At 45.6% G+C, this 144,179-nt stretch overlaps 1 protein-coding gene across 2 annotated transcripts; it reads left to right on the plus strand.

Annotated features, from left to right (window-relative positions):
• Nucleotides 1-13,666: 13,666 nt before the first annotated feature.
• Nucleotides 13,667-54,247, plus strand: TMEM38B (transmembrane protein 38B). Of its 2 annotated transcripts, XM_065549856.1 has the most exons (7): nt 13,679-13,845; nt 24,827-24,877; nt 32,179-32,335; nt 39,924-40,108; nt 47,572-47,659; nt 49,781-49,898; nt 53,281-54,247. In XM_065549856.1, exons 1-7 carry the CDS (start codon nt 13,740-13,742, stop codon nt 53,488-53,490), a joined length of 915 nt encoding a protein of 304 aa, XP_065405928.1. In that variant the 5' UTR covers nt 13,679-13,739; the 3' UTR covers nt 53,491-54,247. The 2 variants fall into 2 exon arrangements, with proteins under 2 accessions (XP_065405929.1, XP_065405928.1); XM_065549857.1 differs by lacking the exon at nt 24,827-24,877 and having other exon boundaries at nt 13,667-13,845.
• The last annotated feature ends 89,932 nt before the right edge of the window (nt 54,248-144,179 follow it).

Genomic DNA, 144,179 nt, shown 5'->3' on the forward strand with positions numbered 1-144,179 from the left:
TTGAATTGCTTTTGCTTTTCAGAAATGAACCTGATGCCACTCAGTGGGAAAGAAGCAGTAATGCAAGGAGTGAAGTAACCTAGAAAGGATATTTCTTTATCGAGTCAGTGACTGGAAGAAGCATGTAATTAACATCCTATAAAACATTATCAGGTATTCTTTGATGGATACAGCTTTGCAGATATATCACAGTTCATTTAATGGTAGAAAAAATTACATTTTAACTCATTACTGCCTTAGAACAGAGACGCAATTTACTAACTTCCTACTGAATCACCCTATACCTGAAGTTTTGATAAGCAAAATTCTACAGTGGAAAATGACCTATGATTTCCATTTTTATAAGGACAGGTCAAAATATATTAACAATTTGTGCTTCAACTGCTTTTCCTGAGAAGTGATCTTCATATTAATAGTTGTATAGAGAGAGTAAGGATGATCATGTGATTACGACATTGGCCTGGAACTGAGATTTAGGAGATCTGGGTTCAGTTCACAGATCTGTCACAGATTGGCTGTTTGACATTGGTCCCGTCATTTAATCTCTCTGTGCCTCAGTTTCCCCATCTGTAAAATTGGGGAAATAGTATTTCCCTCCTTTTTCCTGTCCTGTCTATTTACACTGTAAGTTCTTTGGAGGCAGAGACTGTCCCTCACTATGCATATGTATAGTGTCTGGCATAATGGAGCCCTAATCTGGACATAACTATAATACAACTATAACAATTATAAGAGTTTTCCAACATTCTCTTCTAGTAACTGGGATAATAAAAAAACAGCTTAGTTACAACTCTATCTTCCTTTAATTTAAGAATATCACTACAGAGACCAACTGGGAGGATTTTTTATATAACACTTATGGCAAGAAGCAAAGCAAGTGGGCTCATCGTTGGGGTGCAGGATGATTGAGCAGCTGCTGGAAGGAGTTGGAATGTTTGTCATGGATGAAGTCAGGAGCGTATGGGCAGTCAGAAGTGGCGTTAGACTGGTTCTCACTTGAGGGTGTCCACTGAATGGTGCAGTCCCTTCCCTACACAGGTTGCTTCTGGAACCTCAAGCCTCCAGTCACCTGGATCTCATCTCTGTTGCTGGAATTATTCCACAGCTCATCCCTCATAGTTAATGAATATATCCTGGTCCAAGAACCTTTGCTCCGCTTGCTATGTTTACTGAAAAAATTCCTGAAGCAAAGTCCAGATAACAAAAATGATCACCCTGCCTCCTATTTTAAAATTCCCACTGACCCTTGCTGGGTTGGAGAGATGTTGTATACACCTATCACCCACTCTTGCCTCGACATTAAGGCAAGAGTATCTAATCAGGACCAGGAGAAGCTGGGGAAACACCCCTCAGCTCATGGAACACCCAGCCATCCAACTAACTCTTCTTGTTCCTCTACCATGACCTTCAACAGGCATCATTCCTCTGTGTATCACTCAACCAATCACCTCACAGCACAGCCCATCCGTTATTCATCACCTATTCCCCTCCCACAGTGTACAATTTACATCACAAAAATTAAAACCATAGTCCTTCTATCCTGGGAAGGATGGCAGAGCATGGTGAGACCTTTAAGGTCAGGCCCTGCTAAAATGGGGGAGATTACTGTTCCCTTTAATAGAATGGAATTTTGGGAAATGTAATTTCTCAGGAGGGAAGTGTATTCCTGGATTACCTGATCAAAAGGGAATCCTGTGATGAGTGGACTCAGGCCATATATAAGCTGAGGGGTGATATTATTGGAGAAGGATTTAGGAAGTGCTTGGTGGCAAGAAGCCCCAAAACCCAGGAGAACAAGAATCTGGTTAAAAGGTTCTATCAAGAGAGGAAAAGCCGTGGAAAGTGTGTGAGAAGGAAGGTCATAGAAGGCAGCTGAGGGGGTACAACAAGAAGGAAAAGGCCTGAGGCAATGTACCATTACGAGGATTGCTAACTCCAGGTGTTCAAAAATAATGAGTCAGGCCCCAAAATGGAATGGGATTTACAAAAAACCAACAACAAAACATTTTGGTTCTGTTTATTTGGTGTCTGAGCCCTTCGGCTGCACTCAGGTCACATTTTCAAGCTTTTCTCTGCATCCCTGAGGGCTAGAAACTTACTTTTGTTTTTTAAATGAAAACTGAGCTTTTCATGTAATTGCTTTGCGAGGAGCAGACGATTTAGGGATGTGTATGGAAAATGAAACATCATATATCACATCTCTGCACCTTGAGGTCTTTAAACCATGATTTGAGGACTTCAGTAACTCAGACACAGGTTAGGGGGTTGTTACAGGAGTGGGTGGGTGAGATTCTGTGGCCTGCGTTGTGCAGGTGGTCAGACTAGATGATCATAATAGTCCCTTCTGACCTTAGAGTCTATGAGACTTGTGATAAAATCATGGGAGTTAGTCACATGACACTAGTAGGAGCTGGAGGACTGGTGGGTTTACCAATTTATTTTGGGGCTTCAGGAGGGAGAGAGAGAGGACGTTCCCCCATGTATCATCAGTGTAAGGAACTTCTTAGTTAGCTTGGAGACTATTTATGGTTGTGAGCCCCGAAAGGGGAAGGACTCCACCTGAGGTTTGGCGGGAGGGCTAAACCCTAACAAGCTACATTATCTGCCCAGCAGGGGGAGACTACAGACAATCACAGAGGTAGAGGGCAACTGAGGTGCAGATATGTGATCAGATGCTTGGGAGATGTAAGAATTTCATTAAAAGGCTCAACAATAAAGGTTCACCCTTGCTCCTCTCTGTTGGTGGAGAAGATATTTGTAGCAATTTGTATTTGTATGTGTAGAGGCTGGTAGAGAAGCTGAGCCCTGATTAGGGGCTTCTCTGATTAGGGGTCCTATAAAGGTAGCCAGCCAGTCAGGCAGCGGCACAGGAGACAGCAAACACAGCTGTAAACAGGGGAGTTTGCAAGGGGAGTTTTGGGGGGAAGACTAAGAGGCAGGCAGAGGAACAGACAGGCTAGTGAATGGAGTGTGTGGTGTTCTGGCAATGTTTTGGTGCTCGTTGGAGGTTTGTTTTGCTGTGGGTGGTGGTGTTGTGGTTTAGTTTGTGTTTCCCAGATTTATAGGATTTAGGTGGGAAGCTTTTGACAGATACAGAGGCAGCAGTGGTAGTGACCCAAGCAGTGGAAGACACAATGGAGATGACTGGATGTGGAAGCTGCAGCATGTACATGATCCTGGAGGGGTACCTGAAAAGAGTTTCGTCTGCATGAAGTGCCACTTGATAGAGCTGATGGAAGAAAAGATCCGAGGATTGGAGATGCAGATGGAAACTCTGGTTGAGTTTAGAAGGGGGTTTGAGTGGATGATGGAGCAAAGACATGAGGAGTCTGAAGGGAAAGGCTCAGACTTGCAGATGGAAGCAGGACCAAAGAACTCTGAGGGGAGACTGCTGGGTGAGGACAGTGAAGAATGGAAGTGTAAGGGGTCAGACTCACCCCTGCGGCACCTCCTGCTAGTCTTTTTGGGGAATCAGCTCACTCCAGCCCAGAGCGCCCTCTGCAGGCCGGTGATCCACCTTGTCCTCCTACTGGTTCCCATGTCCCTCCCAGGATCCCGGTGCCCCTTGCTCTGGGTGCTGCCCCCTGGCAATACCCACACACGCTGGGTCTCCCCTCCCAGGGGAACCTCCACCCACTAATCCCACCTCGCCTCAGTGTAAGGCTACTGCCAGTCATCATCTAGCCCCATGCCCTGGGGCAGACTGCAGTATTAGCCTACTCATCACTGGTAAGGAGGGTTTGGACCTGCTGCCTTGGCCTACACTTGGGTTGCCCTCTGCAACCCCCAGCACCCCTTGGCTTAATACTAGGCCGCAGCCTGGGGCTTTCCAGAGTGGAGCTCCCCAGCTCCTCAGCCTATCCCCAACCCTGCTCTACTCAGGTACCCTGTCTCTAGCTTCCTGCAGCCAGGCCCTTCTCTCTCTGAACACAGAGAGAGACTGTCTGAGCTCCTGGCCCCCTGCCTTTATAGGGCCAGCTGAGTCTGTTTGGGGCGTGGCCCCAGCTGCAGCCACTTCCCCCAAATCAGCTCAGCGTTCCCTGCCCCAGCCTTCTCCCAGGGCTGTTCCAAACCCCTCAGGGCAGGAGCGGGTGTCCACCCCGCTACAGGAAGCATGTGACTAAGAGAACCAGGCAGAGGAAAAGACGGGCTGGTTAAGGAGAAATAGAGCTCAGGAACAGGTTTGTGGAGTTGGAAAATGAAGAAGGGGCACAGCAGGTGGTCGCTGAAGGTGAGAGGGCGAGGAAGAAGAGAAGAGCAGCTAGTCCTATAAGAAGAGGGGAAGAGTCAATGGAGAAAACACCAAATATGAGCCCCAGGTGGATACGGCATGGGTTGCAGAGGATTGCAAGGGAGAATAGGAATCGAGAGGACTTGCAGCCAGAGGGAACAGGGGATAGACCAGAGAATTACACCATCACCAGGAAAAGGCAGGTCTACGTGATTGGGGATTCCTTACTGAGAAGAATAGACAGGCCTGTAACCAGAGCTGATCCAGAGAACAGAAGGGTGTGCTGTCTGCCGGCTGCTAAGATATGGGATATGGACCTAAGGCTGAAGAGGATCCTAACGGGAGAGGGAAAGAATCCACTGATTGTCCTTCATGTGGGAATAGGGTGACCAGATGTCCCGATTTTATCGGGACTGTCCTGATATTTGCTTGTTTGTCCCGTGTCCCGACCAATGTTAGGTCGGGACACTGGACAAACAAGCAAAGGCTCCGGAGCCCGGAAGGGCTCTCGCTCCCCCCCCCGCCTCGACTCCGCCCCCTGGTCACCAGCACCACACCATAACAACTCTAACTCAGGAACCAATCCATGCAACAAACCTCGATGCCAACTCTGCCCACATATCTACACCAGCAACACCATCACAGGACCTAACCAGATCAGCTACAACATCACCGGCTCATTCACCTGCACGTCCACCAATGTTATATATGCCATCATGTGCCAGCAATGCCCCTCTGCTATGTACTTTGGCCAAACTGGACAGTCACTGCGCAAGAGGATAAATGGACACAAGTCAGATTTCAGGAATGGCAATATACAAAAACCTGTAGGAGAATACTTCAACCTCCCTGGCCACACAATAGCAGATGTAAAGGTAGCCATCTTACAGCAAAAAAACTTCAGGACCAGACTCCAAAGAGAAACAGCTGAGCTTCAGTTCATTTGCAAATTTGACACCATCAGACCAGGATTAAACAAAGACTGTGAATGGCTAGCCAACTACAGAAGCAGTTTCTCCTCCCTTGGTGTTCACACCTCAACTGCTAGCAGAGGACCTCACCCTCCCTGATTGAACTAACCTCGTTATCTCCAGACTGATTCTTGCCTGCATATTTATACCTGCCTCTGGAAATTTCCATTACATGCGTCTGACGAAGTGGGCATTCACCCACGAAAGCTTATGTTCCAATACATCTGTTAGTCTAAAAGGTGCCACAGGAACCTCTGTTGCTTTTTACAGATCCAGACTAACACAGCTACCCCTCTGATACTTGATATGGAGGTAGACATTACCACATCCGAGGTAGAAGCCAAACTTGAACAGCTTAATGGGACTAAATCGGGGGGCCCAGATAATCTTCATCCAAGAATATTAAAGGAACTGGCACATGAAATTGCAAGCCCAATAGCAACGATTTTTAATGAATCTGTAAACTCAGAGGTTATATTGTATGACTGGAGAATTGCTAACATAGTTCCTATTTTGAAGAAAGGGAAAAAAAAGTGATCCGGGTAACTACAGGCCTGTTAGTTTGACATCTGTAGTATGCAAGGTCTTGGAAAATTTTTTGAAGGAGAAAGTAGTTAAGGACATTGAGATCAATGGTAATTGGGACAAAATACAACATGGTTTTACAAAAGGTAGATCATGCCAAACCAATCTGATCTCCTTCTTTGAGAAGGTAACAGATTTTTTAGAAAAAGGAAACGCGTGGATCTAATTTACCTTGATTTCAGTAAGGCATTTGATATGGTTCCACATGGGGAATTATTAGCTAAATTGGAAAAGATGGGGATCAATATGAAAATTGAAAGGTGGATAAGGAACTGGTTGAAGGGGAGACTACAACGAGTCATACTGAAAGGTGAACTGTCAGACTGGAGGGAGGTTACTAATGGAGTTCCTCATGGATCGGTTTTGGGACCAATCTTATTTAATCTTTTTATTACTGACCTTGGCACAAAAAATGGGAATGTGCTAATAAAGTTTGCGGATGACACAAAGCTGGGAGGTATTGCCAATACAGAGAAGGACCGGGATATCATACAGGAAGATCTGGATGACCTTGTAAACTGGAGTAATAGTAATAGAATGAAATTTAATAGTGAAAAGTGCAAGGTCATGCATTTAGGGATTAATAACAAGAATTTTTGTTATAAGCTGGGGATGCATCAGTTGGAAGTAACAGAGGAGGAGAAGGACCCCTAGAGTATTGGTTGATCACAGGATGACTATGAGCTGCCAATGTGATATGGCTGTGAAAAAAGCTAATGCTGTCTTGGGATGCATCAGGTGAGGTATTTCCAGTAGAGATAAGGAGATGTTAGTACCGCTATACAAGGCACTGGTGAGACCTCATCTGGAACACTGTGTGCAGTTCTGGTCTCCCGTGTTTAAGAAGGATGAATTCAAACTGGAACGGTAGAGAGAAGGGCTACTAGGATGATTCGAGGAATGGAAAACCTGTCTTATGAAAGGAGACTCAAAGAGCTTGGCTTGTTTAGCCTAACCAAAAGAAGGCTGAGGGGAGATATGATTGTTCTCTATAAATATATCAGAGGAATAAATACCAGGGAGGGAGAGAAATTATTTAAGCTCAGTACCAATGTGGACACAAGAACAAATGGATATAAACTGGCCATCAGGAAGTTTAGACTGGAAATTAGACGAAGGTTTCTAACCATCAGAGGAGTGAAGTTCTGGAACAGCCTTCCAAGGGGAGCAGTGGGGGCAAAAGATGTATCTGGCTTCAAGACTAAGCTTGATGGTCTGATGGGATAGCCTAATTTTGGCAATTAATTGGTCTTTGACTATCAGCAGTAAATAGGCCCAATGGGATGTTAGATGGGGTGGGATCTGAGTTACTACAGAGAATTCTTTCCTGGGTGTCTGGCTGGTGAGTCTTGCCCACATGCTCAGGGTTTAGCTGATCGCCATATTTGGGGTCGGGAAGGAATTTTCCTCCAGGGAAGATTGGCAGAGGCTCTGGGGGTTTTTCCACCTTCCTCTGCAGCGTGGGGCACGGGTCACTTGCTGGTGGATACTCCGCACCTTGAAGTCTTTAAACCACAATTTGAGGACTTCAATAGCTCAGACATAGGTTAGGGGTTTGTTACAGGAGTGGGTGGGTGAGATTCTGTGGCCTGCGTTGTGCAGGAGGTCAGACTAGATGATCATAATCATCCCTTCTGACCTTAAAGTCTATGATTCTATTATTAAAGTCTATGATATGGTGATGGAACAGCAGTCTGGTGCATGCCTTCTGTCTTGGAAGGGAGCATGATATTTTGCTTATTGTACTTTAGTTATTTCTGACCATACAGGCATTTTCTTGTTAAATTCTGACATTATTTGATAAGATTCAACTATTGTTTTCCTTAAGGTAACTCCATTGACTTCAGTGTTTCCGATGCATGTTCATTGGAGAAACAGTTCAAGTAATTTTTCTGTAGTTTTGGGCTCAGAAAAACACAAATTAGAGAAAAACAGTGACATGTATTGGTGTAAACAGAATCAATTCCTACAGACTTCAATAGGGCATTGTGACGGGTTGGGTCACAGAAACCCCTTTGGGAACTGCCACCTGATGTGCCGAGACTACCTCTGAGCCTGTTTTCCCTGGCAGCTTGGAGCTTCAGTGCCCTGCCTGGTTTGAGCTAGGCATGCCAGTCTGCTACAAACACAGACCCAGGTCTGAACCACATCCCCCAAGAGCTGCAATAAGTGCTCCTGTTTCCAACACTCAGATACCCAGCTCCCAATGGGGTTCAAACCCCAAATAAATCCGTTTTACTCATAAATTGTTCGCCCTCTATAACACTGATGAATGGACTGTAAGGTGGATAGAAAGCTGGCTAGATCGTCGGGCTCAACGGGTAGTGATCAATGGCTCCATGTCTAGTTGGCAGCCGGATTCAAGTGGAGTGCCCCAAGGGTCGGTCCTGGGGCCGGTTTTGTTTAATATCTTTATTAATGATTTGGAGGATGGTGTGGACTGCACTCTCAGCAAGTTTGCAGATGACACTAAACTGGGAGGAGTGGTATATACGGTGGAGGGTAGGGATCGGATACAGAGGGACCTAGACAAATTAGAGGATTGGGCCAAAAAAAACCTGATGAGGTTCAACAAGGACAAGTGCAGAGTCCTGCACTTAGGACGGAAGAATCCCATGCACTGCTACAGACTAGGGACCGAGTGGCTAGGTAGCAGTTCTGCAGAAAAGGACCTAGGGGTCACAGTGGACGAGAAGCTGGATATGAGTCAACAGTGTGCTCTTGTTGCCAAGAAGGCTAACGGCATTTGGGGCTGTATAAGTAGGGGCATTGCCAGCAGATTGAGGAACGTGATCGTTCCCCTTTATTCGACATTGGTGAGGCCTCATCTGGAATACTGTGTTAGGGTTACCATACATCCGGATTTTCCCGGACATGTCCGGCTTTTTGGGGCTCAAATCCCCGTCCGGGGGGAAATCCCAAAAAGCCATACATGTCCGGGAAAATAGGGAGGGAGGGCTCGGCAGTGCTCGGCCGGGGCCTCTGGGGCTGGGGTCGCTGGTGCGGGGCCGGGCCGGGGCCGGCGGTGCTCGGCAGGAGCCGGGGGTGCGGGGCCGGTGCCGGGCCGGGGTCGCAGGGCCGGGCCGGGAGCCAGGCGTGCGGGGCCGGGAGCCGGGGTCGCGGGGCTGGGCCGGGAGCCGGGGTCACGGGGCCGGGCCGGGAGCCAGGCCGGGCCGTGCGCCAGTGCCCCAGGGCCCGAGCCAAGCCGGGCGGGAGACGCTGGGGCCAGAGCCTCTTGGCCTGGGCCGGCCAGCCGGCCGCCGAAGGGAGCCGCTCGGCCAGGAGGGCCGGACTGAGCCGCGCCGCACCCCGCCCCAGCCTACCTGCTGCCTCCCTGTTTCAGGCTTCCCGCGAACATTTGATTCGCGGGAAGCAGGGGAGGGGGAGGAGCAGGGGGCGGAGCTTTCAGGGGAGGGGCAGAGATGGGGCGGGGCTGAGAGCGGGGAAGGGCGGGGTTGGGGCGGGGCTGAGGGTGGGGAAGGGGCGGGTCCGGGTCCCCATGGAGTGTCCTCCTTTTTAAAAACTAAAAGATGGTAACCCTATACTGTGTCCAGTTTTGGGCCCTGTCAAGGCTCCTTCCCCACTCTGAACTTTAGGGTACAGATGTGGGGGCCTGCATGAAAACTTCTAAGCTTAACTACTAGCTTAGATCTGGTCCGCTGCCACCACTCCCAATGTGCTAATTCCCTTCCCTGGGTAGCCTTGAGAGACTCTTCACCAATTCCCTGGTGAGTACAGATCCAAACGCCTTGGATCTTAAAACAAGGAGAAATTAACCATTCCCCCTCCTTTCTCCTACCAACTCCTGGTGGATCAAGATCCAACCCCCTTGGATCTAAAAACAAGGAAAAATCAATCAGGTTCTTAAAAAGAAGGCTTTTAATGAAAGAAAAAGGTAAAAATCATCTCTGTAAAATCAGGATGGAAAATAACTTTACAGGGTAATCAAACTTAAAGAGCTCAGAGGAACCCCCTCTAGCCTTAGGTTCAAAGTTACAGCAAACAGAGGTAAACACCCTAGTAAAAGGTACATTTACAAGTTGAGAAAACAAAGATAAAAGAAACACGCCTTGCCTGGCTGTTTACTTACAAGTTTGAAATATGAGAGACTTGTTCAGCAAGATTTGGAGAGCATGGATTGATGTCTGGTCCCTCTCAGTCCCAAGAGCGAACAACCACCAGAAACAAAGAGCACAAACAAAAACCTTCCCCCCACCAAGATTTGAAAGTATCTTGTCCCCTTATTGGTCCTTTGGGTCAGGTGTCAGCCAGGTTACCTGAGCTTCTTAACCCTTTATAGGTAAAAGGATTTTGGAGTCTCTGGCCAGGAAGGATTTTATAGTATTGTACACAGGAGGGCTGTTACCCTTCCCTTTATAGTTATGACAGGCCCCACACTACAAAAAGGATGTGGAAAAATTGGAAAGAGTCCAGCAGAGGGCAACAAAAATGATTAGGGGTCTGGAGCACATGACTTATGAGGAGAGGCTGAGGGAACTGGGATTGTTTAGTCTCCAGAAGAGAAGAATGAGGGGGGATTTGATAGCTGCTTTCAACTACCTGAAAGGGGGTTCCAAAGAGGATGGAGCTCGGCTGTTCTCAGTGGTGGCAGATGACAGAACAAGGAGCAATGGTCTCAAGTTGCAGTGGGGGAGGTTTAGATTGGATATTAGGAAACACTATTTCACTAGGAGGGTGCTGAAGCACTGGAATGGGTTACCTAGGGAGGTGGTGGAATCTCCTTCCTTAGATGTTTTTAAGGTCAGGCTTGACAAAGCCCTCGCTGGGACGATTTAGTTGGGAATTGGTCCTGCTTTGAGCAGGGGGTTGGACTAGATGACCTCCTGAGGTCCCTTCCAAACCCTGATATTCTATGATGGAGAGATATGCACAGCTGTTTCGCCCCCCCCCCCCGGTATTAATAATACTCTGGGTTAATTAATAAGTAAAAAGTGATTTTATTAAATACAAAAAAGTAGGATTAAGTGGTTCCAGGTAATAACAGACAGAACAAAATGAATTACCAAGCAAAATAAAATAAACACACAAGTCTAAGCCTAGTACAGTAAGAAAACTGAATACAGATAAAATCTCACCCTCAGATGTTTCAATAAGCTTCTATCACAGACTGGACGCCTTCCTAGTCTGGGCACAATCCTTTCCCCTGGTACAACCCTTGTTCCAGCTCAGGTGGTAGCTAGGGGATTTCTCATGATTGCAGCCCCATTTGTTCTGTTCCACCTGGTTATATAGCTTTGCACAAGGCGGGAATCCTTTGTCCCTCTCTGGGTTCCCACTCCTCCTTCTAAATGGAAAAGCACCAGGTTAAAGATGGATTCCAGTTCAGTTGACATGATCACATGTCACTGTAAGACTCCAAGCCCTCATTCCTCCCAGCCTGACTCACAGGAAAGCCTGCAAGCAAACAGAGCCATCCACAGTCAATTGTCCTGGTTGATGGGAGCCATCAAGATTCCAAACCACCATTAATGGTCCACACTTTGCACAACTACAATAGGACCTCAGAGTTATATTTCATATTTCTAGTTTCAGATACAAGAGAGATACATTTACACAAATAGGATGACCACACTCAGTAGATTATAAGCTTTGTAATGATACCTTACAAGAAACCTTTTGCATGAAGCATATTCCAGTTACATTATATTTACACTCATTAGCATATTTTCATAAAATCATATAGAGTACAACATCACAGACATAATCCTGCTTACTCCAGCATTGAAATTTGTTCCAAATTCAGTATCAATTAAAGTAGTAGGTCTTCAATGGGGAGATTCCCTCCTACGCTTTCAGGATGGATTGTCATTTAATATAGCTATATCCTCTCTAATTTCTATCATCCTATAGGAATCAAGCAGTTTTGTTAAAGGCTGGGATATTTTAGCTTTATGTGGTCACTTATTTATTAAGCACAGAGCTTGCTCAGCCCCATATAAAACACAAGCATTAAGACAAAGACCAAATACCTTAAGATCCTTTGGTGGAAGGCAAAAAATGAAAAAAACAAATTGAGTGGCTGTGCACATGGAGGGACTCTCTAAGTCTTGCTTCAAACGACTCATAGTGGCATGAATTGCCAAATGACCTGTTAGTAACAGGTAACTTCACACAAGCATCGTTAATGTCATTTTCTGGAATGAAGAGAGAATATTGGCTATACGTACAACATAACTTTTTATGCCCTATTTACATTTTTAAAAATTGAGTGTAAAAATGACACCTTAAGCAGTATAATCATCTGGTTTTGAGGCAGATCTGCATGAATTTAGCCAATACAGCTATGGCAAAATGAGTCAGTTTTTCTTCTGGTTCCTGTAGCATCATCAGTAGAACTGTCTAAGTGCTGATATCTTTGTCCCTATGACTAGTGATGGTGGATGAGATGGACAGAAACCAGCTTGACTCTTGGAGCCCAGGCCGAGTTTGAGGTGTCAGTTAGACATGTTTTTTTTTTTTACTTGTAAATGGAGCATATGTGTGCCCTGATGCTTCAGTCACATCTGTATGGTTTGACCCTTGCGTCTGCGAGGATCTGAATGCAGCATTGAGGTGTTACAGTGGAAGCAGTGTGGGAGAGCAGCATATTTGTCGTCACCTTGGATAGGCTAACACAACAGAAATAAGTCAAGTGCACATAACTTGAGTTAATTTCTCTGAAGAGACACCTTTTTTTGTAAATGTGCTTAGATTTTAAAGGGTCAAAATATTAGGCAAGGCTGCTAAAAGAAAAAAACACACAGTACCTTCTGTTGTTGTACATGTGTGGAAGGAGAGAGGATGGTGGTAGTAGTAATGTAAATAAACTATTAGCAGAGTACGAGCAGGAAAGCTTTGTTACACAGGGCAGAGAACTCCCCTGTTCCTCTAACCTTTTTATTTACTGGTAGAATTTCAAGAGGTTTTTCTAAAGTGATGTAGGATTCAAGACCTGTGATTAAGGCAAAAGCTGTTTAAGGAATTTACAGTGTTCATCTCAATACAGGTCTCAAATCCCCCTTCACCCAGGAGAACCTCACCCCCAATCCTCATACTAGTTCCTAATCCCCTGCACCCATCAGATTCCCTCACACCCCATACACATAAAGGTCCCTAATCTCCCTACCAACCCCCCAGTGCCCATACAGATCCCAAATACCCCCCATACCCACACTGGTTCTTAATCCATGCAGTAGATTCCCTCCTTCCCATAAGCATAAAGTTCCCTAATCGCCCTACCAACCCCCCATTCCCATTCAGGTCCCTAATTCCCAATCCCCACATACTGGTTCTGTAATTCCCCCAAGCAGATGTTCCCCTCATGCCCTTGGTCCCCCAATCCCTGCCTTGAGCAGACCATCCCCACTGGTACCTGAGCCCTCCCGTAGCCATACAGATAATAACTCCCCCTGCCCATGCAGCTCCCTGCCCCCCTGCCCCTAGCAACCCCCCAACCCCCAGCAGGTCCCGCCCCCCGTGCAGCTCCCTGCCCCCCCCTAGCACCCCCCGCCGCCCTTGCAGCTCCCTGCCCCCCTGCCCCTAGCACCCCCCCGCCCCCCAGCAGGTCCCGCCCCCGTGCAGCTCCCTGCCCCCCCGCCCCTAGCAACCCCCCGGCCCCCAGCAGGTCCCGCCCCCCGTGCAGCTCCCTACTCCTAGCACCCCCTGCCCCCCTTGCAGCTCCCTGCCCCCCTGCCCCTAGCACCCCCCCGCCCCCCAGCAGGTCCCGCCCCCCGTGCAGCTCCCTGCCCCCCTGCCCCTAGCAACCCCCCCAACCCCCAGCAGGTCCCGCCCCCCTTGCAGCTTCCTGCCCCCCTGGCCCTAGCAACCCCCCGCCCCCCGTGCTGGTCCCACCAATGAACACGCTGCCCCTCCCTTCTCCCCGCCCCGCAGCTGTGTGGGCGGCGCGTGAGCCAGAGCCAGGCCCGGGCCGAGGGGAAGCCGGAGCCGCCGCCATGGAGCTGGGGCAGGTGCCGCTGCGCTTCTCCCGCCTGCCCATGTTCCCCTTCTTCGACGCGGCGCATTACCTGGCCTCCGTCATGGCGCTGAAGGAGCAGCGGGGTGAGCTGCCCCCCCCCCCCCCCGTGTCCCCAGACACCGCCGGGCCCGAGGCCGGACCCCCCCCCCCCGCTTCCGTCCCCGGGGAGCCCGGCGCCTTCCCCCCGTGTCCTGCCCAGCCAGGAGCCCCGGGTCTTGGGCTGCCCCGCCTCCCCCTCGGCCGGAGGCCCCCGGGTGCCCCAGCAGGGCCGGGGGAGGGACACCCCCCCGGGGGAGACCCCGGCAGCCGGGGGCGGTGGGGGTTAAGTATATGGTCACCCCAGCCCCCCCCATCTGTCTCTGGTAGCGCCGGCCCTGGGCTTTATGGGGCGGTACATGGGGCGGTATGGGGACCCCCACATCCACTTCCACCCCCAGCCAACCTCCCCTCCCCCCGACCTTCCCTGCCCGGGGAGCTTCTCCCTGACACCCACCCACCTCTGGGGGATCTCTGGAGCCCTCCCTGCCCCTCAATGCACTTTCGCTGAACCACAGCCGAGCCTGTCCGAGCAGGAGAGAGGGGGTCTGAGGGGTTCAGCATCTGCCACAGCCTGTTGGCCCCTGAGACGGCACAGGCTGGGAAGGGTTAGATTTGTATCTGTACATGTCGGGGATCACCCATTGCCGTGTACACAGGCAAACTGACGAGAACAGTATTTCCAGCTCTAAAACACCAAGTGCTGCTTGAGACCCACAGTGTGATTTAAGGGTATTTACTGTGTGTGTTTTGACGTGTTATGTTGACAGTTTAAGCTTTAACGTTGTGAATCGCAGTATCTACTGTTGTTAAATAATGTAGACCCCCTCCCCCTATAATTTGCCCCTGCTGTGGACATTTAAATAGCTAACAATGGGAAAAATGTTTAAACCCATAATGTTGCACTAAAATAAACAGCTAATTTATCTGTTGAAATTATATAAAAAAATTGAGTTCTGCCAAGCCTGTATGTATCAGACCATGGATAGGAAATGGGGACTGGTGCTCTTGGTAGTTAAATGTGTGCATGGGGCACAGACGTAAAGGGTGGGTTCTACATGACCGTGAAGATTTCCCCCTCCCTAAAAGATATGCTCTACTTAAAGCAGGAACTAATGCAGGGAAGTTCTATGACTTCTGTTATTCAGGAGGTTAGACTACATAATCACAATGGACCCTTCTGGCTTTATAATCTGTGAATTGTATGCACTTAAAATTATCACTGATTTCAGCCCCAGAAATTGAATCTCTGTGTGCCTGTGGAGTGGAGGGTCTCAATCTGTTGCCTGATGCACCTGTTACTGCTCCCATAAACCCCTTCCATGCCAGCACTGGGGGGATGATATACATACGCTTTATTGGTGAGTGGTGGTGTGAATATTTGCAGGCGATAGGGAGTAGGTAACATTAAGCAGGGTTAGATAATATAATGGTAAACAATCTTGACCCTTGTCTACACTATAGCTTCTACTATTGCTACAAACTTTGAAAAACTATGTTCCCCTTTTTCTATTGTTGTTGCAGACAAAAGAGATCTTAAAGAACTTGTGTTCATTTTCAGAGGAATTGAGGCTTGCTCTGGTGGCCTTAGATAACCATTCCTTTTTATAAAAACAACAAGGAGTCTGGTGGCACCTTAAAGACTAACAGATTTATTTGGGCATAAGCTTTCGTGAGTTAAAACCTCACTTCTTCGGATGCATAGAGTGAAAGTTACAGATGCAGGCATTATATACTGACACATGGAGAGCAGGGAGTTACTTCACAAGTGGAGAACCAGTGTTGACAGGGCCAATTCAATCAGGGTGGATGTAGTCCACACCCAATAATAGATGAGGAGGCGTCAATTCCAGGAGAGGAAAAGCTGCTTCTGTAGTGAGCCAGCCACTCCCAGTCCCTATTCAAGCCCAGATTAATGGTGTTGAATTTGCAAATGAATTTTAGTTCTGCTGTTTCTCTTTGAAGTCTGTTTCTGAAGTTTTTTTGTTCAATGATAGTGACTTTTAAATCTGTAATAGAATGACCAGGGAGATTGAAGTGTTCACTTACTGGCTTGTGTATGTTACCATTCCTGATGTCTGATTTGTGTCCATTTATTCTTTTGCGGAGGGACTGTCCGGTTTGGCCAATGTACATGGCAGAGGGGCATTGCTGGCACATGATGGCATATATGACATTAGTGGATGTGCAGGTGAATGAGCCCCTGATGGTGTGGCTGATGTGGTTGGGTCCTCTGATGCTGTTGTATCAGGCTACCCCCTGATACTTGATTCCTTTTTATGCATGTTCTGTGCGTCAGCTGGTTGCTGCTGTCCACCCCAGAGGTAACTGCATTTCAGTTGTAGTACATACAGTTTGCAAAATAATTAGGGATGAATGGTGTTAGAACTGTAAAATTATTCTAAAAAAGTTACATTCTTACACTTAAGTGTTCTGAACTTCAGAATGCGATATTATTGCAACTGATAATGGTAACTTGAAACTTCAGTTCTCTCATGTCTATTTCTGAAGTCTTAGTTTTCTCATGTCTATTCCACTACAATTTCAAGCGGTGTATGTCCTGTCTAACTTCGTGGCAAATTACTGGAAAACTTTCTGTAACATTGTTTAGAACTGAGTGCCCCCAAGCAGGGAGGCTCTCATGTTGTATATGGATTTGTAGGGATCTCTCTCCTCATTGACTTTATATTTGTACAGTTCAAGTCAGGTGATTGTGCTCTTGCTGCTATTCTTTTACTTAGCACACAAAATCATAGTGCTCATCCTTTTATCTAGAGGCTTTTTGACAATTTTGAAACATACAACAGTGAAGGACCTCTTCACACCAAAGAGCAATAAATCAGCAACAAAAGCCACATAGTTATGATCTCCTACCAGTGCCATGCTTTCCCATTTTTTCAAGCTAGGGAAAATAAATTGACAAATCATCCAGTAACTTGCTGGTTGAAAGCCTTGCTATTGGTGCTTGATTTTTTTTTTTTTCCTTCCCTGCATGGCTTTGGACAGAAGGGATGAGTGGTTGAAGTTCCTTAGAAATTCAAAACATCCCATTTTTGAGGGATTGAACAAAGATGGGCCCAGAAACTCTCCAGAGTCAACACCACACTCAGGTGTGTAGAAGCTAATTCGACTGTTATAAGAGTAAATCCTTCCCTGCTATGGAAATCTATGTTGTAGCATTTCCAACATTTTTCTTCTGTATAGGAGTTGGTGCAGTATTTGGAAAGTCTGTGTTGGGGTGCAAGCTCTGTAGGGTTTGTTGTGCACTATGGATTTGGGGCTATCAACTAGCCTTCACCTCTCATAGAGTTGGGTCAAGTGTTGTACAGATTAATCAAGCCTTGAGACTGGAATAGCTACTGTGGAGTGACTTAAAACTTTCTGTAAAAGAGTAACTGCCCCCCAAGTAACTTCCCCATATCTGGGTCTTTGATACAACAGTCATGAACTGCCAGACTTATGCAGATTTAGGAAGACCATTGCATTGCTCTGTTTACTTCACGTTCTGAAAGCTATTTGCTACCAGAAGGGCTAGACGCTTTATTTTTGTTTAAATGAAAGCTTACTTCTATAATAACTGATGAGTAAATTCGCCAAGAAAAGTTTTACTGTTTGCCATTGGCAAGTGGATTTGTCAAGGCTTGCTTATTACTAACATAGTGTCCAACAGTATTTGAAATTTCTCTAATGTCATGAACTAGGTAAAATAACTGAAAAAATCTAAATAAGACTATAAATATATACAGTGTCAGTTATTTACATAATATCAAAGTGTGGTAGGCAGTTGCATTAAAAATACCTAAACCACACATTTCTGTGTTCCACAGATACTAATCTATGCTGATTACTCTAATGGTAATCTTAATAGAAGCTTTTTACCTTTTGCGTCTCCTGATGGATTGCATCTCTGTGTAAGCCAATTGTGGTAGTAAATTCCCTACTGTCAAAGTGGTTGTGATGTCACAAATATTGGCTTATGACATTATTGAATGAACGAGCAGATTAAAAGTGAGAAATCTCCTATTTATAGATAATTGAGAAGATGTTGCATTACTTTCAAGTTCCAAATTCCTCTCAACTTCAGAATTGGGTCCAAATTGGAGATGGAGATTAGTGAAGAAAGGACATACTCTTCTCCCCCCCCCTCATTCCCCCCACCCCCCCCGCGCCTTTATGGCATGTCTTCAGTGTGGCTTTAGTAAAATGTTGCATTTTAGAAAGTTTGCCTTAGTTTCAGTAGTTCCCTAGCTCTGGCTAGAGCTGGACAAATAATTCATAAAGATAAAATATGTCAAATGAGTAGTTCAGTTTTAACAGGCTTGAACAGAGCTTCATTTAAAAAATAATTAATATTTGGAACTACTAGCCAAATTTCAGTGAATAAATCTTCATCTGTTACTCATTTTCAAGCAGTTCATTGTGGCTATTTGATATTGAAAGTTTAAGCTGTTGAGTAAATTGGGTACTTTGGTCTTACGGTATATTTTTGTTCTCAGATTGTAATTTTTTGTCTGACTTGCTTTTCTTTTGCATGCCTCACTTTAGTATCTGTGCATCTCACAAACATTAATAAAATGCCCACATTTTACAGATAGATGATCTGATTCAGTGATTAAAGATTGGTGCAAGGTCACACAAGAAGTATGTGGAAGAGCCAGAAATAGAGTCCCCATCTCCTGTGTCCTCAGTCCACTACTTTAAATACAACAAGATCATCATTCCTATTTTAGAATCAGGTTTCTGGTAGGAACACTTATGTATATGTATTCAAAATTTATTTTCCATTTGCTTAATTTTTTTGTTGCTTCTACACTTACTCCTATCAACAAACTGCAATGCTGTAAATGACCATAGAATCGGTTTGAGAACACATTGAATTCACTTAAAATTTCAATTAATATACATAAATTTGTTTTTGTAATATTTATCTAGATGTAAGTATAGCTCATTTTCTAACTTGAGCATGGAATTAGTAATTTTTTTTTTTGTGGGGAAGGGGCGTTGAGCTCCCCCTGGGAAAGATTTGTAACGTAAATACTGGAGTTGCGAATGGGCCAAAGTCATTCCAGCTGTAACTCAGTCAGTAGACTTGCAGTGTAGGTGGTGTCCCATTGTGTTACAGCATAGTCAGTCAGCAGCCTGCCTCATGTTTTATTACATTGAGGGTTTACTGCATTCTTTTTAGAAACTGACTTTCCTTTTTTGAAATGCTTCCTTTGTTTTCACAACTTAAACTTTGGACCATGTATCCTATATAGGACTCCAAATTTATTCTTTTCTAAGTACTCTGTAGGGATAATTTGTGGAAACTGTATCTTTTTTTTTTTTTTTTTTTTTTAAGTGCTAAGTTGTTGTTGTTAATAACTATATTGTTACTGATATGGAAACTAAGTAATCTTGAATAGTGTTTAAAAGCATTTTATTTTAAAAGGGCTTTTTATTTCACCCTTTAGGTGTATAACCAAGACAAGCATGGTGTGTGATTAATATTAATCATTTATTTTGTAGGTTGGAGGAGGACAGTGAAGAAAAAATGACAGGGGAGAGCATTAAAAAGCAAGGCTTTGTCACACCTTTTTTACAAGAATAGTTATTTAATGTCAAACATTTTTAAAAAACCAACTCTGCAACAGCCACTGCTTTTGAAACCTTAACTTCACCCCTAAACTATGGTATTTTCAGACTAGTTGGCTTTGCTCAAATCACATTCTGCATGATTTCATGATGCCTCATTAGTGTTAAAGGATGCTTCATGGGACAAACATAAATGACAGTTTATTTGTAAGTGAATGACCTACTTGAAATTGAATTTCTGTGTTTTGAAAGGTTTTATTCCACCCATAATGTTGTTAGCAATAGTAATACTAAAAGACAGTTAAAATAGAAAAGCAATGAAGCAACAAGCTTTCTAGCTATGTCAGCACTATAGCAAGAAAACAATGATTGAATTGCAAAACCCCAGTGTTTAGAGCCCAGAGATTTCTAATGATGCCGAGCATAATCTTTGCTAGGCTACCTTATAGTTTTGATTTGTTTGTGATACTTAAACTAACTTTTTATTGCTTAGTGCAGCGATTCCCGAACTTTGATCTCTGCTGGCTTTTGATATTTAGTTTCCAGCTGCTTTGCTGTCATCAAAGATTGCTAAGAAGAGCCTGAAAGTATGAAAAAGCAGGTAGAAACAAGGAAGAAGCAGTCAGCTTATCTACTACTACTAGAGACCGTTACTGTGGGTGAGGAGACTAAATAGGAGTTATCCTTAGGCCTGGTCTGCACTACACGGTGAGGTCGATGTATAGCTAAGTGAACACAAGGCAGCTTACAAGTGTCTTCACTTAAATTTGACTCCCGCCAAAGTAAGTGCCTCACTATGCCAACTTAGTGACACCAGCTAGCCGAGTGGCAAAGAGTCATGGTTGATGTAATTAGGTTGATGCAATGTCAATGTAGACACTGCGCTGCTACATTGACTGTTACTGGCCTTCAGGAGCCATTCCACAGTGCCCCACACTGACAATATAATCAATACAAGCGGTCCTGGTGAGGATGTGCAGCGCTGACACAAGGAGCAAGTGTGTGCGCACACAAATGATTTAATAACTGTGGTGGCCGTAGGTTGACATACTTTGCTAGAACTGCCCAACCAGGCTCAGCCACCGAGGGTACCAGGTCAACATGATGGAACTGTACTGTGACAGGGAGAGGCTGGTACTGGCCGTGTGCGTTCAATGGAAGAACGGGGAAGAGCCAGCCCCTTGCTGGAATCAATTCCCCTCTCTGACCAGCTCACCCCTGCCCTGCAGGCAGAGATCAGAAAGATACTGCATTCCTACCAACAGCTGTTTTCCAACTGGCCTGGGCTCACTTAGAGTTGGAGCTGTTCACTGGGTGGAGACGGGAGCTGGCCTTCCCATCAGGTGTGCCCCATTCAGAGTATGGTAACTAGGAACACAGCCCAGGCCCTGGAGGGAGAGGTCAGAAACATGCTGGCTTTAGGGGTGATCCAGTCATCCACCAGCCCTGGGGGCCTCTCCCATGGTGCTGGACCCCAGGAAAAATGGGTTGATCTGATTCTGTGTGGCCTATTGGAAGCTCAGTGCCATCACCATGTCTGATGCCTGCCCACGCCTAGGCCTGATGAGATCCTAGACAAGTTGGAGGGGACTTGGTACCCCATGACCAGGGATGTCACCAAAGGCTACTGGCAGGTGCCTTTGGATCCAAATGCCAGGTTGAAACCAGCTTTTGTCACACCTTTGGGGCTGTACAAGTCCCTGGTCCTACCTTTCATGTTCAAGGAGATGCTGGTCACCTACCAGCGCCAGGTGGATCAGTTACTGAGGGGGATGGAGAATTTTACCCTAACGTACATTGATGATATTTGTGCCATTAGCCAGATCTGGGAGGACCATGTGTCCCAGGTGAAGAGGGAGCTGAGTCACCTCCAGGATGCAGGGCTGACTGTAAAAGCTGGGACATGCATGGTGGAATTAGCAGAGGTGTTGAACCTGGGCCACAAGGTGGGGAGCGGCTGCCTAAAGCCAGAGCTGGCCAAGGTGGGGACTGGCCTGCTCCCCAGACTAAGAAATAGGCCCAGGCTTTTATTAGGATGGTGGGGCACTACCAGAGGTTTGTGCCCCATTTTAGTTCTGTCTCTGCTCCCATCTATGCAAGAAGGCTAAGCCAGACAAGCTGGTCTGGACTGGGCAGTGCCAGAAGGCTCTCTGCATGCTGAAGGAGGATCCGGTCAAGGGCCCGGAGCTGGGAAAACCAGTCTTTGACAAGCCCTTTATGGTGTTCACCGATGCCCCAGACACAGGGCTGGGCGCGGTGCTGAGGCAAGCCAATGCAAAGAGGGAGAGAAACCCCGTCATGTACCTGAGCAGGAACCTGCTGCCCCGGGAGCAGGGCTATGAAGCCATAGAAAAGAAATGCCTGACCATGGAGTGGGCTCTTACAAGGCTGCAGCTGGATCTATTTGGGTGGCGCTTCACGGTGTATCCGGACCACTCGCCTTGCTGTGGCTGCACCAGATGAGGGGCCAATGCCAAGCTCCTGAGGTAGAGTCTGTCCTTCCAGGATTTTGAGATGGAGGTGGTCCATGTTAAGGGGAGTGCAAATGTTATAGCTGATGCTTTGTCCCAGAGAGGGAGGCCTGAACTTCCCCAGGTCACTGGCTAAAGTGACCCTGCTCAGTTCAGTCTCGAAGGGGGGAGAGATGTGACATAGTATGGATTTTCCCTTGTTATGCTGTATGTGAGTCTTACTGTTTTGCAGGAATGCTGTGTGTGCCTCAGTTTCCCTGTGTATTGCACCAATGTCTAGGTGGTGGGAATAAGGGTGCGTGACTTCAGCGGGGGCTGCCCCAGGTGCCTGCACGGATGCTGTGGCCGTCCCTTTGTAACCTGAGACCCAGGAGAGGGATGCGACCAGGTGACTCTTGGCCAGGGAAGCAAGACAAAGGCTGGAGGAGGAGCAACGGGCAGGGCAGGGGCCAGGCAGCTGGAAGCAAGTCAGTCTTGGCTGGCTTGGGGCACAGGGGGAGGGCTAGGGGCCTGGTTCTGCGCTCTCCTTCCCCCGAGATGGACTAAGCACAGAAATCAGTGACTTTCAGCCAACAAGTTCTGTTTGACGCTGTGTTCCTGTCAACTAATAAACCTTCTGTTTTACCAGCTGGCTGATAGTCACATCTGACTGCGGAGTTGGGGTGCAGGGACCTCTGGCTTCCCCAGGAGTCCCGCCCAGGTGGACTCACTGTGGGAAGCACACTGTGTGGAAGGGGGAGGCTGAATGCTCCGAGGTCAGATCCAGGAAGGTCGAAGCTGTGTAAGCTTCTTGCCCTGGCGACAGTATGCTCAGAGAGAAGAGGCTCCCCCAGAGTCCCAACTGGCTTCATATGGAGTAGTTCCAGAGCATCGCCCCGGTGACTCCGTGACATGCACGCACACAAATAATTTATTTCAGAGTAGCAGCCATGTTATTCTGTATCTGCAAAAAGAACAGGAGTACTTGTGGCACCTTAGAAACTAACAAATTTATTTGAGCATAAGCTTTTGTGGCTACAGCCCACTTCATCGGATGCATAGAATGGAACACACAGAAGATATTTATACATACAGAGAACGTGAAAAGGTGGGAGTAGCCATATCAACTGTAAGAGGCCAATCAATTGAGATGAGCTATCATCAGCAGGAGAAAAAAAAACTTTTGAAGTGATAATCGAGATGACCCATAGAAGGTGTGAGGATTCTTATCATGGGGAAATAGATTCAATTAGTGTAATGACCCAACCATTCCCAGTCTCTGTTTAAACCTAAGTTAATTGTATCTAATTTGCATATTAATTCAAAGAGAGACTGCTGAACTTGGAGTCTGTTTTTGAAGTTTTTTGTTGTTGTAAAATTGCCACCTTCAAGTCTGTCACTGAGTGGTTAGAGAGGTTGAAGTGTTCTCCCACTGGTTTTTGAATGTTATGATTCCTGATGTCAGATTTGTGTTCATTTATTCTTTTGGGTAGAGACTGTCCGGTTTGGCCAATGTATATGGCAGATCTTGGGAGACAGGCCAATCCTCACTTACAGACAGCCTCCCAACCTGAAGCAAATACTCACCAGCAACCACGCACCATACAAACCCAGGAACCTATCCTTGCAACAAAGCCCGATGCCAACTCTGGCCACGTATCTATTCAAGTGACACCATCATAGGACCTAATCACATCAACCACGCCATCAGGGGCTCGTTCACCTGCACATCTACCAACGTGATATATGCCATCATGTCTCAGCAATGCCCCTCTGCCATATACATTGGCCAAACCGGACAGTCTCTACGCAAAAGAATAAATGGACACAAATCTGACATCAGGAATCATAACATTCTGTCACTCAGTGACAGACTTGAAGGTGGCAATTTTGCAACAAAAAAAACTTCAAAAACAGACTCCAAAGAGAGACTGCTGAACTTGAATTAATATGCAAATTAGATACAATTAACTTAGGTTTAAACAGACTGGGAATGGTTGGGTCATTACACTAATTGAATCTTTGCCCATGTTAAGTATCCTCACACCTATGGGTCATGTCGATGATCACTTCAAAAAGAATTTTTTTCTCCTGCTGATGATAGCTCACCTCAATTGATTGGCCTCTTACAGTTGGTATAGCTACTTCCACCCTTTCATGTTCTCTGTATGTAGAAATATCTTCTGTGTGTTCCATTCTATGCATCCGATGAAGTAGGCTGTAGCCATGAAAACTTATGCTCAAATACATTTGTTAGTCTCTAAGGTGCCACAGGTACTCCTTGTTCTTTTTACAAGTGATTTAATAACTGCGGTGGCGGTGATGTTGGTAGGTTGGAGGAAGCTATTGGAAGATATTGAAAGGATTATTTCTACACCTATGTTTGAGAGGTGTGCCTGTCACTTGTGAAGTGGTGTGTTACTGCATCCCCAGGTACTGTTAAATGATCATATGGCAGCAGTGTCCAGGAATGCTTCTTTAGTGTCTGCACCTGGCTGGAAAACTCTCAGGTTTTTTGGATGTGAACCCTGTTATTGTGATACATACTTTTGTCACTCCAAGACTGGATAAATACAATACATTCTGCATGGGGCTGTAACTTTAATCTGTCCAGAAACTAAGGCAAGTGTAGAATGCAGTAGTCTGCCTATTAAATGGTACTTCCCAGTTGCAGTACATGATACCTGTACTCAGTGATTTACATGGGCTACCTTTTGGTTTCCTGATTGAATTTTAAATGTTATGTTTGATCTATAAAGCCCTAAATAGCTTGAGATACTGCCTCTCTCCTTGTGCCTTATTGCCACAGTTGTGATTAGTGGAGGTGTGCTAGGTGGATCCTCCTTAATTTAAGAGGTGGAGCATGGTTAAAAGAGATGGTAGTGTATTCTCTGTGAGGGTCCCTCAGCTCTGTAATAAGTTCCTTTCCTCAATCTTAAATAGCCATGTGTTCTGGTGTGAAGGGCATGCTGCAAGTTTAATCAATTTATACCTTTTAATGCAGGGAGAGGGCAATTGTTTTGTTGGGGGGTTAGTCCTGGTGGCTGGCAGACAGGTAAGCTGCTGTTCAATTTATTTCTGGTTTTGTAATGTATGGGGGGGGGGGAGGGGGGACACAGAGCTCTGGATAGGTGCCCCTTTTATTATAGTAGAAATCCAAATAAATATTTAAAAAACCAAAACTACCCCATATTCTGCATGTCTTCCCCTCCTGTATGGTGTATCCTCTTTTTATTATATGGGATCTGGATCTAATGACAGTTTTATACACTTCACGTGTGTCATTAAGCGAACCTGATAGTTCACCCAAATCATTATCTCCTTTGTTAACCTTGTCAATTACAATTAAACTTAATTAACTGCAACTTTAATGCCAATTCAAGCTGAACAGATATCCTCTGATTTTGAACACTAATAATTATTGCAGTATTGTAAAACAAATCATGCAATACATATTAAATCTTTACAGTCTGTATTTTATGTTTAAATTTGAAACTCCAAGATAATAGTTGGTGTCTGTTTTGTAAACTTGGCTTTTGTGCTGGAGTTCAGATATAATAGCTGACTTTACTGGATATTTGCTTGTATCTATGATTAGAAATGCAGCCTTTTGTGACTATTCCAATTAAGTGAATACAGTAAGGGCTGTATGTTGCCTTTGATCCACTTGTGCATTTTTTTTGTCAATAGGTGTCTTCTCATGGTTCAAGGGTAGTTTTAAAAGGATAATTAGAGGGCATCTTTATCTTTTGAATTTCATTTGCTTGTAATCTGTGGGCTGGAAATGTACCTTTCTCTTAGTATAACTCTTCTCTCTCCCTTTGGCAACTATTCGTTTTCCTATGCTTAGAGCAGAGATTAAATTTAATATTGCTTGCTTTCTTGTTTGTACATATCTAGGGACACTTTCACTTTACTTTACCAAATGTAATTTAGGGCTTATAAGAGGAGGAAGGGAAAAAACAAAACTTGATTTTAATTCAAAAATATTTAGAAGCTGCAATGGAAATTGTAGACTGACTTAAAAAGGTAAAATGTGGAAGGAAGTTATGGTAATTGGGATGGGTTGGTCCCCCCCTTCTGGGAGGACACCTGATGTACTGGGGTTTCACTGAGCCCCTCCTGCTCCACCAACCTGGATTCCCTCTCCCTGTTTTGCTGAATTAGGCTCTCCGGCCTCTTGTAGCATACACACACAGGTAGGGCCACATGCAGCTGCAGACACAGACTGAAGTCAGCTCTGTGAGAGGATTCACCTAGCACTCTCTTGCACACCCCTTTTGGGAGATAAACGCCAAATAATACTGTCTTGCGCTGTATAGAAAGATTTGCACAGCGCATGCTCATAAAATTCGCCCTCTCCCTCCGTGTGAAGAGAGAGATGCACAATTTCTTGCCCCCCCGTTAGAAATTGCACAAACTGGGTTTAATAATAAAACAAATTTATTAACTATAAAAGGCAGATTTTAAGTGATTATAAGGGACGGCAAACCGAACAAAGCAGATTACTGAGCAAATAAAAGAAAAATGCATACTAAGCTTAAGATCTTAAAAAGACTGGATTTAAGAAGTAATTTCTCACCCTAAATGTAGTTTTAGGCAAGTTGCAGAGATTCTGTAGCTTGGAGCTCCAGTTATTTCTTATAGAGTGGACCCCTTTCTCAGTCTGGACTCACCCCTGCCTTTCCCCTCAGGTTGGTTCCTTTGTCCCTTCAGGTTCTTTCAGCAGTCCTTCTTGGGTAGGCAATGGAGGAGAGTCTAGATTAACCCCCTCGCCAGCCTTAAAAAGGATTTACTTAAGGTGGGAAACCTTTGTTTGATCCCCATTCCCCTACAGAGGAAAAGTACCAGCAGTGTTCAAGGTGGTATTTTGGATCAGGTGATCTTATCACCTGACCTTGCAGTGTCAAAGCAACTATGAAACCAGGTTTATTTGCAATGTCCACAGGAAGGAACCGCAGGCAGATGGGAGATCCACATCTTCAGACTCATGGTCTTTTTCTAATGGCCCATTAAGTCTGATTGCTTACTGTCTGGTGACCATTCCCCCAAGTGTACACAGTTGTAATTGTTATAGTCAATATTCCAGACTTTAAATACAGAAATGATACATGCATACCAATTGGTTATTCATGTTCAATAAATCATAGCCTTTCCAATGATATCTTACCGAGTCATCTTGCATAAAGTACATTTTAGTTATGCCATATTCATATTATAACCATATTTCTATGAAGAGATTACTGAGATGTTATAGCCCATATTCATCTGTCCAGTTCAACAAAGCAATATTTTGAATAGTAACTTGAAAGTACCTTTGAATCCTGACCATCTGAGACTTGTTGAGCGTGAGATTAGTCTCCTCCCCCATCCCCAAAATATACTCTCTTCCTCTTCTCTCCCTCCTATTCCCTGGTAGTCAGATACACATTTAAGTTGAATCACCCCCTGAAAAATGTCAGAACACAATGTCAGTCTCCCATATCCCTGCAGACAAATTAAGTCCATATAATTGTAGGGAAAGCAATTTTAAAACTTTCTCCATGAATGGTCATGCATCTCTATAAGGAAGATTCCAGGATCTGAGGATGGGATTAAATTTTTGCCTCTCTTCTCTACAAACTAGGAAAGGGGGAGAGAATACCTTAGTATGTAATAGGAGGCAGTAGTCCCAACATTTCAGTCTGCGAGAGTGCAGTGCATGAATGCCCTTAACTTGATTATAAAAATGGTGCTGGATGAGAGTGATTGTTTTTGTCCTTTTAGGGCTAATGTGACTAAACCAAGGTGTGAGCTAGGAATGCTTCAAAGTAGAATTGATAAAAATCCCATAAGTCTTTCTAGCAATCAAAAAGTTATTTTATCACATACATAGGTATGCAGGGTGCTTATCTCCATATACTTATTGATCCTGTTAATCAAAGATGCCTTCATCTTTTCCCCTGTTAGTTACATGCCTGTAATATCAAGAATTTCCATTAAGCCCAGTATCCACATCTTGAGTATTTACCAAACTACTGTCCTTAGGCTGGCTGCCATTATGATACAGAGTATAGCTGTCAGAACTGGACTATTGACTTGAGAACCATCTCACACTCAGGAGCTGTAGTAATCAGAGGAATTTATTGTTTCATAATCTGGGACTAATAATCAAGAGTTTAACACTGTGTCTGCTGATCATAGAATATTAGTGTTGGAAGAGACCTCAGGAGGTCATCTCGTCCAATCCCCTGCTCAAAGCAGGACCAATACCCAACTAAATCATCCCAGCCAAGGCTATATACAAGGCTGATATACATTTAAGGCTATTTTTAAATACAAAACTAAGCAAAGCCGTTACAGAGCAAAAGTACAAGCAGTAAGAGTAAATCTGATATCAATAAATGAATGTTTCTATCAGCCGAATCTCTTGTTGTAATGCATAGATCTGCTGTGGGTATGAGCTCATACCAAATGAGCTCTATTTTTAAGGAGAAACATATGAATTTATGATATGGCAATATCAATGTTTAAAGCGAGTATTCCAAAACTCTGACCACAGATTTAAGTGGTGGATGTTTTCTAGGGGCAGGACATAGCGTAAGTATAGCAGTCTTCAAAAAGACCTTGTTCTACTTACTACTGTCTTAGAAATAATAGTGGTCAGAAAAGTCTAGTGCATGCAATGAATTCTAACAGTACCAGAAATACTAGTTCAGATAGACTGTTCTGTAGTCCCCTATACAAATTAAGCTTTGTTTCCCCCAGGGTTTTAGGAAAGTTTGGGAGTAAACAGCTTCAAAAGTACAAAATTATGTAGTAGGGTGGAGAGGATTCCATCACTGCTTCTTTTTCTGATGAATGTAGCTATCCTTTTTCCCTCTCCAGGCCTCCTTTATCCCAAATGTACTTTTAGGTTAGATTGCAGTTCTGAACAAACTATTGGATGGTAGGTTGCGTTCAACAATGAAAGTGATCTGATAAAGTGTGAACACCTACCACTGCGACTGATATTTCTGCTTTGTCTTAGCGTGTGTTTTTTCTTCTCTGCAACCTTTTTCTTTACCACCTTGCATTCTGTTTCTCCCTCTCCCTGCTGCTATCTTGCTTTGGGATGTCTGTAGGATCAGCAACTAAAAGTGCATCTCTGTCAGTTTCTCATTGCAGTTCATGCTGTCTTGAAAGTGATATAGCTAGCTGGTGGTCTGTCACCCGTTGTGCATCAGTATAGGCTGCAGGCAGACAGCTGGTTGGGAAGAGTGATTTGGTGTCAATTATGTGTGTGTAAACTTGCCAGACACTAGCTGTGTGTTTGTGAGGATGGGTGGAGATTGGTGAATGCTTTCTAGGGTTTACTTGAGCTAGAGGGTGTGAATTTAGTGGGGCTTATAGGAACAAAATAGGTTTCACATGCTGTTTTATACTTCGGAAGTGGCAGATTTTAAGAACAGAAGAACAACCGTACTGGATCAGACCAATGGTCCATCTAGCTCAGTAACCTGTCTTCTGACAGTGGCCAATGCCAGGTGCTTCAGAGGGAATGAACAGAGCAAGCAATCGTTGAGTGATCCATCTCCTGTCGTCCACTCCCAGCTCCTGCAGTCAGAATCTAGGGACTCCCAGAGCATGGGGTTGCAGCCCTGCCAACTTGGCTAATACCCATTGATGGATCTATCCTCCATGAACTTATTCTTTTTTGAACCCCGTTATAGTTTTGGCCTTCACAACATCCCCTGCAACGAGTTCTACAAGGTGACTGTTGTGTGAAGATGTTTCCTTTTGTTTGTTATAAACCTGCGACCTATTAATTTCATTGGGTGACTCCTGGTTCTTGTGTTATGTGAAGGAGTAAATAATACTTCCTTATTTACTTTCTCCACACCAGTCATGATATGATAGAGGTCTATAAAATCTCCCCTTAGCCATCACTCTTCCAAGCTGAAAAATCTGTTTTATTAATCTCTCCTCCTATGGAAGCTGTTCATTCCCTTAATCATTTATGATGCCCTTCTCTGTACTTTCTCCAATTATAATATACTGTATCTTTTTTGAGGTGGGACCACGAGAACTAAATTTCAGTGGATTAAGGATTCCTTTATTAGGAATCCTGCACCACTCTGATGTCAGGCATTCCAAGATCTGGAAGAAAAACTCCATTACTTCAGCAGTTTGGGAAGTATCAGGAGATGGAAATGATGGTATGCAGTCATTAAAATGTTGATGTTACCAGATTACTGGTCCCTGAATATTTCAGCTTCTGGAGAAGAGTTGGGAGACTAGCTCAGGTGTTGATACTCTGATAAAATAATGTGTTTTAGTGTCTTGTTTCAGTAGGCATCCTTGATGCTTCAGGATCTGCCCTGCACTTTGGTGCTGGGTAACTCTTTTGTCTTGGCACACACCCATTGTCTTCAGGGGGCAGAAAGAATGCTGCTGATGGCTTCAAATTATGACAGTGAACTATATCTGTGAAGGGCAACCATGTTGGTTATGGTATCTCCCTTTAGTAGACCATGTTGTGCAGGAACGTTAGATTTGCTTGCAGATGTCATCTTAGCCACTAAAGAAATGTTTGCAGCCTTCATAAGAGGTTCCTAATTGCTTTTATGCTGTCTGGATTAAACTATTATGTCTGGCTGCTGTGAAGTTTGAAGACGTATCAGGCCTTTTTATGTTTGACCTGGCAAGAGGGCACATTAAGTTTAATTTTGTTTCCATTGAAGCTGCTCGTAAATCCAATCTAGGTCAGCATAAAAGGAGGCATAACATTATTTAGCTTAGTCGTGACAAGAATTCAATGAGGAATTAATGAATGGCCTATCTTACCTAGGCAATTTGGTGACATGATGCCAGATGATATTCAGTGTAGTTAAGTGCGGGGTGGTGCATGTTGAAAGTAATAATTTGAACTAATCTCAGTAATGAACTCTAGCTACTCAGGAACAAAGATCTTTGTCATTGTGGATAGTTCAGTGAAGACATCTGCTCCATGCTCAGGAGGAGTCAGAAAACCAGGCAATGTTAGGTTGTATTAAGAAGTGAGTATAGTATATATTGAAAATATTCGGATCCAATTCTATAAATTACTGGTGTGTATTGTTCGATTCTGGTCACCTCGTTTTAAAAAGTATATAATTAGAACTGGTTGAAGATGCAAAACAGTCACATTTTGATGACATTTCAAATTTTAACTTTGGAAAATTTGGCCATCTCTAGATACATCAGAAATAAAAAGGGTCTGGGGGGAAGAGGGGAGAATGACAATGATTAGAGCAGTGGTTCTCAAACTTTTGTATTGGTGACCCCTTTCACACAGCAAGCCTGTAAGTGTGACCCCCCCACCCCCAATAAATTAAAAACACTTTATATATATAAAAATAAATAAAAACACTATTATGAATGCTGGGGTGGAGCCTGACAGCTTGCGACCCCCCCCACACATAATAACCTTGCGACCCTTTAAGGGGTCACAATGCCCAGTTTGAGAACCCCTGGATTAAAGGCATTGCAAGGTTTCTCAGAGTTTTTAAAAAGTATATAGTTCATTGAGGAGATGAATGTGAGGACATCAGATATAAAAGAATAAATGACATATAAAAGGGCAGTCATTTTTATCCATTATAATAGAATAAGGGGACACTCAAAAAGCTTTGAAAGATTTTAAACTGATGACTAAACCCCTTTTATGCAACATCTAATTAACCTATGGAACTTGTAGATTCAATATACTTTTGAAGCCAAGGATTAGCTATTTATATGAATAGTAACATCCACAGTAATATTAACTAGTATAAATACTTTTAAGGGATAACTTTTCTTTCACCTTTCCCTGAAACATCTGGTACTAGCCACTGAAAGACTAGATATCAGGCTAGATGGATCACAAGACTTGATGTACTAGGTCAGTAAAATGTTACTGTGGGTCACTCAACTGTCTGTGTTCCATTTGCACTGTGAAAATACTACCCATTGTAAAGTGTTTTGGGGTTGTCTTATGAAAGGCATTGTTGAGTACAGTCTAGAGGCTTGTTGTTGCTAGTAGGTTTCATAGCAATATTTTGGCAATCAAGTTCTCATGCATAGGTGTGTGTTTTTTGTTTGTTTGTTTGTTTGTTTTCCCTGATCTTTCCTGAACATGTTTGCCTTTGTGAGGGGATTGATGTGTAGAATTTTGCATCATCGTTTATAATATTACCTGATATTCAGTGCTTATCTTCAGTGATGTGTAATCTTATCAAACAAACCAAGCCTGCGTCTAAACTATTTGGATGTTACTGACATTTTAAAAAGTTCTAAAATTTGGTATGTTTGATACCGTCTTACTTGTCTTGGACAAATGTCATTTACATGCTGCCTTTTTACTTTGCTTTATTTCAGGAGCAGTGGAGGTGTCACGCCAGAGCCCGATTGCATGTTGGTTTAGTGCTATGCTTTACTGCTTTGGTGGGTCTGTTCTGTCTTCCTTGATGCTTGCAGAGCCTCCTGTAGGGTTCCTTGCAAACAGCACTAATATCTTCCTGGCATCTTCAGTCTGGTAAGCATGCACAAGAGTATAAAATAAGTACCTTTGTTTTTTGTATTAGTAAACTCGTACTGTGTGCACACTTATATAAAGTGCTTATGCAGCTGCTACAGCTCCACCGATAGTAAGCGACAATGGGGTAACTAGCAAAAAACCTCCCTAGATACAAAACCCCTAGTGTGGATTCAGTCAGAGAGGCTTCAGAGTTAATGCTGATTGGAATTAATGGAAGCAGCTTGACTCTCTTGAAGGAGCAAGATTATCTTTCATTCTCTGTGTAGCGTGATTTAGGGTGTACTGATAATATTAATTTGGATAATATGAAAATTTAATTAATTAATTTAATTTTATTTTGTTTTAATAATATTAATAATTATCAATATGAATTAATATGGGTTTTAGGCTCGCCAATTTGTTTGATCAGAAGATAAAAGTTTTTGTCCTGAATCACACTTCACAGAATTTACGAAGGACCCTCAGGGGACAGATATAGCCTTAAAGACTTTTTTTTATTAAAATTAATAATAGTAAGTAAATGGTAAAATAACCAGAGTTACAAAGTTACAATTGCATTACTGCTATTCAAAAGATACATATGATAATATAGTATTATTTGCAACAAAGCTTTGGTTAATATACTCACACCCTTTCCTGTGGCAAGAGACACAGGAACAGCCTTGTGGTTCAGAGCTGACTAGGGTTTACTTGACTAAGTTAAACTTAAATCAAAACCCAATAAACTAAGAATAAAACTTGGGGAAACCGAGCTTAGCCTAGTTCCTTTGAAACTTAGTTTAAGAAGAACAAGTATAGCCTACTAATAGTAGCAGTCATCGTAGATAGATAGAATAGATAGAGTGGAGGAAGTAAGTGAGAAATGGAGTAAAGTGAGAATCGAGTGCTCTGGGAGTTGGTAGTTAAGACTGCTTGGGAAGCAAGTCCAAGGGGAAAAACAGTTGAAGAGAGTTGGCCATTTTTCAGAGAGACATTAACGGCACAAGAGCAAACTATCCCATTGCGTAGGAAAGATAGGAAGTATGGCAAGAGACCACCCTGGCTTAACCAGGAGATCTTCAATGATCTGAAACTCAAAAAAAGAGTACAACAAAAAGTGGAAACAAGGTCAAATTACAAAGTATGAATATAAACAAATAACACAAGTATGTAGGGACAAAATTAGAAAGCCCAAGGCACAAAACGAGATTAAACTAGCTAGAGACATAAAGGATCACAAGAAAATATTGTACAAATACATTTAAAAGCAAGAGGAAGACCAAGGACAGGGCAGGCCCATTACTCAATGAGAAGGGAAACAATAACAGAAAATGTGGAAATGGCAGACGTGCTAAATGACTCTTTTGTTTGCTTTCACCAAAAAGATTGGTTAGCGATTGGACGTCTAACATAATGAATGCCAGTGAAAATGAGGTAGAATCAGAGGCTAAAATAGGGAAAGAACAAGTTAAAAATTACTTAGATAAATTAGATGTCTTCAAGTCACCAGAACCTGATGAAATACATCCTAGAATACTCAAGGAGCTGACGGAAGAGATATTTGAGCCATTAGCGATCATCTTCGAAAAGTTATGGAAGACAGGAGAGATTCCAGAGGGCTGGAAAAGGGCAAATACAGGAAATAAGGACAACCCGTGGAATTACAGTTAGTCAGCTTAACTTCGGGACCCAGAAAGATAATGGCGCAAATAATTAAGCAGTCACTTTACAGACAGTGAGAAGATAATAAAGTGATAAGTACCCGTCAGCATGGATTTGTCAAGAACAAATCATGTCAAACCAACCTAATAGCTTTCTTTTTACAGGGTAACAAGCTTTGTGGATGAGGGGAAGTGGTATATGTGATATATCTTGACTTTAGTAAAGCTTTTGATACTCTCTCACATGATCTTCTCATAAACAAATGAGGAAAATACAACCTAGATGAAATTACTATAAGGGGCATGCATAACTATTTGGAAAACCATTCCCAGAGAGTAGTTATCAGTGGTTCATAGTCAAGCTGGAAGGGCATATCCAAAGCAGTCCCACTGGGTCCGGTTCTGTTCAATATCTTCTTCAATGATGTTGATAATGGCATAGAGAGAACACTTATAAAGTTTTGCGGACGATACCAAGCTGGGATGGGTTGCAAGTGCTTTGGAGGATAGGATTATAATTCAAAATGATCTGGATTAAACTGGAGAAGTAGTCTGAAGGAAATAGGATGAAATTCAATAAGGACAGATGCAAAGTACTCCACTTAGGAAGGAACAATCCATTGCACACATACAAAATGGGAAATGACTGCCTAGGAAGGAGTATTGTGGAAAGGTCATAGTGGACCACAAGCTAAATATGAGTTAACAGTGAACACTGTTGCAAAAAAAAAAAAAAGCGAACATCATTCTGGGATGTATTAGCAGGAGTGTTGTAAGCAAGAAACAAGAAGTAATTCTTCAGCTCTACTCCGTGCTGATTAGGCCTCAGCTGGAGTATCGTGTCCAGTTCTGGGTGCCGCATTTCAGGAAAGATGTGGACAAACTGGAGAGAGTCCAGAGAAGAGCAACAAAAATGATTAAAGGTCTAGAAAACATGATCTATGAGGGAAGATTGAAAAAACTGGGTTTGTTTAGTCTGGAGAAGAGAAGACTGAGAGGTGACATAAGTTTTCAAGTTCATAAAAGGTTGTAACAAGGAGGAGGGACATAAATTGTTCTCCTTTAATCTCTGAGGATAGGACAAGAAGCAATGGGCTTAAATTGAAGCAAGGGTCAGGGTAGTTAAGCACTGAAATAGTTTGCCCAGGGAGGTTGTGGAATTTCCCTCCTTGGAGATTTTTAAGAGCAGGTTAGACAAACACCTGTCAGGGATGGTCTAGATAATACTTAGTCCTGCCATGGATGCAGGGAACTGGATTAGACCTCTTGAGGTCCCTTCCAGTCCTACGATTCTATTTTATACTCTTGTTTTGTTAAATGAGATGAGAGTTTGTTCATTGACATACTCAGGTGGAAGAGGTGAAAGCTACTTTCTGAATGTAGTCTTGTAATAGTTGTTGGTTTAATTTGCTTTAAAATATATTTTCTGAACAAAACTTCAAACTCACAAATCCCTATTTAGAATTTACTTTTAGAAACTGGTTACAAGAAAGTTAATTATTGATTTCTTTAAGGACACGGTCTCCTTGAAATCTAGTCAATTATAAAAGACTAAATAGTATCAGGTACTATGTGTCCCCTCAGTCCTCCTACTGGCTTTATAATTGCAGCCCGTTATAAAAGCACATTTTTATTTTAAAACATTTGTACTCTTGCTGAATGAGATGCGCAAAGGACAGAGTCCTGTTTGGGTGCATCCAGGGAAAACAGTAAAATGATATGCAAACTGGGGAAAAAAGAGAAATATATATTCTGTAATCTTGAGTGTTACATGTAACTGGAATAGGTATACTGTTTTCACAAGTGACTCTTTTAATGTTAGGTTTCAGAGTAGCAGCCGTGTTAGTCTGTATCTGCAAAAAGAACAGGAGTACTTGTGGCACCTTAGAGACTAACAAATTTATTTGAGCATAAGCTTTCGTGGGCTACAGCCCACTTCATCAGATGCATAGAATGGAACATATAGTAAGAAATATATATACATACAGAGAACATGAAAAGGTGGAAGTAGCTATACCAAATGTAAGAGGCTAATTAATTAATAATAATGGAGATATCCTATCTCCTAGAACTGGAAGATGAGGCATTATCAGCAGGAGGAAAAAAAACTTTTGTAGTGATAATCAAGATGGCCCATTTTAGGCAGTTGACAAGAAGGGGTGAGGATACTTAACATGGGCAAATAGATTCAATATGTGTAATGACCCAGCCACTCTGTCTCTATTCAAACCCAAGTTAATGGTACCTAGTTTGCATATTAATTTAAACTCAGCTGTTTCTCGTTGGAGTCTATTTTGACAATCCACCAAAAGATGTGAAAGAGCAAAGATGACAGTATATAAACCAAATCTATTGTTAAATCAGACTTAAGTGAAAATGGTGTGTATTGCTCATGACCCAGTACAAACATTATGAAACCTTTAGAACTATTTAGTTATGTAAAAAACCTGTCATTCTTGCTCGCTACTAGAACTTTACATTGACTTATTATATGATTGCTATTTGGTCTTAAAGTAAAATAAAGCAGGATTCATACCCTAATATATAAACTAGTAATGTGACACTTAGATGCTGAATTACCAGATAGAGAAAACAATAACATTTTAAAACATTATGTGGAATAGCAACATCTACTGGTAGCTGTTGGTAGTTGCATAAAATAATAGTGTTTGGAGGATAGTAGAAAATAACAAATAGAGAACTGTGGATGATTCTGCCATTGTTCAACAGAATGCTGTGGATGGTCTAGTTTTTCAGTAAACTATTTTATTCTGTGTTTTGATATTGAAAAAACAAATACTATGCTTCATTATTACAGCACCAACACAAAACACCTAAAACTGGTAAAATCCATTTGAATTTCCCCACAATTTATGGGCTTTTTAAAAACTTCCATTAATAAGTTAATTATTAAGTAGGGTGAGTAGTACAAAAATATTAAGGCAAATTAATCCCTTGGAGTAGGGAGGTGAGACACTCATATTCTGCAACACCTGCTTACACAAGAATTAATTTTGTCCAGTGTAGATATTGTCACTCTGCAGTAGCATTTGTATGAAGGAACCACTAGCATGGGAGAATGCTGTGAAAGTAAATGTTAGCAATTCAATAGTCAGCCACAAATACTTTGCATATGTAGTTGTTTGTAATTATTACACCAATCACATACAAATTGCATAGTGAAACAAAATATTAAAATGTTCCCTTGAGCTGGATGGAGGCAACCATGAATTTTATAAAATGGATTAAAAATATCTATAACACTTGCAATAGGTAGTGCTTGACTTATTAATGAACAAATTCTTAAATATACACACACACATGCGGATCAAGTGTCACTGAATTATTAATTTGATTTTAAAAAGATAACCATTTTCAGAAACTGAAGACTAATCTGAGCAGAACTCCTTGTTTTTCAGTTGTTCACTAACCATTTAACATTCTTAACTTCAGTATTTCAGTTCAGTTGTGATTTTTATTTTGCATGACTGACCATATTGGCATGCAGAGTTGCAGCCTCTTGCAGAACGCTTCAGGGTAAAAAAGCCTTAGCGCTGGATCGAACTCTTAGCTCAGTGGTTTGAGCATTGGCCTGCTAAACCCAGGATTGTGAGCTCAGTCCTTGAGGGGGCCATGTAGGGATATGGGGCAAAAATCTGTCTGGGGATTGGTCCTGTTTTGAGCAGGGGGTTGGACTAGATGATCTCCTGAGGTCCCTTCTAACACTGATATTCTATGATTCTTACCCCCAGTATGTAACTGCAATTTACCAATCGCCAGAGTTTGTGTTTACTATCCAGAGGTTTAATTGGCTATAATAAATAGCAGTTGCACAATACAATCTGCATCCACACTATCATGCACTAGGGTGACCAGATAGAAAGTGTGAAAAATCGGGACGGGGGTGGGGGGTAATAGGTACCTATATAAGAAAAATTCCCAAATATCAGGACTGTCCCTATAAAATCGGGACATCTGGTCACCCTATCATGCACTGATGCATGGTCACTCTTTTTCTCATATACCATGGAACAATTAAGTTCAATAATTGCTTTCATATATATGGGGGGGGGAGAACAGATCACTAGTCAGTGCAAAAGAAAAAAGTGGATGCAGATATGCTCTTATTTGAACAGTAATCATGCAGTAATGCAACTTGTGACATCTGTTGCACATAAGAAATGGGTTATTGTGCAGATGAAGTCATACAATTATTTTACTCAGTCCTTTCACTTCTCATTTTTAAAGGTTTAGATTATGCTAAGGTATCCTCAAGCCTATGTTGCTATTCAAATATATTCAATGATTGCATACAGTCAGTCATAATTATTGAATCCAGAACTTCAATTCTCTTGTTTGGGAGAGGGCATCTACCCTTGCACTGGAGGAAGGCATTGAAAACTATGGGGGGCAGATCCAAATTTTTGAATATGTGCCTCAACAGTTTCAACTTCCCCATCACTGGTTCCTCTCTTTCTCCCCCCCTTGGGATTTCAAGGACATGGGTTTAATTCCTGCAAAGACCTAGATCTCCTCTGCCAGCAAGTCCTGAGCACAGCTTTCATGTGGCGTTTTGTCTTCAGAATAGTCACAGTCAATGGTACTAGAGAGTCTCAAGAAATAGGTCTCAAGAAATAGGAAGATGTGCTAGATCTCAGGCTTTGCAAGGAGGGTGCTTTCTCCTTTCAAGGCCTAGCCAAGAGACTCGCTCCCCAGAAGAACTGAGTAGGGACAAAATAGAGCTCCATACACCAACTGCTTCTTGTCCTATTGTGCTGGAGCAGCTGTACTGATTTCCAAGGGGCTAGGGTTGGGCTAAGGGGCTGCAGTTCACATCCAGTATGTGATTTCCCATCTTGGACAGCAATGAAACTGTAAAGACTGATTTAAGTATACGGTCCCCAACAATAGTGCACTCAGTTTAAGGCACTGGACCTATGACTGTGAATCAAACCCAGTTAAATAAAAAAAATTGTAGTATAATCTAAAAATGAAAAGGCTATGAAAGTAAAATATGTAAGGGTTTAGTTACAATTTTGGTATTGTTATAAAAAGTAAATTGTTTGAACATATGAGTGTCCTTGAATTGTTAAATCATGAGACTACAAAGGACCATCCTGAAGTCCAGCCCATTTGTGGTGGAAATGGCAAGTGGGGTAAAAGAGCCCATTTTGGATAAATTGGAGCTCGTGGCTGTAGAATCCTTAAATTTGGAACACTGCATACCAGTGGTGTTCTTTAAAGAAAACTACAACAGTTTGCTCAGCCCCATATTCTGAAAGTTCAAAAAGCTGAAAGCCCTGCTCACTGTAAGAAGTGAAATGTATTTGAAAATAGCTTTAAATCACAACTGGCATTGACTTTAACAAGGGATGGCAGTCTTGCTAAAGTTATATAATTTTGTGTCACTGGCAGTATGAGAGCCCTGTGTCAGAATATAAATGAATTCCCATTCTGCTCCAATACTATTTTAACAATCCAAAGAAGCTCAAATGTTTACACAAAGTTTACTTTTTTAAACAATAAACCAACATTCAAGCTGGATAGCAACTTGAGAGAGGAATCTTGGTGATCTATAAGCTTAAAGAAATGTTCCATTTCAAGGATGAGTTCAATTTATTCTATTGTACTTTAAGGAAGCCTTGATAAACAATTTATGATGTGTTTTGGGAATATATTTTGTGTAATGACCTTATATTTTAGGTGCTCAAATATCAGGTGATGGGTGCAGTATAAATACCCCAAAAGAGATTTAATTAGGTAAATTCTAAAAAGCGACTATTCTAATTTTCAATTTGGAGCTAAAGCACTAAAGGATATATGGCGTATAGGGATAATATTAAAGAAATCTTAGTGATACTCCAAAATTTATTTTTAAAAGATGCTTTAGGAGAGGAACTTTGTTGCCAAGAGATTTTAAGTAGAAATTTTCTTCTAAATTTCAGGTATCTTGTATTTTTTTGTCCACATGACATAGTCTACCGATGCTTTTCCTTTCTGCCTCTTCGACTGATGATTGCAGGAATGAAAGAAGTGACTAGGACTTGGAAAATAACAGCTGGAGTTGCACATGCAAACAGCCACTACAAAAATGCCTGGCTTATCATGGTAGCTGTTGGCTGGGCCAGAGGTAATGTGTAAAATCTCTTGTTCTGTTGAATTGTGAAGTTTAAAGTGGTATTTAAATTGTGAACCATGTGGTCTTAGCAATAACACCATGATCTACCATGTGGGAATGGTACCCTTAAATTCAAACTGTTGTCCCTCATGGAGGGAAAGCCTGTGTGTCTGTGCAGCAATTTCTCTGGTCAGACGAGGGATGGCATTGACTGGCTTTGGAGGGAACCATGCCTAGCCCTTAAGAGGAAAGATGCCTGTCCCCATTTAAGGATCTTTAGGATTTGGTGGTTGATGGCAAAAGGAATCAACAAGGCTATATATAACTTTATAATTATAATGATCAACTTTTCAATGGAACTGTTCTTACAGAAGTTGCACTTCTATATAGCAGGACTGTTACTTTTCTAATTTTTTTGTATGTCCCAATACTTTAATCAGATTGAACACACTAGAGGCATTTTATCTCATCTAATCAAGTTGTCTCCTAAATTAAATAACTACCACATAGTATATCTAGAAATGTATTGTACACTTCAGAGCAGCAGTGTTTGCTTTACTCTTGTACTTTATATCCCACTACAGTAGAGAGACCACTGGCTCAACTCTGGCTTTATTCTTTGAGCTCTGCATTGTAGTTTATTTCCACTCTGCTTGGGAGCCCACAGACACGTTAACAAAAGTAATTCTAACTTGTGTTGGATTTGTTAGTGTTCACTGAACAGATAGAGTGCCACATTCTTCTTATGCCTTATTTCCTCTACGTGCACGTACACACATACTTCTCGTAATCTTTGATTATTTTCCCTAAAAGGAAATCTTCTAGATTTTGTATTGGGATGTGTGCACGCATGCTTGCTCTCTCCCCCATATTTGTATGCCTATATATAAATTGCCATCTATGATCCTGGAAGAAAATGGATTTTCATAAGAATGGCCATAATGGGTCAGACCAGTGGTCCTTCTAGCCCAGTGTCCTGTCTTCTGACAGTGGCCAATGCCAGATGCTTCAGAGGCAATAAACAGGGCAATTTAGTGACTGCTTCATCCCCTATTATCCACTCCCACCATTTGGCAGCTAGAGGCTTTAAAACACTCAGAGCATGGGGTTTCATCCCTGACCATTTTGGCTAATAGCCATAGATGGACCTATCCTCAATGAACTTACCTAATTTTTTTTTTTTTTTACCCAGTTACAGTTTTGGCCTTCACAATATCCCCTGGCAACAAGTTCCAAAGCTTGACTGTGCGTTGTGTGAAGTAGAACTTCCTTTTGTTTGTTTTTAAACCTGCTGCCTATTAATTTCATTGGGTGAGCCCTGGTTCTTGTGTTATGTGAAGGGGTAAATAACACTTTTTCTCTACACTGGTCATGATTTTATAGACCTCTATCATATCCCCCCCCCTTAGTCATCTCTTTTCCATGCTGAAAAGTCTTATTAATCTCTCCTCATATGGAAGTTGTTCCATACCCTTAATTTTTGTTGCCCTTCTCTGTACCTATTCCAATTCTGATATATCTTTTTTTGAGGTGGGGTGACCAGAACTGCACACAGTATTCAAGGTTTAGCATACCATGGATTTATATAGTGTCATTATGATATTTTCTGTCGTCTTATCTATCCCTTTCTTAATGGTTCCTAACATTCCATGAGCTTTTTTGAGTGCCGCTGCACATTGAGCAGATGTTTTCAAAGAACTATCTACAAAGACTCCAGGATCTCTTCCTTAGTGCTAACAACTAATTTAGACCCTATCATTTTGTATGTATAGTTGGGATTATGTTTTCCAACACGCATTACTTTGCATTTATCAACATTGAATTTCATCTGCCATTTTGTTGCCCAGTCATCCAGTTTTGTGAGAACCTTTTGTAACTATTTGCAGTCTGATTTGGACTTGCTAACTACCTTGAGTAACTTTGTATCTGCAAATTTTGCCACCTCCCTGTTTACGCCTTTTTTCCAGATAATTTGTGAATACATTGAATAGCACTGGGCCCAGTGGGGGATCCCTTGGGGGATCCCACTATTTACCTCTCTCCATTCTGAAAACTAGCCATTTATTCCTTTCTTTTGTTTCCTGTCTTTTAACCAGTTACTGATCCATGACAGAACCGTCCCTCTTATCCCATGACTGCTTACTTTGCTTAAGAGTCTTTGGTGAGGGGCCTTGTCAAAGACTTTCTGAAAGTCCAATGACCCCTTCAAAAATTCTAATAGAGTAGTGAGGCATGATTTCCCTTTACAAAAGCCATGTTGACTCTTCCCTAACAAATTGTGTTCATCTATGTGTCTGGTAATTCTGTTCTTTAATATAGTTTCAACCAGTTTGCCTGGTACTGAAGTTAGGCTTACTGGCTTGTAATTGCCAGGATTACTTCTGGAGCCTTTTTTAAAAATTGGCATCACATTAGCTGTCCTCCAGCCATCTGGTACAGAAGCTGTTTTAAGTGATAGATTATGTACCACAGTTAGTAGCTCTGCTATTTCACATTTGAGTTCCTTCAGAACTATTGAGTAAATACCATCTGGTCCTGGTGACTTATTAGTGTTTAATTTTTCAGTTTGGTCCAAAACCACCTCTATCGATACCTCAATCTGGGACAGTTCCTCAGATTGGTCACCTACAAAGAAGAGCTCGAGTGTGGGAATCTCCCACACATCCTCTGCAGTGAAGACCGATGCAAAGAATTCATGTAGCTTCTCTGTAATGGTCTTGTCTTCCTTTAGCTCCTCGATGGTCCAATGGCTTCACTGATTGATTGTTTGGCAGACTTCTTGCTTCTGATGTTCTTACAAAAACTAACAGCAAAAAATATTTTATCTTTTGCTTGTAGCTCTTCAAAATCTTTTTTGGCCTGCCTGATTATACTTCCACACTTGATTTGCCAGACTTTAAGCTCATTTCTATTTTCCTCAGTAGGATTTGACTTCCAATTTTTAAAGGATGTCTTTTTGCCTCTAATCTCTTTTACTCTGTTTAGCCATAATGAAACTTTTTTGGTCACCTTACTATATTTTTTAATTAGGGGTTTCCTTGCAGCTTGCAGGCATTTTGCTCTTGCGAATGTACCTTTTAATTTCTGTGTAACTAGCTTCCTCATTTTTGTGTAGTTTCTCTTTCCCTTGAAGTTAAATACTACTGTAGTGGGCTTGTCTACACTCAGGGTGGATTTGATTTAAATCACTAGTCAGGAAGACTTGATTTAATCATGGAATTCTACATAAAAGTACATTCTTGTTGGTTGTTATAACCTTAATACATATTCTTCACAACTCGGAGATGTAGGTTTCATTTTTAGAAGGTACACACTATACATTTTTAAAGTGATTTATTTTGAAAACTTTTCAGATTAGTTTTACAGCTATATTAGAAAATGAATGATTGTTTGGTTATTTCCTTTACCAAAGGTAATTGAAGCAGATATTTGAGAGGTCATTGGGAGGTGAACTATCTCCAATTCAACAGGCTGATCATTAATATTTAGAGGATTTTCTTGCTATGCTGTATTAGGAGGAGAACATCACCAGACAGACATTTAAATTGTTTTATTTAACTAAATAACATAACATTATTATGTATTCTTGATATTTAAAAAAACAAAAATTAAATAGACTGTCAGCTAGGTCAACATGAGAAACTTAAAATATTGGCTTCTGCAGCTAACTCAGTCGTCTTCACCTTCATTTTCCTGTTTGTTCATAATCTGGAAAAGAAAAACAGGCTTTCCTGCCTTTTCAGGTCCCAAACGATTTCTCAATTTGGAATGAATTAGTCCAAAGGAAAATATTCTTTCTACACCGGCAGAAGTAGCTACTGCTGTTAAATGTGAGATTATCACTTTATCAGTCTCTGAATCCAATTGCTTAAGTGACTTCCCCCAGTGAACTGGTGGGACTTTCTTTAAAATATCACCAAACATATATTTCTTGAATGGTTCACCCTTAGCTCTCAAGTTAATTATGGTTGGCATTATGGAGGGATGATTGCTGGATGTCCATGTCATAGCCGCCAACTCTTCTTCAGCAGTTAAGGTTTGACCCTGGTCCCGAGCACTGAGAATATTTGCAAGAAAATGAGCTGGAGATAGTGCTTGTCCCATTCATTTTTTTTAATGCTGTAATTTAACTCTGTCATTGCATATTTCTCTTTTTAAGATCTCAATCAGTTCCTTCCAAATTTCAACAGCGTCAGCAATAAAACAGCTATTTCCCTGCATTTTGTTCAAGGCTACAGAAATAGGCTTCAGGGTACTCAGCATGTGTTCAACATTTCTCTGAAGCCCAATGTTGAGAACTTTGGCTGTGACAGAGCCATCTACTTTTTCACCATTTTGTTCACAAACTGTCATCAGATTAGGCCAGTTCTTGATATGGTGCTCAAAATAGTCCACTACTGAGTTCCATGGCACGTCTTATGGGAGAGTTAGCTTGGTTCCTCCCACTTTTTTCAGAGCAGCTGCTGCACAGTAGTTGTTACGGAAGTATTTTGCAATTTCAACAGCATTAGCCTTTATTTCTGGAACATTGAAGTCTTTGGCTAGGAGGTGCATCAAATGAGCACTGCAACCGTATGCTATTAGCTTGAGACTCTCTTCACTCCTAATAATTTCTTTTCCTCTTGGATACATTTGCAGCATTATCTGTGACCAAGCTGCGTACTAGACATTTGAATTTTTGTTCGCCGTTTGTTATAATTGTTACTGCTATTTCTTGTCAGTATTCTGCAGTGTGTGCGTTTCCTGATGTATCAATTGTTTCTGTAAGGAAGACATTCCTGTCTTCTGTTGTCACACAAGCACATACAACAGGACCATTGTGGACATTGCTCCACCCATCAAGACTCAGGTTAACAATTTTACGCTCTAGACCTTTTGCACACTGCTCAATTTCTCTTTCATACACTTTATCCAGCAATTTGCCTGTGACATCTGCTCTGTTGGGTGGAGTGTATCCTGTCTTAACGACTGAACCATGTTAATGAAGTGTGGGTTCTCAGTCCTACGGAAAGGAGAGTTTGTTGCATAAATAAACCAGGCAATTTTTTCATCTTTTTGTAATCTGCTGGTTCTTATCTATGGTTGTTTCTGGATGATGGAGATTTTTTTTTTCTTTTAGCCACAGTATGTCACTTGTAGCAATGTGACATACATGATGTGACTGAAACCCACTATCCTTGGCAGATAACTCTGAAACTCTAGAAAATAATGGTGATCTTGAAGGTGGATAGTCTTCAGAATCCTGTATGTTGAGGATGGATTGTCCTAAACAAAATAAGTCAATGCAGTTATTTAATTATTATTACCGTACTGCTCATTTAGTATTACCCATTGCATTCACTGACAGTACTACTTTAAAGGAAGATCTGCCTATTTCAGCTATTTATTTTTTATCACAACTGCATCTAAAATGCTAGTACCATAGAGTAACAACTGTTTATTGCTCAAACATGAGAATTCAAGAATAGTCCAGAAGGAAGGCAGGCAGTCCTTAAGAAGGAAGTATGAAATAAAAAGTTTACCAGCCTAAAGATCCTGCATGTTCAGACACGTTCCTTTCATCATCTTTGACACAGCTTCCTCCTGAGAAGGAACACTTCTCATGATGTTGTTTCATTCCAGCAACCAGGCCTTGCATTTCTTTGTTGCACTGTTTGCATTTTGTACGTATGCCTGTCTTACCCACAGGTAGAGGAACTTCATTAAAATATTCCCAAACTGGTTCTTTCTTATGGCCTGCTGCCGTTGTAGGTTTTCCCTTCTAGTGAGAGAATGGTATAGTAGATCTCAAATCAATGAAGGCTACGCTCAGAGAGATCTCAAGACTTCTGGAATACAGTAACTCCCCATTTAATGTCCTCTCGCTTAAAGTTGTTTCGATCTTGCATCCCTGCTCAATTACAGAACATGCTCCATTTAAAGTTGTGCAATGCTTCGCTATAACATCGTTTGGCTGCCTGCTTTGTCCACAGCTGGCAGTCCCCCATCAGCTCCCCTTTGCCCCTCCCGCCCACCGGCAGACCCCGTGGATCAGCGCCTTCCCCCTGCCTCCTGCCCGTGGCAATCAGCTGGCTTGCGGTGTTCAGGAGAGAGGGGGGAGGAGCGAGGACTCGGTGTGTAGGCTCCCCCTCCCTCCTCTGCCTTCTGAATGCCCAAACCAGCTGATTGCTGCGGGCAGGAGATGTGGGGCGGGGGAGAGGAGCGAGGACATGGCGTGCAGAGTAAAGGGGGAGGGGGGAAGAAGAGGCAGGTTAAGGGTGGGGGCTTGGGGGAAGGGGTGGCATGGGCAGTCCCCTCCCCCCCCCGCCCCTGGTGCTTGCAGAGTAGGGGAAGCTGCCGCTGCTGCGCAACGTGCCTCTCCTAGCTTACAACACCTTCAGCCTCCTTGCCTGCCTTATTGTCTGCAGTGCCAGTGGGCTGTGCCTGTGTGGGGCACCTCCCAACCACAGTACTGTACTGTATGGCAAAAAAAAAATTTCCCTGGAACTTAACCCCCCATTTACATCCATTCTTATGGGGAAATTGAATTCGCTTAACATCATTTTACTTAAAGCTGCATTTTTTCAGGAACATAACTACAACGTTAAGTGAGGAGTTACTGTATGCTGCTCAAACAGTTTCACTTTTGTTTCTACTGCCTGTCCCTCCCTTCTCACATTTATCTCCAGACTTCTTCTCCTTGTCCAGATCTATTCTGCCCCCAACAATCTTCTATTCATTGAACTTTTTGAAACTTTTCACTTTTAGAGAGAGGTAAGGGATTGACTGTGTGTACACAAATTTGCAGAGGGACAATAGGGTTGAGGTCTGTTGTTTCTCACCTCTGTATGTATATTTATTTATTTATTTATTTAAAAACATTTTTGCTGTTAACAAGCATGTTACCTCTGGAGACACAAATCCACAGTTTGAGAACTGCAAAACTAAGCATCTCTGATGGTATCTTCTAGTCTGAGCACTGAGTCCCGTTAGGTAGATAGAAAGATTAGTCTAAATAATCTATACAGAAGCTCCTGGAACTCCATAAGATTGGGTCCCTAATCCATGAACTATTGGAACTCATTTACAAAACTTTTCTTAAACGTGACATGAATACTGTCTCATATTATAGAATTAGAATTTATAATCCCTATTCCACGATGAGAGATCTTTGAGCTATAATGTATCTTAATTAAAACTCTTTTAGCTAAGTTTTTCCTCAAAAAGCATTTTATCAAAAAAATCGGGTATATATAATTTTTAAATCGTTTTTATCCACCTTGTGTACACTACACAGCTTTTAGCGACATGGCTGTGTCTCTCCTGCCAACAACGCACTGTTCACATTGACACTTGTCGCAGCAAAACTTTTGTCTTTTGGGGGAGGGGCGGGTGTTTAAGACACAAGTTTTGTCATTCAATTGCCAGCGTAGACCTGGCCTTAGTCACTAAGAGACCGTACCACTGAGACATGTTATAATTTACTGGATTTTCAGGAGCTGGTGGTGGCTTAATCTCTAACTTCGAGCAGTTGGTGAGAGGTGTTTGGAAACCTGAAAGCAATGAACTTCTGAAGATGTCCTAGTAAGTTTGTGTAACCATAGTACAACTGGAATCATTGTAATAACTTTGTTCTCTTTGGCTCTTGCGTTCAAAGACCTACATGAGTAATTTTCTTGGTGCAGCGTTTAAAAACAGGTGCTAGTAGACTGCTTATAAATTCAAAGTAAGTGGGTCCAAATCTTTACTATGTGTTGGCTGGCCTGGCCTATGTGCAATGAGTTGTTAGTCTCAAATGATTTCCTCATGAATAATTGTCTCCACTACAAAATTACCCCAGAATTGGAACTAACTGGTAAACATGTTGGCTACTTGTGCAGAGGACAATCATTTGAATGGGCAAGAAAAATTAACCTCCTCTTCCAGACCTGTGGTTCATCCAACTCAGAAATGAAGCACATTGTGGCAGGGTAATGTGAGTGTCACGTACAGTCCAGCATGTGCTGGTACGTATTCTGAAGGTAGTTAGATGACTTTAGGACTGCCAGTCTAGTGGATATATTCCACCAATGCTAAATACTTTATTTAAAAACCAAACAAAACAACCAGTTGCACTCTTCTGAACACACTTTCAAGCCATCTGTTAAATATATAGCATTAAAACACGTCAACACATGCCTCTGGTGCATTGCAAGATAGAAGATGCTACTTGAGTTTCAGCTTTCAGTTCTTTGTCTCGCAGAAGCTAAATTGGGAGTGTTACATAGCACCCAGTTTAGCTTCTGCAAAAGAGAGAATTGGAACTGGCTGGCAGGCCACAAAATACTGCTGTAAAGGGAGACAAGCTCACAGGGGATTTAAAAGTCCACTTTGCCGTCCCATGTGACTTCGCAGCTGGTTTCTGTGGACATGATTATTTCAAAAACAGGGTTCTGACTTTTGAGGAGAGAAACATTTAGGGATGCTGTTTTCATGTAACTGTCCTGGGTAATAAAGAATGACAGAAGAGAAATACAAAAATTACGAGCAGCACTATTTCCAAAAGGAAGGATTGTGAGGCTTATGGTGTCAGCTGCCCCTGAATACTTCAAACTTAGTGAAATAAGTAATTTATGCTAGTTTACAACACTGCAGTCACTTTCTTCTTTAAAAAATGTGCTAGCTGAAGGAAGAATGAGTTTTAAATGTTAAAAATTGTGGTATTGCATCTAGTCTTATGAAGGATAAAAGCTGAGATTGCAATATGCCAGAACAGAGAGGTGTTGGACACAAATCATTGTCCTCACACCCTGAAATTATTTTGGTTAAAAATTCCCTTGACAATTTTTTTCAAATGTTCTCCTTTGGTTGTAAAGCTAAATGCATGAATCTAATTAAAGGTGTGATAAGAAATGAAACTTGACGAATCCCAAATCATAAGAATATAAATATACAAGTAGAGTTATACTACTGGCTTCCTGATCAGGGGAAAGATACTGAGTGCACAAAGTTGAGGGTGAACAGAGGGAACTAAGTCTAATAAACAGTAACCATGGATGATTCCAGCCTCCTATAAAGTAGTCAAATGTCGCAGCGGTCTAAGATTTAGACAGGCAGTTTCTTGACACCTTAAATGCTTGGTTCTTAGAACAGCTTGTTCTAGAGCACACAATGAGGAGAGCTGATACTTAACTCAGTCCCAAGTAACACGTAGGAGTTGACTGAAGTAATAGGTTAAGTTGAACCACTAAGTAATTGTAACTACAGTAAAATTAAGCTGAAAATCCTCCGGGGGAAGAAAGTACCACAAAATGATTAGAGGCATGGCAAAAACTTCCATAAGAAGACTGAGTGCAAATATTGGCACAGTTTAGTTTAGAGGTGACTAATAAAGGGATATATCAGATATATAAATTAAATAATGGTATGGGGAAGGCAAATTGGGTGGAGTTCTTTAAATTCAGGAACAAAGATCTAAGAAATTGAAAGCTTGCAAACTAAAAACTGGTAGAAGTATTTTTTAACAAAACATGTAATTAGCCTGTGAAACATGTTGCCATATTGTTACCACAAGCTTTTTATCATTTACTTTCAGCCGAGCAAATATTATAGTTATATTTTTGTATGCTAAAGTATGCTATTACTTTCCAGATCATAATTTCTATCAGCATAGGATGGGGAGGAGAGAAAATTCACACACTTGCCTTTATTTTGTTTGGTTTCCAGCCCTGTAAAAGTGACTCTGGTAGGTGCAGTACTCTTCACATTGCAACATGCCCAGAACCTACCGATAGCAAGACACAACCTTATGTTCTTTTATACCACCTTTCTAGTGGTCACAAAGGTAAGAATTTGGCAATGTATAATTATTTAAACATATGCAATACAGCAATATTTCTCACTGTACTTTCTAAAGCAAGATGCATGTTGTTGAATATTTCTCTTTATACCCCCCACCAGAGTACTAATTTCACTTTCTGGAGATCTGGTCAAACTCAATTGGTGAAAATGGCATAGCTCAATTGAAGTCAGTGGAGCTACCCCAATACCATGACCCCCATGAGCCTTAAGTAACTCTTCCATATGTGAAGCAGACCGACGGGAAACTCTGCATCATGACCTTTGCTAAGTTGTATTAAAAGAATATTTCAGAAATTTGGCACAGGGAGTTGATATTTCAAGTTACTAAATTATTTGAGAGAGAGATACAATTAAGACACAACAGGTTGTCTTGCCAACCTGTTAATACATGTGGAGCAAAAATGAACTGCAGCCAAAGGCCAAGTGTTTCTAGTCACTGAATACGTTTATAAGTGAATAGAACATGCTCTGTTTGTCTTCATGCTGTTTTTTAAAAGTTTGTAGTTTTGGACACATCTTTCAACTATATAGAAAATAATGGTGAAGGAGAAGAGAAAAATAATGTGAAAAGTGTTTACTATCACTTTGTTTATAAAAAGTGTGGATATGTATATCCACACACATGCATGTGTACACATGCGAGATATATGCACATTATTGTTCTTCCCTTTAATCTTCTTACAGTTGAACTCTATCTATCCCATTCTGCATTTATCTCCTTCTGGAAAGCGGGGCTATATTCAGGACTGTGTTAACCCTAAAAAAGGCAAAGTTGGAATCTCAGTATCATCTGATCTGTAACAATCTTGAAGGTTGCTATTCTGTTCTTGAGATGTTAAAAAATGGGTGAACTATGAAGGAGGGTTTAAAAAGAACAGCCTGCCTCCCCCAGGGCATCCCTAGAAACATTGTTTCTAAAATCTGACTGAGATATTGGGTCTCCTGGGTGCTACAGTAATGCAAGGAATCCTTATCATTAATGCTCCAGACTTACCTTTTCTTAAAACATCTAAACATCAGAGACACTCAGGATACCAGGGATGTGGTGTTAGGAGATAGTTAGGTGTGGCGGAGGGGGTCTGCAGCTTCAGACTCCCTGTACGGCTGAAGCCCGTAGTACAGTGGCACACAACTTTGTGGCACCAGTTCTGCATTGGTGACTTGTTAGGACCTTGAAGTCAGCTAGTAACTGTAATGCACTGCTAGATTGACACAGTTCATGCAAGTCTGACACAGACTTATGAAGTAGTGTCTTGCTTTCCAGACACTTCTGAAACCTCTCTCAGAATCAGGGTGTTACTCTAGTCTTTAGTGTTTGGGTTATAAATACCATATTGGGTCTATTAAGCAGGTCCTTTTTCCCCTTAGTCCTGGAGGAAGTTCTCCCAATAAGTTTGTTTTAACATGGGAGTTTTTTTAAGGATACGTGCGATCTAAATCAGTGATGTCCAACCTTTACTGCTTGGGGGCAATTGAAGGTCAAGGGGCCACAAACAACACTCTGGGGCAGATTCTTTCTTTCCTCCCATCCTTCCAATCCGCTCAAGTAGTGCAAAGGGAGTGGAATTCAGCCACAGGCCCCCTCTGGGGATTTACCCCAGTGCCTGGAGTCTTCAGTGGTGTAGAACCAGTGTAGCCTCACTCCCCACAGCCTCTGGCACGGTGGCAGTGTTGGGAGCAGGAAGGGGAGGAATGGCTGAACCTTAGGATGAAAACTACAACCAGGAACTAATATTCGTGCTGGAACAAATATTTATGAAGAGTTTGTATTAGCATTTAAAAATCGTATTAGTTAAGATGGTAATTAGTTGCCAATTAGCACAAAACATGACTAAGAATTCAGGTCTAGACAAGGCCCTAGAGTATTTTACAGTAACTTTATTGCTTTGTTTTATATGTCAATTTTTTAAAGATACTTGATTTCAGTGGTCAAGATAAATTTGATAAATCTACAGAGAGCTTCTGTTTCATCTTTCTCATTGGCTTACTCTTCATGCATTTATTAAGCTTCGTTTATTTTCTGTGTGTACACTTAGGTTTATTTGTTGTATTTCAGTCTAAGTTGAAATAAAATCATAGGACTGGAAGGGACCTCGAGAGATCATTTAGTCCTGTCTCCTGCACTCATGGCAGGACTAAGTATTATCTAGATTAGGGGTGGGCAAATTTTTTGGCCCGAGGGCCATGAATGTAGGGCTGGGGTAGGGGGTTGGGATGTGGGAGGGGGTGCGGTGTGCAGGAAGGGGCTCAGGGCAAGGGGGTTGGGGTGCAGTGGGGGTTCAGGGCAGGGGGTTGGGGTGTAGGAGGAGTGTGGCAGGGAATTGGGGTGCAGGAGAGGTGCAGGGTGCGGCAGGGGGCTCAGGGCAGGGGGTTGGGGTGCAGTGGGGGTTCAGGGCAGGGGGTTGGGTATAGGAGGAGTGTGGCAGGGAATTGGGGTGCAGGAGAGGTGCAGGGTGCGGCAGGGGGCTCAGGATGGGGTTGGGGTGCAGCAGGGGGTTGGGGTGCAGGAGTGGGCTCCAACCTAAACTGCCTTTGCTGCAATTTAAGCCCATTGCTTCTTGTCCTATCCTTAAAGAGAACAATGTATCTCCCTCCTCCTTGTAACAACGTTTGATGTATTTGAAAACTGTTATGTCCCCTCTGTCTTCTCTTCTCTAGACTAAACAAACCCAATTTTTTCAATCTTCTCTCGTAGGTCATGTTTTCTAGACCTGTAATAACTTACATTGTTCTTCTCTGGACTTTCTCCAGTTTGTCCACATCTCTTCTGAAATAAGGTGCCCAGAACTGGACACACTACTCCAGTTGAGGCCTAATCAGCGCAGTGTAGAGTGGAAGAATTACTTCTCCTGTCTTGCTTACAACACTCCTGCTAATATATCCCAGAATGATGTTTGCTTTTTTTGCAACAGTGTTACACTTTAGGATTGTTGACTTCTATTTTTAGTTGAAATGCAGTTATTTTGGACAAAAATTTGCACCAGAGGCTAGAAATGCCCTAGATTTATAACATGTAAAATACAACACTGTCTTCAAATTAGGGATATATGGAATTCAGAGTGCTGAAAGCTCAGAGATGGTCTACATAAACTTGCACCAAAATAACTAAATGTTTCATTTATATCTTTTATTTCAGTGCAGGTCTGTGTGATTTAGCAGATGAGAGTTTAATGTAAAATTGAAATAGGAGTGTCCACAAGCAGACTTGTGCTGAAATAACAAGTGTGAATTAAAACTGGTTTAGATATTTCAGTGCGTGCTTTTGCATGCAGACCAGTCCATATGTGCGGATTCTTCTTTTTAAATCATCTTTTTATTTGGAGAGCTAAGGCTTTCTAACTTAAATTTGACCACTTTCTTTACAGGTAACCATGATGTTGACACAATCTGCAGTTTCTCCATTTGCTCCTTTCGAGTCTGTACTGGGCCGTATGCTCTTTGGTTGGCAACAAACTCCATCTAAAGTAAAGGGTGAGACCAGAGTATCTTCCAACGGAACCTCTTCAGTCTGTGACCGTTCTGCTGGAGAGGCCAGTGAAAGCATTAAGAAAAGACAGGCAAAGAAAACCGAATAAGTGGCCAAAAAAATGATCTTGTTATATGTGGCCATAACACTTTAAAACATTTCTATTTCAAATGATGGGAAAAAGAAAATAGTATGTAAGGAAATACATGTGACAGACTGGCAGCAGTGATGAGTTTTGTGTACTACTGTAATGTAGTTCGCCTTTAAAGTATATTTTGTAAATTGTAATTCAAATGCTGGGAATGTGTATCATGGTAGACGTTTCTAACTTAAATGGTACTAAAAAAGAGATTTTATAGTGATGATTTTATTAAATGAGAGATTTATTGTGATTTTGTTTTTATATTTATGAAAAACTAACTTTTAAATGTAAAAAACAAACAAACCCTGAAGTTAGTAACAAAATGAGACAATCAGATTTGACTATTTTTCCTTTTTCTTTATCATTTATTTTTGCTTATATTTTGTTTTGATTCTTGTTTTTCAGCTGAATAAAGTGGATAGTTATACACAGTAGCATATTCCAAGGTATGAAAGGCTCTTGTAGTCTTGTTCAATTGAGCAATGGAGTTAGAGTAAAATTTTTACCAAACGTTCACATTATGTGAATAAAAAATTAACACTGTAAATAGTTTGCACTGCAAAACTGTGGAAATGTGCCTTTGTTCTCTAGAAAAATATCTACATTACTACTATAATTCATGTTGCACTGATCTTCATTCTGCTTAGTCACAAACTAGAGAATATTTTTCATTTTCTACTTTCCAGAATAAGAGTAAATTCTCTTGCACTTTAAAAAAAAAAAAGATATTATAGTTAGCAAATAGAAAATTTTCAGTACTAACATTTATCCAGCTAACCCACTTTGATACTGTCAGCTGAAAACTTTTGATTTATATGTTTGCTCTTCTGTAGACAGTAAATCAGACAGTAACGTAATATTACTGTTATTAAATTGCTAATGTTCATTTGTATTGAAGCATGTGACTTCCATTTTCATTTCGCTGTGACTGGATGTGTTCTAGCATGACCTCTTATCCCAAATATCTAACATCTTCTCCTGCTTTCTAAGGTAGACAGTCATTGTGAAAGGAACTCAGAGAATTACATGTTGCAAGTAATAAACATTTTGGGTTGGGAAAATGGGTATCAGCTTAACCTTCTCCCTGATTGTAGGATAAATACATATATTTTACTTCCTCCCACACTCTCGCCTTTTCTGCACTAGTGCTTTTATTAAAATCTCCCATCATTTTGCTACTACCGGTTAAGCTGTACCAATGGTAGCAATAGCACTGGTGCAAAAACTGTGTTCATACCTCTGTCGTTTAACCCTGTTTAGATTAGGGTCATATGATGTGGTAATAAAGATACTTGTGCCCTGTCTATTCCACTACTTATGCTGGTACTAGCATTGGTGGAGCAGTTACTTGCTGGTGGTAATGAGTAAGAGTACTTCTAGTGTAAGATGCACCATAATTGTCCATCAGCTTTTGCTGAAATGCCTCTTCCTGTTCCTTGCGTATGTTGCACACCAGTTTGGTATCTCATTTCTATTAGCTATTATCTTAGTGAAAGTCTCTCAATTTTAGAAGATGTAATTTTAGGAGAGGAAGTTTCAGAGATGCTGTATTTTGTGAGTGGTATCTTTCATTTGGCCTGTCATTCATTTTGTCGTCAAAATTATTTTCTTTTGTGTTTCTTCTGTGAACAAGCCTAACTTTGAAGCATTTCTGTAGCTAAATTTAAACCAGTTACCTCCATGTGAAAATGGCAAGGGGGAGAGAAAATGTACATTTCTCCTCAGACTGCAGTTCAACTCTGAAAAATGATTGTGGGCAAACAGTTATCCAGGTAGCTCAGGGGTCAGATCTAAAATCTGAAAATGAAATTCCAGTTGCAAGGTACATTTCTGAATTTGAGAATGAGTTCAGATATATACAAATGTGGCACCTTATTCAACAAAGCTTTGCTTTCTGTGTATTCATAGTCATATATACTCATTCTTGTAGCCAAAATAATTTTTTTTTTACTGCTTTTTCTTCGTTAGTGCCAGCCAACATAGCTGAGAGAGAATGCTAAATCTATTTAATGTATTTGCAGGGTTGGCAGCTAGAAAAAACCTCTTCACCTATGCACTGGGAACCTCTGATATGGAAATAAAGGGGCAGATAGAATTCCATGATGCTACTTCAAGTCTTTTAGATAAGAACCCAACTTTATAGTAAACCTTAGATTTTAGGCAGTGTCCAGGTATCTGGCCATGTATTTCAGGTCTCGTTAACTACAACAACAACCTGCTTCAACATGGAAACAAATTCATGTTTGCCCAGCTCATCATTGGGCAAAAGTCTTATGAGTCTAGTTCCTAAAGGACAAAATGTCAGATTCTTGCCTTATAACCTTGGGGCTCAGTTTGTTTTCCAGTAGTAAGTGGTAGAAGTGTTGAATCGCCTCGTATCAGAATATTAAATACCCATATGATTTTAGGTTATAAAGGGGTATTTGGATGCCATTAAAAGTAACTACTAGTTACCTGGTTAACAGAGAGCTAAAAATGAGAGACACCAGTAACTGCAGTACTTCCTGCACATGTAAAACTTTCAGGTAACTCGTAAGCCCCTAAGAGGTGTATTAAGATTGTGAACAAGTGTTCGAATACTTCATAGTACTACCCTTGGTACATTGGGTTTGAGACACTTCTCTCTCCCCCCCCCCCCCCCCCCAATAACTATTGTACTACTGTGAAATACTGGCCAATATCACTATTTTTAGCCCAAATGGCTATGTGAAAATGTTTAGAATTACTTTGTTTACAATAATTTGAAGCAGAAAATGGGGTGTGTTCTATTCAACGTGGATTTATAAAAATTACATTATTAATAAAATAAGTGGAAACAGTTGTTTTTCCTGATTATCTTATTTAGATGTTTTAGACAAATATAAGAACATAAAATCCAAAGCCTGTAATGTTACTTTCAAATAGAAATACAGTATAATCTTTTTGAAAAACGTAATAAATTGTGTTCCCATTCCAGAGGAACTTTGAAACCTCTTCATATTAAAATACTTTAGAGAATGATCTTGCGGGACAGATTTCGAAAAGAACTCTGTGTACAACAGCTTCCGTTCCACCGAAATGACAATCTGGCCACTCCAGAAATGCCCAATATCCAGCATCTCCCACTGTTCTCAGGCTCTGGAAGCGGAGCCCACCTGAAACATCTGACCCTTGCTGTGAAAACTGAGAATACTGAATAACAAGACACAATTTTGACAGTTTCTTGGAAGAACGTCTATCAGAGCTACAGCCGCAGAACGTACATTATTCCTACACAAGATTCTTTTCCACATGTCAGCTCTGGTTTTTAATGTAAAAAGGTGTCTATCTGCACGTCCTTCAGTTTACTGATCATCTGTTTCATTCATTCATCTTTCAGATCTCGATCTTCTTGTATCATAGTCAAGTAACTTTTACCACAGCCCTGGAAAAGTTAATTTGGGGATACTTTGCATTATAAATACTCAACCAAATCCCATTCTCCTCAGGTGTGGATTGGTTCAGGTAAATATCCCCTTCTCTAGCTATCATCCCTAACATACCTTTGCTAAATTCTTCTTTGCAAGATCAGACAGTGTATTCAATGTAATTGCTGTGCTGGCTAGATACAGGATAAAGTATTCTTGATTAACCAGATCCAGCACAAGTGCCATATATGAATTACTTCCTGTCTTTCATTTGTCAGATTGTTTTCTTAAATGTATCTTTTGCTAATACAAACTAAGGCTCTGATCTACCTGGGAGCCCCCCTGACTTCTGAGGTTCTGTGGGGGCAGAGGGATCTGCCTGCATGGATCAGATTACAGAATCAAGTCCTTAATTGACAATAGAAGAAAGTTATAGAGTAATATCAAGGCATGGGTGAAGTGATTCACATAAACATAACAAAACAGAACCATTGTTCAAAACTTGGACCCAAATACTTTTTTGAAAATTATAAATTTTTCCTTTTTGTACTCTTTCCAGTACTACTAAGTTTTTGGGCTGAAGTGGAAATAATGAAAGCCCACAGCTGCTGTTGTTTCTAATTTGGCTAAAACCAGAAACTAGTGGGAATAGTATATATGTGATCTCTCAAGAATTCCAGCCTCTGTTACCAGGTTAAGTAGGTCTGAATAATCTAGGTTCTGCGTCTGACGAAGTGGGTATTCACCCACAACAGCTTATGCTCCAATATGTCTGTTAGTTTATAAGGTGCCACAGGATTCTTTGTCGCTTTTTACAGATCCAGACTAACACGGCTACCCCTCTGGTACTCATCACTGTGATACGTAAATAGAACCCCCAAGTCTTGCCCATTACTAATATCTAAATACAAATTCAAGGTTTATGAACAACAATTGAAGCTGGAGAGTAAAATAAATCCCTCTGACTAGATTCTAAACAAACCAAACAAATGCCCACTAGCAAAAGTAGCATTTAATAGCATAACAATCAGAAAATGTGATGTAAAACAAAATGCTTGGAATTATTTGTGTTAATAAAATGGCCACTACATACAGGCAAAGGCCTTTATTGCAAGCCTACCCACAGCAAGGACAAGGAAACACCCATCAAAAGGGTAAAGGTCCATCATGAGGGTAAATTGTTTAAAGTGATGTACAGAAGGAACACACAAATATTCTCAAGAATAGTATGTTGCCACTCCTGTATTCTGCTTTGAAAATGGATCTTGTGGCGTTTGTGAACACTAATATATTAGAAGAATGTAGTCTGTATAGAACAGCATATCAGAAACACAACCAGCATCCTAACCTAGCTCTCTGCTTCCACCAAGTCTGATGTGTTCACAGCTTCTTTGGAGAGACCAGCAGATAAGCCGCCAAACTTGCAAAGAAAGTCAAGACTGTTTGCTTGAGGGAATCACGAATTCAGAGAATGTTCTATGGTCAGAGAAGCAGTTCATTAAATCATAAACCTAACAATTACTTATACTGGAATTCTTAATATTGGAACCCCAATTCCAGTGGCACTTGGTACTTTTAAAAGGCTTCCAAAAATGAAATAGTGCATAGATTTTCATGGGAGTTGGTTGAAAATCAGGTAAGTAACTGGGAAGAATTTACCACCATGAGATGGTGCGCTGTGGTACATTTTGTCAATCAAAGAAAATTTCTTTGTAAAAAGGCCAAATTTTGTCCAAGATGCATGTGGAACTCCTATTTGATATGTATGGTCCCCATCCCTATAGTATCTATGTGCCTTCCAAGTATTTAAAAATAGAAATAATCTTCCTTCTCAGGTTGTGGAAATCATTAGTTTGGTCAACAGGGTTCTTGTTTGCTTGTGAGAAGGAAATATTGAGGGAAGCCAAATCCAAGGAGTTTTGCATTTCTTCTGAAAGCATTTAGTTTCATGGTTGCTCTCATTTCCTGCTGAAGTGAGTTCCATAGTCTAGCTCCTGCTCCTGCAAGAGCTTTACCTTCTGAATTTACAAGCCTCCCCTTATTGGCCATTAGTTCCATTGTTCCAGTGGAAGATTGGTTGCAAGTGGGAAGGGTTTTCTTAGGTAGCTAGGTTCTATCCTGTGAAAGACTTTGAACAGCAGAGGAGAGACCTTGAACTGGTATTCAGATGTCAAGCCAATGACTAGAAGAAAGTTCTGAGGTGATGTATTCTCACAGACTTGTGTTGCTGAACAGATGGGCTGCTGTGTTTTGTACTAGCTTTCAGGCTGTGTGGCTTCAATTTATTATGCTGGTATTTAAAGTATTTTTAGTGCTCTCTAATGTGATGTAGCAGCTGGAAGTGAAGAGAGCCAGCACCACATGATCTGCCAGCTCACAGTGGACCCATCAACAAGTGCTCCATGGGCCACAGTTTAGGAACCAGTGAATCATCAGTAGATACCTGCAAAGTTTCATGCCCTTATGTGGGAAATGCATGAAGGCATAGCAGGGGATCCAATGAGTTATTAACCATAGATGAGCTTTTAAAAAACCATTTAGACCAACATTTAATACATCCTCCATTTTCCTACTCCTATCCATTTCCACTGTTATCTATTTAGTTTTATTTCTTCTTTTGAGTTATAACCTTATGGTTTATAGCTGTGCCATCCTCCTTGTAGAATTTGATGTCTTTATATGTCTTATGAACTCTTTTGGGGTCTGGATTTGGACTTAGGAGTCTGACAATGCATGGAAAAATATAGGGATTGGCCTGAACCACAAAATTCAGGTCCAGATTTTGGAAGTTCCCTTCCCTCAAAATTTTGGGGGTGGATTTCACAACCCAAGGCTTTGATTTCACCCAACACAGATATAGGACCCAGAGTTCTGATCCAGAACAATACTGGTTCTGAACATGGAATCCAAACTTCAGTTCACATGTTTGTATTTGGGTTTTGGTTCCAGACCAGCTCTTTAAATGAAACCCCCTAAATAAAACCTAATGTCAGATCTGGGTACCCAATCCTTACTCAAACTAAACTATTGATCTCAAATGTGTGTTTTCCCTGAGTAGGGGGACTTGTCTGGCAGTCCTTGATTTTGATAAGCTGAACAAACCAGAAAGACATTGGGATTTAAAAAAAAAAAAAGTCTCTCCTGTTCTTGAATAAGACACACACATTAAACAGTGAAAGTTTTATTGCAGAATCTAGCAGATACGAATAAATGCTAAATGGTCACTCAAGATAGCCACTAAAAAGTAGACAACAAACAAAGCTACTCATCTTACTGACAGAAGTTACCATACGAAGCTAGGTGAAACAGGCACGCCAAAACTGCAATTTGCTGTATGAACAATCTCTCTCCTTAGAATCCTAGAATATCAGGGTTGGAAGGGACCTCAGAAGGTCATCTAGTCCAATCCCCTGCTCAAAGCAGGACCTAATCCCAACTAAACCATCCCAGCCAGGGCTTTGTCAAGCCGGGCCTTAAAAACCTCTATTGAAGGAGATTCCACCACCTCCCTAGGTAACCCATTCCAGTGCTTCACCACCCTCCTAGTGAAATAGTTTTTCCTAATATCCAACCTAAACCTTCCCCACTGCAACTTGAGACCATTACTCCTTGTTCTGTCATCGGCTACTACTGAGAACAGCCAAGCTCCATCCTCTTTGGAACCCCCTTTCAGGTAGTTGAAAGCAGCTATCAAATCCCCCCTCATTCTTCTCTTCTTCAGACTAAACAATCCCAGTTCCCTCAGCCTCTCCTCATAAGTCATGTGCTCCAGACCCCTAATCATTTTTTTGTTGCCCTCCGCTGGACTCTTTCCAATTTTTCCACATCCTTCTTGTAGTGTGGGGCCCAAGCTGGACACAGTATTCCAGATGAGGCCTCACCAATGTTGACTAGAGAACGATCACGTCCCTTGATCTGCTGGCAATGCCCCTACTTATGCAGCCCAAAATGCCGCTAGCCTTCTTGGCAACAAGGGCACACTGTTGACTCATATCCATCTTCTTGTCCATTGTAACCCCTAGGTCCTTTTCTGCAGAACTGCTGCCTAGCCACTCGGTCCTTAGTCTGTAACAGTGCATGGGATTCTTCCTTCCTAAGTGCAGGACTCTGCACTTGTCCTTGTTGAACCTCATCAGGTTTCTTTTGGCCCAATCCTCTAATTTATCTAGGTCCCTCTAAATCCTATCCCTACCCTCCAGCATATCTACCACTCCTCAGAGTTTAGTGTCATCTGCAAACTTGCTGAGAGTACAGTCCACACCATCCTCCAGATCATTAATGAAGATATTGAACAAAACCGGCCCCAGGACCGTCGCTTTGGGACACTCCAACTAGACATGGAGCCGTTGATCACTACCCGTTGAGCCCGATCATCTAGCCAGCTTTCTATCCACCTTATAGTTCATTAATCCAGCCCATACTATAGGGTTACCATACGTCCGGATTTCCCCGGACATGTCCGGCTTTTTGGTCCCCAAATCCCCGTCCGGGGGAATTGCCAAAAAGCCGGACATGTCCGGGGAAATAGGGAGGCTAGGGTCTCCGAATCTGTGTGTGTGGGTCGCCCGCTGTGACATCATCTCGGTGCGACACTCGGCTCCTGCCCAGGGCATGCTGGGGGCTGTAGTCCGGCCGGGCCTCACGCTCCAGGGAGAGCCGGGAGAGGGGAGCGGCCGAGAACTACAACTCCCAGCGGCCCCTGCGACGCGACCAACCTGCCCCGTGAGGCAGCAAGCCGTCGGGGGAGGGGGGAGCGCGGGACCCTGTCCTTTGGGTGGGGGTGTCTCTGGGCGCCACTCGGCAGCCATCGCAGGGCTGGGGGGCACCCGCCGGGGGTTGTGGATGCCAGCGCGTTGCGGGGAGCCGGCACTGTCCGGATTTGCGTCCCCCTGGGGCTGGAGCTGCGCCCCGGGCACCAGTCACGTAGGGTTACCGATACGTCCGGTTTTTCCGCAATCAAACCCCCGTCCGGGGGGAATTGCCAAAAAGCCAAACATGTCTGGGAAAAATACCGGCCGGGCACTTCCTCTCCCGCGGCTCCTCTGCTCCTCCCCTGACTCAGACTTCGGCTCTGTTTAAGAGCCAAGCTACCCGAGCCAGCGCTACCGGCTTCGGGCAGCCCCCGTGCCTCCGGACCCCAGCCGCCGGCCGGGCACTTCCCTTCCCGGGCTCCAGCTGCTCTGCTCCGGCGGCGCAGGGTCTGGAGGCAAGGGGGCTGCCCGAAGCCGGTAGCGCTGGCTCGGGCAGCTTGGCTCTTAAACAGAGCCAAAGAGTCAGGGGAGGAGCAGAGCAGCTGGAGCCTGGGAGGGAAAGTGTCCGGCCGGGGACGCAGGGTCTGGAGGCATAGGGGCTGCCCAAAGCCCGAGCGCTACCGGCTTCACGGGTTTGCCGGGCAGCCTCCAGACCCTGCGCCCCCGGCTGGCCTCTTCCCCTCCCGGGCTCCAGCTGTGCTGGGGAAGCGCCGGCCGGGGGCGCAGGGTCTGGCGGCTGCCCGGCAAACCGTGAAGCCGGTAGTGCTTGGGCAGCCTTTTTCGCATGGCTGGGAGGGAGGAGAGGGAGTTAGGGTGGGGACTTTGGGGGAATGGGCGGAGTAGGGGTGGAGTTGGAGCAGGGCCGGGGGTGGGAAAGGGGCGGGGCCAGGGCCCCTGCAGTGTCCTCTTTTTTTATTTTTTAAATATGGTAACCCTAGGAGAAAGGAACCATGGAACAGCAACGTAACGTCACAGTCCCATTCCCCACCTGTCCTGTGGGGTCTTCTGGCCTTTAGAGCTACTGGTCAGGGCCTCCCCCAGTCTGCAGGGGGCCACTGGGCCTGCTGGCCTCCTCGCAGCCTCTGCTGAGGCTACAGGAGAGAGGCCTCTTCAGTTTGCAGAAAGAAAGAAATCTCTGGGGTGAGCACACAGCAGATGTCTGTTTTCCCAGGGCCAGATGCTGCCACCTTGTCACTGGAAGGGCCCGTGTGACCTCTGACCACAGATGAGGGAGGACGCCCAGCCTGGCTAGACAGATTCCTTCGTGCCATGGCTGGGGACAGAAGCCTGCAGCCAAAGCTCACACTGCAGGAAACAACCTGCAGAGGCCTTTCATCTCCCCAGGGTCAGACGTCACCACTAGGAGAATGTGAGCGCCGGAGCACTGGGGGAGCTGGCCTGAGATGGCATCCCAGGGCACAACCACCTGTGTCAAGTCCATTCTGATTCCACGCCCAGCAAAGATGCAGGGAGCTGTGCGGTCAGGAGAGGCGCTGGTCAGAATTTGCCAGTGGAACTGTTTTTCCATCAGAAATTGCCAGCTTGTCAAAATCCAAACGTTTCGTGGGAACCCGTCGATGTGGACAAACCTTCCGACAGAAAGCAGGCAGGTTTCGCACGGAAAGCTGCTTGGCTCCCTGCCAGCTCGCCCGCCTGCCCACCTGCTTGACAGGCTGATGGGGGGTCTGGGCTTCCAGGCTGCTGAGAGATGCCCTGGCTCCCAAGATCCCAGGGTCCCCGAAACCCTCTCCTCGCGGGGGTAATGTTCTGGTTACTGCACAGCTCTAGGAGGAGGGGAGGTATCCGATGCTCCACAAGCCACCAATCCTCCCTGCCAAGGTCCCAGTAACTACGATAGCCTCTGAGAACATCCTAACCTTTAGGTCACTTTCCCTGCCAGGTGAAAGGGTGCGAGCTGGACCCCTCCCTGCCACCAGAGTCCAGCACTGCCGAGAAAGCCAAGTGTGGACTAAACTAAGCCCCTGGTTAACCCTTTCCCAGAGGAATCCAGAAGCCACTGATAATTGGAGGCTACATGGTGACCTCTCTCTCAGGTCACTCCCCGATCCTGGAATAGGGGTCGGTGAGTCCTGGACGAACGCCGTTCAGCTGGGAACATGCTCCCCCTTCTCGTGCCGAGGACTCCATGAGATGGGTGTAGTGGGCACTCCCGATAAAGGGGAGAGTGTGACAGCTGCCTTTCAAATAGGCCCCAGGCATGGGGGGGCCACAGCACCCAATTCCTCTGACCCCTCAACTTGCTTCGCTGCTTTAACGTACAATCACAACCTGCTCCGGTGACACCTCTGACTCCTGGAAGCCCTAATACTCCAGGGGAGCAGGCCCTGCCCTGCCCTGCCCTGGCTGCCCCGGGTGTTACCTCGGAGGGAATCGTTCCAGATTCCAATGGGTGGCAGGTCCAGGGAAGAGCCTTATCTGGGGGGAGGCTGTACCAGACCCGCCCGACCCAGGCACGCTCCCAGGTACTCTCTGCTCGGGGCTGATAAGGCTCCTTAGCAGTTTCTCTCCAAACAAATTCCAGTTCAAGACACCTCAGAGCTCCACAGCAGGGCAGCATCCCCAGAGCGCAGCAGGGCGGGGGTTAGGGGGAGCAGTCGGTAGCAGCCCCTCGTACGGCAGGAGCGAGAAGTGCCAGCCTCTCTGCACAGAGCAGCAGCGTTCAGCCTGGGCCAGACGTGCTGGGGTGATGGGTAAGAGCTGGCTCGGAGAGCCAGAGGGTCTGTGGGGCAGCGCTGGGCCCTTCTGCTCCGCACTAGGGCCGGGTGGGCGTGTTCAGCTGGGATTGGAACCCACCGGCACTTGTGGGTGCGAATGTGGGGCTGGAACGCAACGTGGGGCACTCCCACCTCACCCGGGGGCGACTGGGGGGAAGGGCAGAGAGACACCTGGGCTGAGACCCCAGCTCCAGGGAGACAATCACTCCTGCCCTGCCAGGTTAAATTGCCCAGCTGTGTGACAGCCCCCCCGTCCCCGAGGGGTTCCCCCCCCAACCCGGGTATGTCACAGCAGGGTAATGTGCGTATTGAACAGCAGGGGTTGCCAGAGACTGGCTGGGAGAGGCCTTTGGGGATGGAGGAAGCAGCACTAAGGTACATGCCAACCTCCCTACAGAGGAGGGGCCGTGCCCCGCAGGTGTGGGGCAGGGAGCTGGGACACTGCGCGGTGGGTCATTGTCTGGCCCAGGCCCTTCCCAGCAGGAGGCCGAGGCATTTTCTTCAGGTCACCTTCCGCTGCAGCTTGGCCACGGGCCCCCATAGCCACTAGCCCAGCCAGGGATCCCAAGTGGGGATTGTCACGGCTGGCTCCTCCCTGCCGCCAGCAGCTCTTCACTGCCAGGGAATTCCTGAAATCCTGTGCGCCCCTCCCCCACCCACCTCCTGGGGCTGTGAGTGCCCCCCCGGACAGCCCCTCCCCCGAGCTCTGAGTGCCCCTGGCCAGTCCCTCCCATCAGCCCCCCCCACTTCCTGGGGCTCTGAGTGCCCTCAGCCAGTCCCCCTCCCAGACCCCGGGGCTGAGTGACCTTGGCCAACCCCCGTCCCTTCAGGAGGAACTCCCAGTACCCACCCAGCCCCCACACCTCAGGGTTCCCATCCCTGCGGCTCTGTGGCCATACCCCCACCAGGGCCAGCTTTAGGCCAATTCAACCAATTCCCCTGAATCGGGCCCCGGGCCCAAGCCCCGGTACGGTGTACTGGCAAGAGCCGGTGCGCTGTACCAGGGTGGCCCAGCTTCCCCAGGGGGCAATTTAAAGGACCTAGGGCTCCCAGCAGGGGCCGGAGCCCCAGGCCCTTTAAATTGCTACCAGACCCCCACTGCTGGAGCCCTGGGGTAGGGCTGCGGGGCTCTGGGGGCTATTTAAAAAGTGCGGGGCTCCCGCTGCCTCTACCGCCCCGGCCCTTTAAATAGCCACTGGAGACCCGCTGCTTCCCCAGGGATCCCGCGGCTATTTAAAGGGCCAGGGCGGTAGAAGCAGGGGAGCCCTGGGCCCTTTAAATAGCCCCCAGAGCCCTGGGATAGCGGGGGACTCGGGGGCTATTTAAAGCTGCCTCTGCTGCACCCCGTCCCCGCACCAGCCCCGCACCCCCTGCCCTGCCCACAGCCAGCCCCGTCTCCAGCCAGCCCTGCACCCCCTGTCCGCAGCCAGCCCCTGCTGCACCCCTGCCGTACCTCCAGCCCCGCCCCCCTGTTCTGCCCGCACCAGCCCCGCCCCCTGCCCTGCCTGCAGCCAGCCCTGCACCCCCTGCCCACAGCCAGCCTCTGCCGCACCCCCTGCCCTGTCTCCAGGCAACCCCTGCCACACCCCCCTGCGGCCCTGCCCAAAGCCAGCCTGCCCCGCACTCCTTGCCCTGCCTGCAGCCAGACCCTACCTCCAGGGAGACTCTGCCCTGCCTCCAGCCAGCCCCATGTCCACTGGTGCCCTGCAGTTCCCAGGGCAGTAACCCTGCACACCTGCTTCATTGAGGGGGGCAGGGAGCAGCTGGGACCCACACATGTGCACACCACTAGGGTGACCAGACAGCAAGTGTGAAAAATCGGGACAGGGGGTGGGGGATAATAGGATCCTATAAGAAAAAGACCCAAAAATCGGGACTGTCCCTATAAAATCAGGACATCTGGTCACCCTAGCACACCCCCAGGGAGTGGCGGGGACCCACACACGTGAAACGGAGCTCATTAATAACCGATCAACAGCATATATGATGCAATGTACATAATATATAATTTTATTATTTATATAGTTATGGAAAGTAAATAATACATGGACGAAATGAAAGGCTTTTTTTTACATTATTTTTTTTGTTAGTCATCCCTGCCGGGGCCCCGCCAAAAATGTTTGAATTGGGCCCCGCCCTTCCTAAAGCCGGCCCTGCTGGAGAGAACGGGAGGATTGAGTCAGCAGGGACTGCCGATCCGTCCCATTCACCAGGGCTGCCATCCTGCGGCTTCAGCATTAGTGGCTGGGGTGACTTGGGGAAAGGTCTCAACCTCCCCACATCCCACTTCACTGCTGCCAGAATCCCTCCTGCCCCCCCGCTACAGTCCCCTCCCTACCCAACCTGGGTGGGGCTGGAGGAGAGGGGTCTGAGAACTTGAGCTGTGGATTGGAGGTGGAACAGCTGTCAGGGGCACTGAGGGGGAGGTGGCAGGAGCTCCCCGTACAAGGAGGGGGGTTGCCACTGGAGGTCACTAGGAAGGACAAGACTCCATCCTGGGGGTCAGGAGGGGGAATCCATCCCTCAGGGGTAGGCAGGGGCTGGGTGGAAATGCTGCTGGTTCCAGGGGCCGTTAATCCCCCCTGATTCCTCGGAGGCGTCTGAGTCTCAGACAGGTTCTCGTTCCCTTGCAGCATGAGGACGTCACGGCCAATGTGATGCGCCAGCTCCGTATCATGCGGCACTTGCGCCAGGTGCCCGAGGCGCTGCAGGGCCTGTGCCTCTGAGACCACCAGCAACTCCCGCTCTCTGCTGCAGGTACTGCTCTGGCTCTCTGTAAATGGGGAGCTAGTGGAAGGGGAAATGGAGCCCCCTGGCACTCACAGAAAGCTGATTACAGAATGAGCCCGAACTGAGAGGCACCATATCCGCCTCCCTAAAGAGCCAGACTTCAGTGGTGATACAGCCCAGCTGGGGTAGCAACAGGATTGAGAACGAGGTAGGAAGTTCAGAGCAGCAAGGAAAGCCTGGAGGGGAACTTGAGAAGAGAGGTTGGAAAAGTGCAGCAAAGAGAAAGGTGCAGACCTAGCTGTTGGGTCCAGGGCCCTGAGCTGCTATCAATGTCAGGGTGGGACTGGGTTCCCCTACCGGCCCCAGAGGAGGCGGCGTACACGCACCTGGAGAGGGTTCCCAAGCCCAGCAAGCGGGCTACAGGCTGAGCAAGTGCCCCAGCGATGGCAGAAGGACTTCTGTCTGTGGAAAGACCTCTTTGGACTTTTAGTGTGAGGCAAGCTGGGCCCCAGAAGGATGGACTAAAGGTGGTGACCTGGCCGGAGTTACCAGGCAGAGAAACTGCCGTGGTGCTGGAGCGACCATGGATGGGGGACGCTAGCCCAGCGAGAGGGCTGTGATGCCATGCCTGGCCGCCGGGGGGCACCTAACGATGAGTAGATTCATTTATGATTGGCATAGTTGGCAGGATTGAGTTCCCCCTGTGATCCGTGAGGGAAGTCTTGGTTGCTGAAGGAATCATAGAATATCAGGGTTGGAAGGGACCTCCGGAGGTCATCTAGTCCAACCCCCTGCTCAAAGCAGGACCAATCCCCAGACAGTTTTTTGCCCTGATCCCTAAATGGCCCCCTTAAGGATTGAGCTCACAACCCCGGGTTTAGCAGGCCAATGCTCAAACCACTGAGCTATCCCTTCCCCAAGCAGGTGTATCAAGGGACCAAGCTGGTCGCTGGATTTCCCACTTCAGTTCCAGGGACTGGCTAAGCAGCCAAAGCAGATCTAGGGGTTTCTCCAGCAGCTCCTAGAAAACCAACAGACGCAGAAGGAAGTGCAGGTGGAGCTACAGACGCAGCAGCAGCAATACCTGTGAGAGATCCTGCAAAGGGAAATCAACCCAGGGTCTGCTATGCCCATGGACAAAAAGAGCAGAGAAGGAGAGCATGCCTGGGCTGTGCTGAGAAGGTTAGCCCAGGGAGAAGGGCATGAGAAAGTATACAAGCGTGGCCTAATGCCAAGATGGGAGCAAGAGTTCTTTGTTTTGGGGGCAGAGAAGCAGGCCATATCAAAAGACACGGCCTGCTTAGGAAATTGCTGAGTGGCTGAACGAGGGGCCAGGGCCCTAAGAAGTTAGAAAGAAAGGAGAAGGTGTCCTCTGACACAAACCCCCATGAGGCAGGCAAGGTGGAGGTGGCTGGGGTGGCCATGGACCTTGCAGACCCTCCACCAACACACCCTGTCGGGTGCTGCAGGGAGATGAAGGACGAAATGATTGGCCCAGAGATGAAGCAGACTGGAGGAGGGACAAACACAAGGGTGGAGCAGTCCATGGTGGGTTCTCAGACCCTGACCGAAAAGGTTTTGGCAGATGCAGCGGCAGTAGCAAAAAGGCAACAGAAGATGCTAAAGGCTTCAGAAGAGGCTCTGCAAGCAGCTGTTGATGAGACTGAGTGGCTGCAGGAAGAGCGTCGGGATACTGCAGAAGAGAAGGTTTGGCCCCGAGCGAGCTGGCAGTTGAGCTGCAGACACTGCGCACAGGCTGTACAAGCGCGCAGCCGGTGATAGCGATGAGATGAGGAGGGATGAAGCTTGGGGAAGAATAGAACTTGCCCCCGTGTGGGCCAGGTTCTAAGGAGGAGGGTATATAACGGGGGGCTTGGCCTGTGGGCTATAAAGCCTGGAGCTAGGCCAAATGGATTACAGAGTGAGCTCCAGCTGAGGGGAAACCAGGGGAAACTGCAACAAAGGTACAGGAGCAGGCCTAGCTGTTCGGTACAGGGCCTTGGGGCAGACCCTAGAATCCAGGGTAGGACTGGTTCTCCCACGGTCTCTAAGGAAGGGGATGTACAGGGCCATAGAAAGGGCTACCAAGGCCAGCAAGGGCAGGCCAAGCCAAAGTCAGGCTGAGGAAAAGCCCCCAAGGGACAGAGGATCTTGTTTCAGTTAAAGACATTTTTTGACTTTTAGTTTGGGATGAGCGCGACCCAGGAAAGAATGGGACTAAAAGATGGTCGCCTGGCCGAAGGGCTGAGTTCCCAGCCAAAAACCTGCTGGCGGGCGTGCTAGCCCAAGAAATCTGTGACCCCAGGCCTTGAAGGAAGGGGCACCTATCAGTGAGTGAACTCTGTTACAAGCCTGCTTCCATTGTGGAAACAGCCTGGTATTGGAGAGTGGTGGGGATGGCCTGTGGGCAAGGATGGCTGGAGGGATCATACAGGAGGGGCAGCAGCGTCCAGTGAGGAGATCAGGGAACGGGTTGTTTGCAGTCCTGCCACTGAGCGGTAACGTGATCCTGGCCAGGTCACTCTCCCACCTGGTGCCTCACTTTCTCTATCTTTGAAATGGGGATCATCCCGACCCACATTAAGAAAGGGTTTGATCCTCTGCTCTTGCTTCCCAAATCCCTGCCCTCCTTGCCCCACACAGGCCTCTGCCCTGTTGCTCAAACTCCCATGCACATGTTAGTGCCTGTGTCACCCCCGCAACTGCAAGGTCTCATGTACAGTCCCCTACCAGCAAACTGAAGCTGCTACTAGATCCAGAATAGGAATCGCAGTTCCTGTGCGCTGCCCTGAATGGAGTCTAGACCCTGGGCATGGGGAAGGCCAATGCTCACATCCAGGTAGATCATCAACCTACTCCTCTGTCCCAGGAGCAGGAAGGCCTCTGGTTCGTGCTCCCTTCAGTAGCTGGAGCTGCTGAGTTGGGAGTGTGGTGGGCAGAGATGGGAACAGGCCATAGGATGAATCAAGTGTCAGGGGGAGACTCCCTGTGTGTGGGAGATGATGTTGCCCCTCTGTGGGGAATCCCTTCCTTGCAGATGCTGGGCTTTGGGTGCTGGACTCTGCCAGGAAGCCCAGCTCCCTTCCCTAGCAGCTTGGCTGTTCCCTACACTGCTGTGCACCAGGCCCTCTGCAGAGAGCTGCTCTGCGCAAGGACTACAGAGCCTGCTGTCATCCTGGCAGGTGTCACCCCAGGTTCCATAATCCTGACCCCTGGTCTCCCTCCGCTGGCAGGCTCTGAGCAAGGCCTGCCCAGAGAACACGGATGACGAGCTCTCGATCCTGCTGACAGCACCCCCCAGCACAGACAAACTCCAGCACATCTTGGAGGTGAGCAGAATGGGGAGGGGCCGCAGGGGTTTTACCTTAGCCCTGGGGACTCCTAGAAAGAAGAGACTGGAAAATCCATGTTTCTATTGGATCCTTCCAAGTATGCATTTGTGATATAAACTCACTGGGTGACCGTGGGGTAACTCACTTCCCCCTTACGGCATCAGTCTTCTCCACTATCAAATCTACACTGGGGAAGAAGGACAGAAGCCCCGACAACCAACTTCACCTCTGGGTGTCTGGTCCTGGGAGCCGAAACCAACTGGACTATCTGCCCCATCTCCTAAACTGCCCTGTCTTTCCCTCCTAGGGCCTGGTCCTTAGTGTTCAGCCTGGCCCCTTCCCAGCTTGTCCCTGACGTTTAAAGGACTCTCCAAGCCCCTCCCATGCCTGCTTCCCTTGGGGTCTCTCTCCTGGCTGAGCACAGGCTGCCCTTCTATCTCTCAGCAGGCCTGGGTCCTAGTCACAGGCTGCGTCTTGTCACGTGACCCCCACACTTATTCCCTTCACCCTAGGGAGCTGCATCACCTGGGCCAGGTGCAGTTGAGCTCCAACCCCTTTCCTGGCTATCTCACCCTGGGACAGGTTGAAACTGGAAACCTGTGGGTAACAGTAACTGGTTACTCGCAAAGGTGCTGAAGACACAATGGAAGAGGAAATCCTTTGGCCTGGATTGAAATTATTCCGACTGAAAGTGAATGAGAGAAAATAGGTCCAGAGTTCTCTTCCTAGCAGCAGAAAATGTAGCGATTGATAGAGGTTCAGGTCAGAAAGGACCATTATGTGCATCTAGTCGCCCCTCGTGTATAACTCCAGGCCTAGAATGTGACCAAGTGGTTCCTTCAGCCAACCATAGCATGGGACTTAGCCAGAGCACGTCTTTTGGAACGACATCCACATGCAGGAGAGCCAGCTGGCTACCAGAAAATCTCTCTTCTGCAGTGACGTGGGGTTAAGGGACATGGGGGAAAAGACATGGCGGCTGTGACTAAACTTAGAGCAGGGTGGGAAACCGAGACACAGTTGGGACCTGTCTACACTACAGGTCTGTCGTGCATTTGTAATCTGCTGACCCCCACATGTTGTTCAGAGCCTATGGACAACACAGCTCCTAAAGGTACGTTTGTTCTGTGCTTATCCCATATGTACCAGAAGGGCTGGACGGCCTCTCTCACTGTGCTGTGGGGAGCAGGTCCTGGGTACTAAGGGTCTGAAGAAGCTCTCAAGGACTAATTTTTTAAAATAATTGTTATCAATGAATTGGTTGAAAACATACAATCACTGCAGATAAGATTGGGGGGTGACAAAATACAGGCAGAGTGGTAATTCCTGATGGGGAGAGGGCAGTGATATACAGCGATCTGGCTCATTCGGCCAGCTGGACCCATTCAAAGAAAACAAGTTTGAGCAGAGCCCAATGCAAGGCCCTATACGTAGCCACAAGGCTCGCCGGCCACACCTCCAGAATGGGGACGTGTATCCAGGAAAGCAGTGACTCTGAAAAGGATTTAGGGGCCAGAGTGGAGAAGCCACTCAACATGAGCTCCCAGTGTGATGCTGTGGTGAACAGGGCTAAAGCCATCATTAAACGAAGGAGCAGAGCCGCGAGTAGGATAGGGAGGTGACACAGCAGCAGTGAGACTGCTATTGGAATACTGCCTCCAGTGTTGGTGTCCTCCTTTGAAAAAGATGGTCCTAGAAATTGGAGCTGGGGCAGCAAAGAGCCACCAAATGTTCTGAGGGCTGGAGAAAAATGCCTTCTAGTGAGCTATTGAAAGAGCTCAACCTGTTTAGCTTATCAAAAGAAGATTGAAAGGTGACTTCACTGAAGTGTTGAAATGCCTTAATGGAGAGAAAATATTGGGTATTAAAGGGCTCTCTAGTCTAGCAGAGAAAGGCAGAGCAAGACCCAATGGCTGGAAGGTGAAAAGAGACAAATTCCTATGACAAATAAGGCACAAATATTCAACAGCGAGGATGATTGACCACAGGAAGAAGCTACCAAGGAAAGTGGTGGATTCTCCATTTCTTGATGTCATTTAATAAAGACTAGATGCCTTTCCGGAATGTATTTGCCCCAAAAGTAGCTATTGTGGTAGACAGGAGGCCTGTGATATGCAGGGGGTCAGATTAGACGCTCTAACGGTCTCTGCTGCCCATAAAGTCTACTCATTTCTGAGAAACCGAGTGTAGCATTGGGAGCAGCCTCTGCTTATTAAACAATCAGTTTGTCAGCACCTGCAGGACAATTTGGTTCTTAGGACTAGTGAGCATGGACTTGTCAAGAACTAATCATTCCAGACCATCCTAGCTCCTTCTTTGGCAGGGTTAGGGGCCTAGTGGAGGTGGGTAAACAGTAGATGTGATCTATCTTGGTGTTAATAAGGCTTTTGACACAGTCCCATAGGACATTCTCACAAGTAAACAGATGCTGCTTAGCACTGTCAGAGCAGCTTTTGCTGGGGGATTCTCCCAGCACTTTCCAATAGTGGGAAAGTATGAAATCCCCATTTGACTGCTGGGGACAGAGTCTAGAGGGGGCAGCAACTTACCCCAAGTCCCACAGGTCAATAGGAAACCAGCAATGGAACCCAGGAGTCCTGACTCCCAGTTCCCTGCTCCAATCACTCCAGCGGAGCACACTCCCTCTCAAAGCAGGGGGACCGGACATGAGGGCCTGGTTGTAATTGCCAGCTGTGGGAGGGAGTGTGCAGCAGTGGTTAGTGAAGGGGCCTGGAAATAAGGACTGCTGGGTCTATTGGAGAGTGTCACTAGGAGCAGTGACCTCTTCAATGTTTTTAATGAAGTAAATACTAATGGGAATTGTGTGATCATGGGAGACTTTAACTTCCCAGATATAGACTGGAGGACAAGTACTAGTAATATAATAGGGCTCAGATTTTCCTAGATGTGATAGCTGATGGATTCCTTCACCAAGTAGCTGCTGAACCAACAAGAGGGGATGCCATTTTAGATTTGGTTTTGGTGAGTAGTGAGGATCTCTTAGAAGAAATGGTTGTAGGGGACAGCCTTGGTTTGAGCGACCGTGAGCTAATTCCGTTTAAACTAAATGGAAGGGTAAACAAAAATAGATCTGTGACTAGGGTTTTTTTTTTTCAAAAGGGCTAACTTTAAAAAATTAAGGAAATTAGTTAGGGAAGTGGATTGGACTGAAGGACTTGTGGAACAGATGGATTAGACTGAACAGGTTCCAAACCTCTCGGAGGCTCTTACCTTCTAAACAGGGACGTCAGTTTTCTAGTAAAATCAGGAAAAAGAAAGGAGAAAACTCAAAAGATGTTCCTCCTGGCGCTCATGTACATGAACCTAAATACTCTCTCAGTCCTCAAAGAGAGACCTCGAGAAGGAGACTTGCTGAAGGAAAGCTACAGGGGACTCTGAGGTTTTCCTGGCCCTGCGCCCCTGTCCTGCCTGGCTGATGTCAGCATCTCTCTGTGAGGTCACCACCTCCCCAGCACCTTTGACCAATAGGCTGAGGTCCTGCAAAAGGCCTTTGTGATGTCACTGTCACACCCACCCCTCCCCTGCAGTGCTAATGTCCTGCCGCAGGCCAGACCCTTTGGAGGTTTGAGCTACTCCCTGTGGATCACCCCACTCAATGAGTGTTCATTCTAGGAAGCAAGCCGACTAGACAGTAAAACAGCAGAGGCTGCTCCCAATGCTACACTCGGTTTCTCAGAAATGAGTAGACTTTATGGGCAGAAGAGACAGTTAGAGCATCTAATCTGACCCCCTGCATATCACAGGCCTTTCTGCACCATATGGGGCAGGCAGAGCTCTGCCTGGGCGCAGGGGGAATGGGATGGGGGTAGATCAAGGAAAGAGGGGAGGGGAATGGGTGTGAGGGAAAGAGCTCCTGTCCCAGATGAAGGAATTTGGGGGCAGTGGAAAGGACCCTGCTCCACAGAGAAGGGAGAGGGTTTCTGTGAGTGCCAGGGGGCTCCATTTCCCCTTCCACTAACTCCCCATTTACAGAAAGCCAGAGCAGTACCTGCAGCAGGGAGCGGGAGTTGCTGGTGGCCTCAGAGGCACAGGCCCTGCAGCGCCTCGGGCACCTGGCGCAAGTGCCGCATGATACGGAGCTGGCGCATCACATTGGCCATGACGTCCCCCTGCTGCAAGGGAACGAGAACCTGTCTGAGACTCAGACGCCTCCGAGGAATCAGGGGGGATTAACGGCCCCTGGAACCAGCAGCATTTCCACCCAGCCCCTGCCCACCTCTGAGGGATGGATTTCCCCTCCTGACCCCCAGGATGGAGTCTTTTTGTCCTTCCTAGTGACCTCCAGTGGCAACCGCCTTCCTTGTACGGGGAGCTCCTGCCACTTCCCCCTCAGTGCCCCTGACAGCTGTTCCACCTCCAATCCACAGCTCAAGTTCTCAGACCCCTCTCCTCCAGCCCCACCCAGGTTGGGTAGGGAGGGGACTGTAGCGGGGGGGCAGGAGGGATTCTGGCAGCAGTGAAGTGGGATGTGGGGAGGTTGAGACCTTTCCCCAAGTCACCCCAGCCACTAATGCTGAAGCCGCAGGATGGCAGCCCTGGTGAATGGGACGGATCGGCAGCCCCTGCTGACTAGGGCTACCATACGTCCGTTTTTTCCCGGACATGTCCTGCTTTTCGGCAATCAAACCCCCGTCCAGGGGGAATTGCCGAAAAGCCAAACATGTCCGGGAAAATGCCGGCCGGGCACTTCCCCTCCCGCGGCTGCTCTGCTCCGCTCCTCCCCTCTCAGACTTTAAAAGCCGAGCTGCCCGAGCCAGCGCTACAGGCTTCGGGCAGCCCCCACTGCCTCCGGACCCCGAGCCGCCGGCCAGACACTTCCCTTCCCGGGCTCCAGCTGAGCTGCTCCGCTCCTCCCCTCTCTGACTTTAAGAGCCGAGCTTCCCGAGCCAGCGCTACCGGCTTCGGGCAGCCCCTGTGCCTACGGACCCTGCACCGCCGAAGCCCGGGAGGGGAAGTGCCCGGCTGGGGGCGCAGGGTCCGGAGGCATAGGGGCTGCCCAAAGCCCGAGTGCTACCGGCTTCACGGTTTGCCGGGCAGCCTCCAGACCATGCGCCCCCGGCTGGGCGCTTCCCCTCCCGTGCTCCAGCTGCGCTGGGGAATCGCCGGCCGGGGGTGCAGGGTCTGGGGGCTGCCCGGCAAATCGTGAAGCCGGTAGCGCTGGGGCAGCCCTTTCCCTATGGCTGGGAGTGGGAGGGAGGAGGGAGCGGAGTTAGGGCGGGGAAGGAGCGGAGTTGGGGCGGGGCTAGGGGTGGGGAAATGGGTGGGGCCAGGGCCCGTGGAGGGTCCTCTTTTTTATTTATTAGACATGGTAACCCTACTGCTGACTGAATCCTCCTGTTCTCTCCAGAACGGGTCCAGCCTTGCCAGCAGCAGGACAAGCGTCCCCTGCCCATGTGCCTCAGCCCTACCTGGTCAGACGCCATCACCCGTCAGTCCTTGGCCTCCCAGGCTGCCAGTGATGGGAGCAACTCTGGGTGGTGGCTCGGGTGACACAGACACCAGACCACTAGGAATTGGGTGCGGCCCTGTGGGACAGGAGAGTCTCGCAGAGGGCACTTGGGGGACTCTCCTGCCCTTCCCAAGAGCGATAGCACCCTGTCCTAAGAACATAAGTCTGGGATGAGGCAAAGCTTGTCATTAATTAGCCTGGCTAAAGAGCTGGGTGGAGCTGCTCCGGGGACAAGCTGGTTCGCTCCTGCTCATGGAGGTGAATTCATCTCCCTTCCCAGGAGCACCTGCTCTCCCTTTCATTCCCCACCAGGCTCCTTGTGCCAGGCCAGCGAATGGCCACAGGATGGGAATGAGGCCTGGGCCCCGCCCCAATCTCCTGAGTCTAATGCAGCTGCTCACCTTGTCCCCCATCAGCTGCTGGGTTTCCCCCAGGAGGGAGTAGGTGACAGGGAGAGAGACACACACACATTTGTCCTTCTGGTTGCAGGGCTTGTGTCCTTCCAATCCCATTGGTGGCTGCACAGTGGGCAGAGTCCTCGCTGCGTGCCCGGCCCAACAGAATTGCAGGGCGTGGTGTGGAACACAGAAAGAGATAGAGAGACTCATCCTTCAGCCGGGGTCAGTCTGAGAGAAATTGGCTGGGGTCCCAGTCTCACTCTTCTAGCGGGTGCCATTTCCCAGCTGGGTTCCTTACCCCTCTGGTGCAGCAGCAGCTGGTAGAGCCGGTAAACCCCCTCCCTGGCCTGCCGGCTGATGTCCTTGGCTGGGTCACTGACGGACAGAGGTAGCTGTGCCATGTGGTGACCCATCCTGGGGAATTCCGCTGAGTTCTAATGGACGGGAGAGGGAGAGGGGACTCCATCAGCATTTTCCTGTCAGCTCCCAGTCCCCCCCGGGCCAGGACTCTCCTTCCCCTCAGCCCCTCTGCAGGAGATGCTAGAGGATAGGAGCTAGAGCCAGACCCTTAATTTCCTCTGCCCCCAAGGAAGCCTGGAGCACAGGGCTGTGGGCAGGGCCCTCCATGAGGACTTGCTTCCCCAGCTGCTCCAGGATGACAGGGAGGCATGAACCTGGAGCACAGTCCCCTTAAAAGCCCAGAGTCACCACTTAACTAGGACAAGAAGAACTTGACTCAAGCCAGGCTCACTCTCTGCTCTGACTCTGCCTCCCCAAGAGGAACACTCCTAACCCACAGCCCCTGCAGCAGCAGATCCTACAGCCCGTCGGAGCCAGATCACCTACGCCTGGAGTCAGGAAGCTGGGGTCAGAGGTCACTTACGTCAAACTCAGGGAGGGTGATGGTGAATCTGAGCAGGGCCGTGCTGCTCTTAACGGCCCTGGCTCTCTCTCGCGGCACCGTGGACACGATCCAGTAGTTAATGTGCTGTGGGGAAAGGAGGCATTGCACTGACTGCCCTGACCAAGGATGCCCACTGGGGGCCCGGCTAGGAGGACAGACTGGAAAATGGATCTAAGAGTGAAGGTAAAATTGTCCCCACCTCTCTCATCAGGCTCACCTCCAAGATGTACTGGAGCCTGTGGGTGTCTGGGGACTCTGCCAGCAGGTTCCCCAGCATGGCGTCCAGGAGGTCTGGCAAGACCCTAGGCAGATCCTGAAAGCAAGGGAGAGCTATGGGTCAGTGTTAGGGAAACTGGGGCTACACCTGCCACAGGATGGCAAGTGGGGTCTCTGGGAAGCACTGGTGAGACCCCCAAACACATATCCTGGCCTCTCTCATTCACATCCCACTGCAGGCAATTAGCAAGGATTCATGGCAGGATGACAGCTGGTTCTTCAATCCATGACTTTAGCTGATCTACCTGCACTTGGGTGGTGTCCTTCTCCATGCCCAGGGTGAAGACGGCGTGCAGGGCAGCTCGGAGGAGGTGGGTCTCCAGCTCTGGCTCCACGGCAGGTGTCATGGTGCTGGCAAGAGAGAGGAGCTGGTATTAGACTGTGCAGTACGGGGATGGGACTGGCACCAACACGCAGGTGAAACTGCAGCGAAATAGGCACAGGCTGGCGAGAATGGAAACTGAGGCACCGAGCCAGGGAATGACAAGGCCAAGGTTTCTCAGACAGACAGTGGCAGGGCAGGAATAGCCCCTGTTCCCTGGACCCTGCTGCCCCTCCTGCATCTGATCCTGGGAGTGAGCCTCTCCCCAAAGCCATTGCAATGTTACTGGAGTGAAAAGAACAGCCCAGCCAGGAGAGAGTGAACCTTCCCCGCACCTCTGCCAGAGGAGCCACCCTTGGGCGGTGACCTGGGAGTGGGAGGGGCAGTGACTCCCAGCCCTGGGCCTGAGCAGCACTGGGTTTAGGGGAACCGGGCCGGAGGGTCTCGGTACCTGAGGTTGCCCACAGCAATCAGGGAGTTAGCGAGGACGGCGCCAGGTGGAGTTATCAGGCAGCTCCTCAATGAGCTCCTGTGAGACCCAAAGGAGACAAAGGAGCGTGTGAGATTCGGGCCTAACGAACACTTCTCAGTATGGAGATTACAGAGCCAGGGCTCCACACAGCCAGCAGTATCCCCCACCTGCCCTCCGCTCCTCCGATTCCTGCCCAATAGTGACCACTCTCCGAATTTCTCCCGTCTCTTCTCCCCAGTCTTCAGCCCCAGCAATCCCTGCCCTCTGCTGCCCCTCCAGCACCAGCCATCCCCCATCCATTGGCCTGGGGAGACCCCTGCCCCTCCCATGTCTCTGTTCTCCCTCCAGCTGCTGGGCACCGTGTCTCGCTCACCACAATCCTCTCCGCCACAGACGCCTTGCAGCAGTGCGGCTCCACTGTGTCCTGCCCTCTCTGCTGTGCAGCGAGACGCGGGGTGGATGGCGTGCAGGGCCTCCTCCTGCACCCACCAGGAGTGGGGTTAGGGGACAGAGAGCCAGTTAGCCAGGGACCTCCCTGTCCCCACACAGCAGCTGCAGGACTCAGGCCTGAATGGGGGATAGTGGGGACCCGCCCATTGTCCAAATCACCCACCACTCCACCACAAGCAGGGTCAGGAACTGGGACAGTGCCTGTGGGGGGAGGAGACCCGGCTGGTGTGTGACAGACATCCCCACCTCTGGGGTCCCAGATCATGGAGGAGAAAGGTCCCCATTAGGGCTCGTGGATCATCAGGGACAAGGCCCTCTGCAGGGGGTCAGGTGCTGGGAAGGGGCAGGACAGTCTCGGTTCCAGCACAGCTGGGGTACGTTTGTACCTTTTCTCCGCCTTCGAGCTGCTCTCGGCTGTTATTGAGAGCAGCCTCCTCTGTGGCCACGTCCACCCATTCCTCCTCCTCGTCCCCTGAGTCCCTGGCAGTCCCTGCACCAGGGAGAGAAGGGGACAGGGTGACCCCTGCTGCCACTCGGGGGAAGGACAGGGGCACGGTGGGGCAATGTGCCCCCTTCCCACCACCGGGACCCAGGGCAGATCGGGCCCCACACTCCCCCCTCTCAGTGATGCCTTCAGCCCCCAACTCCTTCAGGAGCCCATAGCAAAGAGACCCCCCCAGACTGTCCTGGACTCCCTGAGAGGTGCCTCCCCACAACTGGAGCACCAAGGACCAAAGTGGCAGCATCTAGTGTCAGTGGGGTTCATGTGGCTCAGGCCTGACCCCTGGGCTGGGGACCCGCCCCCATAGCACTGATCGAGGGCCTGGGCCCAGGGAGTTCACAGCCCTGCCCTCACCTCTCCCTGAGCCCAGCCTGACTCCTCACCTGGAACAAAGCTGCGGCGCCCATCGGCCTCGCTGCTGCCCGTGTCCCAGGCACTGCTGCTGTCCCATGGGGAGCGGGCCGAGCTGCTGGTGGTGGGACAGGGATCCTCCACCTCCTGCCCTGGGGAGGCTGGAAGGTCCTCACTGACCGGGCAGGGCGATGCCTCCTGCTGGGAATCAGGGCTGGGCTCCTGGGGCCGCTGCTGCCCACACAACAAGCCCCAGAGTCACCCAGTCCGGCTCCCCTCCTGCGCTGAGTCCTGCCTGCCCAGCCGCATCCTGGCTCAGCTCCATTTCGGCCTGGCCTCTCCCACCTCGGTGCCTGCCCTGGGAGCGGGTTTTCTCCGCCAGAAGGCTGGGCACTTCCACCTCCTGGCCTGGCCGGGAGCTCCTTCCCCGCCAGTGGGGACGGAGGAGCCGCTCTGCTCCTGGGGAAGATGGCAGCTGCTTCCCTCAGGCTCTGGGGCCACCTGCAGAGCCTTCTTCCTGAACATCCTCAGGAGCCTGGCCATCCTGGAACCGAGCGGGGAGCGGGCGTGAGTCTGGGGTCAAGGCAGCCTCTCACTAACCAGCCTGTTTGGTCCCTCCCCATCCCTGCCCCAGCCAGAGCAGCTCTTCCTCCCCCCACAGCGGTGCACGTAATGCAATCTACACGCACTGGCAGGAGTTCATTGCATGATCTGCTCCCAGCGTTCCCCCTCGTCACCCCTGCGGCTGCAATGCCCGGGGAGTCTCCTCCTTTTCCATCACTGGGTTCAGTCACTTTGGACAAGCAGCTCCCTCCTGCCGTCCCAGGCCACACTCCCCGCCAGGCTAGAGAAGGAACAGAACCCAGGAGTCCGGACTTCTCCTGGGAAACCATTCCCCATGTCAAAGTCCCGAGGCAGAGCAAGGCCAGGACCCCTGCCTTTCCCATTGATTTCCATGCTCAGCAGCTCACAGGGTCTGGCCCAGCTCAGAGACGCTCAGCCTGGGGAACGGTCTCCCTCAAGGGAGGGGCTGGGAGCCCCATTGCTGGGACCTTTCCAAACACACTGGAGACGGCTCTGGAGAAGTCCCTCCCCGGTCTGAGAGCGAGGGGCTCCTGGGGGCGGTTTGCAAATCCAATCTCCTTTGGGAGAGATTCTTTCCCTCTCTTTCTGCCTCTCCCCAGACAGACAGGGGACGCCAGCGGGGAACCCTAATGCCACTCACTTGCTCTGCTGACGGAGCGATGGATGGAGGATGTTCAGTGTCATCCCTCGCCCTTCTCCTCACTCCCCAAAGCCAAGGCAGGCTGGAGAGGGTGGTGGTGACCTGAGGAGTTACCCTGCCCAGCCAGCAGGCAATGTGATAGCACTGGGCGATCGACTGGCTGTGAAAACAAGAGTCTGTCTTATTGCCAAGGGACAGAGAAACTCGGCCAGCAGCCGGGGGTGCAAAACACTGGCCTAGTGCGGGGGTGAAAGCGCCTCCGGGATCCTGACATCCCGGCACTTTACACACCTTCCTGGAGCCTCCCAACCCCCCTGGGCTGTAGGGGCTGCGACCCCAACCTGGTTCTGATGAGAACCAGGCCTGGGGCGGGGAAGCTACTGGCTCAGGGTCACACCAAGTGTCAGAGCCAGGGATGGGACCCAGCAGTCCTTATTTCCAGGCCCCTTCACTAACCATTGCTGCACACTCCCTCCCACAGCTGGCAATTACAACCAGGCCCTCATGTCCGGTCCCCCTGCTTTGAGAGGGAGTGTGCTCCGCTGGAGTGATTGGAGCAGGGAACTGGGAGTCAGGGTTCCATTGCTGGTTTCCTATTGACCTGTGGGACTTTGGGTAAGTTGCTCCCCGCTTTAGGCTCTGTCCCCAGCAGTCAAATGGGGATTTCATACTTTCCCACTATTGGAAAGTGCTGGGAGAATCCCCCAGCAAAAGCTGCTCTGACAGTGCTAAGCAGCATCTGACCATTAGAGGTCGGAGCGCACTGCCCAGGAGGAGGAGTGTTTGGTTCTGGGCTGTTGGAGTACGGGCTTGCAACCATCTGTGCACACATATTATACTAATTGCATCTAGACCACATCTCCCTAGTTTGTTTGTGAGAATGTCCTTATTAACATCAAGATGGATCACATCTACTGTTTACCCACCTCCACTAGGCCCGTAACCCTGCCAAAGAAGGAGCTAGGATTGGTTTGGAATGATTTGTTCTTGACAAGTCCATGCTCACTAGTCCTAAGAACCAAATTGTCCTGTAGGTGCTGACAAACTGATTGTTTAATAAGGAGTTCCAGTATCTTTCCAGGTATGTCAATGGATGGGAAGACGTTCTTTTTCAGGGATCTCTGACGAGAACTGGGGCACAGCACTTAGTTTGTTGAGGCCATAAAATGGAGACAGGCACCTCTTCTCTTCTCCCAGCACCCCAGATACCTAAAAGGGTGGGACTCACATCCCTCAATGGGCTTAAAAAAGATAATGGTTACAATGTGGCCCCAACCATTTCTGGTTTCTGCAGACTAGATATTTTAGCAAAGTTTAGAATTCCTTGGTGCTCAACACCGTGAAACTCCCCTTTCTCCTTCACAAAGGGCTTTAACGCCCCTTATCTCACCCAGGCTCTCGACTGCCCAAAGTTGGAGAATTGTCCCTGTTCGCACTGCAGAGCACCCCCCACGACACACACACAGAGTCCTTCTGGTGGTGGGAGGGGAACAGAGGAAAGGACAGAAGACGTAAGAGATGAAGAGAAAGGAGGGAGGGATGGAGGAAAAGGTAAAACAAAAAGGACAAACCCTAATGTCCCCAGTGATTCTAAGGGACAAAATCCCAGGTGGGGAATAAAATTTGACCTTAAGCTAGTGTTTTCCATGCCTAGAATTCAGCTGGCGCCAGATGCATCAGACTGAACAGGTTCCAAACCTCTCGGAGGCTCTTACCTTCTAAACAGGGACGTCTGTTTTCTAGTAAAATCAGGAAAAATAAAAGAGAAAACTCAGAAGAGGTTCCTCCTGGCGCTCATGTATGTGAACCTAAATTCTCTCTCAGTCCTCAAAGAGAGACCTCGAGAAGGAGACTTGCTGAAGCAAAGCTACAGGGGACTCTGAGGTTTCCCTGGCCCTGCGCCCCTGTCCTGCCTGGCTGATGTCAGCATCTCTCTGTGAGGTCACCACCTCCCCAGCACCTTTGACCAATAGTCTGAGGTCCTGCAAAAGGCCTTTGTGATGTCACTGCCACACCCACTCCTCCCCTGCAGTGTTAATGTCCTGCCACAGGGCAGACACTTTGGAGGTTTGAGCTACACAAAGAGGAGACACTTAGATCTCAAAAATTAGATAAGATGTTTCAGTCTGAGCTAAGTAGTTGCTGCTTTTAACAATTGCAACATAATAAAATAGACTATTTCAGCCATTCTATTATGTCCTAATCTGCTCTGAGTAAACATGATAGGACACCTCATCTTATGCACTGCTCCTAGTGACACTCTCCAATAGATCCCCATCCTCCACCTGCCGGGAGGTAGATAGGGGCGGATTGTTATCCCTACTTGAAAGTGGGAGAAGCTGAGGCTGAGAAAGGAGAATTGACTTGTCTTAGGTCACACAGCCAGTCCGTGGCAGAGTTGGGAATAGGACCCAAGAGCCCTGATTTTCAAACTAACCATCGGATCTTGAATTTCAGACATTGAATGACCTGAATAAAGTGCTCTCAAGTGAGTTCCAGACCAGCAAGAGTTCATAGTAATTATTCAGCAAGTATTTTAGGGGAACTGGAATGTTAGAGAAAATAATGAACTGCAGAGACGCAGCAAAATTTGTTAAACATATGACTGGTGATGACTATTTACTTGGTCTTAAAAGAAAACAACAGGGACCTGAGTCTCCTCCCTGTCAATAACCCCCTGCTCAGCCAATCAGGGTAGAGACCGAGGGGCGGGAGGATGAGGGTTCTCACCAGAGAGCCCAAAGGATGGCCCAGGTCACCGCTGGGGATCACTGTCTGAGCACTATTTCAGCCCCACATTTTTCGGTGGACCTCCCACAATGGGAGTTGTAGAGCACCCCCCACGACACACACACACCCCTCTTGGTGGTGGGAGGGGAACAGGGAAAGGACAAAAGAAGTAAGAAATGAAAAGAAAGGAGGGAGGGATGGAGGAAAAGGTAAAAGAAAAAGGACAAACCTTAATGTCCCCAGAGATTCTAAGGGACAAAATCCCAGGTGGGGAATAAAATTTGGCCACCTTAAGCTAGTGTTTTCCATGCCTAAAATTCAGCTGGCGCCAGATGCAGCAGACTGAACAGGTTCCAAACCTCTCGGAGGCTCTTACCTTCTAAACAGGGACGTCAGTTTTCTAGTGAAATCAGGAAAAAGAAAGGAGAAAACTGAAAAGAGGTTCCTCCTGGTGGTCACATACATGAACCCAAATACTCTCTCAGACCTCAAAGAGAGATCTCGAGAGGAGACTTGCTGAAGCAAAGCCACAGGGGTCTCTGAGGTTTCCCTGGCCCTGCGCCGCTGTCCTGCCTGGCTGATGTCAGCATCCCTCTGTGAGGTCACCACCTCCCCTGCACCTTTGGCCAATAGGCTGAGGTCCTGCAAAAGGCCTTTGTGATGTCACTGCCACACCCACCCCTCCCCTGCAGTGCTAATGTCCTGCCACAGGGCAGACACTTTGGAGGTTTGAGCTACTCCCTGTGGATCACCCCGCTCAATGAGTGTTCATTCTAGGAAGCAAGCCGGCTAGACAGTAAAACAGCAGAGGCTGCTCCCAATGCAACACTCGGTTTCTCAGAAATGAGTAGACTTTATCACTGCCCTCTCCCCATCAGGAATTACCACTCTGCCTGTATTTTGTCACCCCCCAATCTTATCCGCAGTGATTGTATGTTTTCTCCCAATTCATTGATAACAATTATTTTAAAAAATTAGTCCTTGAGAGCTTCTTCAGACCCTTAGTACCCAGGACCTGCTCCCCACATCACAGTGAGAAATGCTGTCCAGCCCTGCTGGTACATAGGGGATAAGCACAGAACAAACGTACCTTTAGGAGCTGTGTTGTCCATAGGCTCTGAACAACATGTGGGGGTCAGCAGATTACAAATGCACGACAGACCTGTAGTGTAGACAGGTCCCAACTGTGTCTCGGTTTCCCACCCTGCTCTAAGTTTAGTCACAGCCGCCATGTCTTTTCCGCCACGTCCCTTAACCCCACGTCACTGCAGAAGAGAGATTTTCTGGTAGCCAGCTGGCTCTCCTGCATGTGGATGTCGTTCCAAAAGACGTGCTCTGGCTCAGTCCCATGCTATGGTTGGCTGAAGGAACCACTTGGTCACATTCTAGCCCTGAGTTATACAGGAGGGGCGACTAGATGCACATAATGGTCCTTTCTGACCTGAACCTCTATCAATCGCTACATTTTCTGCTGCTAGGAAGAGAACTCTGGACCTATTTTCTCTCATTCACTTTCAGTCGGAATAATTTCAATCCAGGCCAAAGGATTTCCTCTTCCATTGTGTCTTCAGCACCTTTGCGAGCAACCAGTTACTGTTACCCACAGGTTACCAGTTTCAACCTGTCCCAGGGTGAGATGGCCAGGAAAGGGGTTGGAGCTCAACTGCACCTGGCCCAGGTGATGCAGCTACCAAGGGTGAAGGGAATAAGTGTGGGGGTCACGTGACAAGACGCAGCCTGTGACTAGGACCCAGGCCTGCTGAGAGATAGAAGGGCAGCCGGTGCTCAGCCAGGAGAGATACCCCAAGGGAAGCAGGCATGGGAGGGGCTTGGAGAGTCCTTTAAAGGTCAGGGACAAGCTGGGAAGGGGCCAGGCTGAGCACTAAGGACCAGGCCCTAGGAGGGAAAGACAGGGCAGTTTAGGAGATGGGGCAGATAGTCCAGTTGGTTTCGGCTCCCAGGACCAGACACCCAGAGGTGAAGGTGATTGTCGGGGCTTCTGTCCTTCTTCCCCAGTGTAGATTTGATAGTGGAGAAGACTGATGCCGTAAGGGGGAAGTGAGTTACCCCAAGGTCACCCAGTGAGTTTATATCACAAATGCATACTCGGAAGGATCCAATAGAAACATGGATTTTCCAGTCTCTTCTTTCTAGGAGTCCCCAGGGCTAAGGTAAAACCCCTGCTGCCCCTCCCCATTCTGCTCACCTCCAAGATGTGCTGGAGTTTGTCTGTGCTGGGGGATGCTGTCAGCAGGATCGAGAGCTCGTCATCCATGTTCTCGGCGCAGGCCTTGCTCAGAGCCTGCCAGCGGAGGGAGACCAGGGGTCAGGAGCCTGCATTAGCACCGGTGTGCCATTGACCAGGAGCTGGCTGAGGTAAGCGCTGCCTGGCCGGAGCTCGCACCCAGAAACCCTGCCCCAGGTCGGAACCCCCTCCCACACCCAAATTCCCTCCCAGACCTCACACCCGGCACCCCAACCCCCTGCCCCAGGTCGGAACCCCCTCCTGTACCCTAATCCCTTCCAGACCCCACACCTCCACCCGCACCCCAATCTCCTACCCTAGCCCTGAGCCCCCTCCCGCACCCAAACTCCCTCCCAGAGTCCGCACCCCAACCCTCTGCCCCAGCCCGGATCCCCCTCTGGCACCCCAAACCCCTAATCTCCAGCCCAATCGCAGAGCCCGCATCCCCACTGGAGCCCTCACCCCTCCCTGCACTCCAACCCCCAGCTCCAGCCCAGTGAAAGTGAGTGAGGGTGTGAGAGCGAGCGACTGAGGGAGGTGGGCTGGGCTGGAGTGAGTGGGGGTGGGGCCTTGGGGAAGGGCATGAAAGGGGTTGGGTCAAGGGCGTTTGGTTTTGTGCAAGTAGAAAGTTGGCAACTCTACTTAAGGACCTTTGAAAAGCAGCCTCCTTAGCACCGCTCCTGATACGAGGGGCCAAGGCGCCCCCGGACATGAGAACCACAATAGGCCAGAGCAAAACGCTGCGTTAGAAATCGGAGCTCAGGCTGCCAAGCGAACGATAGCTGACAGACAGGAGATGCAGGAATTAAGGTTGTGCCTTCAGCCAGCAACTGGTGTTCATCCGTTTGCACCACACACACACTGTAGGCAGGGCCACTATTTCCTTGTCTGTCTGCCTGTTTAGCGTCTCTCGGTCCTTCTGTGCCCATTACCGTGGTGTCTGAGTGGCAAACCAAGGGTTTGACGTATGCATATGAAACTGCCTGACTGGAAGGATGTGGTTTGTGTGGATCAGTGACTGCTGGGGCGATTGGTGGCAGAAGGCTCTGAGGGCCTGGCTCATTCCGACCTGGCTCATTCCAATGGCTTCTACAGCTGAGAGCAGCCCAGTCTCCTGCCTGGGTCCGACGCAAACCAGGAAGTACAGGACCACGGTTAATAAGAGCAGCTCAAAAGATCATTTTCGCTGAGCCCAGCCCTGCACAGATTTCCAGCTTAAGTTTGCATTTTCAGCAAAAGTTCTTCTTGATTATTTTCTCCCAACCCCCTTCTGCCTCCATAATAGCCAGCCACCCCGTCAGTCGCATCCTGGGGCGCTCCAGGGACAGCGTATGTGCACGTCTGTATATATGTGTATGTGTACATGTGTGTACGTGTATGTGCACGAGTGTGTGCACATGTGAGTGTGCGTGTGTATGTGTGTACATGTACCCCAGTCAGATGTATACATCTGGATTTCCTTTGAAAGAATTTTCAAATTGAGCTGATCAAGTGCAATGGCAAAGCACCCAATTCCTCTGCCCCCCAACTGCCTTCGCTGCTTTAACGTACAACCTGCTCTGCTGGCACCTCTCATTCCTGAAAGCCCTAACGCTCCAGGGGAGCAGGCCGTGCCCTGCCCTGCCCTGCCCTGGCTGCCCCGGGTGTTACCTCGGAGGGAATCGTTCCAGATTCCAATGGGTGGCAGGTCCAGGGAAGAGCCTTATCTGGGGGAGGCTGTACCAGACCCGCCTGACCCAGGCAGGCTCCCAGGTACTCTCTGCTCGGGGCTGATAAGGCTTCTTAGCAGTTTCTCTCCAAACAAATTCCAGTTCAAGACACCTGAGAGCTCCACAGCAGGGCAGCATCCCCAGAGCGCAGCAGGGCGGGGGTTAGGGGGAGCAGTCGGTAGCAGCACCTGCCCCTCGTACGGCAGGAGCGAGAAGTGCCAGCCACGTGCTGCCTCCAGCCCCAGAGGCCAGGTGAGAGTGAATTCCCACGTCCCCGCATGATTGGTTCCGTCACTCTTCTACACTTACATGGATTTCCAATGTCAATGTTTCTAACATCAGCTTTGCCAGCTCTCTTTACACCTTTGTCTGCTAGAGCAAAAACCTGAAATGCAGCTACCTCCTCCTGCTGGGTGACTAGAGACCTTAATGACAGAGCTCGGAACTGCTTAGTCAAGCTGACTAGCTGCAGCCCCTCGGGTTGCCTGCTCGAAGGTGTGCTGGCCAGGCCACAAGTCATTTCTGTGCCTCTTCCCTGCTCCTTCTCAGCATTTGAACATCATTTGACTAGTGTGAACAAGAGTCTATACTGGGGAGAGCCCAGGGTGAGAGAGTCACTAGACTCTTGTCAAGGCTGCTTCCCCACTCTGAACTTTAGGGTACAAATGTGGGGGCCTGCATGAAAACTGCTAAGCTTAACTACCAGCTTAGATCTGGTCCACTGCCACCATTCCCAAGTGGATTCCCTTCCCTGGGAAGCCTTGAGAAACCTTTCACCAATTCCCTGGTGAATACAGATCCAACCCCCTTGGATCTAAAAACAAGGAGAAATTAACCATCCCCCTCCTTCCTCCCACCAACTCCTGGTGGATCAAGTTCCAAACCTCTTGGATCTTAAAACAAGGAGAAATCAATCAGGTTCTTAAAAAGAAGGCTTTTAATTAAAGAAAAAAGGTAAAAAACATCTCTGTAAAATCAGGATGGAAAATAACTTTACAGGGTAATCAAACTTAAAGAGCAATAGGCCAGAGCAAAACGCTGCGTTAGAAATCGGGGCGGGGCCAGGGCCCGTGGAGTGTCCTCTTTTTTTATTTTTTAAATATGGTAACCCTACATACTACTTTAACTTGCTGGCAAGAATACTGTGGTAGACCGTATCAAAAGCTTTGCTAAAGTCAAGGAATAACACATCCACTGCTTTCCCCTCATCCACAGAGCCAGTTATCTCCTCATAGAAAGCAATTAGGTTCGTCAGGCATGACTTGCCCTTGGTGAATCCATGCTGACTGTTCCTGATCACTTTCCTGTCCTCTAAGTGCTTCAGAATTGATTCCTTGAGGACCTGCGCCATGATTTTTCCAGGGACTGAAGTGAGGCTGACTGGCCTGTAGTTCCCCGGATCCTCCTCCTTCCCTTTTTTAAAGATGGGCACTAATTAGCCTTTTCCCAGTGATCCGGGACCTCCCCCGATTGCCATGAGTTTTCAAAGATAATGGCCAATGGCTCTGCAATCACATCCACCAACTCCTTTAGCACCCTCGGATGCAGCGCATCCGGCCCCATGGACTTGTGCTTGTCCAGGTTTTCTAAATAGTCCCGAACCACTTCTTTCTCCACAGAGGGCTGGTCACCTTCTCCCCATACTGTGCTTCCTAGTGCAGCAGTCTGGGAGCTGACCTTGTTAGTGAAGACAGAGGCAAAAAAAGCATTGAGTACATTCGCTTTTTCCACATGAGGAAATGAATGAGGACAAAGGAAGATGAACAGCAAGGGAAATTGCTGATAGACATGTTTCATTTCAGTAGTAGCATGTTCTCCATGTAAGAGGGGGAACCTAGCAGGTGTGATCAGGAACAAACTAAGACCATGGACCCTAATGATCGTCACACACTCTCACCCCTACTGAGCTAGATGAAGATGCTACACTTCTCATTGACTGTGAATCTGGTCTGTGCAGATGTTCCTGAAATGAACACATCAAAATATTATGAGGAAAAGCAACAATTAAGGAGGTCAAGCAGGGTAAGACCCCTGGGGATAAATGTTCAGTGTGATGTGTAGGAATGCAATCAAGCGTATCACATTATTAATAAGATGTTTGAAAAATCCCCTCCATCATGCTGAATTTTTTACCTCCTGGTGTTAAGAACCAGGCTGAAATGACTTAAAAAATGGATTTGTGCTTGACATGCTTACTAACATACAGGAAGCAGAAAAACAGCTTAAGTTATGCGCTTGGAATGAAATGTATCCCTGTGCAAAGTGCCAGCCAGCATCACATAACTCCTTGAAGCCAGAGGAACTTGAGCGCTCAGCACTTCTAAAAATGAGGCCATCAACCTTTGCTCTGTTTTCTCATCTGTAAAATGGGTATCATTCCTTTTTAACCTCTCAGGGGTGTTGTGTAGCTTAATGAATTGTTTGTGAAATGCTTTCAGATCCTGACATGAAAGGTACTATTAGAAATGTGAAGTATTATTAATGGAGCTTGTCAAATATTTTTCACCAAGACTTTTTTCAACCGAAAGTGGATTTCTGACCAAAACAAAACTTTTTTACAAAAAAATTGAAATTGGATTTTTCTCTCACCCCCCCCCCAAAAAAAAACAAAACCAAAAACTGAAAACCTTGTTTTACTGAAAAAAAAAATTAATCTTTTGGTTTTGAAAACTTCTTTTAAAAATAAATACTGATTTTTCTGAACCAAAATATAGCTTTAGAAAATAATTTTATTTGATTTTTGCATCCAAAACTAAAAAGACGATGATGTGAGATTTGGGGGAGAGGGTGGAATCACATTTTAAACAATGTATCATGGAAAAATTGGTATTTTCAACCAGCACTAATTATTAAATTGAATGCTTTTGATTAGGGCTGGTAGAAAATTATTCATTGTGAAGCTGTTTTACAGTTAAAAATTGGCTTTTTAATTGAACTATCTGCTTTCTGTGGAAAATTTGATTTCTTTTGTCTAATAAATGTTTCAGACTAAATATTTTGGTTTTTGATTTTTTTTGCCATAAATTCAAAATTTTGTGAAAAATTTCAGTAAAAATGTTTTGTTTTGTTTTTTCTTCCTGCAGAATATTTCGATAAAAAATCATTTTCTGACCAGCTAATTTTGATTACATGGGCAATATTATTGATGGCTTGAAATTAAAAAACAAAATCCTTTAACTGCATTCTAATTTTAAAAATATTATGACTTGCATGAAAACAAAGGTAGTAACTACACCGTTAGACAGCCGAAAGCTCCACCACCACAGTAAAAACAAGTGTATGGAGCATCACTGCCAGGAACATAATGGAGTATTTTTATCTTTAAGGCTTATTTCTAGTAGTACATCAAAGCTCCCCGTGGAGCATGGCAGCAAGGTCCGTATGGCCCGTTAGTGTGCAGCAGACTTGGGCGATGTAGACTCGCACTCCAGCTTGCCACACGCTTTGTCTCCATCTAGACAAGCCCTGTATTTTATAAATCATTCTGCCCATATTCCTTCTCACCCTAATCTGATGCTAAAGTAGAATGTGTGGATCTGAATCCAGCACAATCAGTTTATTTCACATTGTTTTAATCAATGCCTGGGCGTTGATGTTATATGCGTGTGCATACGAATCTCATGATTCTTTCCACTGCGCAAGAGTGGCAGCAATCTGACTCCTAAGCAGGAGGAAGAGGCTAGTGGTTTAAACCAGGCATGTTTGAAAGACTAATTAGAAGTGAAATACAAAGGCTGTTGGCTACACAGTACCAAGGCCTCAAGACGTCAAGCCACAAACAGGTATGAAATTATCAGCAACCACAGTGCAAGCTTCTGCCCCAATAATGTGCCTTTACAACAACCTGAAAGGATCATCTGCAGGGTGAGACTGAAGGTAGGTTATTGGTCTTGTCTATTCAACTCTTGGTGCCTCTGTTGGCAGTGCTGACTGATGACCATTGTGACTGGGCTTTGAGATCTGAACACTGGAAACTAGACTAATATGATCAACTCTTTTTACATAAAGAACAGGAGTACTTGTGGCACCTTAGAGACTAACACATTTATTAGAGCATAAGCTTTCGTGGGCTACAGCTCACTTCATCGGATGCATAGAATGGAACATATATTGAGGATATGGACACACACACACACACACACACACACACACACACCATGAACAGGTGGGAGTTGTCTTATCAACTCTGAGAGGCCAATTAAGTAAGTGGGGAAAAAAACTTTGGAAGTGATAATCAAGATAGCCCAGTACAGACAGTTTGATAAGAAGTGTGAGAATACTTACAAGGGGAGCTAGATTCAATGTTTGTAATGTAATGGATTTTTTACCTTTAGTCCTTTTGGTATGATGTCCATCTGCTTGCATTTGGAAAGGAAGATGATATCTGTCTGTATCTGTACGAGTTTTCATGAAGTTGATGGATTTCCACTCCATACGGCTAAATGCAGTGCCTTGCATAATGACAGGTTTCAGAGTAGCAGCCGTGTTAGTCTGTATCCGCAAGCAGATGGACATCATACCAAAAGGACTAAAGGTAAAAAATCCATTACAATACAAACATTGAATCTAGCTCCCCTTGTAAGTATTCTCACACTTCTTATCAAACTGTCTGTACTGGGCTATCTTGATTATCACTTCAAAAGCTTTTTTTCCACTTACTTAATTGGCCTCTCAGAGTTGGTAAGACAACTCCCACCTGTTCATGCTCTCTGTATGTGTGTATATATATCTCCTCAATATATGTTTCACTCTATATGCATCCGAAGAAGTGGGCTGTAGCCCACGAAAGCTTATGCTCTAATAAATTTTAGTCTTTAAGGTGCCACAAGTACTCCTGTTCTCTTTGCGGATACAGACTAATGCTGCTACTCTGAAATCTGTCTTTTTACATTGACCCATGAACAACCTGCAGATTATAACTTTAAATTGCTAGTGAGCTGGGGCCCAATCTGTCTTCCATTACGGTCAGTGGGAGCTGGATCAGCTGCCTGATCTGGATTCAAACTGGAGAAAAGCTCTAAGCCATCCAGTGTCCTATGGAACTATTACCTTCTGGTCCCTCTTAAGAGCTTCTCATTTCAGTCCATCCCAAGAGCTATACATAACCTGCAGAAAAATAGGATAGATGGTTCATTGTACAGAATCTAAACTATAACTATATTTCTGTATCTTGCTGATGTCTTTTGCCTGTATAGTTGCACTTGATTTGTAGATATGCAGTAGTTTCTCTGACTAAAAGCGTCTCAAAACCCTCTTCTTTCCAAGAAAGTGACTCTTTTTATATAGAGTATAGGCAGTGGGGCACTTAAATATAAAACATTGACATTGGGTCCCAGTACCGTAGTTTGCAGAACACCATTGACAGTGTTGCTGAATTCTTTGTAGAGCTCGCACTGCAAATTCTTGCAACAGTTGCTCAGGCTTTTCGCCAATGGCATTACAGTACTAAACCACAAAAAAAGCCCAGGGTTACATTCTCTGCTGGTGTGACCCATTGACTTTCATAGTTATGCTAGCAAAGAATTTGGTCCCGTTATCAAATTATATTTAAGATGGGTCTTAAAACTATGAAAGGTGTAAAAATCAAAGCAAAAGATGAATCTCCCTCTTAATTACTCTTAGTGTCTAAGCATTGTGCTGCACTGAAGACCTCAGACATACCAAAGCTCAATGGGGTTTTAATCTGAACACTAAAGGCGAGATTTTCAAAGACATCTAAGGGATTTCAATACCTAATTCTTATTGGGTGTCCATCCAAATCCCCGAGGAAGCTTTGGAAATCTCAGACTGAAGTTGTAATCCTAAACGCGTCCCATAATGTGCTGACCACCTTCTGCTCCCAGTGATTTGAGAGCGCTCAGCACCTTGCAGGATCTGGCCCTATGTATGTATGTACAGGCCTCTTTTATTGTACTAGTTCAGGGGTCAGCAACCTACGGCACACATGCCAGACACGGCACACAAGCCGATTTTGAGTGGCACGCTGCTGCCTGCCGTGGTCCTGGTCCCCAGCCCCACTCAGCCCCCCCCCACACACCGCTCTCCCCTGCGGGGGCAGGAGGCAGAAGCTTGGTTCTGTGGCAGCCAAGCTTCCCTCCTCCCCCACTTCTTCCCCCAGCATGGTGCTTTCCTGCCCCTCCTCCCCCTCTCCCTGCGCTGATCAGCTGATGGCCCTTGCGAGGGAGAGGGGGACGGGTGGCAGCGTGCTTGCTGCTCCATAGAGGAGGCACAGAAGAAGTAGGGACAGGACCTTGGGGAAGGGGGTGGAACAGGGCATATCCCTTCCAGCCCCCTGCCATAAGCCACTCAGGGCAGGGGGCTGGGAGCACCCCCACGAGCCGAGCACCCCAGCCCTCTGCCCTGACCCCCCCCCACACACCCCCAGCCCTCTGCCCTGACCCCTGAACTCCCCCCGCCCAGGTCTGGGGTCCTGGCTGCTGGCCCCTTGCCAGCTGGCATCCTGGCTGCAGGCCCTGCTCAGCCCACTGCCGGCCTAGGTGAACAGAACCCCAGGCTGGAAGCGGGCTGAGCAGGCTGGCGGTGTAAGATCAGCATTTTAATTTAATTTTAAATGAAGCTTCTTAAACATTTTGAAAACCTTGTTTACTTTACATACAATAGTTTAGTTATATAGACCTATAGAGAGAGACCTTCTAAAAAACTTTAAAATGTATCACCGGCACATGAAACCTTAAATTAAAGTGCATAAATGAAGACTCAACACACCACTTCTGAAAGGTTGCCGACCCCTGTACTAGTTTATAAGGGGAGCCAGCTCGTGCATGTGCGTGAAGCCATTAGAGCCTATTGTGTAAATGCACATTTTAGAAGCCTTTATTTCTCCAGTGAGGAGTTTTCTTTACAAGACAGAATGTAACTGCTCAAACATTCTACTTCGAGCTTTTCCAACATATATTTACAAGGCCATATGGGCACGCTGGGGCTCCAGCTGGAGGGAAGGCCCTGCTGCAGTGACTCCTGGCTCCACATCTTGCTGCCTGTAGCGATTGAAAGGAAGATTTTCAAAGGCACAAATTGAAATCAGATTCCCAGTTCCCATTGGCCTGGATCAAAGTTGGGTGCCTGACTCTCTTTGGAAATCCTCCCATTTAGTATATGATATAAAGCCCTACCACTCTGTGCTCTGGTACCTGAGCCATACTGCTCTCATTCCCTCAACCCATGCCCTCTCGTTTGTATTTCTGCTCACTTCCCTTGGGGGTAGATACGGCTTTTATTCCCCAACATGCCATGTTTTTTCTGCCTTTCTAGGATTATTTTTCTCAATTTTCTTGGCTCAGTCTTTTGACAATAATAAAAATCTGTTTTAAAATGTTTATTACATAACAAAACAATCACTTTGCCCTTCTACAGTGCCTTCCCCTCTTTGGATCTCAGAGTTTTACAAACTTCAGTGAACTAAGCCTCAAATTGACCTTGGGAGCTAGGTGTTGTTATTGTATAACATGAGGAACTGAGGTACAGAGACAGTAAAGGCCATATGAAGGCCCTGATCCTGCAAACGCACTAAGCACGTTAGTAGTCCAACTGAAGTAAAGTGACACATACATTTGCAAGATTGAGGCCTAAGGTTCCTAGAGCTGAAGCCATCATGGGGAGAAGGACCAGGTGCAGTGGTGGTAGAAGGCACTATGTTTGCAGACGGAGACATTGTCTAGGGCCATTACTTGCCCTGCACACCCCGGCAGGCATTTCTATATATTTGGGAACGTGTTGCCCCCAGAACAAACTCCTCCAGCTGCATGTTCCCATCCCTCCAACCCATGGCACCTCTTTGGCACCGTTAATACAGCATCCCTTAGATGTCTTTGGCACTCATATGCAGCCAAATTATGGCTGCCCCCTGTGCATAAATACTAGTGGTAGAAGGCGGTCCCTACACCTTTCCCTTTTTCTCCCCCCATCTGCCAAAAACCTGTGCCTGGCCCGCAGTAAGTTGTCCAAGTGACTCACCCCAAGGTCAGACAAGAAGTCCATGGCACAGACAGGAATAATATTATACAAACACTTTCAATTTGTATTTTCTTTTTGCATCATTTCCTTTCTCTCCATTCTGCTCTGACTCCATCACTGTGACATCAGAGTCCTTTAAAACCACCTCTTCTTCTTTAAAGGGTATATTCTTTGCACTTCTTGATCATTTTCTGGAATTAGATGTGTTTTATGTTTTTAACATGTTTGGGATTTTAAAAAGTCTCTGGTATTTGCTAATAATAAGAGATAGCAGGCATTGCTGAAATTGAGCAGCTACAAAGGGTTCTGGTATATAGGTTAATTCATTTTGCTGCAAAGCATGTTGGGTGAAATTTGCCTGCTGGTGCAAAGTCCTGTGTACTTTGTAAACCCTGCAGATAAGGTGTGCAAGGCATCAACAGGCCACGTACACTCTCTGTGTTGCAGAATTTCTCTCCTCACTAGACCATTTTGGAAGGGTTAGGGTCCAGAGTGACCTAGACAAGTTGGAGGATTGGGCCAAAAGAAATCTAATGAGGTTCAACAAGGACAAGTGCAGAGTCCTGCACTTAGGACAGAAGAATCCCATGGACTGCTACAGACTGGGGACCAACTGGCTAAGCAGCAGTTCTGCAGAAAAGCACCTGGGGATTACAATGGATGAGAAGCTGGGTATGAGTCAGCAGTGTGCTCTTGTTGCCAAGAAGGCTAATGGCACATTGGGCTGTGTTAGTAGGAGCATTGCCAGCAGATTGAGGGAAGTGATTATTCCTCTCTATTCGGCACTGGTGAGGCCACATCTGGAGTACTGCATCCAGTTTGGGGCCCCCCCACTACATAAGGGATGTGCACAAATTGGAGAGAGTCCAGCAGAGGGCAATGAAAATGATCAGGGGGCTGGGGCACATGACTTATGAGGAGAGGCTGAGGGAACTGGGATTGTTTAGTCTCCAGAAGAGAAGAATGAGGGGGGATTTGATAGCAGCCTTCAACTACCTGAAGGGGGTTCCAAAGAGGATGGAGCTCAGCTGTTCTCAGTGGTGGCAGATGACAGAACAAGGAGCAATGGTCTCAAGTTGCAGTGGGGGAGGTCTAGGTTGGATATTAGGAAACACTATTTCACTAAGAGGGTGGTGAAGCACTGGAATGGGTTACCTAGGGAGGTGGTGGAATCTCCATCCTTGGAGGTTTATAAGGCCCAGCTTGACAAAGTCCTGGCTGGGATGATTTAGTTGGGGATTGGTCCTTCTTTGAGCAGGGGGTTGGACTAGATGACCTCCTGAGGTCTCTTCCAACCATAATTTTCTAAGATTCTAAGAGGAGCTGAGGATTTGTGTTCATGCACAGCTAGTAACCCACGCATCTGAAGGGGTGAAGGGCTTGCAGCTTGGCTCTGGGGTGCCCTTTGTGTGTGTTGTATATTTTAATTTCAACTCCCTATGTTCCATTCACTCTGAGCCCCATAGTTGGAGCATTCCAGTGGGGTGAATTTCATTCACTGTGGCTTATCTAATCCTGCAAATTCTGCTCCTGCTATTGAATTCAATGGGAGTTTTCCATCTGTTTGAAGAGAGCTCGATTTGGGTTTTCAGAGCCTCAACAGTTCTGCCATATTGTATGTTTCCCCACCATCATGTTGAGCCTTCCTAGTACAATTCTGCAGGCAATGTGTATTAAGCAGTGAGATGTACGGCTTAAGGGGAGAGGAAGATGTAATGGACTGGAGCTGGGCCTGATCCTGCCATCCTTCCCTATGTTAGCAGTCTCACTGAAGTCAATGGGGGCAATTCCATGAATTAGGTCTATTGGTACGAGAAAGGGCTGGAGAGCAGTGTTGCTATGTGGAAAGTCATAGTGTCTCCCAAGTAACCCTGGACAGCAAAAAGTTTTCCTGTTCTGCAAGAATTTTTGAGATTTTGAACATTTTTCCTGACCTGCAATGGAACAAGAAGTCAAAATCTTGAAATACTTTATGAACTCAAAATAAAATAATCAGATTGGGTCAACTGAAATATTTCTTTTCAATCATTTTGAAACATTTTTGTTTTGATTTTTGACTTGGTTTAAAAATGTAAAAAAAAAAAAAATTAACTTAAACTTTACAGTGAAAAGTTTCAACCCAAAATAGGAGCTTTTTCATTCAGAAAATGTCAGAATAGAATGACAATTTTGAATCTTTTAAAAAAAATTTCAAAATGGGAAATTCATCAAGACCCTTTCCTACAAACAGTTTTAGTTTAGATGAATCAATGTTTCTCAACAACAAAAAATCTCTTGTCAAAAAATCCCCAACCAGTTGTAGTCTTCCTACTACATCTTTTATATGTAGTAATGAGAGAGATGCTGCTGATTCACTAATATTATTAAAGACAATTGGCCAAATTTATCACTGGTGTATCTCCAGTCGAGTCAATGGAGGAATTTGCCTCTGTACATTGAGGAAAAATTATAAAATCTATTAAGCCGATATAATACATAATTATAAAGAATCATAGGACTGTAGGGACTCAACTCCAAGTCACAAAAGGAACCTTATTATTATTATCTATACATGCCTGAAAGGAATGGGGCATTTGTTCTGACAATATTAAGTATTACAACTTTTTTTCTTTGTGCATTAATATTGACCTGACCAATATAATACACACTAAAGATCATTTTAACAGGGTAGGTGTTATGTATAGAGGCATTTATGGACAATATTCACCCTCAAAAGCTTATGCTCCAATACTTCTGTTAGTCTTAAAGGTGCCACAGGACCCTCTGTTGCAATATTCTCTTCCACACTTCGTATTTTTATCGAAATAAAGTCTGATTTTCATGACATTTTCCCCACGTTTCTAGCTGGACACTTTGGGGGTTCTCAGGACGGGGTTATCCCAGCGTGCCCTGTAACCTTGGATGCTTCTGTGCTTTGCAGCTTTGGCTCAAACCCCCAATACCAGCAGCCTGCGTACAACAGTGACCTCCCCCTGGAGCCTGGCTCCTCCTGCTCTGTGTTGGATCCTGGTGCAGGACTGGCCAGCCATGCTGCAAGATTGACTGTGGTAAGAAAACTACTTTGAACAAAAGAATTCTCGTTTCCCGAGTTGGGTTTTAGTCTTATAAGCATATTTTTTAGTTTTGTGTGTTTGTAACCATTTCGATCCCAGTTCCTTCTACTTGGGATCATTTAAATCTCTGTCCTCTGTTAATCAACTTAATCTTGTTTTATTGCACATCCATCTCAGTGGAGTGGTTGAAACTGAGGAGTAAAATCCTCAGCCAAGCGAACAGGCTGATGCTGTGTACTGTGTGGCTAACGGAGAAGCAAACTTGATATGGTTTTGTGAGTGCTACAATGAGACGGGCTGAACACTGCATGGGGGACAGTTTTGGGTAGACTCAGGACCAGGGGGGTAGTTCGTATCACCCTGCATGGAGTAACCAGGCTGAGGTCACTGTGCTCTGAGCAGGCTGCTGGTGTCAGGCCTCTGAGCCGAAGATGCACAGCACAGAAGCACACAAAGTTACACAACCCCTTCCTGGTCTGCTTGAACCCCATAGCGCCACCATAGCCCTTAGTATTGCGTTTGGTCTTTGGGGTTCTTAAACTAATTCTCAGAACTGGAACCATATGGGAGCCCTCCGCTGTTGAAAAACATTGCGTGGCTATTGCTAGTTTTGTATGATCAATCTCTCATCCTAGAAGGTGGCAATATATAGAGAGAATAGCTGGTGTGAGAAGATATTCAACACACCTTAATCCAGTCTCTAATGGTGCACATGCAGCTTGAGTGCACACAATTACCATATCTATAGTCATTAAGGGGAATATACATATGCAGACTTGTGCACATTTAACTCCATGATCAGACAATGAAAAGCTGCTGCTGGAAAGTTTGTCCCCAAATGCCAGATCCATACTGTAAAAGATAGTGAGCTCAAATCCCATACAGGTCTAATTTTATTCAACTTTCTGTATCTTCTTTCCTTTGATGTGATCAAAGATGAATTCCTGCTTACTCATATCTCTCTTCTAAAGTGAAATGCAGCAATGGAGCAATGCCAAAGTACACCAGCTAATGATCTCAGCGAAAGTGTTTGAGGAAAACCGTTTTGTCTTTTTGTTTTTTCCCTGAACCAAGAAACGACAAAGTTCCTATAGCAAGAGAAGCTCTTAAATGATGGGGAATAGAAATCTGACATTCAGCTTCGCACACTTAAGATGTGTCTGATGCTTTGCTATGCAGCAGGCAAAGCAGAAAGTCTCAACAGCCAGACATGCTGGTTGATTTTAAAGCTCTTGTCGCCATTGATTTCAATGAGGAGTTCAGCATAAAATGGATGGTTCAGTGTTAGTGCCCATCTCTTTTAGCAGCAAACATGCTGTCAAGGCTGTATCCCCACTTTGAACTTTAGGGTACAAATGTAGGGGCCTGCCTGAAAACTTTTAAGCTTAACTACCAGCTTAGCTCTGGTCCGCTGCCACCATCCCAAGGCTAATTTCCTTCCCTGAGTAGCCTTGAGAGACCTTCACCAATTCCCTGGTGAATACAGATCCAAACCCCTTGGATCTTAAAACAAGGAAAAATTAATCAGGTTCTTAAAAAGAAGGCTTTTAATTAAAGAAAAAGGTAAAAATCATCTCTGTAAAATCAGTATGGAAATTAACCTTACAGGGTAATCAAACTTAAAGAGCTCAGAGGACTCCCCTGTAATCTCAGGTTCAAAGTACAGCAAACAAAGATAAACACTCTAGTAAAAGGTACATTTACAAGTTGAGAAAACAAAGGAAAACTAACACGCCTTGCCTGGCTATTTACTTACAAGTTTGAAATAGGAGAGACTCGTTTAGAAAGATGTGGAGAACCTGGATTGATGTCTGGTCCCTCTCAGTCCCGAGAACGAACACACTCCCAAACAAAGAACACAAACAAAAACCTTCCCCCCCCCCAAGATTTTGAAAATATCTTGTCCCCTTATTGGTCCTTTGGGTCAGGTGTCAGCCAGGTTACCTGAGCTTCTTAACCCTTTACAGGGAAAAGGATTTTGGAGTCTCTGGCCAGGAGGGATTTTATAGTACTGTACACAGGACAGCTGTTACCCTTCCCTTTATAGTTATGACACATGCATTTCACTATCATCTATTTTTCCTATAGCACTTTCCCCTGGAGAGACACTGGGCCAGATTCTGCTCTAAGTTACCCTTCTGGAATAGAGTTCTAGAACTGAATGGGAAACAACAACCCCTTCTTATAGGTGTTTTTTGAACCATCCGTGAACTATATCCCTTCTATTGATCTCTCCGATAGTTTAAAAACAAACAAAAATCCCTCCGTTTTATAGGCCCAATGTGGCATTGGATCAGCTGAGCATTCACGCAAAATCCCACTGCTTCAGTGGGACTCCATTCAGGTGCAGATGAGAGCACTAGCAGGTCTGGATGAAGGATTAGGATCATAGAGAGGAGATAATTTTCTATGACAGTCTAGAGACCCTCAGAGTGATTTTTATTCAATCTGAGCCCTATTAGTCTCATCCCTATTACATTCTACAGGATTTTTTCCATAAGGATTATACCCATGCAGCCCTCATGGATTTCAATGGGATAGCTCTGGTATGACTGAGAGAATTTGGCCAAGTGTGCATGTTGATATTTGCCTTGTCAGAACCGGTTTGCATATGCCAATTGTGAGCCCTTAAGGGGCAATATTATTCAGACATCAGGCCCGCTTCTCTGTGTCTTCATATATATAATATGTGCCACGGATGAAGCCCGGCATTTGGGAAGTTCCAGTGGTAACTGGAGCTATCTTAGAGGGCTCCTGACAAAAGAAATTAGCATTTCAGCAGCTCCTTGGCCAATTCCAAGATGGTATTTAAATAGCTGACTGCCTTACATATCAACTGTTCTTGTTTAGGAGGAGCAAGTCCCTGTTTTTAAAGCAAAATAATGATCATTCTTCCACTTTGCTCTGCCTGAAAACTTTCTTAGTCCAATTAATTTAAATGGACTAAAAATGCACATGTTTCTATTTTTTCTCTCTATCTGCCCCTATTTATAGCATTCAAGTGCTGGAAAATCTGTGACAGAGGCCAGGGAGGAGGAACAGGTTTAAGATTTTAAGCTCAAATATTTTGTTCTGCATAGGGCTGAGCTACTGTTGGTGAAAATATTAGAAAGAAAAACGAAGGGGCAGCAAAGTGGGGAAACCCTGCAAGAAACCCATGTGATGCAACAAGTATCGACCCTGCGTTGCATATGAGAAAATGAAGATTTCCTGGACAGATGTCGGGATATGCTTCTATGGGCACAACGTTCTGAAGAATCGGAGCAGGCTGTGCAGAGGGGACTGAGGGACGGTGAAGAAATTTGGCAGCATGTGACCTCCAGAAGAAGAAAGAGGAGCGTCCATGTACCAGCAATGCAGATACAGGTGAGCAACCGTTTTCATGTTCTCTCCACTGGTACTAATGCGGACAGTGGACTTGATACATCTGAGGGAAGGGAGCAGAAGGAGACTCCACCAATTGGAAGGCATGAGATGCACTGTCCTAGGGATGGGGGTTCCATGACCACCGCTCCCAAGAGAAGGAGGAGAGTGGTGGTGGTCAGGGACTCCCTTCTTAGGGGGACTGAGTCATCTATCTGCCGCCCCAACCAAGAAAACCGTGAGGTCTGCTGCTTGCCAGGAGCTAGGATTCATGATGTGACGGAGAGACTGCCGAGACTCATCAAGCCCTCGGATCGCTACCCCTTCCTGCTTCTCCATGTGGGCACCAATGATACTGCCAAGAATGACCTTGAGCGGCTCACTGCAGACTACGTGGCTCTGGGAAGGAGGATAAAGGAGATTGAGGCACAAGTGGTATTCTCGTCCATCCTCCCTGTGCAAGGAAAAGGCCTGGGTAGAGACCGTTGAATTGTGGAAGTCAACGAATGGCTACGCAGATGGTATCGGAGAGAAGGCTTTGGATTCTTCGACCATGGGATGGTGCTCCAAGAAGGAGGAGTGCTAGGCAGAGATGGGCTCCATGTAACGAAGAGAGGGAAGAGCATTTTCGCAAGCAGGCTGGCTAACCTAGTGAGGAGGGCTTTAAACTAGGTTCACCAGGGAAAGGAGACCAAAGGTAAGGTAAGTGGGGAAATGGGATACCGGGAGGAAGCACAAGCAGGAGAGCGCAAGAGGGGAGGACTTCTGTCTCAGACTGAGAAAGCAGGACAATCAGCGAGTTATCTTAAGTGCCTATACACAAATGCAAGAAACGTGGGAAACAAGCAGGGAGAACTGGAAGTCCTGGCACAGTCAGGGAACTATGATGTGATTGGAATAACAGAGACTTGGTGGGATAACTCACATGACTGGAGCACTGTCATGGATGGATATAAACTGTTCAGGAAGGACAAGCAGGGCAGAAAAGGTGGGGGAGTGGCATTTTATGTAAGAGAGGAGTATGACTGCTCAGAGCACCGGTATGAAACTGCAGAAAAACCTGAGAGTCTCTGGATAAAGTTGAGAAGTGTGAGCAACAAGGGTGATGTCGTGGTGGGAGTCTGCTATAGACAACCAGACCAGGGGGATGAGGGGGATGAGGTGGATGAGGCTTTCTTCCGGCAACTAGCAGAAGTTGCTAGATCGCAGGCCCTGGTTCTCATGGGAGACTTTAATCACCCTGATATCTGCTGGGAAAGCAATACAGCGGAGCCCAGACAATCCAGGAAGTTTTTGGAAAGTGTAGGGGACAATTTCCTGGTACAAGTGCTGGAGGAACCAACTAGGGGCAGAGCTCTTCTAGACCTGCTGCTCACAAACTGGGAAGAATTAGTAGGGGAAGCAAAAGTGGATGGGAACCTGGGAGGCAGTGACCATGAGATGGTCGAGTTTAGGATCCTGACACAAGGAAGAAAGAAGAGCAGCAGAATACGGACCCTGGACTTCAGAAAAGCAGACTTTGACTCCCTCAGGGAACTGATGGGCAGGATCCCCTGGGAAAATAACATGAGGGGGAAAGGAGTCCAGGAGAGCTGGCTGTATTTTAAAGAATCCATATTGAGGTTGCAGGAAAAAACCATCCCGATGTGTAGAAAGAACAGTAAATATGGCAGGCGACCAGCTTGGCTTAACAGTGAAATCCTTGCTGATCTTAAACGCAAAAAAGAAACGTACAAGAAGTGGAAGATTGGACAAATGACCAAGGAGGAGTATAAAAATATTGTTCAGGCATGCAGGAGTGAAATCAGGAAGGCCAAATCACACTTGGAGCTGCAGCTAGCAAGAGATGTTAAGAGTAACAAGAAGGGTTTCTTCAGGTATGTTAGCAACAAGAAGAAAGTCAAGGAAAGTGTGGGCCCCTTACTGAATGAGGGAGGCAACCTAGTGACCGAGGATGTGGAAAAAGCTAATGTACTCAATGCTTTTTTTGCCTCTGTCTTCACTAACAAGGTCAGCTCCCAGACTGCTGCACTGGGCAGCACAGTATGGGGAGAAGGTGACCAGCCCTCTGTGGAGAAAGAAGTGGTTCGGGACTATTTAGAAAAACTGGACAAGCACAAGTCCATGGGGCCAGATGCGCTGCATCCGAGGGTGCTAAAGGAGTTGGTGGATGTGATTGCAGAGCCATTGGCAATTATATATGAAAACTCATGGTGATCGGGGGAGGTCCCGGATGACTGGAAAAAGGCTAATGTAGTGCCCATCTTTAAAAAAGGGAAGGAGGAGGATCCGGGGAACTACAGGCCAGTCAGCCTCACCTCAGTCCCTGGAAAAATCATGGAGCAGGTCCTCAAGGAATCAATTATGAAACACTTAGAGGAGAGGAAAGTGATCAGGAAAAGTCAGCATGGATTCACCAAGGGCAAGCCATGCCTGACTAACCTAATTGCCTTCTATGAGGAGATAACTGGGTCTGTGGATGAGGGGAAAGCAGTGGATGTATTATTCCTTGACTTTAGCAAAGCTTTTGATAGTCTCCCACAGTATTCTTGCCCGCAAGTTAAAGTAGTATGGGCTGGATGAATGGACTATAAGGTGGATAGAAAGCTGGCTAGATGATCGGGCTCAACGGGTAGTGATCAACGGCTCCATGTCTAGTTGGCAGCTGGTTTCAAGTGGAATACCCCAAGGGTCGATCCTGGGGCCGGTTTTGTTCAACATCTTTATTAATGATCTGGAGGATGGCGTGGACTGCACCTTCAGCAAGTTTGCAGATGACACTAAACTGGGAGGAGTGGTAGATACGCTGGAGGGTAGGGATAGCATTCAGAGGGACCAAGACAAATTAGATGATTGGGCCAAAAGAAACCTGATGAGGTTCAACAAGGAGAAGTGCAGAGTCCTGCACTTGGGACGGAAGAATACCATTCACTGTCACAGACTAGGGACTGAATGGCTAGGAAGCAATTCTGCAGAAAAGGACCTGGGGTGTACAGTGGACGAGAAGCTGGATATGAGTCAACAGTGTGCCCTTGTTGCCAAGAAGGCTAATGGCATTTTGGGCTGTATAAGTAGGGGCATTGCCAGCAGATCGAGGGACGTGATCATTCCCCTCTATTTGACATTGGTGAGGTCTCATCTGGAGTACTGTGTCCAGTTTTGGGCCCCACACTACAAGAAGGATGTGGAAAAATTGGAAAGAGTCCAGCGGAGGGTAACAAAAATGATTGGGGGCTGGAGCACATGACTTATGAGGAGAGGCTAAGGGAACTGGGATTGTTTAGTCTGCAGAAAAGAAGAATGAGGAGGGATTTGATAGCTGATATTCTATTCTAATCAGTGTGAATAAGGGTTGCTGAGTTTGGACAAAAACGTCTCCATTTATTGTGGGACTTTTTCTTTTACATAATACAGCATCCTGTTTCTCCTGACACAAATTTTAAGACAGAAGGGTCCATCATATCTTCAGGTCTGACCTCCGGTGAAAGACACACAATAGAATTTCATCATGTCTGAAAGCTATCTTCCAGTAAGGCATCCAGTCTTAATTTGAACCCTTTAGGAGATGAAGATCCTTGTTAGTGAAGACAGAGGCAAAAAAAGCATTGAGTACATTCGCTTTTTCCACATCCTCTCACTAGGTTGCCTCCCTCATTCAGTAAGGGGCCCACACTTTCCTTGACTTTCTTCTTGTTACTAACATACCTGAAGAAACCCTTCTTGTTACTCTTAACATCTCTTGCTAGCTGCAACTCCAAGTGTGATTTGGCCTTCCTGATTTCACTCCTGCATGCCTGAGCAATATTTTTATACTCCTCCCTGGTCCTTTGTCCAATCTTCCATTTCTTGTATGCTTCTTTTTTGTGTTTAATATCAGCAAGGATTTCACTGTTAAGCCAAGCTTGTCGCCTGCCATATTTACTGTTCTTTCTACACATCGGATGGTTTTTTCCTGCAACCTCAATAAGGATTCTTTAAAATATAGCCAGCTCTCCTGGACTCCTTTCCCCCTCATGTTATTCTCCCAGGGGATCCTGCCCATCAGTTCCCTGAGAGAGTCAAGTAGTTATATTTATTCATGGGAGTAGTCCCCATTGTAACTGAGTATATACTACTCAACATCAGTAAGAACTATTCAGCGTAAGCAAAGGTTGCAAAATCAGCCCCTGTGGACTGGAGACACACACACCACCCATACTTTTCTTTTAGCACAACATAAATACACCACAACCTACAGTGTGTAGTGGAGGCAAAGCTGAGCTGTGCTGAGTGCATATCCACTGGTTTCAGGCAGGTTTGTACTTGGCACGGCTCAGCTGTGCCTCTGTTGCCACTACCAGTGCTGCCACGGCATCCCAGCTGTTAATACTCCTGCTAGTTCAATGAGCGCTAGCACGAATGTGTGTACATGAGCAGGGGAATTACACCCCTCGCTCACCTGAGAGCACAGGTACAACTTGAAATGAAATCACTGAGTGGTGAAATTGATATTTGCACCTGGCAAATTTTGTACAATTGCCCCAAAGTTTGTGTGTCCTGTTTGGGTAAAATATTTGTGTTATGGATAAAAAGCATTCTATAAAATTTGGTCGGTATTACTACAAGGAAATCCTATTACTCTAGTATGTTACAAGTGTAACATTACACCGTGATAAGGGACACACTGCTACTATAGATGACGGGAGACAGCAGCATTCTGGGACGAGTTCCTTTCATTCCAGTGTGGTTTTCCATGATGGTTATGCCTAATGATCAGGGCCGGCTCCAGGGTTTTGGCCGCCCCAAGCAGCCAAAACAAACAAACAAAAAGCCGCGATTGCGATCTGCGGCAGCAATTCGGCGGGAGGTCCTTCGCTCCCAGGTGGAGTGAGGGACCGTCTGCCGAATTGCCGCCGAATACCTGGACCTGCCGCCCCTCTCCGGAGCGGTCCCCCAAGCACCTGCTTGCCAAGCTGGTGCCTGGAGCCGGCCCTGCTAATGATGATCCTATTCAGTAAGTAAACCGGAGGCTGGATCCACAGCTAATGTAAGTTGGCAAAGCTCCTTTGAAGCCAGTGGAGCCAAGCCGATTTACACCAACTGGGAATCATTCCAAGGGGCCATTAGTTTCACAATATCTGGCACTTGGGCTACCAACTCTGACCTCCATGGCCCAATCCTCCTCCCATTAAAGTAAGAGGCAAAACGCCCACTGGCTTCAACAGAAGTAGGCCTGTGTCATTGCTGTTCAGTTATGCTCAGCTCTCAGAATCAGTTCAGTCTCCGCAGCATGCAGGTATCTGTCAGATTTTATTATTCTGTTGCTTGTTCCCCTCACGTTTCCTTTAATTCCCTTCTGCTGCGCTATTGGGAATTATTTCGTTCATCCTCACTGTTTTAAACTCCACCAAGACCTATTGAAATGCCTCAATCAATTCAATGTAAACATTTTATTATGCCTCCTGCTTTTTATCTACCCTGCCTGTTTCCCCACTCCCTTTCTAGCAATCTTTGGCTGAAATTGCCTTGAGCTGCAAAGTTTGGATCAGCATACAGATCCAATCTTCCCAAGGGTGTGGGGTGCTTGAATCTGGGATTTTGGTTGAGGCGATTATGGAGCTAAATGGCCAGTTGTGAAATGTTGGTCCAGACCAAAACTTTCTCAAGAAGCGTTTGGATCCATTTTAGAGGTAGCAGCCCACAGGAAACTTCAGGTCTAGATTGTGCTGCAGAACTTTCTAGAGCTTGCCACATTCAAATCTGCGATTCTGGTTCAGCTCCATCTCTCCTTTTTAGTAACTACCGGTAAATGAGCTTAAAATGTGTTTAAATCAAAAGGCTTATATATAATTCAAATGACAGGACTGGATGATCCCAGAGAGAGAGAGAGAGAATGGTGAGAATACCTTCTGTATCCCTGTTGTCAGTTTGATTTGCATGTGTAGACGAATGCATTCACTTTAGTTACTAATTACATCTACTGTTTGACTGTAATTAGAGGAGGCTTTGACTCTGCATCCTTATGTTTGAAATGGTGGTGCATGTTTTATCCCTCTGAGAAGAAAGTGTGTGTGTGTGAGAGATAAATAAAACCAGGGTATTTGTCTTACCATTCTAAAAAGAAATACCCTGTGTTTCTCTGTGCTCTGTTTAAAATACAGTTGAGATTTATTTGGTAATAGTGGTGTCACTGATAACTGAATCTGGGCTATTGCCTATAAACTGTGATATTTGATTTTTAGGCAAACTACACACATAAATATTACATATTTATTACATATTAGGCAAACTACACATATAAATAAGTGGGCTGTAGTCCACGAAAGCTTATGCTCTAATGAATTTGTTAGTCTCTAAGGTGCCACAAGTACTCCTGTTCTTCTTTTTGCGGATACAGACTAACACGGCTGCTACTCTGAAACATATAAATATTGTGGTTTATTTTTCAAACTACATCTACTCTACTCTTCCTTATTGTGTGAGTCTCCACAAACACTTTATGGCTATTGTTCAGCACCACAATCTACATTGCAAAACCCGGCAGGTCAGGTTCCTTGGCTGGCTCCCTGCTGGGCTGAGCCAGTCACCACAAACTTGGCTCAGCCGCGCATAACTAACTGTGTGCAAGTGTTTAAACTGAGAATGTCAGGCAGAGGGTTCATACGGATTCCCTCGTCTCCCAATGCCCAGAACTACAAACTGACATTTGAGTCAGACGATTGTAAACTTGTTTCCTTTTCAGGCTACAGAAATTTGTTTCTGAGGCAAGGAGTCGATCCACCCAAAGGTCTGTGCATCTGTTTTCCAAACACAGAAAGGATCTCTAGTTAAAGTAAACATACCTTTGTCAAGCCGGGATATGTATGCTGTCCACAAATAATTTTAACAAACTTTTGTGCCACTGTCATTCCATGTGTGTCTCCAGCTGTTGCACAGCTGGCTTGCTGTCACCATCATTACTGCTAACCTTAGGCTAAGAAACTTCAAAGTAAACCTTGTGAAAGCTCCAGATACGATCTGCAATCTTTGCTAATATAGTGCCGTCACTTTAAAAGTGTGGACTACCCAGCCACATACTAATCAACCAAAAAATATTTTACAACAGTTCTGGTCATCTGAAGGAGAAGAACCACTGTTGCCTTCATTGGAGTCTCTGGAAGATACCTCAGGAAACTGGGGCTTGGGCTCCCACCAGTGTTTCTCTTTGCAAAGGCCAGCACTGTACGTGTCCTATGATTGAGAAGTGGGAGCAGGCGGCCAGAGATGAGCAGTTGCTCTGTGCACCACAGCTCATAGTCAGTTACTTAAGCACATGCCTGACTGAGAAGGAGTAGCACCATTGATTGTATGCGTCTTTGAATGCCTAGAAAGAATTGCCCGGACTGATACTTTGCACACACATTGCATCTTCCCCCAAGCTGCTTGAAGTGCCTCTTACACATTAATTAAGCTTAAACAACCCCCCTATGAGACAGATAATTATCAACTGCACTCTGCACATTAAGAAGCTGAGGCCCAGGGAGTTTAATTGATTGGCCCAAGGTTTCACAGCAAAGGCCTGGTCCAAAGCCCATTGCAATGAATGGAAAGACTCTATTTGACTTCAGTGGGCTGTGGCTAATGTCCTAAATCAGAGCTAGAAACTGAATCCACAAAGGAGTCCTGACTGCCACATCCGCTCTAACCTGTAACCTCTAGTACTGCCCTGAGGGCAGCAGTAAATTAGAATCCTCTGCTTTGGAGGCTGCGCGCCTGAGCAGTGCATTGATAAACTAGGGGCCAGATTTAAAAAGTACCCACTGACTTCAACAGATCTTAGGCACCTAAAGACATTTAAAGATTTGATCCCAGGCCTCCAGAGAGAGTTTAATCGGAATAAAAAGTTACTTCTATAAAGTGCTTGGATAAGTTTGCAGTGTTGTTCTGATTTAAATCTCCCTTTGCTCTTTCTTTTTATTTCACCCCTCTTCCTGTCAAGCATCAACACGTGATTCTTCACTCCTAGAGTTCTCCTCCTCCTCCTCCGCCTGCCACATGCACTTTTTACTCCTCAGTTCTCCTGTGTGGCGACAATCACCGCAGTCCCTTCCTTTGACTTGGGAGCTGGCCCCCCTGCCTGTGCTAAGAATCACCAGCAGCTTTCCTTTGGCTGTTTCATCATAGACTCTGGAACCAGTGGGCCAGAATGTCCTCCTCAACCTGAGAGAACAGCACTGTTGTTCCTCCATTTCTGGCCAGCACACTGTGCTCAGATGAGGATGCCTGGCACCCATCCCTAGACACATCAGCTCAGGTGGTGCCCTTGGTTTCTGCAATCACAGGAAACAGAATATCCAAGGTTCTCCCAGGTCTCCACATGGCTAAACCACTGCTTCTGTGCTTCCTTGCTTCAATGCCATCAAAATATGCGTAACCCCCCCCCACCACCACCACTCATCAGCTGTTCCTTCAAACTTAGTTATCTCATGTAGGGGCATTTACTTCTATTCCCCTGCCTCAGCGTACTCCTAATCCGCAGCAGCATTCTTCAGTCCACCTGGAGGTAGCTGGTCCTGTACATTCAATGAACCTATCTAATCTAGATCATCATACAGTGCCCATTACTGTGTTATCTCAGCTCTGAAAAGAACAGACACTGCTCCTGAAACACACTCACAGAGGGTAATCCATTTTTATGGATGCTCTACATGCAATGGCTAACACATTTGTAAATATTAGACAATGTAGAGTGGGTGCCATTAAAGAGTCAACCTTTACTGTCACAGATGCCTGCAGTAACCATGGTATCTTTCTGTACCTAGAACTAGCAGGTACCATAGTAGTACCCCAATCCTTTTGGAGAGGTAAATGTTGAGTATTTACAGTTGGTGCTCATTGTACATGGGTGTGTTTTTCAGGCCACAGCTGGAAGACAGAGAAGATTAAGAACAATATCACAATGTTTTGGCTAACCCTATGCCTTCCACAACTATCCAGTTGGAACTGTACACCTGAAGAAGACTGCATTGGCTGTATCCTCATCTGTTCTGCCATGCCGGTAAGGAAACAAAATACACATTATAAATGCCAAGAATGTAGATAGTGGCATGAAAGAATTGTTTATAGAAATGATTCTGCACTGAGATATTTTGTAATGAATTACTGACAAACCAGCGTGTAAGAGGGATCTCAAAAGCCTATACTGTACTATCAAAGAATAGTATAAAACATAAAAATAAAGTGTTAACAGAATAATGAAAGATGTGCTCTAAAATTCCAGATCCTTAGCTGATGAAGGAGCTAGGCTGATTGACACCAGTTGAGAATTTGGCCTCCACTATTAAATTAATTTCTCGTTTGTTTTGGCATTGCACTAGTGCTACTGTAATTAAGGCTGAGGCTTTACAGAGGTTCTTCATAGATGGTGTTTCTATCAGTCAGTTATAAATTTGGCAGAAATAACCTATTTTTGCTGAAATTTCCTCATGGTTAGTTCTCACCTAGTTTTGGCTTAGTTACAGAATTTGGTTTGATTATAAATCACTGGAATGAAAACACAATAGTTTAAATACTCGTTTTGTTTGTTTAAAAGTAAGTGCAAAATGTTTACTCCTGAAAGAGAGAGAGCTCCACATCCTCCATGGAGGAAGATCTGCTCCAGACCTGCTCATGCTCAGTGATCATATAATACTTGAAGAAAAGAAAAAGTAGAGACTGATTTCAGGATTTATGTACTTTGAAGCCCAAAGCTCTTACACCTACAAAGAAAAACCAGTGCCAGAAAATAAACCCCAAGCCAATGAGGAGAGGATTTTAGAATACAACCAATGCCATCTTTGGCCTTATCAACCTGATTTCAGATGCTGAAATGAAGGACCCTGTGATTACAAATGTTTGAAGATATCCTCAGTCGAACAGGCTGGCAAAGGCTTTGAGGGCCCTGGATGGCAAAGCTGAAGTTCTTTCACATAAACTCACTAAATTGGAAACCTGGGTGGCCAAGAATGAAAAGGGACTACATGTATTAGAGACAGTCCGAGAGAAAGAAAGCAAGGGAAAAAGAATTGAAGAACTTGCAGCACATATTAAAGTATTAGCTAATGTTGCAATACAAAACATAAACAACAACTCGAAAACCAAGTTTGGTTTGGAATATAAGCAACTTGGGTGGGGGGGGGGGGGGAGAGGTGGGGAAAGTTACCGACCCCTGTAGACTTTCTGGAATGTGTTTTTTGGCTATGCTAATCCACCTGAATACCAAGATACCCTTTTGTTCTCCTGGTTGGGACAATGTACTGCTGGAAAGAGTGGCACATTAATTGTGACTCTTTGGCATGTGAGACAAGGAGAAAATGTTGCAGCAGAAAGGGGCTAGAAGTGATCTGTGATATGAAGGTGGGGAAAAAACACGTTTCTCTTCACCGTAGCACTATGCCACAGACAGGAGGATGGGAGCATGTTGCTTTGAAGAAGTGACAGCAAAGGGAAAGTGTGAACGTTTCTCCTCCTGGTCCTGGCCAAACTGTGTGCTACCTGACAATTAAGGGTCTGATTCTCATGTACACTAAGGTTTCTTTGTACTGCTCAATAACTAAAGGAACCTTAAAGTGGGTATAAGGTACATTTATATGTACTTTAAAGCCGCTTTGCACCTTAATGTAATTGAGAATTCACGACCAAGCGTTTCTTTTCTGGGACTGAAACTCAGCACTGCAGTGAGCTTGGCTGGACAAGAGTCAGGGGTATCTGTGCCAGAGCTTGGCATCTGGTGTAGACTCAGATAAGCTGCTCCTAGGGCCTGATCTTGTATAACTCTGAGAAGCCTCCACTTGCCCTGGCTTCCGTCAGCACTTCAGAGGATTGGGTCCTCACAGCGGAGATGGAGGGAGTCCTCAGTAGTGTTCTTTTTCTCCTCCACTCCAGTTTTGCTGCTCTTGCCTCTGTATTCCAACATGAGGGTTGATATGGGTCGTTATAAGCAAGCAACAGAGGGGGAGATTCAAATGGATCTGTCAGAGCACGCCTCTGCCCCAAGCTCCGTAGGAGAGTTTAGAAAGACGAGTTATCCTGTTGGAGTCCAAGGGGTAAGTTGTTGTGTGTTTTTGAAAACAACAAGGAGTCTGGTGGCACCTTAAAGACTAACAGATTTATTTGGGCATAAGCTTTTGTGAGTAAAAACCTCACATTGCCTGGCTTCCACCCTCTCCCTTCCCCTGTAGCCTCTCCCCCCCCCCCCTAAAGTGAAGAGGGTGCGGGAAATAATTGTAAAATTTATTTTAGAAACGACACCTTCCTCAGGTAGGTTTAAACCAAGTGACGTCTGGGCTATTCTGTGCGGTGGAAAATAGCTGCCCTATGGTTAAGCCTGCTGCTACCTGCACTGGCCCTGATCCAGCATCAGGATCTGTTAACACACACCTCATGGCCCTTGCACAGACCCCTAAAACAATCTATTTTAAATGTTTCACAAAGGTAAAACCGCCATGGCCTACTGGGGGCAAGTGTAAACTGCCCCTAGGTAGAGCGATGTAGAACTTCGAGTGCAGAACCCTTCCCCCACCAGGGCTTGAGGTGGAAATTGAGCTTGGAGCTGTTCCTCCAGCAGCAGCAGGGACCAGCTAAGATCGGGACCTAGTAGAGCCCTGGCGGGGCAGGGAATAGATGCAGGAGCCACTTACAGCATGGCCTAGCCCAAGCATGGCCAGTAAGGGCACGGAGTTGGCAGGGTACACGCCCAGCAGCATGGGCTAGCCTGAGTATGGAACCAGCAGAGCCCTGGCCGGGCAGGGCAAGGAACCAGCACAGAGCAGGGCTGGACATAGAGCCAGGCGGGGCACAGGAACCCAGCAGAGCCGTGGCCAGGCACGACACGGAGCCGGGCTGGGTACAGAGCCAGAGTGCACCGAACCAACATATCCAGGTCCAGGCAGGGCACGGAGCAGGGCTGGGCACGGGGCCAGCAGCAGGGGCCAGGCAGGGCACGAAGCAGGGCTAGGCACGGGGCCACCAGCAGGGGCCAGGCAGGGCACAGAGCAGGCCAGGGTCCGTGGGCAGGCAGGGCATGAAGCCAGCAGGGCTGGGCATGGGGCCAGGCAGGGCATGAAGCCAGCTGGGCCAGGCAGGGCAGGGAGCCGGGCAGGGCTGGGCCCAGGGCAGGGCAGGGAGCCGGGCAGGTCACGGGGCGGGGCAGGGCTGGGCCCGGGACTAGGCAGGGCACGCAGCCAGGCAGGGAGCTGGGCAGGGCACGGAGCAGGCTGGGTACGGAGCAGGGCATGGGGCGGGGCTGGGCACAGCGCAGGGCAGGTCATAGGGCTGGGCCCAGGGCCAGGCAGGGCAGGGCTGGGCAGGGAGCCGGGACCACAGCAGGGCTGGGTATGGAGCAGGGCAGGGCACGGGGCAGGGAGCCGGGCAGAGCACGGGGCAGGGCACGGAGCCAGGCCGGCCATACACCTCGCAGCAGCCCAGCGACCCAGGCGCGCGGCCGGCCGGGCTCTCCCCCGCAGCAGGACGGAGCCACGTGGCCCGGCTGCTCCCCGCGGGCCTCCCACCTCCCCACCCCGGAGCTGCCGGGCCGCTGTCAGCCGGCAGGTGGCGGCCCCGGCGCGTGGCTGGTTCTCCCGGGCGGCAGCTCGCGCCGCAGCGTCACGCGCTCCGCCTCAGCCAGGCGGCTGCAAAAGCCGCTCGCCCTTGCCCATTGCAATGCAAACGGAGAGCGGGGCCGGGGCACGGGCAAGGCGGGCCCGGCGGCTCCCGAGCTCCTGCTGTGGGTTTTGCAGGTGTCAAATGCAGCCCCCGCCCCCGGCTGGGTGGCGCGGAGACCTGCAGCGCTCGCAGGGCCTTCTCCGAGCGACTGGAGAAGCGGCAGCAGCTGCACAAAGAGCTCCGGAATGGAGCCTGCTCCCTTTGTTCCTCTGCGGGCCTCTGCACAGCTCTGTCTGTGCGCAGCGGGTGTCCGCCCCACAGCGCCCTCTGCCGGGCAGGGAACCTGCGGCGTATGCCCAGGCAGCTTCCAGGTGTGTGAACACACACACACGTGCACACACACTCTCCCAAGTACACACACACACACACACACTCTCTCCCAAGTGTGTAACCAACTCGTGCGCTTTCTATCACGGGTGTCATGATAGTTGTTTTATTTAAAGCCCTATTTGCTGGGGTCAATTGAGTACTTTGGAAACACAATTTCCAGCCTTCCTGCCTGATTGTGGAGAAAAGCTTGCAAACATGACTTGAGCACCCCGAAGGTTCAAACAGCACGGCAAATAAAGAGAACCCCACAGTTATAATTTTTTAAAAATCTCATGGTTTTAAAACAAGTCCCATGTGTTTTATGAGGCCTGATTCTTGGTTTTTGAACTCAAGGGGTTGGTAATACTGCGTACATGCACATAGGCTTACGCAGGCAATTCATGAACATCACTGTAAATGCCCACTTGCTTCCAAGCAGGGTGACCACCCATCCTGTAGATAAGACACATTCCTTTTGTGTTACCTAATGCCCCATAAGCAATCAAGAGCTACTAAAATGCGTTTGATCAGATTAAAAGTATGTTTTGGAGCAATAATTATGCAAAGTCTCACGCACTTCATGATACAGACATGCAGGAATAAACAGAATCCTGACAATGGTACTGGTCCTTTACTAGTTGGAAATGGTAGAATTACCAGTAATAATAAAGAAAGGGCAGATGTGTTCCATAAAGATTTCTGTTCTGGATTTCGGGAAGGATCAGATGCCATAGTGTCATATGGTGATGATAACACTCTTTTCTTTCCACTAGTATCCTAAGAGGATGTTACACAGCAGCTATTAAAGTTAGACATTTTAATATCAACAGGTCCAGGAGTTTTACAAGAGCTGTCTGAGGAGCTGACTGGACTGTTAATGCTGATTTTGGATAAGTCTTGGAGCACTGGAGAAGTTCCAGAAGACTGGAACAAAGCAGATGTGCCAATTTTTAAAAAGTAAATGGGATGACCTGGGTAATTATAAGCCTGTCAGCCTGACATCAAACCTGGGCTAGAAAATGGAGTGGCTCTTAAAGGACTTGATTAATTAAAGAACTAATGGAGGGCAATGTAATTAATGCAAATCAACATGAGTTTATGGAAAACTGATCCTGTCAACTAACTTGTTATCTTTTTTTGATGAGATTATGAGTTTGGTTGATAAAGATAATAGTCTTGCCATGACATACTTAGACTTCCGCTTGGACTTGCTATCGTACAACGTTTTGATTAAAAAACTAGAACAATATAAAATTAAAGCGGCACACACTAAATAGATTAAAAACTGGCTAAGTGATAGGTCTCAAAATGTCATTGTAAATGGCAAATCATCATCAAGCAGGTGTGTTTCCAGTGGGGTCCCTCAGGGATCAGTTCTGGGACCTAGGCTATTTAACATTTTTGTCAATGACCTGGAAGAAAACCTAAAATCATCATTGCAAAAGTTTGCATCTATTGTGAGAAATGGGGGAAGTGGCAAATAATGAAGAGGGTAGGTCACTGATTCGAAGCAATCTGGCAGGGCATAAGCGAACAATATGAGTTTTAATACGGCTAAATGTAAATATAGCATCTGGGAATAAAGAACGTAGGCCATTCTTACAGAATGATTTGAAAAAGATTTGGGGGTTGTGGTGGATAATCAACTGAACATGAGCTCCCAGTGTGATACTGCAGCCAAATGAGCTAATGAATAGAGCTAAAGAGGGGAATCTTGAATAGGAATAAAGAGGTTATTTTCGTATGTTCTGTTCTCTATATTTGGCATTGACGTGACCACTGCTGGAATATGGAGTCCAGATCCAATGTCCACAATTCAAGAAGTATGTTGATAAATGGGAGAGGGTTCAGAGAAGAGCCACGAGAATGATTAAAGGACTAGAAAACATGCCGTATAGTGATAGACTCAAAGAAATCAATCTATTTAGTTTAACAAAGAGAAGGTTAGGGGGTGACTTAATTACAGTCTGTAAGTACCTACATGGGGAACAAATATCTAATAATAGGCTCTTCAGTCTAGCAGAGAAGACTGGAAATTGAAACTAGACAAATTCAGAATGGAAATAAGGTGTACATTTTTGACAGTGAGGATAATTAAGCATTGGAACAATGTACCAAGGGTTGTGGTGGATTCTCCATCACAAAGAATATTTAACTCAAGATGGGATGTTTTTCTAAGAGCTCTGCTCTAGAATTATTGTGGGGCAGGTCTCTGGCCTGTGCTGTACAGGAAGTCAGACTAGATGATCCCCATGGTCCCCTCTGGCCTTAGACTTGACGAATCTTTGGTATACATTATTGCCAATCCCAATGTTAAAAAAATCACGTTTGAGCCCCAACATCATGAGATTGGCTTAAATGTCAATATATTTAAAAAATAATTAAATTTGCATTTTTTAAAATTTGTCTTCTGCTTTCTGAACCAGAGCGTTCATGTTTTCAAGCTTTTCTCTGCAAACATGAAGACAAGAAACTTACTTTTTAAAATAAAAGCTGATATTATCACATAATCACATGACTCCAGGAACTGCAATTTTTAAGGAAAAGCTATCGCAAGAGTTGGTAACACTGAATACAACATTGTGAGGTGATTTTTTTTTAACTCGTTTTGCTTTTAATTTCTTGAACTATTGCTTGTTGTCCTTTTTCCATCTGAGTACATCATATGCTATACAACTTTGAGTTACACACAAAAAGAGCAGGTTTTGAAATTCGTAAATCTTTACATACACAAGTCTCTCACACCTATGCTTCCAACAATGGATGTTATCACTTTCTCTCTCTCTCTCTCTCTCCCCTCCCCCCCCATCCCACCTCGCTGTTCTTCTGGTTATCGATGTATAGTCCTAACAATTTAATATAGTAATAGACATTCAACTATATAGTGATTAGACATTTTGAAGGGAATTCTGTGCAGTAAATAGAGAAGGGACAAAACAGTAAACATATGTCCAAAGCGCCCTAAACTTTCTGGGAGTTCAGATGGAGGACGCTCATTCCTGGCCACCCATGTTCATGATTTTTCTTTTTGCAAAACCAAACTTGACAGCTGATGTTTTGCAAAAGTAAAAACAAAACCACTGCTGGTTTTACACATCTCTAGCAACACAGCTCTCTGTAAATTATTTATTATTACTAAACATTTATATTGTGGTAGCATCTAGAGGCCAATTAGGCTGAGCGCCACTGTTCTAGGCACTATACAAACACATGGTAAATGACAGCACCTGCCCCGAAGAGCTTGCAATGTAATGTATTCATACCCTGAGTTCTGCTTTTATGGTGCGCAATGAACACAGCTGTTCAGGAAGGAGGTCACTGATAGCCACAGAGCAGTCTTTGCTTATTCCTAATTCCAACTTCTTAATAAAGTGAAATAGCTTCTCTCAGCGGCTGCCTGCTTTTACCATGCTCTCTGGACTTAGCGCTGTAACTGTGAATTTCACCAGAGCAGTGGTGCCAAGCATAACTTTCTTCTTCCATCGGATCCAGCATCTGTCGATGTGGTATTAATTTAATGAGTGGCAGAATCAGCAATGAAAAATATTATGCTTCTGTTTGAAAAAAAAAAATCCTCATCAGTGACTATCAAGGTTAACCCCACCAGTGTTGCTTGCTTTAGTGTTATCAATGACCACTTGTCATTGGACTTCAGTGCAGGCAAGGCTTTAAATCTCCACGGGAAAACTGTTGTGTTATTTGTGAATGAAGGTGACCACAGCAAGGGCTGTGTCAGTGATTGCCATTTATATAACCTTCCCTCATTCCCTCATCCTCAAATATTTTGCTTATTGGGTTTTCAACAGTATACATTAGCTGTTAAAAGTTGTTTCAGTTTGAAGCTTGTCACTACTTGAGATTAGTAGTTTTGTTAAAATCTGGTTGAAATCCATTTGGACATTTTTAATTGGAGGTGGTTAAAGCAAATAGGATTTAGAGCGGCTCCAGATCTTTTTTGTTTTCTTTCATATGCTATAACTCATACTAACCAATGGGCAGAGCAATGCTAGGCAAGAATGTGGCTTATTGACTTTGTTTTTACTAATGAAAATTGGCAGGAGGTTAGACTTTAACATGAAATCTGTTCTTTGGTGACTTTTTAAAGACTCCAAAGCCCAGGATAGTATGTAATTATTATCTTTTGAATGTTCAGTGGCTTATGTGGAATAAATTGGCAAAAGTGCATTTCTTAAGGTTTTTCTACGCTAGGAAAAGTGGTTGAGGTTAGCTAACTCAGAGCTATTCTTGTCCTAATCCTGACCTTTACCTTAGTGTAGATGCACCTTCTGCCTTGATCTGTCTGGCTGAGATTAACCCTAGGGGAAGCCAATGTGTAGACATATCCTTAGTGGACATGCATCCATGTGACAGAAGCTACCATCACCAACAATTATTTGGTAGTCAAGAAAGGTTGAGTGATTTGGGGGTTGAACCACAATTTCACCCATAAGCTCCATCTGCAGTAAAGGCTTACATCTTCAGAGCACAGGGGCAGCGTGGTATGTGTATAAAGATGGGGGGAAAAGTGAAGAGCAGGGTAGAGCGCACTGGAGAACTTACAGAGAGAACTGCTGTAATGCCTCTAATTATACCTGCCTTGAAATTCGAGAGAGGCTAAAGAGCGGAGTGCACAGCTAAGGCCTTTTTAAGTCTGTGGCTTAAACCCAGGCCTCGTCATGCACACCATTTTCCATCAAGGAGCAGGCTTATTAGAGTCTGGCTACATCTGCTCTGTACAGAGGCTTACACCTAGGCTCCACTACTCAAAGGCATTTAGGCACCTAGCTCCCAGTGTGGCCTCCGCTTGCACCGACTCTGGAGCAGAACAGCTGTGCACTGTCTCTCTTTTGCACTGCAGAATAGCTTGCAGGATCAAGGGCTAAGTGAGTAGATCATTGCAATGCAGCCATGACTGCTTTGTACAATGGCCTCCAATTTCAAATGCACTTGGGTGGCGAGGGAGAGAGTCGCCTGGCTGCTGAGAGTGGAGTTTGCTAGGGCACTACAGGTGGGGGAACGGAATTTCGGGGCACGGTCTCGGGACAAGCCCTGAGATAAGCAGCAATTCAAGTAGCCTAAAGTTAACACCCATTTGGCCTGTTCCACAGCTATCATTCTTGTCCAAGTATCACACAGATTTAGGAGCAGGTCCCCAAATCCACTTATCATGCAGGAAATATGGGTTGCAGGGTGCAGCTAAAGAATGTCTGAATGAGGATAGCTCTGTATGGAGGATGACCCTACATTAGAACAAGAATCTATCTGGAAGAGTGCTCAGTTCTCCGTGGGCGAGTAATAGCCAATGGTTATGGGGACAGGTGACAAATATAATGTAGCACTAGCATGTATTTAGGGTGAGCAAGCCAAAACCGTGGGCCATCATAGCAAAGTGAAGCCCATTGATTGCATCTCTGATCTTATTCCAGACGTTTGCACAACGTTTGTGAGAGGGAAGGTTTTCTCGCCCAGCTTGTGGGGTGCAATTGTCTAGGAGTGCTAGCTTGGTGGTACAAGATTCTCTCTGCCATTTCTCAGCAAGTGCAGCAACAGGAAGAGAGAGAAACTTGAACTGGAATCAAATAGCAAATATTGGTAATGATGGACTATAAATGAAGCTGTGTATTAATTGATTTTTAGATACCTGCTTCCTGATTATGTGCAGTACTTGATTATTTCATCCTAAGTGGAGAGGTGGGGGATGAGGGAAATGAGGATGATTTTATGAAGTATAATTATCAGTCGGGTGAGATTTCTCTAACACGGAGACTCATTAAATCACTTCTGGCAGCACAGTTTCCTCTTTGCGTTGCCTAATAAAAAAAACTCCACTCCAGCATATTTTATAACTAAGCTTTAAATAAACAATCAAACAAATGTAAGTTGAGGGCGCTGTCGATCGGGCTGCAGACTGCAGTGTGTAGTATCTGATTTAGCCGAGCAGTAAGAGGAAGGGGGTAGCATAGTCTGGAGCGGGTTAGGGAGAGGGTACAGGGGGATGGGTGACAAGGACCAGAGCAGTCTCTAGGATGTGAAGTGGATAAAGAGGTGTTAGGCTGCCAAGTCTTTCTGTTTGTGTTTGTCTGATGGCAGTGAAGCCCATATCTTTCTGTCTGAGATGCTGACCTGGCATTCCAGCTCTGTTATGCACCTCATACAGATCTTGTGCTCCTTGTGTTTGCTTTGGTTTTGGGCCTTTTTGTCTATCTGCAGCCTCAGTCTTTGTCTCCCTTATGCATCCTACAATTCCCTCTACATGCTCAGTGTCTCCTCCTGCACTCTTTCCTCCTCCAGCTGCTGCTTCATTTCCAACTCCTTCCTCATCTCCTGCTGCACTTCTAAGAACATTTTATCTCTGATCGTCTCCTTCCTGAGGATGGGGATTTTCAAAGGAGCCTAAAGGGAATTAGGCATCCCAGCTACCAGTGAATTGTTTGAAAATCCCAGCCTAAGTCGTTAAGCACCTCTGGGTTTTTTCCCTCTCTTCTGTATGCCCCTGCTGGGTTGTGGGGTGGAATTTCCAGGGGTCCAACCTCACCTTCCCTACTTTGCATGGTGGTCACTGCATCACCTGCTGCAATGGAGTCTGTTGGAGAAAGCAGAAGGTATTTAACACCGCATTTCTATCTAAAATACATGGACTGGATTGTAGCTGAGTATTTAGTTCACAGATACAATGCTGAAGGACCCATCCCTGAGATATCAGTAGTAAAATGTAGAGGCTCAAATTGAGAAGTTCATATCAAGAGAGGAATAGCTCCAAAATCCAAATCTGGATTGGTTTGGGTTCAATCTGCTAATTTGGGTTCACCTATAATGATATCTGCTGCATTGTATGCTCTCCTAAATTCTGTTGTTTTGGGTTTGTTTGCTTGAGGTGAAATGTTCATTCTTGCCTGGATCATTTAAGAAGAAACAATAGGGAAACAAATGCTGAAGATCGTCAACAGTCATTTAACTCCATTGGTTTACGCAATGCTGTACAAACACAAAAAAAGTTCCCTGCTCCGAGCGTTACAGCAAATGTACTTTGTCCCAAATTCCTTATTATCTGGCTTTGGAAAAAGTTGGGCCAGATCCTCAGCTGGTGTAAATCCGTGTTACTCCATTGAGGTCAATGCCAACTCACCCCATGTAACCGGCTAGCTGAGCGAAGCGAACAGGCTAATGGAGGGTGCTAGCACGTGTCGCAGCAGTGAATATCCCTTCTCCTGGGCTTGTTCTGTCATTTTCACACGGGTTGAGGCTGCCCTGATACTTCTGGACTCAGATGTTGTGGAGTGATGATGATTACAAATGATACTGTAGAGAAAGCTTGTAGAGCTTAACAGCATGTGGGGAAAGAGTGTCTTGTAACCTCTAACGCTGGAGGAGTAAAAGGCTGAGAGACTCCTTGTGCTGACAGTGGGAGATTTGAGAGAGACTAACTCCAAGATAGAGTGTTGGTCTCTTTAAAATAAAGAGTTTTATCCGTGCTAAATATGTGTCCCAGTGATGCCTGCTTGCCAGTGAGGATGGGCTTTGGCCTCAATATACCAGTAAGATTTTCATCCTCTGGGCATGATTCTGCCTGTCAAACTTGGGTGCAGTAAATAGCTTTGCCTTTTTGCTTGCCCTTAATATTGTGTATGTCTTTTTTTTACACAGGGTAGAGCTTAGCTGCCACTTTGGGGGAGTGAAGTAATGGGGGAGCCTTCACGCTCAATAGATAGCTATTTCCATCCTTCTCCATGTCTATCTAGACCAATGGCACTGCACAAAATTGCTTTTTCTATCTGCATTTGACTAGAAGACTGCAGCCATTCTTCCCCAATGCAGACCTCACCCCAGTGATCTATGATTTTTGTACTTCAGGCTTGGATTGCTGATATGTGCTCTACTTGAGGCTACATCTGAAAACCATTCGGCAATTTCAGCTAGTGCAGAAAGAGGCAGCTTGCTCATATAATAATGCTTAGCTCTTAGATAGCGCTTTTCATCAGTAGATCTCAAAGTGCTTTATAAAGGAGGTCAGTATCATTACTATCATTTTATAGACGGAGAAACTGAGGCACAGAGCAGTGACATGATTTGCCCACTGGTGTTTCTTCTGCCGAATGTGTTGAGTGTGATGGGGTGTTTACCCCACACCGGAGAAGAATGAGTTAATAGAGGCCTCATGGGCCTTTCACACCTGGTCCCAGAAAGGAGCACGGAGGGAGTAGCCATTTGGGGAGATGCTGCACGGAGCAGCCAATCATGGCCCATTGGGCTAGTACAAAAGGAGCTGCAGGGCAGAGCAGGATCAGTAGCTGCGGGAAGCCCAGGGAGTGAGGACTGTGTACCTAGCAGGCTGCAGCAAGGGTAGCACCTTGGACTGACCAGCCACTGGCAGGGACCAGGGGAGCAAGGGGGAGCTGCAGACTGGCTGCTGGGACTTGCTGGCTAAAGGCCCTGAGAAGAGCGTGAAGAAGGTGCTGGGGCTGTGCAGAAGTGGCCCAAGGCATTGAAGCAGCATTCAGTGAAATTAAGGAGACGCAGCAGAAGGCTGCTATCTACAGGGTCCTTGGGTTAGGACGTGGAGTAATGGGGGGACCTGGGCCCACCCATTAGCCCCAGAGGAAGTGGCTTGATAGGTGGACAGTGATACTTAACCCCTGGAAGGGGACAACACTGATGGTGACCTGGCCGGAGGGCCGAGTCATGAAGAGATGCTGCTGTACGTGGACTGAGGCAGAGAAGATGACGGGAGAGGCACTTCCAGGAGAGGGTGCACCGTCTGGCAGAGCTAATCCCCGTGGTGGCCACAAGAGGGGCCATTGTGGTGAGTGGTGCACATCACATTGAGCCTTTGCTCTGTAAATTAGCACTTGCTTCCTGTTCGTTTCATATGCAATGTAAGGCTTTGGCTTCGACACATAAAGCTGTAAATGGTTATGGTCCTGATTTCTTTGGAGATCCCCTCTCAGTCATATGACACTGCAGCAGTTGAGCTCAGACAAGGTGCTTGAAGCGATGTCCCCCGGGGTTCAAAGGGAAGGCAGCAGGGGGTTATCAGTGAAGGGGCCACAACGGAAAGATCTTGTGTTTGTTGGCCTTCATGCCCTGCTGCAAAGCAAATCCGGTTTTCCCAGGCTTTCCTTCAGGCAGCTGGGAAAATTTTCATTTTGGTGTGTTTCGCATGGATAGAGTGATGCTCTATAGTTTGTACATGTGGCGGAGGTCAGCTAGGTGTATTTATACACAGACATACATAATAAATAATGACCACTGTGCGCTGTTGGGCACGTGTTTGGTAGAGGCTGCAGAGACAAACAGACTTGGCCCTGGGCCTCGGCTCGGAGAGAGGGTTCATGTTGATGTGGTCTTTGGGAAAAATCAGTTCAGGAGGAGTTCTGTGCTTAGATCACCATGTTGCTCATGTCTGGGAATGGGGGAACTCTGCTCTTCATTGGCCATCATTCGCACCTTTACAATAATGCCACTGCAGGGTCATTTATTGGGGGCTGGTTTGGTGGCCAGACCTGGTGGCGTGAGGCTTTTGAGGGGTGGGAGCGCACTGCCAGCTGGCATCTTCTGAGTACCTTGCAAGGAACGGGTGGGTCTGACGGATACTTCGCTATTCTTGACAATAGCTGGGCTGCTGGTGTGCTGAGACCACAGCCTGTCATGCAAACCAATACTGCCTCATGGTTTCCTTGTCCTCCCCCTAGCGCCCTCTTGTCTTTATGCTTAGATTGGAAGCTCTTTGGGGCAGCGACAGTCTTTTTGTCCTGTGTTTGTACAGCACCGAGCACAATGGGATCCTGGTCCTTGACTAGTGGTTCTATGTGCTGTGATAATAAAATAATCATAGAAGAGAGAAATGGTGAGTGGGGTCTCCCGGGCTGAGTAGTGTGCTGGGGGAGCAGAGTGGGGGAAGGAGGTATGAACAGTGGAAATCCTGCCATTTTGATTCAGATCCTGGATCCAAATTTGGATCCAGCACATTGTTAGGGCTCGGATAAGAGCCAAAGCCTATAGACTGGGATTTTCAAAGGAGCCTAAGAAAATTAGACACCCAGCTCCCATTGCATTTCAATAAGATTTGGGTGCCTAAGTCCCTCAGGCTTTCTTGGAAATGGTCCCAGCTGCAGTACATAAACTACTATTGACTTAAATGGAACTTGGTGTTTTGACTGCAACAGCTGTTTGGACTAAACACACTTGAATTCACACTGAATAATATTGACTGCATACTGTGGATAGCCTGGCACAAGCAACAGAATGCAAGATGCATATGAAACGGGAGAAATAACCACACACATCCAAACATGCACAGCATACGCTATCCAGCACTAAATATATTGGTCTCTAGCTTGCCTCCCCAAGTGTTAGATCACATTTTCATACCATGTCTACATTTCTTGGAGTTTTTCTGAAGCCAAGTTCAAATTTCCCTGTACATCCCACTTGAGTGCATCTAATTGTGCTGGGAGAGATGGGGAAAAAATTCTAGTGCATGCATCCTATATATTTTATATTTCCAAATGTTGCATTGCATTTTCTAAAGCAACATTTTAAGCACCCCCAGAATTTTTTGAGAAACATGAATCAAACCTCATAAGTTTGTCCATCTATATGTGCTCTGATGAAATAGGTATGTAGACACTTGCAGGCCGCTCTTATTTTAGTGGTACTCTAGAGAGGCCTGTGAGTGTTGGGAGAGCTGTTTGATGTACGCTGTTTTAATGGTAGTCACAGCAGAAGAGGTCTAAAAACAAAGGCCTGGGTATGTTTTTACCAAGAGAAAGTCACAGTAACAGGTTTCAGTGTAAATGAGAGTTGTATTGCCTTCCATCAGAGATGACTTGAAAATAAAGTGCTTTGATGGTAATACTGCAGATGTCTGCAGGAAACCCAGCATAGCCTGGAACACTGTAGTTAGATAGCTGTGCAAAAAAGTACATGAAGAGAAGAGCTAATGTGCAATACTTCTATTTAAGATAGAGGGAGGAAATAGAAATTGTGATAGCATGCTATTTCAAGTAATAATAGAAAGTACTTGATGTTTACATGGTGAATGGATCAATACTAATTCTGTAGTCAGAGCACATACAGTAGTTTGGATTATACAAGTGATAGATGCACTCGGTATAGCTGAAATTTCTACCCTGCAACATTTATTTCTCACTGCGTGTTAGATGGAATTTTCCACCCAAGTATCTGGAAGGATTTGCATAAGAATGGTGATAGAGCAGTATTCTTTAATGATGTGCTTTTCTTTGTTAAACTTCAAAAATGTCTACGGTGCATGATGAGGTTCGGATGAATTGCCAAACTAATGCTTTTATATTTTCTTTAAAGAGCTTATCTTCGCTGTGTTGGGGGAGTTACTTTATACTGTTGTCATAAAGGCAGTGGCAGTAAAGCCGACTTTGTAGCAACCCTAAGAGGTGCCCCTTCCCCCAACCTGGGGTCTTCACTACCATTGACGGCAACAGATTGAGACACCCCTTAGCTGGCACCTGTTTTGTGCCGCTATTAGGTCATTTGTACTCCTCTTTTATGGCACTATACATGGCATTACTCACTGCTGTGCTGTGCCATTTTACTTTCAAAACAATGACCTCTTGTTTAACCTTAATCAACACAGGTTGCTGTTATGTTTGCTGAAACTGGGTCAAAACCGGGTTCTTTGCAGAATAACATTCTTGAATTAATAGAAGCGAAAGATTAAGCCACGTTTGGAAAACCTCTGCTGGTTAAGGCTATTGCAGAGATTGTTATAAAATGGTACAGCAGACTGTTTCCTTCCCCCCTTCTAACAAGAGGCTAATTTCTAAAACACGAGGGGGGAAGTGCTTGAAATGTGGTGAATCTTAGGAATGTGACTGTAACCTGATGTGAAGCAATATTTCCTTCCTGGGATGCTGGTCCTATGAGTCACCTGCTAGCCTATGCTGAGGTTATCTGGAAAGCTCAGGACAGCATGAAAAATAAGCAGGACCTGTGTCTGCAAGATTTGTCATCAAATCCGGTTGCATATATGGGACAATGATTGTCCTTATACTTCTGCATTAGATAGAGAAGGCCTAATTCTGCTCTCAGTCTCACTAGTGTGATTCCATGGATCCCAGCAGTACAGCATGAGTGTAAATGAGAAAATAATTTGGCCCAGTTTTTTTCCTGTTTGTTGCCAGTTAACAGCAGTAAGTGTATAAATGTATTTTTAATGGGCATAATTCTTCTCTAATAACCATATGCCAGGGCTCAGCTCCAATATTCTGCTTCGCTAGCATGGGCAGAACCAGTGCACTCCATGTATTTATTTATTTGGATTTAGGGACTAATAATAGTAGGCGAGCATCCCATACTCTGGGCACCCTTACAGTACATTACAACATACAGGATCACATACAATCTCTTGATACATTCAGAGAGATAATCAGTCGTACTCACAGGACTTCCATTGTCCTCTTGTTCCCCCCTTTCCCCAACCAATCCAGGTCAGCCTCCAAAGCCCTGGAAATAGATGCTCTTTGCAGCAAGAGGAGAGCATTAATATCTGAGTTGATATGTACCATCCTCTCTCAAATCCCTTTTCAAGGCCAACTTTTGCTGCTCTGCCTACAAAATAAATAAATCAACATACCATGACTAGGGATTAGGGACAGTTAGGGAAGACTATACTTACGTAATTACAAAACAAATTTGGATGTAAATAAAATGAATTGTCCCTCTTTCTCCAACCTAAGCCTTAAGAGCCTTAAGCCCTCTTTCAGAAAAACACTTGTGTGTGTGCTTAATTTTAAGTCAATGAAATTTAAATGATGCTTAAAATTAAGCAGATGCTTAAGTGATTTGCTAAATTGTGTGGGTGGGGGCATTGATTGTAAGTGCATTGGGTCAGGGACTAAGCCTACCTCCAGTCTGTACAGTCCCGAGGACAACAGGGCCCTGATCCTTGCTCAGTAAACAGTAAATAATGATGTCGATGTAGATACACTAAACCTCAGATTTACAAATACCTTAGGAATGGAGGCTGTTCATAACTCTGAAATGTTCATAATTCTGAACAAAATGTTATGGTTGTTCTCGCAAAAGTTTATAACTGAACATTGACTTAATACAGCTTTGAAACTTTACTATCCAGAAGAAAAATGCTGCTTTAAACCATCTTAATTTGATTAAATGAAACAAGTACAGAAACAGTTTCCTTACCTTGTCAAAACTTTTTTTAAACTTTCCCCTTTTTTTAGTAGTTTACATTTAACATAGTACTGTACTGGGTTTGGTTTTTTATTGTTTTTTTTTGGCTCTGCTGCTGCCTGATTGTGTACTTCCAGCTCCAGATAAGGTGTGTGGTTGACTGGTCAGTACGTAACTCTGGTGTTCGTAACGCTGAGGTTCTACTGTACTATTAGAGTTAATATTCACTGTGTGAATTTGAGAGGGGAAGGTATCCCTTATGTATGGAACTTCTCAGTAACCAAACTTGAATTAAGACAAAAAATATTAGGGAAATATTGGAATCCCTGGAATAATGGAATTAGAGAAACACTTAAGTTCCCGCAAACCATTTTAGAATGTAGACAAAAAGTATCTCTTGCTTATTTATTTGATTTAAACATACGGTGCGAACCCTTCCACCATTCACATGACAAAACAATTCCTCTACAATTCCTCTACAAGGTGGTTATTCCATAATCGTCCATTATAGGCATTTTTTCACCTTCCTCTGAAGCATCTGGTCATCTGAAGCACAGGGCTATTGGACTAGATGCACAGTTGATCTGTTCTGGCATGGCACTGCCTATGGCCTTATGACTAATAATTCCCCACAGCTCATTGAGGTTGCCAATTCTATTAGTTAAAATGGTGGTGAATTCTTTTACAAATTATTAACCCGGCTTCACATAGCAGCTAACATGACGATGGAAGATAGAATGGTGTCTGTGCATGGAGGGTGGTGAAGCACTGGAATGGGTTCCCTAGGGAGGTGGTGGAATCTCCTTCCTTAGAGGTTTTTAAGGCCCGGCTTGACAAAGCCCTGGCTGGGATGATTTAGTTGGGGATTGGTCCTGCTTTGAGCAGGGGGTTGGACTAGATGACCTCCTGAGGTCTCTTCCTGCTTTGAGCAGGAGGTTGGACTAGATGACCTCCTGAGGTCTCTTCCAACCCTAATATTCTGTGATTCTATGATTTCCTGCTGTATTTTACACCCCTCTTGTTAGTTGCTGTTCTTGCTACACCCGTCTGACCTCTCAGCAGTCCACTGTACTTATTTACACACCCACTGAATCCCCAAGTAGTACAAATTACATCACTTTACCATTCACACCTGTTATTGACCAATTTCTGCCCTGAGTGGAACTAGGCATCCTCACTTATGCTACAAGTGAATTTGGCCCAATATAATCTGTGGTGCTTCAAGATCCAGCCACTTACATTTTACACCAGTCTAATGCTGTTAACTTCAGTGGAGTTAATACTGATTTACAATAATGTAAGTGAGTGGAAAATCAGGCCTGGAATAAAGGGTGTTCCTCCAAATCTAAGTGGTATAACTGAGGGCAGTGTTTGGCTGTGTGAGTACAGACTGTGAGGGGCATGACAACCTACAGTCAGCATTTCCTTGCTCTTTGGATTTGGTGTCTCTATGACAATGTTATGTTAACACAGATTTTGTGTTTAATTAACTTGTGCGGTGGAACTGAGAAATAAATGCTGTCTTTACATAGGTAGAAGATGTGGTATTTGTAAAGCTATTACAGCAAAGATAAAGCTTTATAACAATGCAGGCAATAAAGCCCACAACATTATTTGAGGAGCCCCACCGTCCAGGATAAATGTTACAGGAAGCATTAACTGTCCATAAAAATTCCTTTGCTACTCAGGAATTTAAACCACAGCTACTGTGAGAGAAGATATTAAACCACAATTGCATTCTGTAACGCTTTTTTTTAAGAATTAGACATTAGGAAAACCTTGGTTGACTGTGGTTTATGATATTTGTGTTATGATATTTAGGTTACTTATTTTTTTCCTTTGCATAATAATTATTTACTTATATATTTACATACAAATAATATAAAATTAAAATGCGATACTTATAGAAATCTGATTCTGTATGTCTTTGTGAATATGTATATATATCAAAATCTCCTATGTATTTTTTTCCTTAATAAGCACTTGGAAAAGGATAAATTGTACAAACCTGCTTGTAACGACATTAAAAGGCACCGAGGTTGTAATTTGGAACCACAATTCTTCTACAGGTGGAAAAAAACTCACTTGAATTCTTTTCTTGTAAAAGGCTTTAGCCTGACAGCATTGGAGACTAAAGTTCTCTGTTTATCTGCAGAACAGGCAAAAGTAATGATAACTTCTTCCCTGCACCCACAATATGTCACTACCATAACTGGAGGTCAAGAAAGCTAAGCCAATCAGTGCTCAAACCTGCAACTCCCATTGATTTCTACTGGAGTGGATAGTGCTCTTTACAGTACCTGGCAGGATCATAGACTCATAGAATATCAGGGTTGGAAGGGACCTCAGGAGGTATCTAGTCCAACCCCCTGCTCAAAGCAGGACCAATTCCCAACTAAATCATCCCAGCCAGGGCTTTGTCAAGCCGGGCCTTAAAAACCTCCAAGGAAGGAGACTCCACCACCTCCCTAGGTAATGCATTCCAGTGCTTCACCACCCTCCTAGTGACATAGTGTTTCCTAATATCCAACCTGGACCTCCCCCACTGCAACTTGAGACCATTGCTCCTTGTTCTGTCATCTGCCACCACTGAGAACAGTCTAGATCCATCCTCTTTGGAACCCCCCTTCAGGTAGTTGAAGGCTGCTATCAAATCCCCCCTCATTCTTCTCTTCTGCAGACTAAACAATCCCAGTTCCCTCAGCCTCTCCTTGTAAGTCATGTTCCCCAGCCCCCTAATCATTTTCGTTGCCCTCCGCTGGACTCTCTCCCATTTGTCCACATCCTTTCTGTAGTGGGGGGACCAAAACTGGATGCATTGTTGATTCATATCCAGCTTCTCGTCCATTGTAATCCCCAGGTCCTTTTCTGCAGAACTGCTGCCTAGCCACTCGGTCCCTAGTCTGTAGCAGTGCATGGGATTCTTCCGTCCTAAGTGCAGGACTCTGCACTTATCCTTGTTGAACCTCATCAGATTTCTTTTGGCCCAATCCTCCAATTTGTCTAGGTCACTCTGGACTCTATCCCTACCCTCCAGCAGTGAGTTGGGGGGTGAGGACTGGAGGTGATCAGTGGTGGGGGGGCCTGGCGGAGGAGTAAGGAGGCGAGCGGCAAGCCGGCAGCAGGGTGAGGAGGGCAGGTGGAGGTCTGGCTGCGAGCTGGGGTGGAGTGAGGAGGTGGGAGGCAGGCGGGGGGTGAGGAGGTGAGCAGTGAGCGGGGTGGGTGAGGAGGCGAGCGGCAGGTGGAAGCAGGGGGTAAGGGAACAGACGGCGGTGAGGAGGCAAGCGGGGGTGGAGTGAGGAGGTGAGTGGCGGGCGGACGAGGGGGTGAGGGGCTGGGGTGGAGTGAGGAGACGAGCGGTGAACGGGGGGGGGTGAGGAGCTGAGCGGCAGGCGGAAGCAGGGGGTACAGGGAGTAAAGGGATGGATGGGGGGGTGAGGAGGCAAGCGGGAGTGGAGTGAGGAGGCGGGCGGATGGGGGGTGAGGAGGCGAGTGGCAGGCAGAAGCAGGGGGTAAGAGGGCAGACGGGTGGGCGGAGAAGGGGTGAGGAGGCGAGTGGCGGACAGACGGGGGGGTGAGGAGCTGGGGTGGAATGAGGAGGTGAGCGGTGAGCAGGGGGGGTGAGGAGGTGAGCCAGGGTGGAGTGAGGAGGCGGATGGAGGAGGGGTGAGGAGGCGATCAGGGGTGGAGTGAGGAGGCGAGTGGTGGGCAGATGGGGGGTGAGGAGGCGAGCCGGGGTGGAGTGAGGAGGTGAGCGGCAGGTGGAGGTGGGGTGAGGGGGGAGTGAGGAGGCGAGCAGCAGGCGGAAGCAGGAGGTGAGGGGGCGGACGGGGGAGAGAGGAGGCGAGCGGACAGAGGGAGGAGGCGAGCAGCGAGGGTCTTGCTGTGAGCCGGGGAGTGAGGAGGTGAGTGGTGAGCCACTAGCAAGCAGGAGTTCTCGTGGCAGGCGGGGGAGTCTGTGGCAGGGGAGGGAGGAGGCGAGCCGTGGGTGAGGGAGTGAGGAGGAACATAGGAGGCAAGCGGCAGGCGCATGGGCAGCGGGTGGAGTTTCTCTCTGGGGAGGCTAGCCCCCGACTGCATCCCCTCTGCCTGCGCTCCCACCCCCGGCAGCTGGAGCCCCAAGCCCCCCTGCGCCTGGAGCCACAAGCCCCCCACCCGGAGAAGCCCCTAGCGCCCCTCGAGGCTGGAGGAGCCCTGGACTGGCCGAAGCCCTGAGACCCCACCTGCCCGGAAGAGCCCCGGGCCAGCCGTAGCCACAGCCGTGCCTCCCTTCCCCAGACCCAAACTACCTAGATATGTTTGTCATTATTATTTGGACTTCTATTAAGTAAAAGCATTTTTAAATGTACTTCAGAATTGTTATACAGACAACTACTTTTACCAAAAAAGCAAAAGAAACAATCATCAAAAAGAGAGAATGTGCAAAGCACTTTATTTGTGTTTCTAGTCTGTTAGGTCCATTAAAGAATAGAAATAACTGTGTATGACTTTTATTATCGAGTCTGCAAAAAAAAAACCCCAAACCTTACATAAATAAATTACAATGATTTGGATGTATATATGTGCATAATACTTTATTAACTTTAGGAAAAATAAATAATTTTAGGAAAAAGTGTAAGTGCGGCCACCAGCAAGAGTTGGTGGCCGCACTCTGAGGCCACCAAAAAATTTGTTGCAAGAACCCCTGCACTAAACCCAGCGGTGCTAGAGGATAGAAGGAGGAATTAGGACAGAGCTTAGGAAGTAGCAACCAGCTCTGGGGGTAAGTAGGCCATAGTTGCGGAGCAAAGGGCCTCTGGGCTGGAAGCTGGAGTAGAGGGTTCTTGTGGAAGTGACACAGCTTTGGACATAGAAGGAGGATTGCCTGGACCAGCAGAGGGACAGTTTGTCCTGAGAAATAGTGACAGATCCCTGAAAGGGGAGAGCTAAAGTGACCTCACCAGAGAGCCGAGTCACCAAAGAAGATTACCCTGAGTCCTGGAGGGTGCGATGGAGATGACAGGCTGAGTGACTGCAGAAAGGGGTGTCTGACCAGTGGTGAGTTAATCCCCAGATGAGCCACAAGGAGGCACAAGCAGTGAGTAGTGAAACCCGTTACGCTCCCCATTTATTCTGGATCACCTTTTACTCCTATGATTCATACATTGCAGGTATTTAATAGATGTTCCAGGCCAGAAGGGGCCATTTTGCTCCTCTAGTCTGGCCTCCCGCATGACACAGGCCATAGTTTCACTTGGTGATTCATGCATCTAGCCCAACTATTAGTGGTTGAACTAGAGTATCTGTTAGAAAGACATCACATTTTAATGTGAAAGCTCCAGGTGAGGGAGAATTTAGCGTGTCCCTTTTCTCCTAGTCCACTTCTCATATATCAGAGTTGCACATATACTGTCTCCAAATTCCATATCTACACTGTTTAGATGGCAAACACATTTCTCCAAGATTTCAGTTCTACTTTACTGCTGGCTATGTACTCTTCCTCCATAGTCCCCAGCCAAAGAAAGTGAAGAACATCCCCTCTGTTTCACCATGTGGTTGAAGATTGATCTATCAGCCAATCCATCTGGCCAGTTCTAAAACTGGGTGATTCTTCATGGCAAGGGATTTCTCTGGACAAAATGACTGACTATAAAGAAATACCCATTTTTGAGTAGTCCAACCCCCCCAGAGAACTGTATATTTAAAAAAAGCAATTATCCCTCTCTAAGGTTGCAGGAAGCCTTCCAAAATAATAGTTTGTTTTAAAAATAAACATCTGTAGTTATGTACTTGTGTGTAAATGGGTTTAAACCCTCATCTACTCTTCCAATTTTATTGGTTAAAAGAACAGAAAACAGTGCCCAAGACTTTCAAAAGTTAGTGATTTTGGGGACCTCAGTTTTGGGATGTCCAATGTCAGACACCCCAAAGGGGCCTGATTTTCTAAAACTGATGAGCACCTGACGTCTGAAAATCAGGCCCTTTTAAGGTCTATCAAGTAGGGCTGGTTGGGAAACAAGAATTTCATTTTGTGAATAATATTGAGGTTTTGGAATTTGGTTTTGTTCCCCATCAAAGTGAAAACAAGACCATTCAAAATTTTTAGTGAGGAAAAGGTGTCCCCAGAATAGTCTGGTGGTTTAGGCACTCACCTAGGCTGAAAAACCTTTTTTGATGAAAATTTCATCATCAAGGATAAACTTCTGCAGAAAGATTCGGTTTAGACTAATCATCGTTTTCTGATGAAAAAGCATTTTGTCAGGAATTTTCCTGACCAGCTCTAATCTCAATTTGGGGACCCCAAATCACTAGTCGCTTTTGAAAATCTTTGCCAGTCCTCTTAGCACTGCATGATTGTTCCATTACCTCACAGTTGCTGCCCCAAAGCATGGTACAAACTGTTGGTTTGTTCCATTTCACTTTAATTGTTTTTTAAAAGGAATGCCAATATAATTTTGCAGTGAGGGAGGCTCAACACATATTGGCATTTCAAAATAAAAGTAAAATGGACTGAGAATGTCTGTGAGGAAGAATGATGAAGCTAATAATCCCAATATGCTGTTTCACATATCTAGCTCCTGGTGTAAATTGTTGTTACTGGTATTGTGGTAGTGCCGGGTGGCTCTGACTGAGATATGGGTTCTACTGTTCTGGGTGCTGTACAAAATGCAGGCAGAAATGTTTCCTGTCCCTAAGATCTTACAGTCTAGATAGACAGAGCAGGCAAAGGGTGGAAGGGGATACAAACACAGAGGTTCGTTCTGTTCAGTTTTTTTATGCTGCCCTCATGCATTGTGGTATCCTCCAGAAATCCATTGGGACATGACTCATTTTTTTGTGCATGATTCTCTCTCTCTCTCTCTCTCTCTCTGCCTTCCTTTTCTTTCCAAAGAGAAAATTATGTGATGTTTGGTTTAGCTTTTAAACTTATTTATGTATTTGGTTATTGCTGTGGAGGGTGTGTGTGTGTTGATGTCAAGGTCAGAAAAGTGTGCCCTGCAGTGGCAGGGAGCGTGGGGAGGTTGGAGGCAGTCTTTACTCCCTGTAGGAGTTTGTTCTATCACCTGTGGCTGGCTCCAGAGAGCTCTGTCTCCTGCAAAGAGGAGGAGTGAAGTTGGCCATGGTCCTCAGCCTGGAGCTTCAGGCAATCTGTTAGGGACCCTGGCCCCAGACCACTGGGTGCCTTGAAGATAAGGACAGAGACCTTGAATCTGACTTAATAGACTATGAGAAGACAAATCACTGTAGAGAGCAGAGGACAGGTCTGAGGTACTTATGGTAGCCTGTGCTCCTGTGTTCTGCATTAGATGGTGTATCTTAAATGCTGATGGCTTTGTCTTGGGTATGTTTCATTACTGGGAGGTGAGGAAGGTATACATTATTAAGGCCAGGTCATTGCCTGCCAGGATGACTTGTGACCGAGATTTGCTCCACATCATATAGCAGGGCAGTGGCAGAGCAAAGATTAGTACCCAGGTCTCCTGAGTCACTGTCCAGTGCCCTGTTCACTACACAACACTCCCTCTCATTCATAAAGTATAAGGACTTCATGCCGTTGTTCAGTGTAATGACAGCAAACTTCAGTCTCCTGGGCAGTTCTAAATTGGGCATTTTATATTCTTATATAAGACTATAATAAAGCCTTGTATAGACCATAATTGGGCTTAAACTTTTTAAGAAACAAAATTGAAACAGCAAGGTATCTGAATATGTATGTAACCATCACTGTATTCATCTGGCTAGGAGCTGCTCCTTCATATCACCTGCTAGTGCTTTTGATATGGAATCTAGTGAATGATTTTCCTTCCCAATAATTTCTCAGATTGGTACACCTCCTGAGGGACCTTCACCAGATTACCTCAAGTTTGCTGCGCCTTTATCTATAAATAGCGCTTGCAAATTCATTTAGGCAAAGCTGGAGTTTCAATCTATCTTTTAGAGGCTCTTCAAAGGTGCTGAAATAGTATCTGAAGGAGGTGTCACCCGACTAGAAGAGACACCACCAGACAATATTATAAATGAGAGACAGATGGGTTGCTGCTCACAGAAAAGATTATGGCAAGAAACCTGTTTACCTTTTGCAATACACCCGTCAAGCTGAACAAGCATTCGGAACAGAACCGAGCTGAATAATGCATATCTCTACTAGTCTCTAATTCTCATAGCTCCCTACCCTGAATCCTATAATTCCCCCTCTACATGTTTGCAGAATCATCTAGCTCATTTGTTTCAGGTTTTGCTTTGACCTTTTGTAAATGCAACACATTGGTTGCTAAGAAATGTATTTATTTCACTTTAACAATGTAACCATCTTCTTACCCGCACCTGGATTTTTCTAATTATTCATGTGGAGTGGATGGACACCCCCTTTGCTGTCAAAATGGTTCCTTCCAACAGTCACTGTGTGTCATAGATAGGCACAATGAGGCCCTACAAACCACAAAGAGGAAGCTAACTAGCCTGAAGTTTGATATCCGGATCTGATACAGCCATTTGGTTGCATCAGGCTACCACAACTAGATAACAACGCTAGCAACCCCCAGTAGTGCTGCTAGAGTTAAGGCTGAAGAGCCGTGCTATCTCTCTCAGGAGTTAATGCGTGGGCTTTAGAATACTTGCTCTGGACAGATAAGGTGTTTACGTGCCATGTGAAAGGGAAACCTCACTGGTTCCTTGTACTATCTGAGGGGCTAGATTCTGCCATCCTTACAGTGAGTGGGCCTTACTCCATGAGCCGTTTTAGTGGGCTAGACTGTGCCCTTGTCTTACTCATCTGAGCAGAAGAGTAAGGTGGGGCAAGGCCCCCCGTCCCTCACCCTACTATGACCTGCCCAGAGGTTGCAGGTCTGGTGCAGTGCTCAGCACCTGCTCTCTGATTGCTCCTCTCTCTGAGCAAGTGGGTGGAGGAAGGCAAGGGGTAGCCTCTCTCTACCGCCCTGCTTGCTAGCCAGGTGCAATAAGGAAGTGAGCAACGCCCTTTAAAAAGGCTGCAGGGAGTTATTAGCTCCCTGGAGCAATAGGGAAGCAGGGGAAATGTCATGACATTCTGAACTTCAGTTGTTTTCCAGGGCTGTTCTTTGGGGGGAAGGGAACAATTATTATGTGCTACGGCCTACATGCAGCAGAGCCTGAAGTCTTCATCTAGCCAATTAGTCTCAGTGGGTCTAGTCATGGAATAAAGTATTACTCAGCATGAGCAAGGATGAGGGAAGCTAGCACTTAGGGAGCTAAACTAAACTGCCAGATACCTGTCTGTGTGCAAAGTGAATGTTGAAAACAGTTTGTAGAAAAACCTGCCACTGTCTCAACTTTTCCCGTCAGTATGAATGATGGTAGGAGTGTGTGTGTGACAGTCTTAGTAGGAGCTGGCATTCTGTACTTCCCAGCAGGAAGTCCAATCTGATTATGTAGAGTAGGTGTTGGAGAATCAGCACATTAATTGAGAATGGCAAATCAGTAAGAGACTCAAAGCTCTCCTAAGGTAAATTCTGCTCTTTATTTTCTGTGGTTAGATGACAGATTAGGATTTTACAACAGCTTTATGGGTGGGATTTTCAGATGTTGAACTTCGATTGATGAACGGTTAGGTCAATGCCGAGGGCTGGCAATTCCACCACGAGAGTCTGAGTTCTCCTGGATTCACATAGCAAGCCAATTCCCTGAGTCCGGCTCTACGCAGTCAACCTGTTAAGATGGCTGTTTGCTAATGGAATGCTAATTACCCTTCCCCAATCCTGTTTAAGACATTTACAAAATACTTCTGAGAGCCACTCTGTGTTGTCACTAAGTGCTCTGTTGTGCGTGGCTCTGTGTGCGTGGCTGAAGCAAGGAGAAGCAGGAAGTGCCTCCTTTCCCCTTGTGTCTTGACACAGGGGCTGGACACACTACCCTTTGGGAATACAGCTTAGCCGCTGTATTCTAGCTGTGCAGAAATAGATGGGGAGAGGATTGGGCCATGTCCCTGCACCCATCTGTACCGGGCCAGGAGAGCAGAACAATAGTGGGGCTGCAGAATGCACTGTCTGGAATCCTTGGACAGAATTCTGGGTGATTTACGCTGAGTGCAGCAGGAACCCACAAAATGAGGGTCTTTCACTCACTCTCTGGAACTGGCTTTGGTTTGAAAGCATTGACTGCAGTGTTTAAAATGTATCACATGGCCATTTCCTCGTAGTGCCCTGCCATTCTGAAATGTGATTTAATCCAATTACTTGTTACTGGAGTAACCTAGTAACTGTTAAGGAAGCTCTCTCGCTCCCTCTCCCCACAGTCTATTATCTATGTATCTGAACATAGGATCTGAACATATCACAAACATTCAAGCTGGGCTACTAAGAAGTGACTAGGATAGGTGAGAAGAATGTTATATGCTGGCTGCCTGGAATAAGTCTTGCTCAGAGGTTGCAGGCCGAAGGGACAGAAAATCGCTTTTTGTGGAATGAAGGAAGGGGAAAGAAAGTCACCTACTTGAACCCTGTTTAAATATGCTCAGTGGCAGTGGAAAGATGTATTGTGGCAACCACCTCACCTGCTGTTACTCCATAGGTTACAACCACCATGTTTTCAAAATATAAAATTAGGATGCTCTCGTGGCAACTTTTATTTTTAAGGGATGAAAAGTACTAATGTAAAAAACCAAGAGTGCGTATGTCACCACTGCTCAAAACATGTGCCTATTGCTCAGAGTGGAGAATTCCTTCCAGTTCTGGCTGGGATGATTTAGTTGGGAATTGGTCCTGGGACTTCATCTTACAATGACCTCTTGTGGGCAGCCCACCTGGGCCCATGTAGAGCTCATGGCAAGATTGGTTACAAAGAGTTTATCATGAAGCATTGCCCACTTTGAGCAGAGAAACAGCTCGGACAGTGACTGTGATCTTTTGTATGCTCTCTTCAGTCTAACTACTGTTCACACTGAACACTTCTTCCATTGGGACTGTTCCTAGTAAACATAGAGCAAATTATGCTTGATTTAGCAACACATCTGAACAAGCATCCCAAAAGGATGTGAAAAGCCAGTGAATGTAAGAATGGCCATGCTGGGTCAGACCAATGGTTCTTCTAGCCCTGTATCCTGTCTTCTGACAGTTGACATTGCCAAGTGCTTCAGAGGGAACGACCACTTGATGATTGCCCTGTTCTGATCTATCCCCGATCATCCGGTCTCAGCTTCTGGCAGTCAGAGGTTTAGGGACACCTGGAGCATGGAATTGCATTCTTGACCATCTTGGCTAATAGCCATTGATGGACCGATCCTCTATGAACTTATCTAATTCTTTTCTGAATGCAGTTATAGTGTTGTCCTTCACAATATCCCCTGGCAATGAGTTCACCCAACACACAGTTAACCTGTGGAAAGACTACTTCCTTTTGTTTGTTTTTAAATCTGCTGCCTATTAATTTCATTGGGTGGCCTCTGATTCTGGTGTTAGGTGAAGGGATCAATAACACTTTCTTATTCACTTTCTCCGCACCAGTCATGATTTCATAGACCTCTATCATATCTCCCCTTAGTATCTTGTCTATACTGAACAGTCCCAGTCTTATTAATCTCTTTGTATGGAAGCTGTTCCATACCCTAATAATTTTTGTTGCCCTTCTCTGTACTTTTTCCTGTTCTAATCGATCTGTTTTGAGATGGGGCAACCAGAACCACACATAGTATTCAAGATGTGGGCATACCATGGGTTTTTATAGTGGCATGATATTTTCTGCCTTATTATCTATCCCTATCCTAATTGTTCCTAACATTCTGATAGCTTTTTTGACTGCTGCTACATATTGAACAGATGTTTTCAGAGACCTATCCATGATGACTCTGAGAACTTTTTTGAGTGGTAACAGCTAATTTAGACCCCATCATTTTATATGTATAGTTGAGATGGTTTTCCAGTGTGCTTTACTTTGAACTTATCAACATTGAATTTCATTTGCCACTTTGTTGCCCAGTCACCCAGTTTTGTGAGATCCCCTTTTAGCTCTTGTCATTCAGCTTTGGACTTAACTATCTTGAGTAATTTTGTGTTATCTCCAAACTTTGCCACCTCACTGTTTTATTCTCTTTCCCAGATCGTTTATGAATATGCTGAACAGCACAGGCCTTGGTATAGATTCTTGGAGGACCCCACCATTTACCTTTCTCTACTGTGAAAACAGACCATTTATTTCTACCCTTTATTTCCTGTCTTTTAACCAGTTACTGATCCCTGAGCGGACCTTCCCATGACTGCGTACTTTGCTTAAGAGCCTTTGGTGAGGGGCTTTGTCAAAGGTTTTAATAAAAATCCATGTACAGTGTATGATCTGGATCATACTTGATCATATGTTTGACATCCTCAAAGATTTGGTGAGGCATGATTTCCCTTTACAAAAACTGTTTTCACTCTTCCCCAACATATCATGTTCATCTATGTGTCTGGTAATTCTGTTCTTTATTATAGTTTCAACCAGATTGTCTGGTACTGAAGTTAGGCTTAATGACCTGTAATTGCTAGGATCACCTCTGGAGCCTTTTAAAAAAAATCTATGTTAAATTAGCTATCCTCCAGTCATCTGGTACAGAGACTGATTTAAGTGATAGGTTACATATCACAGTTAGGAGTTCTGAAAGAACTCAGATACGAAATTGCAGAACTCTTGGGTTAATCCCATCTGGTCCTGGTGACTTAGTACTGTTTAATTTATCAATTTATTCCAAAACCACCTCTACTGACTCCTCAGTCTGTGGGACAATTCCTCAGATTTGTCACCTTAAACAGAAAGGCTCAGGTGTGGGAATCTCGGTCACATCCTCTGCAGTGAAGACCGACACAAAGAATTCACTTAGCTTCTCCGCAATGGGGTTGTCTTCTTTGAGTGCTCCTTTAGCACCCTGATCATCCAGTGGTCTCACTGATTATTTGGCAAGCTTCCTGCTTCTGATGTACTTAATTTTTTTGCTGTTAGTTTCTTTTGCTATTTGCCCTTCAAATTCTTTTGAGGCTGCCTAATTATATTTTACACTTGACTTACCAGAGTTTATGCTCCCTTCTATTTTCCGCAGTAGGAGTTGACTTCCAATTTTTAAAGAATGCCTTTTACCTCTAATGGCCTCTTTTACTCTGGCATTGTAGTGGCATTTTTTGTCCTTTTTACTGTTTTTTCTTTCTTTGGGGTATACATTTAGTTTGAACCTCTATTATGGGTTTTTTAAATAGTTTCCATGCAGCTTGCAGGCATTTCACTGTTGTGACTGTTCTTTTTTTATATTTTTTTAATTTTTGTTTACCCGGCTTCCTCATTTTTGTGTAGTTCACCTTTTTGAAGTTAAATGCTACTATGGTGAGTATTTTGGTATTTCTCCCTGTGACGTTATCTGATTAGAGTATGACCATGCAAATCATTGTTGCTACCACTGTTATATAATTGCAACAAATCTTATACAAAGTGTGACGCATGGCCAGAAAGGGTTAAGCAGCTTGCAGGTTAATTGACCCAGATTCAACCTTTAGGGACATATTGGTGATAATGTTTGTGTTTTTGTGTGTTTACATATATATTGGTAGAGGTTAACAATGTGATTAAACAGTCCCAGCATATTCTGTATTCTGTTAATTCAGAGATCAAAAGGACATATTAACATTTAGATGAACTGTAAACATAGGATATCGCTGTATTCATCTCTCTTTGAAATGCATAGCAAATTACCTGAGAATGGTGAAAAATGGGCAATTGCCTTATGTTAGTCCGTGTAGCTAATTACCGGCGATGCTTAGGAAATAGGTCTACTTCAAAGTCTCCATGATTGCCTATTGTTTGCCGAAGGACTCCGAGCTGTCAAAGAAGACCTGGAACTGCATAAAACCCCCTTGGGTCCTGATCCTTTTTATCTCAGATCTGCTTGATGCTTCATGCAGGGGAAGCTTAAGCCATAAGGCTGAGATCTCCAGTCCCATCTGGATCACCCTGAATATGAACATTGCACTATAACCTATGGACTAATTCTGAAAGAACTTCTTGCAACTACGAAGCTCACCATCTCTACTATGAATCTGATCTTAGAACTGTACTCACGTCTGTATGTATACTGATCTTTTAACCAATACTCTCTCTCCTTTCTTTTTTAATAAATTTTAGTTTTGTTAATAAGAATTGGCTGTAAGCATATATTTGGGTAAGATCTGGAATATTCATTAACCTGAGAAGTAATGTGTCTGATCCTTTGGGATTGGTAGAACTTTCTTACATGATGACTATGATGAGGCTTACTGAAAATCTTATTTGACTTGGGTGTCTGGGTGGAGGCCTAAGGCTGGGTTCCTTTAAGGGAACTGTGGTGTTGGCTTCTGGGTAACCAGTAAGGTATTATAGGAGCTGTTTTGTGCTGGTTTGGTAAATTTAAGTATTGGAATATCCAGCAGCTTTGGGGATTGTCTGCCCCATTCTTTGCAGTTCACCCTAATTGAGTAACTCCAGTGTGGCCCCCTGAGGCTCTGGTCACCACCCCCACCCCGCCATAAAAGGATGTTACATTAATTACATTATGGTCACTATTATGGAGAGGTTAAGTTATATTCACCTGTTGGATCACCTTCTGTATTCCACTTAGGACTAAATCAAGAATTGCCTCTCCCCTTGTGGGTTCCAGGTCTAGCTGCTCCAAGAAGCAGTCATTAATGGTGTACAGAAATTTTATCTTTGCATCCCATCTTGAGGTGACATATACCCAATCAATATTGAGTAGTTGAAATCCTCAGTTATTACTGGGTTTTCTGTTTTTTGTAGCCTCTCTAATCTCCCTGAGCATTTCAGTCACCATCACAAACCTGACCACGTGGTTAGTAATTAGGGCCGTCAAGTGATTAAAAAAATTAATCGCATTGTTAAACAATAATAGAATACAATTTATTTAAATATTTTGGATGCTTTCTACATTTTGAAATATATTGATTTCAATTACAACACAGAATACAAAGTGTACAGTGCTCACTTTATATTTATTTTTTATTACAAGTATTTGCACTGAACAAAAACAAGATAAATATATTTTTCAATTCACCTAATACAAGTACTGTAGTGCAATCTCTTTATCATGAAAGTTGAACTTACAAATGTAGAATTACGTACAAAAATAACTGCATTCAAAAATAAAACAATGTAAAATTTTAGAGTCTGCAAGTCCACTCAGTCCTACTTCTTGTTCAGCCAATCACTCAGACAAACAAGTTTGTTTACATTTGCAGGAGATAATGTTGCCCGCTTCTTGTTTACAATGTCACCTGAAAGTGAGAACAGGCGTTCTCATGGCACTATTGTAGCCAGTGTCGCAAGATATTAATATGCCAGATGTGCTAAAGATTCATGTGTCCCTTCATGCTTCAACCACCATTCCAGTGGATGTGCATCCATGCTGATGACGGGTTCTACTCGATAATAATCCAAAGCTGTGTGGACCGATGCATGTTCATTTTCGTTATCTGGGTCAGATGCTACCAGCAGAAGCTTGATTTTCTTTTTTGGTGGTTTGGGTTCTGTAATTTCCGCATCAGAGTGTTGCTCTTTTAAGACTTTTGAAAGCAAGTTCTACACCTCCTCCCTCTCAGATTTTGGAAGGCACTTCAGATTCTTAAACCTTGGGTTGAGTGCTGTAGCTATCTATAGAAATCTCACATTGGTACCTTCTTTGTATTTTTTGTCAAATCTACAGTGAAAGTGTTCTTAAAATGAACAACATGTGCTGGGTCATCATCCAAGACAGCTATAATATGAAATATAGGGCAGAATGCAGGTAAAACAGAGCAGGAGACATACAATTCTCCCCCAAGGAGTTCAGTCGCAAATTTAATTAACTCATTCTTTTTTTAATGAGCATCATCAGCATGGAAGCATGTCTTCTGGAATGGGGGCCGAAGCATGAAGGGGCATATGAACGTTTAGCATATCAGACATGTAAATACCTTGCAATGCCAGTTACAAAAGTGCCATGCAAATGCCTGTTTTCACTTTCTGGTGACATTGTAAATAAGAAGAGGGCAGTATTATCTCCTGTAAATGTAAACAAACTTGTTTGTCTTAGCGATTGGCTGAACAAGAAGTAGGACTGAGTGGACTTGTAGGCTCTAAAGCTTTACATTGTTTTGTTTTTGAGTGTAGTTATTTAACATAAAAAATCTACACTTGTAAGT

The sequence above is a fragment of the Chrysemys picta genome, chromosome 6, assembly GCF_011386835.1.
Source record: "Chrysemys picta bellii isolate R12L10 chromosome 6, ASM1138683v2, whole genome shotgun sequence".
Classification (NCBI taxonomy): Eukaryota; Metazoa; Chordata; order Testudines; family Emydidae; genus Chrysemys; species Chrysemys picta.

Excerpts from the sequence above, each read along its gene's own strand:
- TMEM38B (XM_065549856.1), top strand. The coding sequence starts at position 13,740 with ATGGAGCTGGGGCAGGTGCCGCTGCGCTTCTCCCGCCTGCCCATGTTC. Across the intron at positions 32,336-39,923 it reads TTCCTGGCATCTTCAGTCTG|GTATCTTGTATTTTTTTGTC; the intron begins GTAAGCATGCAC and ends TCTAAATTTCAG. Across the intron at positions 49,899-53,280 it reads CCTTTCTAGTGGTCACAAAG|GTAACCATGATGTTGACACA; the intron begins GTAAGAATTTGG and ends CTTTCTTTACAG.